We start from the raw sequence: 144,179 nt of genomic DNA on the forward strand, positions 1-144,179 counted from the left end.
AGCTAGCTTGGCAAAGTGATTTAAAGAGACAAATGCCTTCTCCAAGCCAGCTACAGGGCAGTGGGGATTTCAAGAAACCTGGACTGGCCACAAAAACAAAAGCTCTGTGTTAGAAACTGCGTTCTCATGGGGAATTTGCAACCTCGAGTGACAGACATGTCCATTCACAACCAATTTTAGATCCAAAACCTTCAGGAGTAACTCAAGAGAGTTTTGAGAGCCACACGATATGTGTGAAAGAGGCACATGTGGCTCCCGAGCAGCAGTTTGGCCACCCCTGTGCTACTGGTAACCCCCAGGTCCTTGAACTCAAACTGCACTCCCCAACAGGCTGTGGCACAGTGGAGCAGTCCCCTCTACTCCAAAGCAATTTGGGGCCAGTCTCCATCAGCCTGACCTACCTCAAAGGGTTGCTGTGAGGACACAACACAGCTCCTTAGCTGAGATCAAAGTGCACTGGACAGAGGAGCAGATCAACACAGCAGGCAGGGGACCCCTCCACCCCCAGCCCCCGGGGCTGTGGCGGCACGGAGGCCATTGGGCGTGGGGAGAGCCAAACTCACTTAATGAAAGAGCCACATAAAGTAAACATCCGATGTTTGAGAGTTGCAAGACATGCGCATCAGGGGAAGGAAGGAAGGAATCACAGAATCCTAGAGTTGGAAGGGACCTCTAGGGTCATCTAGTCCAACCCCCTGCACAATGCAGGAAACTCACAAACACCTCCCCCTAAATTCACAGGATCTTCATTGCTGTCAGATGGCCATCTAGACTCTGTTTAAAAACCTCCAAGGAAGGAGAGCCCACCACCTCCCGAGGAAGATGGGGAAGGAGAGGTGGGAAGAAAGCAACTTTAACTTTAAATGCATTCTCCAATCTGCCAGCTGACTTGGCTTGGAGAAGCGATTTAAAGAGAGAAATGCCTTCTCCAAACCACCCAGTGGGGACTTTGCAAGCCTCACCAGATGTGTAAAAAAGCCACATGTGGCCCCCGGGTCGCGGTTCGGCCCCCCAGCTCCCCGCCAAGTCCTCCCCTCGGCTGCGGCCTCCTCAGCTGACCTGCGGTGTCCCAGAGGGAGATGTGGTGCGGCCCCCACTGCTTGAGGAAGAAGGCGCCGCCGACCGTGCTGACCGTGCCCTGGAAGCGGCGCTCCATGTAGCGGTGCAGCAGCGACGTCTTGCCCACGTTCATGTCGCCCAGCAGCACCACCTTGCCGTCGGGCTTCATGCCGCCCCGAGAGGGACTCAGGCAGGCAGCCCGGGACGCTCGAGGGCCCCTTTCGCCCTCCTCCTCCTCCTTCCTGGCGGCCGGAAAGGGAAAGAGCCGGGCGGGCCCTCCGGAGACCTCCTCGCTGCCCCAGGACTCCAGCTGGGAAGTTGGGCGAGTGGAGACATCCGGAAGGCGCCTGGCGGACGAGGCGGGGCAGTGGGAGGGGAGAGGCGGCGGAGGTGCGCTGCCCTGGCCGCTCTGAAGTTGCGAAGCTGCCCCCATCGACGCCGCCCACCAGTCCCCAGGAGCCCGGACGGAACGAGCGGGCTCCAGCGACCAGCGCGTGGGCGGGGAAGGCGGCGAGTGCAGCCGGCTTCTGAGGGGCCCCCAAGGGGCCCCCCAGACCCCCCCCAGACCTGGGGCGATCCGCTCCCCCCGCCCCCCCTTTCTACGCCACTGCATATGTGCCCTGATACAACAAATTGTGGAAAGCAACTCAGATCTTGATTGTATATGTGACTGAATTAGTTTTCTGTTTCTGCTATATATTTCCAATTTGAAGGTACACATGCACGCACTGAAAAATACCACCCAAAATAAATCTTGATAAATAGAGCTGCATTGTGGGGGGTTTTTTTACTTGATGCTTTACTGACATGCAGGAACACATGTATACATCAGTACAACATAGAGCAAAATGAGTTATATGTATTGGTCAAGATTGTTTTTGTGCAGTGTTTTATTACTCTGCAATTGTGAATCACTAATGTAGAAAAGAAGAAATAGTCAAATGAAGTGATATAACTCAAACCTGTAGCAATATACACATGCAATAATTTCATAATTAATTTTAGAATTCCCCAATTTAAATCAAAATTCAGGAAACCACAGGGCAGAACAACTATGACAAAAGAATGGGATCAGAGGAAAGAATTCACCACCTCTACTAACCAGTGAACTTTAGGTTGCAAAACCTTAATAATAATAGCCCACACATTATCATTTACTATGCCTAGATTATTCTCACTAGAAATATGCTGTCAAATATACTTTTTGCATTTCAAAGAACATATATTTTATGCTGAAGGATTGTTTATGACCCAGAGATAAGATGTAAAATGAAAATAATATGGTATTTCATGTTAAATATTAGATGGATGTTGCTAGTATGGCTGACAAGTTAGATTCCAAAGATTTTCTGTCAAATAAACCCAAGAGAGATTCATTAATCTTAGATTGAGTCTTCAAACTCCTCACAATTGGGACAGAAATAGAAAAGAAAAAAAGGAAAGAGGTAAAAAAAAAAAAAAAAGAGCAGGCAATCCTTTTGGGAAGCAAATTTTTTTGTGTTCAGCCCGGAGTTGTCTTTAGCAGTCAAAAACAAAGTGACATCCTGAAAAAGAAAGTGCCTCCCCCTCTTTTTTAACCTCACACAACTCAAATTCTTTTAAAGCTGCTTTTGTTTAATAACTGAACAGATTTTTTTTTATGAAGTTCAGTTATTTCGTCAAACTATGTATGATTTGTTACTTACGTTGACAGTCTGATTTTGACCCCCTTAACTTTTGGTTATATCAACTTTAAATTCTATTTCTTGGTTGTGCCAGAAATCAACAGCAAACCTCATGAACTTTACAATAAGAGCATAGCCCAGTTGCATATTAGACAAAAACATGTTTTGGTTGGTGGAATTTCCAGTGGGGTTTCAGTAGGAGACAGTAATGACATACATGATAACGGAAAGGGATAGCTTTGTGATGTTGGGATGTATATTTCATTGTGTTACTTAACTCAGACTATTGTTATAAGATTTGACTCATGATCCACTGTATCCTCCTGCTTTATGAATGTGCATGCACTTGTAAAAAACCTCTTCCCTCCTCTATATGGAAAGCTGCATGAGTGGAAATTCACACGATGGATCATCTCCTTCATACACCGTGTAAGGCAAAGTGCCATCTTTCCTTCCCTCAAGGATTAATGTGTTTAATAATGGGCTTGGTCTTGCAGCTGTTACTAATTAGTTTTTCAGTTTTACTGGTACCTTATCTTCTTCAAGGTCAGAGCTGAAACACATAACTAGCTTCCCATGAGAGCTTGTCTTCAGTGATGGGAGGATAGACTTGCCAATCCCCAGGTCCTGCTAGGGGATTCCCTGGTTTTGCAAACTCCTCCCCTCTGCCAGCCAGCTGGCCAGTGCAGGGGAAGCCCAACCCAACAGCCACAATGTGCCTTTTCACCTCAGAAGATTTAGAAGAAGCTTGGAAGTTTAGAAGATGTTTGAAAACTTGGAAGGTGTGTATACCTTTAAATCTCAGTAGGAGCAAGGCTGAATGTGGGCAGGGCAAACTGGCAGAGTCATGTGGCTGTTCTTGGTGAGTCTGTGGGAAAGGAAGAGAAGTCAGCACAGTTCCTCCATTTGTTTTACATTCCTTTAGAAGTTGTTTGCATAGTAAAGAGTAAACTTGAACTTTTCATTTCCTGTATTAATGTGAAGAAGTTGGTGGAAATACTGTAGATGGTTACATACCGCAACTTCCATGAGTAAATTGCCCCTGTGAGATCACAATAGTGTGTTCTTGCAAACTGCAATTTTTTTGACTGCTTTGTGAGTGTGTTCACTTTCATTTAGTGGAAGTGCAGCCAGCTGCTGAGGAACAAGGAAATGAAGACTGTATTCAGGTGAACTGCACTGCTGTATTTTTATTTGTTTGTTTTAGGGAATGGAAAAGTCTCCTGGTTCCACCCCCAAGTATCCTGGTATTTTCTGACTTGGCAACCCTATGGGAGGGGAGAAGACCAGAAGTAATGATGTAATTTTTTAGCTTTCTCTCCCAAAGATGTGTCATGATCAGATGTTTTCTTCACCTGACTTGGAGGCCAAGAACTCTAATTGCTATATGACTCCAGAGGTTAGCTAACTGAAATGTTCATGAACTGCAGGCCTATTCTTATGCTTTGCAACTGCTGAGACCATAGACCATGCTTATTAGAGGCTTTCATCTGGATGTATGTTGGTGCTGTCTAACATAGCTCTAGAACAGTGTTAGGTAGATACAACTAGCTTTTTTGTTTTGTTTGCTGTTTGATCTGTGGTCTAAATTTTAATTAAATTGTCTATCTTCATAATAAATTACATAAATGCATTCTTTACAATAACATCAGTCTGGTTATTTTCGTGGAACTGCCCTGGGAACCTATGGGGTCAGCACATTGACTTTTTGACACAGTTGACATCTTGCAATGGTTACAATGTTACTATATAAAATAATAAAAAGGTCAGAGGTAAAGTAGTAAACTATTAATAGCAAATTTCGGTCTAATTTAGCTGTACAAGGAGTAAATTGTAAAAAACAGCCAGGATGTTTAAATATCATTTGGGGGGGGGGGGGGAATAAATAAATCTGATACTATCTCTTAAATTGGGAGTATGACAAAAAAAAATTACCTTGTAGAAAATGAATTTTCTCGAATAGAGCACATGACATATTGGCACACTGGAGGCCTGCAGCCAGTTTTTTTTAAATTTTTTTAAATTCCCCCATCTGTTCCTTCCTTTTTCATTCATCTAATCCCACTTAACCAAATGGGACTGTTGATCCAGTGGAGCTTGCTCCCATGTAACTGGCTAAATGTTCTCTTTTAGGAGGGAAAAAGGAGAAGAAAATGGAGGAAAAGTTTCCCTCTCTCTCAGGTCTCCAATAGTTCCCTTTTCATAAATAAACTGCTTTTGAACAAAGCTGAGTCCAGTGTCACCTTTAAGACCAAAGTTTAATTCTAGGTATAAGTTAAGAGCCCCGTGGCATAGAGTGGTAAAGCTGCAATACTGCAGTCATACTCTTTGCCCATGACCTGAGTTCGATCCCAGCAGAAGATGGGTTTAGGTAGCCAACTCAAGGTTGACTCAGCCTTCCATCCTTCCGAGGTCGGTAAAATAAGTACCCAGCTTGCTGGGGGGCGAAGTGTAGATGACTGGGAAAGGCAATGGCAAACCACCCCATAAAAAATCTGCCACGAAAACGTCATGATGCAATGTCACCCCAGAGTTGGAAATGACTGGTGCTTGCACAGGGGACTACCTTTACCTTTTTCACCTTTATAAGTGAGAACTGAGTGACTGAACATGTATTGTGAGATAAGAATCCAGTATTTTTGTTAAGCCCTGGGGGTTCCATTGTCCTGAGTATTGCAATAACTTGTAATCCAGCAATCTCCCATTCCAGGATGTTTCTGAAATTCTTTTGCAATAAAACAGCTAATTTGAGGTTTCTCACTAACCTGGTAAGTTGAAATTTCCTACATGTTTCTCAGTTTTGTGATATCAGATTTCTGCCATTTATCCTTTGCTATTTATGCTTTGGTTTGACCTGTTTGCTTTATGTAGAGAACTAAAGGGCGTTGTTGGCATTTAATGGCATATACATTGTTTGTTGGCAAGGCTTTTTTCCTGGGGGAAAAACTGCCAGAACTCTCAAGAGGAAAATGAAGGAGAAACACAGGTGCCCCTCGACAACTTTCAAAATTTTAGAATTTTGTTTTCATGAAAGGATTCCAGAACTCTGTTCCACTGCATTCCCCAGACAAAAGCCCTGTTTGTTGGCATTTTATAGCATATACAGTGGTAGAAGATAATCAAGTGAATGAGCCTAAGATGGCGTAGTTGATGTTGAAATTCGGCAAAGGGACTGAACATGCGTGGGTGTTGGAGTCTGATTTGCATTAGAGCTCCAAGACTTTCAACCCTCAAAAGGTTTTAATTAAGCTTTTTTTTTGCATGGAAACCTGATTGTATGCCTGTGTTTGTATTGGGATATATACTGATATATCTTAATGAGGAACAGTAGAGCAGCTGGGCAGTTTGCAAAGTTCCTGAGACTTTGAAGGACTGCTGATAACACCAGTATACAGAGCCCCATGGCTCAGGGTGGTAAAGCTGCAGTACTGCAGTCAGAGCCCTCCGCTCATGACCTGAGTTTGATCCCAGCGAAAGCTGGTTCACGTAGCCGGCTCCAGGTTGACTCAGCCTTCCATTCTTCCGAGGTCAGCTTGCTGGAGGGAAAGTGTAGATGACTGGGGAAGGTAATGGCAAACCACCTCATAAAAGTCTGCCATGAAAATGTTGTGAAACCAACATCACCCCAGAGTCGAAAACAACTGGTGCTTGCACAGGGGACTACCTTTACCTTTTTTTATAGAACTGAGACTGAAGTAGCTGGCTAAACTATTGACCTAACCTGTTGTTTTCACTTGGTCAATAGGTAAATAACTTTCCCTAGAAGGTTCACTGTTCCGGTAATAGGCAGAGAAACTTTTCCTCCTGTTGTCTGTGCTTTAATGGCATCTGGCAAGCGCTTGCTTAAGAGATTCAGAGGAGCTACCTGGGACTCCTGTCTGCAAACAGCTGAAAATTGGGGATTTCTTTGCAGCAAAAAGCAATCCTGAGGAACAATACGTTCTAGATGTTGAAACAACAAATCGTTTTTCTCCCTTACAATTTGTCACTGATAATGAAAGGGAGCTGGCTGCCAACAAATCCCTTGAACCACCTTGCTGTATAGACATTACAACTCAGGCTGGTGAGGAGTCTGAAACATTCCATGAGGGACTCAACCTCTAGTCTTATGCTGATTGCTAAAACTGTGGACTGTGTTTGTAGTTGATGTTGCTAGGTCCAGTGATTGGGTTGTCCGTGTGCATGTGGCAGCAAAGTTAGCATGTGGTTTTATTGCAAGCTCTGGAACTAGTGTCCATGTTCAAATTAGATAATGTATTATCTAAGGAGGAGATGTATAAGATTGGAGGGGGTGTCTGTGTGCAAGAAAAGGTTTGCTCCCCTGTACTTGTGAAATAGAATTATCATTATTCAGTAGAGGTTGTAAGTCACTGATAATGCTGTGATAGACTGCATTTTAAATTCTCAGAAGTGCTGTGTAAACAGGTAATGAACTATAAAGGGTTATTTCCTCACAGAGCCAGAAAATCTTGAGTGACAGGCTGCTCTATGCAATTTGATTGGTTAGCATCAGTTGATCAGAGAAAGTCTTGAGAGCTGAATGCTGAGGAGAAGCAATCTGAGTCCAGCCCTGACAGAAAAGGGTTTAGTACTGACAGGGTTTGTGTTTAACCTTGACGGAGAGCAATTTAACATAGATGGAGTACTGGGAAGGTTGGCAAGAGCAGTGGGTAGTTAGGTGAAGACCAGAAAAGGGGACAGATCTTCTAGTGAGACAAGAATTTCCGTACCCAGTCAAAACAGGAAGATAGCTCTGAAGAGTGGAGAGATCCCTGGTCTGATGTGTCTATTAACTGCCTTTTATATCCCAGTGAGTCAGTTAAAATTCAAGAAGAGTACTGTTGTGTTTAGTGAAGGAGTTTGGATACTGGACAGAGTATCCCTGCCTTCTGGAAATTATAAGAGACACATACATTCAAGAAAGTATACTGGAGTGTTTGGAAAACACGGAAACAAAAGCCTGTCATTTTAAAGATTATAAGTCACTTTGAAAAGCTTAAGAAACTATAAGTGGCTTGAAACATGTGTCATGGGTCAGCCATGGCTCAGTGATACTGATATCTCCTCAGAGGAAGTGTAAGCCAAAATGCCCTCAAAACGAAGTTGGGGAATTGTCAGGTGGGCACCTGGCTGAATCAGGATCTTTTACCTGTGTATACAGGATTCCATGACCAGAAATTAATGCTTAAAAATATTAGGGACTCTAATTAAGTAAAACAATTAAAATTTATTCCAGAAAAATATAGGCTTTCATACAAGAGAAAATACTCATAAAATCATACCCACAGTCCTAAGAAAAATAGAGAAATAGGGGAACACATGGGTAGACGAACAGGGTGATATTTACCAATCGTAGTCTTCAAGGAAGGCTCCAATGGCGACGAGCGAGGAAGTGGGAAAGAAGACCCGAAACTTGGCCTTAGAATCAGGGATGGATCTATGGAGCGGAATTTGGATACTGCTAGATGCACACCTGTGGGTAGCTAGTCCACAGGTTATAAGGACTACCTTGAGCCCTTAGGGGATGAGAGGTACGGGGGAGGAGGAAGATGGTCAGCTGATGCATGACCTCCCAAAAAGGGGAGGTTTCGCAGTGACCATAAGGGTTGGACTACTGTGACAACCAATAGAAAGTTCATTGGTGGCACCTGATTAGGTGCTTGCTCCTGACCAATGGACCGGCTTGGATCCTGGATACCTGAGTGAACTTTCAGGGTGAAATGGACCAGGGTGAGGATCCAGAATGACAGTTGGAGAGAAGAATAGGAGAGATTACTGGGTGGGGAGATGCTTAAGACTATTAAACTTATCTAAAAGGGTGACAATAGAGAGTCAAATCATTGCCTAGGTAACACCCAGTCTACACAAAGGAACTGGTTGAAGATGGTCTTCTTCTTCTTCTGTCTTCTCCTTGGCATCAGTCTTTGTCTTGAGTTCAGCTAAACAAAGACAGTCGCAGTTGGACGATTATCCACTCCTGGGGTGGGTAGATTGCTTGCAGTCACAGGTGACATCTGGCATGTAGGTGAACTGTCCGCTTCGCTGGAATGGAGTCAGGCCTGGTAGGAAGATGGCTGCGTGTGGTGTTAGCCCTCCACAGTAGATTCTATGGTCAGTGCTTAAAACCATTCTCCTGGATAGTTCCTGGTGGTGCAGTCACCTCCACTCCATGGCCAGGATGGACGTCATACAACAACTCCTGGTGGGCACTCTTGTACCAGTCTCGAGTGCCTTCATGGTGTTATGGCTGTTAGTACTGCATAAGTCCCTTTCGCCTCTGGATAGGTTTACTCACACTCTCTGGCCAGATGTGTGTGAGTTATTTCTCCAGGTGTTCTGGCAACCACGTTGGTGATTACGATGTTCTGTAAGGGGGTTTTCTTCACAGAAGAGAAGTCCTGTGTATCCAGCCCGGAGCTGATAGAAACCAACCAGCAGGAAAATGAGTTGGCAGGCCAGGACTTACATTCAACAGCTGGTGCAGAACCACTTCCTTCCTCCAGCCCTGATTCAGCCGGTGAAAGTCAATTGACCATGCCTAGCCCTCCAGGATCACCTGCACCTTTGGAATGTTGCAAACAAAGGCTGAGAGCTGAGCTACAGGTTAGACAATGAAATGCACGCCTCCCGGCTTGCCACCAGCTGGTGCTGATAATGAAGATGAGTCTTTGCAGGCCTATTCCTGAGCAGCTGACTGGAGGCATGACATTTGGGCATTCAGATATAAAGCCTCCCAAGAGAGGCCTTTGGTGCATAGATGTGACATGTACATTCAGTGCTGAACTGCCAGCACTGCCTGATTGACTCATGAAACTCTGACCTTGGACCAGAGGACACTGCCTGATTGATTCCCAAAACCCCTGATCTTGGACCCAACGACACTGATTGAACTCTGAAACACTGACCATTGATTGCATGACATTGGAATTTGGATGCTTCCTTTGGCTATGTTGTCTTGGGAAGCTAAACACAACACTGTAACCTGATACCCAGAAGCTGCAAATCAATACAGTCTGTGCCTATATTGATTTACCTCAGAAATTTTACCCTTGATTTCACCTGACCTTTCCCCTCTACTTTGAATAAAGTATGTTATTATGTTTGAACTTTTAAAAGCATTGAGTGCCAGTTCAGTAGTTTAATTTAAAGAGGACTCACCAGTGATTTAAAGGGGATCTTCCCTCAGATTCTTGGACTGAGCCAGCAGCAAAATTTCATATTGTGACAGGATGGGACAGTCACAGTTCTTCAGAAAGAAGAAAATTGATAAATAGAGCTGCTCTGTCAAAAAGAGAGGAAAAAAGAAGGAACAATCTTGCCTCTGAGGAGAGGGAAGTGAGCAAGGTCATCATAGATGCATTGAATTGGTTTGAGTTCTGTATGTGACACTAGTGGTGCTCCATTATTGTCTCTTTTTGGCCTGTCTAGCAACTGGTTTACTCTGGTTACAATTCTAACTTTGTTAATCTGTTTCTTGACTTCACCAAGTGAATCCTTTAGTTCCAGAAAGGTTTGTTGTAGGTAGGGTTGCCAAGTCCAATTCAAGAAATATCTGGGGATTTTGAGGGTGGAGCCAGGAGATTTTGGGGGTGGAGCCAGGAACAAGGGTGTAACAAGCATAATTGAACTCCAAGAGAGTTCTGGCCATCACATTTAAAGGGACAGCACACCTTTTTAAATGTCTTCCTTCCTTAGGAAATAATGAAGGATAGGGGCACCTTCTTTTGGGGCACATAGAATTGGGCCCCCTGGTCCAATCATTTTCAAGTTTATTTCAATTTATATTTATATTTTGAAACTTGGGGGGTACTTTGGGAAGAGGCACTAGATACTATACTGAAACTTTGGTGCCTTTACCTCAAAAAACAGCTCCCCCAGAGCCCCCAAAACATCCAGATCAATTCCCCATTATAACTTTTGAGACTCGATCTCCATATAGGGAATAATGAAGCGCTCAGCAGATGTTTCCCTCCCCCCACCCCCCGTTTCTGGCCACTCTGAAGCAGGGGTTTGGCCTCTCTACTCACGAGTTGCTGCCAGCTTCTTCACAGCAACACAGACACACCATCCTAAGAGGAAGCCTTTCAATCGGAGACTGAAACCTTCGGAGGTTCAAAGGCACATTGTCCTTTGGGGGCAGGCCTTCCCCCGGCCAGCCAGCTGACTGGGGGTGGGAAGGAGTCTGGGAAAGCGGAAGAACCCCCGCTGGGACCTGGGGATTGGCAAGTCTAGTTGTAGGTCACTCAGGTGAGAATTGCTCCTCCTGAAAAGGACCCCCACTTTGCCCCTATGCTGTTCCTGAGGATCCACAGTTCCCCAAGGGAAAGTGGGTGATGTTTACTATCATGCAGCAGGAAGCAGGAAAGTCATCTTGCAAATCTAGAGATGATTGGATGCATGCTGGTTACACAAATGCAGTGGCACTTCCAAGTATCTTGCACAGGCTCTCTCTCTCACGCACCAGTCTTTCCTTACACCTTCCTTGCTGCATTTTATAATGAGGCTTCAATACCACAAGCACAGTATTGGATTAGATTATCAAAGGAATTAAAAGTATATGTAATAAAGCTCAGAATTCAAAGATTTTTCCATTAAAAAGATTTTGATGCTACAAATATACATGTTTAAGTCCAGCCCTGAAAAATATTTTATTGATAAAAGCAGATGTGTTGGTTTGATAAGCAATATTTCTGTTTGGAAACAGATACTTCAGCAATGGTGTTCTGCCATTTATTTGCATATAAAAGTTTGAGCTCGTTTCAGTTATATATCAGTTATAGCAATAATATATCACAGTATGTTTCAGGGCAATAATTTTAACAAACAATGGTTTTTGCTAACAATAGTTATTCAGTTACATTCCTCCACTAAGAAAAATCAAATTTTGTAGCAACCTTTATCTAATGTCTTGTGTAGAGAAATGAGTAGCAGATGGAACAGGGCTATTTTTAAAGTCTGCATTTGTGTGTTTTCAGTTTATAATTGTGCAAATACTCCAAAAGGGTTTCATTGTATTTTGAAATATGTTGGCATGCCTCTGGTTGGTAAATTTGCCCTGTCAGTCCTCTTCACCTTGTGCCTTTCATTTGACAGTAACATACTGAATACTAATAAAATGTACAGAATTGCCCCACTATTCTCTGCTGAGTGTACGTGACATTTAAATGATGTTTTGGAAGAGATTGCACGCAGCTAAGGAATGAAGAGATTAAGGTTGTGCACAGAAGTTTGATTTGGGTTAGAATTTGTATTAGTTATTTATTTGTGTTATTTATTTTTAATGTGTGTTATTTATTTATGTGTTATTTATTTTTTAATGTCTTCATGATCTATGGAATTATTATTGAATCTAGATTATTTCTACCTTTGTTTTAGCATGAAACAACACCTGTAGTTAGGATAAAACTCCAGTCCAAGGGATCCTTCAAGCAGGTAGGAGAAGGCCTTCCTATTTTAGAGTCCCTCGCAGTAAGCTGCTTGTGAGCATCAGGGGAATGTCCAGAACAAATATGTCATGCACCATGGGGAACTGCTGCAAGAATGGGAAATCTGAGAAATCATCCCCCTTTTTGTCATACCGCATGAGTTCTTGCTCCAATCAAAGCTTTCTCTGCTCATCCAAAAATTTCATCTGATGCTCCCATGCCATATGGCATACAGTTTCTGTGGGATGCCTGACCCAAAACATTATGGGAGATGGGGCAGTATGCTACTGGGAAAGAAGAAATCCCTCCATTCAAAGGGAACTTGGATCCAACCCTTTGCCTTCCCAAAAAACACAACTATAGATATTTCTGGTTCAGTAATATGTCTCTATTTTATAGACTTTGATGACACAGTGTAAGTATCTGTGCATACATCATTTTATGCAATAAAAATCCTACATTGCCATGTTCTTAGGGTATTTCTGAAGATTTTTTTTCTAGATGGGTTAATTAAAATTCATAAATGTTTATCAGCAAGTTTTCTAGTTTCAGCTATAAAATGCTACATGGCTATGAAGAGAATCAGGAGGGGGGGAGGGGGAGAGAGAATGCATGTATATGACTATGTAGAAATCTCTTCATTTCCAGACACGGTTTTATTGCCCAGCCTCAGAAAATATGAAGTGTGCCTAATTTGGCATGTTGTTTTTCTTTTTTATTTGCATTTTACACATGTCCTCCCAGGCAATTTATCATGTACAATGTCCTTTGCCAGTGACCTCCACAAAGAATTTGTGATTTACTTGCTGAGAGTTCATATATTTTTAAAATCATATATATATGAGGTAAAACAGGAAAAATATTTTGATGATTTATTTCCAATGCAGTCTTTAGCAGAGTTACACCCTTTTAAACCCTTTGACTTCAGTGAATTTGGAAGCATGGAACTCTGGTTAGGTTTCCTGTTATTTCTGATATAATCGCATTGCATTCCTAAACTTTCTCAACCATGGATATATAAAAGTGAAACATTGCTTAGGATTGCACTGTTGTGGATGTTCTGTATTTCTGATAACTTTCTTTGGGAAAGAAGGAAGTGATAAAGTATATAAAAAAATGAATTATTTCATCATTTCATTTTTTTTAATTTTCCAATAATTTTTATTACTATAGTAATGTAGTTACAATAGTAATCAACGTTGCCATATATTACAGAGTAAATAATTACAAGTAAAACAGTTCAAAAGTAAATTAAGTCTTTGTACACAGAGTTGTGCAGAAAAACATTATGTTCTACCAAATATGTTAGTACAGGGTACCATATTTCTATTACTTTTTTTCATATACCATTGGCGATACATAATGGGTTGAGTAGGCTAATTTACATAAAATAAAACAATACCAAAATTTCTTTCTCCAACATTTTAGGGATGGCATGATAGCCTTTTGCACCCCCCAGTTGGAATAAAGAGGCTGACACAAAATTATTGGGAAAACAGGCCACTTTATTAACTTCACAACTTAACAGGCAAGGTAAAACAGCTATTGGACAAGCCCTGGGGTCTTCCACCAACCCCGCCAAGTCTAACAATGGGTGAGCCACCCTGCCCCCAGCACAAGCCATACAAATGTGGCTAGTGCCGGGCTGGCAGACCACAACTGCCCTCCCCTTACACTTCAGCCCCGAACACCAGAAGGAGGCAATTAAGGGGAGACATGAATACGATCCGCATTATATGACATTGAGCCGTAAAACCCATCTACCGTTCCTGCGGATCGACTGCACTCAACAGGTGCATAGGCCTGGGTGCTCACCAGCAAGGTATAAACCCCTTGCTCCTTCTGCCAAGTGACCAAATTAACCTACCTACCTAACTGCCACACCACTGCTTGCAGTACAAGGTAGGCGAAAAATACCTCACCACCAGCCAATCAGGTGAGAATGAAAAAATTCCTACCTGGCCCCTAATAAGATGACCAGTCAGTTTCAGTTTATTTTAATTTATATCCCGCCCTTCCCACCGAAGTGGCTCAGGGTGGCTCACAACATATAAGATCTAACATAAATTTTAGATTTAAAATACATCAAATTACAGCAGTTAAAACAGTAAAATAATAAAACATATAAAACACGCGATCTATCAGAATACTACACTACAACCTTCTATAGAGTTTCCAATGCCAGCTAGTTATAGGCCAGCCGGAAGAGGGCTGTCTTACAGGCCCTGCAGAACTGGCCAAGGTCCTGCAGGGCCCTCACCTCTTCCGGCAGCTGGTTCCACAGTAAGGAGCTGTTACAGAAAAGGCCCTGTCCCTGGTGGATTTCAGACGAGCCTCCTTTGGCCCGGGGATAACAAGCAGATTTTGGGAGCCCGATCTCAGTACTCTCTGGGGAACATGTGTGGAGAGATGGTCCCTAAGGTAGGCAGCTCCTAGGCCATATAGGGCTTTAAAGGTAATAACCAGCACCTTGTATCGGACTCGGTATATTATTGGCAGCCAGTGCAGACCCTGGAGCTCCGGCCGAATGTGCTCCCATCTTGGGAGCCCTAATAACAGCCGGGCAGCGGCATTCTGCACTAACTGCAACTTCTGGGTTTGGCACAGGGGCAACCCCATGTAGAGGGCATTACAGTAGTCCAACCTCGAAGTGACCATTGCATGAATCACCATTGCTAGATCGTCATGCTCCAGGAAAGGGGCCAACTGCTTCAGCTGCCTAAGATGAAAAGTCGAAACCTGTACTACCGCAGGGTGGGTGGGTGGGCCAAGAGTTCCTTGCAAACTGCGCAGGGACGGGTGGGGCAGAGGCTATATATAGCCCAAGCTCCACCCCCTAAAGCACCCAGATGTCTGCCAGACTCTCCATGGCAAGATGGCAGACCAGATCAAGCGAACTTCGGGCCACCTCCGCACGATGGCCCGAAGATCCACCACCACCTGCAAAGGCAGGGCCTTCCCCTTCATCAAATCCAGATCATTCCCCCCCAAGGAGAATGACGAGTATGTGAGGCAGCGGACCGACCCTTCCCGCAAAGGCAGGAGCCCAGGCCATCTTAGCCCCCGTCGCCCCTGCCATTCCACATTAGACCACTCACTCAGCCCCAACTGCGAGCTGGCTGGCAATCTTCTTGCAAAGTGGGCGGCCCAAAATATCATACTGTGCCTGCATATGAGGATCCGCAGCCTCTCTTGGTGAGCCACAGCACCTGTAATGAAAAAACAATTAAACAACTGAACATCAACTAACATAACATAAATGCTAAATCCCGGCCCATCAGGGAAACAACAATGGACGCACATAGGCATGGTAAACAGCTGATCGGCAGCGTCCCACCCGTTGGACGGCCAGTCCAGGATAGCCCATTGCTGCCGCAGTTGATGCGGCCCCAATCTGGAAGGAATGGGTCCCGAACTTAAATCTCCCCAATCCTAGCTTCTCAAGTGCCCATGCCATCACCGCCCAAAATTGATACTTGGTGAGGCCCCCCCCCCCATATGGCAGAAAAACAGCCCTTGGGCAACCCCTCGGACAGCCACGTACTGCTGTAACGCTTGCACCGGACATAAACCCGCCTTCTCATAGGGACCGAGCTTAACCGTGGTGCCCTTCTGCCTTTGGTCTGTTTTGGATCGCCGGACTCGCAACAACACGTGTCCCTCTTTGAATGTTACATTGCCGCACTGCAATGCACAATCAGACTGGTCCCTCCTTGACCGCCGTACTAGCTCAGAAACTCTTAAGGGTCCGATGAATGCCGTAAGTGCACCTGCGTGGAACAACACAACTTCATAATCAGAACTGCACACCTCCAGCCAAACACCACCTAGCCCTCTAAGTATGGAGGGGGAAATGGGCTGACGGGCAACTGCCCGCACCCCACTTTCCCTAGACCAGCCTTCCAGCATCTTTTTCACCCTGAAATCATCTACAGCCACCGGGTACCCTTGTGCCTTACTGATAAACGCTAAGGCGGCCAACTGACCCCGAATGGATTTAACCGCTATTCCTCTGCTTTTTTGTTGCACACAAAACTGCATCAGGTGTGAGACTGGGATGGGCCAGTTGTCCCCCAGCTCCACAGAGCTTCTAAATACCCTAAACTGTAAAGCAGCACGTTCATAAGCTTTCCGGGTACTTGGGGCCAATGCTAAAAGAATTGCCCTACCGGCTTCTGACTGCCAAGCTGCCACAGGTCCTGAGGCATCCGGAACGGCTGAGGATCGGCCTCCGGGGCCACTGATGAAAACGCACCATTTGTCAGTGAGACAGAGCGTCCGCCACCCCATTATTAATCCCAGGCATGTGTTTAGCTAAAAACAAGATGTTTAAACGAAGGCAGCATAGCGTGAAAACCCTAACCAAGTTCATCATCAGTATAGACTTGGAAGACAAGGAGTTGATGACATGTACCACCGCCGAGTTGTTGCACCAAAAGTGTACCACTTGGTTGGCCAACTGCTCCTCCCATATACAGACTGCTACCATGATTGGAAAAAATTCCAAGAAAGTCAAGTTCTTACAGATACTGCTGGCTTGCCAATCCTCAGGCTCAGTGCACCAATGCCCCCTAAACAAAACCCCAAAACCAGTAGAACCTGAGGCGTCCGAGGGTATTTGGAGGTCGGCTTCAACCTTCATATCCTCCCGCCAAAAAGATACCCCGTTAAATGACTCTAGGAAGCTCTCCCATACCTCCAAATCGCTGCGCATACTAGCCGTTACGTGCACTCTGTGATGAGGTAAACGCAGGGACCCCATGGTGTCACAAAGGTGCCGCAGGAATGCCCTGCCCAGCGCTACCACTCTACAGGCAAAATTAAGATGCCCTACCAGTTGCTGCAGCTCTAAAAGCGACACCTTATGTTTCCACTTTAATGCTGCTAGCATAACCCTAAGCTGCTGAACCTTCTCACCTGGCTGCCACAAAGCTTGCAGAAAGGTATCCAACTCGATACCTAAAAATGTAAGGCAAGTAGCAGGACCCTCCATCTTCTCATGCGCCAACTGCACCCCAAGCTCATCCACCAGCTTCATAAAAAGCTCCAAAAGCTCGGCACAACGCCTTGTCCCTGCCGCTCCCATGAATAGAAAGTCATCTGAGTAATGAACTATCTCACCGCACCCCGATCTATCTTTCAGCAGCCATTCCAAGAAGGAACTAAACCGCTCAAAGGCAGCGCAGGATACAGAGCACCCCATCGGTAATGCTTTATCCATATAATATTTTCCCTCAAACTGAAACCCCAACAGCTCAAAGTCCTCGGGGTGCACTAGGAAAAGACGAAATGCTGACTTGATGTTGCATTTGGCCATTTCTGCACCCAGCCCACACTCCCACATGACCTTGCCCGCTTGATCAAAAGAAGTATATCTAACTGAACAAAGGTGGACGGGAATTCCATCATTCACCAACCCCCCCCCCGCTGGGATATGAAAGGTGATGTTGCTGTGTCATTGCCCTCATACCTTCCAAAGGTGCCGGTGTCACCGCCACTGCCACTGGCTGGGTTGGCTGTTGCCTATCCTCCACCACTTCCTGCTCCACCACTTCGTCGCTCAGCACCGCTTCCTTGCTTGTACTAGCCTCCTGGCTTCAGTCGGGTGTCGTCCTAGAGCCCATTCCCTCCTGTAATGCAGAAAGTCTTGCCAACACCTCTCTCTCAAACGTAAGGGTCCCCGACTGCCCAGTAGCAGTACGATGCCCAGGCCAAACTGTAAGCGCCCCCGACGCGCCACGCTCTCTTTCCAGAGCACTCAGCCACTCCATTATGGCCTGCCTCATTTCAACACCATCCAACTGTTCCTCCCCCAGGTGGACCCGCTTTTGGGGGCCTTTTCTGGGCTGCTTGCCCTTGGAAGGGCCCTGTCCCTTCTTTGGACTCATAGCAACAAAAAGTCTAAGCCGCCCCCACACAAATAAACTACATTGGGGGGGGGGGTAGGATACGAGTGAAGTTACTCCCCTCCTAATAACTTAACCCCCAAGCCAACTGAAGGGACCCACAAGGAGTTCCTGGGGAGGGGAAGGGGAGCAGAGTGTCCAATACCCCCTTGGTGCACAGCCACCATGCTGTAACAGACCCCCCTCAAACAGTGATTCCCTGCGAGCAGCGAGGCCGCTGCCCCTGGTGACCCCGCCCTGCCTTAAACTACAGTCGCCCCTCCTGGGGCCCGACGATGCCGTCCAGCAGTTCCTGGTCGCCCCGACACCGCTCTGCAGGCTCCTGCACTCGCTGCACGCCTGTCTGACCATCTGGAGCCCAACCCAATGCAAGCGTCCCTGCCTATGCATGCTCACGGCCAAGGGCAGCTGACATGCCTCTTACCCGGCTGAGAGTGCCTTGTGAACTGCGCAGGAACAGGCGGGGCAGAAGCTATATATAGCCCAAGCTCCACCCACTAAAGCACCCGGATGCCCGGGAAGCTTTCCTCAGCCTGTATCCTTCCGGGGATGCAAAGGACGGCCCCGCAGCGCATAGCCGCTTTCGCGGCCCGGCCAGGGCGGTGCCGAATAATTGGAAAACAGCTAAGAGATTTCATCATTTCATTTCTAGTATTTAACTTCTCTCATTCAAATTGTCCCCCTATAGGTACATTATAGGTAACGACAACAAAATGTAAGCTTTACAAAAAATAAAAGCATAAATTCAGAGGACAAAGTTACTGAATCCTAGGTGTTAAAGTGGCATGTAAAGCATAGTAATTATATATTCTGTGCTGGACATGTAAATGGATTTGTGGCCAGCCTTTAATTATAGGTTTTATTATATGTAGCTTTAATCCTATCTCTTTTCATTGCACTGATTGATTGGAAGATTAACATTTGGGAAGACTGAGTCATCAGGTTGTTCTGAACAAGAGTTGCAATAGTTGACTTAGCCCTGAGTTCTGATCAGAGCAGTACAAGGTTAAGATAATCCTTGCTCTTAAGATTTTGTCTCTCTCGTTTCCACAGTAAAAAGACAATCAGGTGGCTGGGGAAGATTTGACAAGTGGAGGTGTTTGAAAGTGTTCTCAGTGCCCAAGCTAATGGCACAAAATAATAGGGAACCAGCCCATTCCTGGACCTAATTTAAAGCCTTTTTGCCAAATTAAACCATAGCCTTTCACCTGCAGAATGGTGTATATCCAACTTTCATTTGTCTTGCTATTTAACATCTACAGGACAGTATTCCAGCAGACCTCTCCAAGCAGCTGAAAGTAAATGCACAAGGGAAATTTGAAGAAATGAAAGTTTGATCTAGGAATGGTACCTTATTTCTTTAACCTCATGTCTTTGAAGAAAAACAATGGCTGCTCTGTGTTCAATAGGGTGGCTGTAATTTATAGAAGCCATAGAGTATGAAAGTCTTTACACAGCTTTTGTTAGGATCAAGTTATAATTAGCATCCAAGTTGAAAGTGCAGCAGAGCCTGGTCTCATTGTACAGGAGATAAGTGGTGTCAATCTGATTTCAGGCTAGTTCTGTTCTAACTTTACAGCTGTGGATCTGCAAGGATTCTTTACTAATTTAAGTACAGTAAGCTGGTCCCTCATCCTTCTATAGTTGGTTACTTATTCCCTAGACAGACACAGAGAGTTTGCTGTGTGGGCCTACCAATCAGTTGCCCCACAAAGGGCAGTAAGCTTATACCCTTCCACTCCTTACCTTGTTGTGTGAAGTTTTTAATTCTCTCAGGACAAGCATACTGACTTCACAGTGGACATTTGAAGTAAGTTAGAATACAGTAGGTTGGAATGATGTTCAGCTTGGGCTAGAAGAAAAATGCTGAAATCAGTGAAGCCACTGCATGACTATACAGGGTTGCATGGGTGTACAGGGCAAAAAATAAAGGGACTGGACATGTCCCAAGACACAGTGGAATAGTGAGCAGAGAAATTAGCAAAGAAACCAGCACCCATCTGTTGTTTGGTGGTTCTAATGTTCACCTCTAGTTGTCAGAGCAACCTGGTTGTGTTAAAATGGTCACAGAGGTCAAAAAATCCAAGCAGACTCTGCAAAACTTCAGAGGGAGGACTGCAGATTAGGAAGCTGCAGCTGGCCACAAAAACCTCCAGAGATCAGGGATGAGGAGGATTTGCCAGTCAACTCTATGGTCGTTTTCGCACTTAGCGTTTGCTCCCCTTATTCCACGGCGCAATTATGTCCGGCTCATTTTCCTCGTTTTCGCACATGGACTCATTTGCGGAGTCGCTTTCCATGAAGCCCCGGCTCAAATCGTTTTCCCACTGGCATCGACTTGAGTTCGATGCCCTGTCAATCATTTTTTTTTTAAGCGCAAGTCTGGTTGCGTAAGGACGTAATAACGTAACATCGAGCAGTCACAGCTGTTCCTTCCCCTTCTTTTCGTGGACAAACCGCATCACGTGTGCTGCTTCTGCTTATGGATTGGCTGCAGCTGTAGTATCCTCCACAGCCCTTTATGTATTAACAGAAGCATTCACAGTGGAGAATCCTAGCACTAGATTCCCCCCCCCCCCCAAATTCTGAAGTTGCGAAATATCGCAATAACGAAGAGAGAGAAATCGAGGGGTTTGTGTGTGTGTGTGTGTGGCAGCTTCTTCCTTTCCCAGCCTCGCTCCCTCCCGGGTGGCGAAGCTGGGATTTCCTCCGCGCTCTTCCCCCTCCCCGGCTGGCACTTGCAACGGGGACCTGACTGATTCCTGCCGCCAGAGCTCCCCCCCCGCCCCATTCTCTCCTTCCCCTTCTGTGGCGCGTGTGAAGAGCAAGCTCGCGTCTATTTTCTAACCGAGCGGAATGTAGCCAGGGAGAAGAATGCAGGACTCCAACTTCCCATTTTATACATGGCGATTTTGTGCAGGTCCAGAAATCCTGGTGGCACAGCTGAGGGAGGCATTGCCTTTTTAAAACACACACACATGAACGCTTTGGCCCGCGCTGGCACTAGATTCCCCCCCCCAACAATGTATAATGTAGTTGCGAGATAACGCAACAGCGAAATAACGCAACTAAAGTCAATAATAATAATAAAAAATTCTAACGAAACCAATTGAAGTGGCAATTGAGGCTATTCCAGGAGGGTTTTTTTTTCTATTTGTTAATTTCGAAATATCGCTATTACGCAAGAAATATGAAGTTTTTTTTAAAAAATGGCCGTGCGGGCACTTTTGGGAAGCGCCGCGAACGGCTGATGATTGGCCAAGGGGGTGGATGGGGTGGGAGGACGGAAAGGGAGAGGGTGACGCCCACAAAGCAGTCGATCCGGCGTGGATGGATTTCCCACAGCAAACTCCGAGGAGTGGATCCGGTGTGGATCCGGAGGTTTTCAAAAACTCCGGAAGCATGTTGAAAAACATACTCCGGCGTGAAACCCCTGAAGCGCTGGAGCAAACCGCAGCGCCGGAGCAACAGGTGCGAAAACCAGGAAAAGATCCGGAGGTAAATGGGGTGCTACGCCGGAGTAAACGCTAGTGCGAAAACACTCTATGAGTGCTCAGAAAGAGAAGGACTGAGGTGCTGGTTTCCAACTTCTCAGGTGGAGACTTGAGGAAGCACTTAGCAGATGGTCTTCAGGTGAAATCTAGCACAAACAGTTCATTGGCATTTGAAAAGCTTGCCTATATTCCCAGTTGTTCAACAAAGCTATTTGCACATGCATGCAATCCTACTGGTTTTCTATGGCTCCCCTCTCCTTTTCCATCTGCTTTTTGCCACATTGAGGCTTGATTCCTAGGCACAGTTACCTTGGAGTAGACTTGTTTTGTTTTCAAATGTTCAAAGAGTACAGTAGAATACATCTAACTATGTTTCACACAAATGTATTCTAACAGCCTGTTAGGAGTTCTACTTTCCCTCTCCCCTACAGACCTGTTGTCACTGCATGCCACTTAGTAGCAAGTTAATTAGTCAACTAGTGATTATAAATACACAGTATTATAGCAGTGGATCAATAAGAATAAGAATTATATCAATATCTAATCAATATGTATGGCTTAGCAGTGCTTGGAATGAAGGGAAATAACAGTGCTTTTAGAAAATAGTTTTTAGTGGCAGTTTAAGGAAAGGAGAAATCAACTTGCTGAGGCGTCAGGAAACCAGAGAGGTGACGAAAGGTTAGTGACCTTTTGAGAAAAACCACAGGACAGCTGGAGCCCCAGCAGCGAGCTTAAGAAGAACTTCCTCTTTCTGCAGGTAGAACATATACGCAGGTTAATAGCAATTTAGCAATAAGGGATGGGTTTGGTAATATTCTCAATAAGGAAACAAGGGACAGCTGGCAGGGAGAGAAGGCCCATATGAGGTAAACAAGCCCAGGAAGATGAAGCAGCAGACTAGGACATCACATAAATTGTGGTCGATGCATGTTTTTGTCAGTGTCCCAGGGACCTGGGAAGCTGAGCTGTTTTAAGGTAGTGAGTGGGTGGAGGCACCCTATAAAGGACGGCAGGTAACTACAGTCATTGCTCAGAGTTTCTCTGAAGCCCGTGTACCTAGGGCCCATGCACGTTAAATAAAGAAGCTGTTTTCCTGATCTTGCCTCAGACCTCGTTTGTAAGTATGATTTACTATTAATTGGACAACACAGGACTTTTCCTGCTACAGTATATTTTTAGAAGTAATACCATTTATTGTTATCCATGTTACTTTCCATGTGCACATTTTCACACACCCTTGCGGATGGCATAACCATGCTATTTAATCCCATAAGCCAACCATCTATGACCATGACCAGAATCAGTATCATCTACAAGGGAAGAAATGAAACTCCAAAGCCAGGAAATGAAACTCCACAACCACTCTGCAAGACTGTTCATGGTGGTCAAAGGGGTAGGCAAACAAGTTGGATATTACATGTTATTATGGCTACATCTATCAAAAATGTTCCCTATAAAATCCATAGCCTTCATATTTGGAATGCTGATACCAATTTGTGACAAGTTCTCAGGATCACTGATTGTAGGGGTCATTTTGTAGAAAAATAGGTGGTGGAGCTCATTAGCTTAACTCATTATCATATGCTACCCTCTACCAGCCAAAAGCAATCTGATGCAAAAAAGGAGAGCCATGGGTAGGACTGCCAAGCCCCCGGTCTGGGCAAGGGTTTGCCCACCAGGGAACCTCTGCCTATGTTGCCGACACAATGATGTCACCCGGAAGTGACATCATTGCACCAGCGACGCTGTGCAGTGGCCGCTCTAGGTGTTTCCGGGAAAACTGTTTTTCCTGGACGCTCTAGCCATTTGAGAGGGAAAACTCTATAGTACAATAGGTGCCATAGAGGTTTTTCCCTCCCAAATGGCTAGAGTGTCGGGGAAAACCATAGTTTTCCTGGAAACGCCGAGAGCGGCCATGCATAGTGTCACCGTCGCGATGATATCACTTCCGGGTGATGTCATTGTGTTGCGCACAAAAGTCCCCCACTCCGTGATGAAGAGGACTTGGCAACCCTAGCCCTGGGTAAGTAAGGCCTGCTTGGGCTAGCTAGAAATCCAGCCAGCCCAAGCAGGCCTTGCTCACCGGGGGCTCTCCTGCCCCCCCCCTCAAGTGGCCAGCAAGCCACCCACCACCCAAAATCACATAAGAAGTGGAGAAAGGTTGGAGGGAGCTTTTCCATGAGTTAATGGGGGTGTGGCAAAGCTCCTGGTGGCTGGCTGGCTGCCCACTCTCCTAATCCAGGGATTCTTATGCAGCTACACCTACTATTCAATGGACAAGGTAGGTAGGGAGGAGGAGGGGGGCATCAGAAAGATTCAGGAGCTGTATTCCTCTGAGCCCCTGCTGAATTCAAGGCCTGCTTGATTATATTTAAAAATAGGATCCTGACAGAAAGAAAAGATTTAAGAACATCTCATCAATGTGATGTATGTGCCAGTTCTGAAAGGGAATTTTAGTGGCCTATAAAATTCTCCATGGTCTGCAGTTTGGCTAGAAGGAATCTTTAGGAGAAGACCACAATATCTAGAAATTCTATTTCCATTAGGCTGAGATGGGAGAGAAAGGAACCCAAGGAAAGTGTCTTCTCCCTGCAGCAGCATGATTTCTTTTCTGCCATAGAATCGACAATTCATTTCTAGAACATATAGGTTTTATGATCGAGGCTGTTGTGTTGGGAGAAACATCCACCTCCATAGTATCTTTTCCACTGCTGAAGGAAGGCCCCTCTGTAGGGAACATGTGATTCTTTACTTCGTCACCTGTTATAGTAGTGAAGGAGTGTAGTTGAGGAAATGGAAGGCAGGAGAGAAGACTGAAGGCGTCTGTCTTATTTTTTTAAATCACATTGTATTTCACATCACCTTTGTACAGTGAAGCTGTAAGCTAAGATGGTAATTTTTTTGTTTACAGGGCTGAGGATTTTCAAAGGACCCAAGAAAAGAAAATGCTAATGCTATGAAAAAGAAAGATCTTGGGAGCGAATGTGCATTTTATTTATGTTAAAAATTTTGCTAGATAATATTTTGATTTAGTTTACAGCTTTGATACCTAAACATGAGCCTAAAGAGAATTCATCTATCTGGCTTGTGTCTATTCATCAGCTTCAAGTTGTATAAAAATTAAATTTATTTACTTGTTGCAATCAAAATAAGTATGTGTTGTAAAGAATACACAAGGGGAACAGAGATACTATGGTGGCATACATAGGAAGTCACATCTCTCACTATAATTAAGGAATAAGTGCATGAATTATTAATGCACACTAAAGAATAAATTCTAACACATAAAATTCACAAAGTTTTAAGCAGCTATACTGTGATTTAGAAATAAACCCTCTCCTATTTTTTCTACAGCCACAAGTTTCCAGTTGTTTTAAATCATTTCCAAGTGAAAGATTCAGCAGGCATGTAGCTTCCTTGTATGCTTTATTTTTCTCTAAATGACTTTACACTAAATAATAGGGAAATGTGGTCACATCTTATGCTGAACAAACTAGGTTCAAGAGGGAGAAGGCTCTGGGTTGAATGTCAGAAGGGCAGACCACAGCTGGCACTCTTCCTAATATTCCACCAAATTATACTAGCATGCTTAAAATCACTACTCTGTTACCCTAATCACACAGGCATACTTGGAGGACTGGCTGCCCTCTCTTCTCTGGTAATCTGGTTTACAGAGCTAGAAAATTATCATGTTTATTCTGCCAAAAATAATTTTTTTTCTGTCCTCTGATAATAAACACCAGGGCTTTTTTGGGGCAGGAGTGCACAGAAGTGGAGCTCTGCCTAGGCTGGCCAGAGCTCCAGCTGGCACATTGGGGAAAGCATAGGGATGCATCTTTAACACCTCCCCGATGGCTTCAGTCTTCCCCAGCATGCCCATGGTGGCAGGCACACAGAGAAAGGCATGGGGGAGCTCCTGCTGGGCTTTTTCTACCAAAAAAAAAGCAGCCCTGATAAACACTACAATCAAGACAATGGAAATATGTTTGTGTTGTACAGGCATTCTCAATTTGTTGCTATGTATGTCCTAATCTAAGTCAGATATCAACTTTTGCAGAATGGCAAGAAAAGGAGATAAGGCACAGGTAAAGAAGAAATGGAGGGGCGCTGTCCTTGTTTAGAGAAATGTATTCACAAAGTATGGCTACAAAGTTCATACAAATTGTTGAGTCTACATACCCTAAACCCCAGAGCTGTTTGCAGAAACTGTTGGATTTTGCAAAGTATTTTCATAATAATGAAGGGTAGAATTTTTATATACCTGTGAAGCAACAGACTTGCAAGCCCTTCTGGCAGACTCCCCCACCCCAAGTCCAGAAAACCCTGCAACTGTCCTGAGTTTGCACATAGTGATTATGTTCTTTCTCACTACTCAGCAGTGTCCCCCCCCCCAAAAAAAAAAAACCTGGGTACCTGCTGCTACTAATAGCTTTGAAAATATCTCCTGCCAAATGGAGTCATACCTCCAGCAGTAGATAACTGCATTGCCATTTAAATGCTCCTGAGCTAGGGTTGCCAAGTCCAATTCTAGAAATATCTCGGGACTTTGGGGGTGGAGCCAGGAGACATTGGGGTTGGAGCCAGGAGCAACCATCATTGAACTCCAAAGGGAGTTTTGGCCATCACATTTAAGGGGTCCACACACCTTTTAAATTCCTGCCCTCTTTGAAATAATGAAGAATGAAATAATGTAGTAGATAGGCTGATAGTGCTGGGGAGGAGCCAGTGGTCGTGGTGCATATTGCTACCAATGATGTGGAGAAATGCAGCCGTGAGGTCCTGGAGGAAAAATTTAGGCTGCTAGGTGGGAGACTTAAGGCCAGTACCTCCAAGGTAGCCTTCTCAGAAGTGCTACCTGTTCCACGTGCAGGGCTGGAGAGACAGGCACAAATTAGAAGTCTCAATGTGTCGATGAGACGATGGTGCAAGGAGGAAGGGTTTAAGTTTGTTAAGCACTGGGATGCTTTCTGGAACAAGCGGGAGCTGTACAAAAAAGACGATCTCCACTTGTCCCCAGATGGAACCAGGCTGCTGGCGCTTAAAATCAAAAAGATGGCAGAGCAGTTTTTAAACTAAATCTAGGGGGAAAGCCGACAGGAGATGAAATGTCTCTGGTTCGGGAAGACTCATCTCAAAGAAATGAAGGGTTAGCTGATACTTTTCTACCAGGTAATGGAACAGAGTTGTCCACTGAGATGGTGACAATCCGAATAGACTGCCTGCCAGAGTCTCGAGGCGGCAGGAGGAAGGTGGCGGGCCTAGCTTGCCTAAGAAATTATAGATGTTTGTACGCAAATGCTAGAAGACTTTGAAGTAAAATTGGTGAGTTGGAATGCTTAGTGTTGAGAGAAAACATAGACATAGTGGGAATTTCAGAAACTTGGTGGAATGAGGAGAATCAGTGGGACACGGTGATTCCTGGATATAAGTTATACTGGAAGGATAGGGAGGGAAAGGTTGGAGGTGGGGTGGCTCTGTATGTCAGAGAGAGCATATGGTCCAGTAAGACTGAGGTCAGAGAATTAGACTCCCGTATAGAAATGCTTTGGGTTGAAATAGAGGGCCCAAAAGGCAATTTAACCTTGGGAGTTTGTTATTGCCCACCAAATCAAAAGACAGAGGACAACTATAATATGATGGAAGGCTTAAAGATGGTGGCTAGACAAAAAAAACTGTCGTCATAGGTGATTTTAGCTACCCGCAGATTGATTGGGTCAATATGTGTTCTGGTCGAGAGAAAGAGACTGAGTTTCTAGATGCTCTCAATGACTGTTCTATGGAGCAGATGGTCACAGAACCTAACAGGGGTGGGGCGATCCTGGATTTGGTCCTAAGTAATGCCCAAGACCTGGTGAGAGATGTAAAAGTGATCGCACTGCTTGGGAGCAGTGACCATAATGTTATTGATTTCACTATTTGTATAAATAGGGAGTTGCCCCAAAAGACCAGCACAACCACGTTTAACTTTAAAAGAGGTAAATTCTCTGAGATGTGGAGGGATGTGAAGAGGAAACTGAAAGGAAAGGTAAATACAGTCAAAACCCTTGGGGAAGCTTGGAGGCTATTTAAAACTACAATCCTAGAAGCAGAGATAAAATATATACCACAAGTTAGGAAAGGTACAAACAGGCATAAGAGAAAGCCTGCATGGTTAACAAACAAAGTAATGAAAGCTGTAAAAGGTAAGAAGGATTCCTTTAAATGGTGGAAAGCTAGTCCAAGTGAAATTAATAAAAGGGAACACAGGCAATGGCAAGTAAAATGCAAGACTGTGATCAGGCAGGCAAAAAGGGACTATGAGGAGCATGTTGCAAAAAACATAAAGACCAACAATAAAAATTTCTTCAAATATATTAGAAGCAGGAAACCAGCCAGGGAGGCAGTGGGACCTTGGATGACCAAGGGGTCAAAGGATTACTGAAGGAGAATAGGGAAATGGCTGAGAAGCTAAATGAATTTTTTGCCTCCATCTTCACTGTGGAAGATGAGAAGTGTTTGCCTGCTCCAGAACCACTTCTATTGGAAGGGTTGTTGAAAGACCTGAGCCAGATTGAGGTGACAAGAGAGGAGGTCCTACAACTGATGGATGAATTAAAATTCGGCCCCACACAGGCCAACTCAAGCTCCGACAATGGGTACAGACGCCCCACCAGGAGTGGTGCCCCAGGTACCAAATCAATGGCACAGTCATAGGGCCGGTGAGGGGGAAGCTGATCAGCTCCTGTCTCTTCAAAGACATCAGCGAAATCCGCATACTTCTGAGGGAGCTGAGGACCACCACTCAGGATGCTGGCTGCTAGAGTGGTGGGAGGAGTCAGATGGGGGCATGGGTCTCGGAAGCGTAGTTCCTGCTGGGCCCAGTCCACGATGGGGTTGTGCAGCTTCAGCCAGGAAAGGCCTAGAATCAGTGGGAAGTGAGGCATGCGGGCGACATCAAACTGCAGCTGTTCTTGGTGCTGCTGGACGTGGAAGGTGATGGAACAGGTCTCCTGGGTGTCGGGGCCAGAACGAAGGAGGCGCCCATCAATAGCCTCCACCAGCGTCGGAATCTCTTTTGTCTGCACTGGGAACTGGTGCTGCTTTACAAAGGCGGCATCTACAAAACAGTGGGCCGCTCCCGAGTCCAGCATGGCATACACAAACAGCCAGCGTCCATCGGGCAGACGGAGTTTGACTGGTAGCAGGAACGGCCCCGGGGTATCAGCCCGCTGTTCGGAGGACCCAGCTAGTCGCCCCAGGCTGGAGGGTCCACTTACGCCTGGGGCTGACCTTTTGGCGGCGGTGGCAACGAAGGTCCGGGTATCCGACGCTTAGCAGGGCAGCCAGAGGCATAGTGGCCTGCCGTGCCGCAGTAGAGGCACAGATTCTGCGTGCGGCGTCTGGCCTTTTCTTCTGGAGTCAGGCGGGGTCGAGCAGCTCCAAGCTGCATAGGCTCACCCTCATCTCTGGTACTAGCTGGGGATGGGAGAGGAGCCAAGTGGCATGGCGCAGGGAGCTGGCGCCCTCTGGTCTTGGCTTGGTGGCGACTTTCCAGACGGCCATCGATGCGGAGGCAGAGGGTGATAAGTTCTTGGAGCATGGGTGGCTGCTCCACCCTGGCCAGTTCGTCCAGGACTTCCTCTGCCAACCCCTCGGTAAACTGGTCCATCTGAGCAGCCTCATTCCACGCCAAGTCTTGGGCCAGGAGCTTGAATTTGGTGGCATACTGAGCCACCGAGGATTTGCCTTGTTTCAGGGCCCTGATTTTCCGGTTGGCTGTGGCTGCGTGGACTGGGTTTGAGAAGGCAGCAGACAGGTGGGCCTCAAACCCCTGGTAATCAGTCAGTAGGGGAGAGGACTCAACCAGTAGGGGTGTGGCCCACTTGGCCACCTGCCCCTTTAACAGACTAATAATAAAACACACCTTTGTCTTGTCATTGGGGAAGTCCCGTGCTCTTAGTTCGAAGTACAGCCGACACTGTGCCAGGAAAGCAGGAAATTCCTCCACGGCACCCCCAAATCTGTCAGGTGGGGGAACTGGGCACTTGGCTGGAGCACTGGCCACAGGTTGTTCCTGCAAGTGCACTACTGCCTGTGTCAGCTGCTGTACCTGGGCTTGGAGGGCAGCCAGTAGTCCTGCGGTTCCACTTGCTTCAGCATCCATGGGTGTTTGTGGGGCTGGAAGCAATCTGTCACGGGCTGGGGCCGGGTCCGGCAAAGTCCAGGGGCAGTCCAAGGTCTGTAGCAGGTGAGCAAAGAGGGTCCAAGGTGCCAAAACCAAATCACAGTCCAGGTATCGCAGGTCAGAGGTTCAGAAGCCGAAGTCAGGGGGTCCAGAAGCCAAAGTCAAAAGCCGAAGTGGATGCTAGAACGTCAGGTAAGTGACTAGTTGCTTCCACAAAGCCTCCTCCCAAAGCCTACAGCTATATAGCCCTCTGCTGTCTATTGTGGTTGCTGACTTAAGACAGAGACCCAGCTTTCAGAAAATCGGGATAAGTGATGTCGGGCCAGGGGATTCCAGTGCTCCTGGGGAGGGGAAAGTACAGCGGTGGGAACAGGCAGAATGTGAACGGAAGGAGTACGAGACACAAGAGGTCTCGCCCCCCTTCCAGCCTGTGTCCCATCCCAAGGATGGCAAGTGGGACGGCCAAGTGGAGACACTCGCCTCCGTCCCTGGTGATGTGCAACGCCAGGTCCATAAATAATAAAATCTCAGTCCTGCAAGAATTTTTCATCAGGCAGGACATGGACCTGGCTTGCGTGACGGAGACCTGGGTGCGGGAGGGAGAGACAGTTGCTCTTTCCCAAGTAGCCCCGCCTGGGTTCTCCGTCCTTCACCAGGCCCGGACTAGCGGGCGGGGGGGAGGGGTGGCCTTTTTCATGCGGGAGGATTGCTCCTTCAGGAGGCTTCCGCTGCCAGAGATCAAGGGCGTGGAGTGTGTGGGCCTGGAGTGGGACGTTGGGGAGAGTCTGGCAATCTGGCTGGTGTACCGTCCGCCTAACGCACCAGCCAGTGCCCTGCCGTCCTTGATGGAGGCTGTAACAGGCTGGGCATTGGAGCATCCTCGACTTATAGTCCTGGGTGACTTCAATGTCCATGCCGAGGACGCAGCTTCCACTCGTGCGACGGACCTAGTGCTTTCCATGGCAGCATTGGGACTTTCCCAATATGTAACAGCGCCCACACACCAGGCTGGGCACACACTAGACCTGATCTTCGCGGCGGGAGTAACAATGGGTCAGATATCTGCTGAGGCAGTGCCATGGTCTGACCACCAGGTCCTGAAGGCCCGTGTGGACATACCACCTCTGTCCCGTTTAGGCGGTGAGCAGATTTTGGCTCGCCCGCGTAGTCAGATGGACCCATTGCGGCTTCAGATGGCTATGCGGGACCCTTGGCCTACCGGCGACTCGTTGGATGGACTGGTGGAGACCTGGAACAACCGGCTCTCCGAGGCCATCGACGAAATCGCCCCCAGACGTCCTCTTCATCCTCGATCACGATCCGCCCCGTGGTATACCCCGGAGCTGCGATCGATGAAACGACGATTAAGACGACTAGAGAGACAATGGCGTCGCGCTCGTGACGAAGCTACGAGAACATCATATAGGTCATTTATGAAGGCCTATGAGATGGCTATTCGGACTGCAAAGAAGGAACACTTTGCATCCAGAATCGCATCTGCGACCTCGCGCCCAGCACAATTGTTTAGTATAACTCGGTCATTAACAGAATTGCCACAGGGCAAACAAAATAGTAGAGAATTGGAAATAGGCTGTGAGGCTTTTGCAAGCTATTTCGCAGATAAGGTCTCGTCACTCCGACACGACCTACCCGCCATAATTAATACAGTAGATGAACTTGGAGCACCGAGCACGTCTTCTGGTTCAATTCTGGATTCCTTCAGTCCACTCAGTCTGGAGGAAGTCGACAGGACCCTTGCAGCTATATGCCCTACGACCTGTAGGTTAGATCCGTGCCCGTCTTGGCTTATAAAGGCTAGCCAAACGTGGCTACGTGAACCACTACAGGACATCATCAATAGGTCCCTGATTGAAGGGATCTTTCCCACACCTCTTAAAGAGGCAGTGGTCCGTCCCCTCTTAAAAAAACCATCAGCAGACCCGGCCACATTGGCGAACTATCGGCCGGTGTCAAACCTTCCCTTCCTGGGTAAGGTCATAGAGCGGGCGGTGGCGACTCAGCTGCAGGGATTCCTGGAGGACACTTCCGCACTGGATCCATTCCAGTCCGGCTTTCGGCCAGGTCACGGGACGGAGACAGTTCTGGTCGCCCTCATGGATGATCTTATGCGACATCTGGATCAGGGCGGCTCTGCAGTGCTGCTGTTATTAGATCTGTCAGCCGCTTTTGACACGGTTGACCACCAGCTACTGACTGACCGCCTCACCGATGTGGGGATACAGGGATCTGCCTTGCAGTGGCTGACTTCCTTTCTCCAAGATCGGGGACAAAGGGTGGTGATAGGGGAGGAAGCATCCCAGAGGCACTCCCTTAGTTGCGGGGTGCCGCAGGGAGCGGTCCTATCCCCGATGCTATTTAATATCTATATGCGCCCCCTTGCCCAGATTGTCAGGAGGTATGGACTGGGTTGCCATCAATATGCGGATGACACCCAGCTCTACCTAATGATGGGTGGCCAGTCTGACTGTACCCTGGAAAATCTAGACCTGGCATTACAAGCCGTGGCCTCTTGGCTCAGACTGAGTCGGCTGAAATTGAATCCGACGAAGACGGAGGTAATACTCTCTACATGGGGCTACCCCTGACGCTAACCCGGAGACTACAACTAGTGCAGAACGCTGCGGCACGGCTGTTAATGGGGCTACCACGACGGGGGCACATTCAGCCAGTGCTGAGAGAGCTGCACTGGTTGCCTGTTGTGTTCCGAGTTCGCTTCAAGGTGTTGGTATTAACCTTTAAAGCCCTTTATGGTCAGGGACCTGCCTATCTACGGGACCGCCTTTCCCCATATATCCCCCAGAGAGCACTGCGATCAGGGACAAAAAATCTGCTGTCTGCCCCTGGCCCAAAAGAAGCCAGGCTATGCGCAACAAGATCTAGGGCCTTCTCGGTGGCAGCACCAGAACTCTGGAACACCCTCCCAGAAGCTATAAGGGCCCTGCGGGATCTGTCGGCGTTCCGCAGGGCCTGTAAGACCGAACTGTTTAGACAGGCATTTCTGGTTGACTGAAAATGAGCTGCCACCGGACATCCTACAGAAGCTGGTGGTCATAGTCAGAACCCAATACCGCCAGACTGGATCGAGATAGCGTAATAGTTTTAAACTGATAAATGTATTATGGTTTTATATGTTTTATGGAATGATTGTTTTTATGATACTGTAAGCCGCCCTGAGTCCGCTTGCGGAGAGGGCGGGATATAAATGCAAAGTAATAAATAAATAAATAAATATTGCCCATTTGGGCTAATTGCTGGCTCAGAGGCAGCCGGGATCCTGCTGAGACTCAAGCATCCTCACTCCTAGAAGGGCCAGAATCCTTTCAAAACTCATGGCTCAGGGAGCGTCTTGCTCGTGAGCGTGCCGCCCTCCTCCGATCCCTGAGGTCCTGATGAAGGCGGTCACGCACACGAGCCACCTGAGAGGGCGAGGCAGGGGGGCTTGGATCTTCTCCAGCAGGAGGCAGGGGCACTGGTGCAGGTGGCAGGGGCACCGTTTCTTCTGCAGGCTCAGCTTCTTCTGCAGGGTCCCCAGTACCCATGACACCCCGCACAGGCCACGCCGCAAAGTGGCTGTGCGCCACGGGGCCGCTTTTTGCCTCCCTGGAAGGAGGGGAGGCTGCGCTTGAGCTTCCCGTCCATCCGGGAGTTGTAGGCGGGCGGAGCATCGGGGCTATTTGTAGCCTCGACCCCGCCCTCCCAGCTCAGGCTCGTTGCCGCTCTTGGCCCACCCACCCTGTGTATTACAGGTTTGACCAGTCGTCTTATTAGGGGCCAGGTAGGAATTTTTCATCTCACCTGTTTTTTTGCCTACCTTGTACTACCGACAGTGGTGTGGATATTAGGTAAAGGGTGGGGTTTAATTTTGGTCACTTAGTAGAAGGTGCAAGGGGTTTATACCTTGCAGGTGAGCACCAAGGCAGCTGCACCTGTTCGTGCAGTCGATACGCAGGAGCGGCAGATGGGCTTTACGGCTCAATGCTGTATAATGCGGATCGTATTCATGCCTCCTCCTAAATTTGCCTCCTTCTGGGTATCGGGGCTGAAGTTTAGGGGAGGGTTTTGGCCTGGCCGGCCTGGCATTAGCCAGAATCTTATGGCTCGTGCTGGGGGCAGGGTGACTCGCCCTTCGTGGGACTTGGCGGGGTTGAGGAAGACCCCAGGGCTTGTCCCACCGCAGGTTGCCCTTGCCGTGTTAGTTGTGTTAATTAAATAAAGTGGCCCATTTCCCAATATTCTGTGTCAGCCTCTTTATTCCAACTAGGGGGGCAAACTAATAAGTCACCAGGTCCGGATGGCATACATCCAAGAGTTCTGAAAGAACTCAAAGTTGAACTTGTGGATCTTCTGACAAAAATATGTAATCTTTCATTGACTGGAAGGTAGCAAATGTCACCCCCATCTTTAAAAAGGGTTCCAGAGGAGATCCGGGTAACTACAGGCCAGTCAGTCTGACTTCAATACCGGGAAAGTTGGTAGAAACCATTATCAAGGACAGAATGAGTAGGCACATTGATGAACATGAGTTATTGAGGAAGACTCAGCATGGGTTCTGTAAGGGAAGATCTTGCCTCACTAAACTGTTACATTTCTTTGAGGGGGTGAACAAACATGTAGACAAAGGAGACCTGATAGATATTGTTTACCCTGACTTTCAGAAAGCTTTTGATAAAGTTCTTCATCAAAGGCTCCTTAGTAAGCTCGAGAGTCATGGAGTAAAAGGACAGGTCCTCTTGTGGATCAAAAACTGGGTAATTAATAGGAAGCAGAGAGTGAGTATAAATGGGCAGTCTTCGCAGTCGAGGACAGTAAGCAGTGGAGTGCCGCAGGGCTCAGTACTGGGTCCCATGCTCTTTAACTTGTTCATAAATGATTTGGAGTTGAGAGTAAGCAGTGAAGTGTCCAAGTTTGCGGATGACACTAAATTGTTCAGGGTGGTAAGAACCAGAGAGGATTGTGAGGAACTCCAAAGGGATCTGTTGAGGCTGGGTGAGTGAGCGTCAACGTGGTAGATGAGGTTCAATGTGGCCAAGTGCAAAGTAATGCACATTGGGGCCAAGAATCGCAGTTGCAAATACAAGTTGATGGGGGTGTGAACTGGCAGAGACTGACCAAGAGAGAGATCTTGGGGTAGATAACTCACTGAAAATGTCAAGACAGTGTGCGATTGCAATAAAAAAGGCCAACGCCATGCTGGGAATTATTAGGAAGGGAACTGAAAACAAATCAGCCAGTATCATGATGCCCCTGTATAAATAGATGGTGCGGCCTCATTTGGAATACTGTGTGAAATTCTGGTCACTGCACCTCAAAAAGGATATTATAGCTCTGGAAAAAAGTGCAGAAAAGGGCAACTAGAATGATTACAGTTTTGGAACACTTTCCCTATGAAGAAAAGTGAAAACGCTTGGGGCTCTTTAGCTTGGAGAAACATCGACTGCGGGGTGACATGATAGAGGTTTACAAGATTATGCATGTGATGGAGAAGGTAGAGAAAGAAGTACTTTTCTCCCTTTCTCACAATACAAGAACTCGTGGGCATTCAATGAAATTGCTGAGCAGTCGGGTTAGAATGGATAAAAGGAGGTACTTCTTCACCCAAAGGGTGATTAACATGTGGAATTCAATGCCACGGGAGGTGGTGGCGGCTACAAGCATAGCCAGCTTCAAGAGGGGGTTAGATAAAAATATGGAGCAGAGCTCCATCAGTGGCTATTAGCCACAGTGTGTGTGTGTGTGTGTGTGTGTATTAACAAAAATTAAGTTAGTAATTCTAAAAGTATGTAAAGAAACTGGATGCCGCCAGGAATTTTTTAAAAATGCCAGTGGCTATTGCTTTCCTACCAAGCTGCCCTTCCCTGAAATTAGTGGAAATAAGTGTGCCAAAGGACACCTACTTTTTCTGGGGGGAGGGATCTGTAAAATTGAACCCCTTTGCCCATTCTGGTTGAAATTTGGAAGATCTGTAGATTAGAGGAAGGACTGTGTTCTATACACGTTTGGTGCCATTGTTTTTTTTTTTTAAAAAAAAAGCTGTATCAGACCCTTGAATTAGTTTATTTTTTTATTTTATTTTTTTTAAATTTTAAAATGCTTTATTGAATTGAGAAACATGGTACAAATACATCAACAAATCAGTAAGTGTGCACCAAGTACCAATACAGAACAGGGAAGTAGGTGCGTACACCATAGGCCATCTTAGAGCAAAATTACAACAACAATTGACATGACATCAGTATAGCATGGTATGAGTTACTAGGAATATTGTTATCAGCTAACACTTTGTCTATAAAGGGACGCCATTTTTCTATAAAACTCAGGGAAGCAATTTGTGGAGAACGATGGGGGTCTAAATCATAAGTAAGCTTGTCCAAAACAAATAATCCCACAATTTCAACCACCAAGTCCGTCGTGAGAGAGGAGATTGCTGCTTCCAGACTAGGGCTATTGCAAATTTAGCAGCCACAAACATATGTGAGATCAATTCCTCTACAGGTTCGGAAGTGTTTGAGGTACCTATAAGATTCAGAAGAGCGTATTCAGGCGTAAATGGTGGAGAGTGTGAAGTGAGAGCTAGTACTTCTTGGTAGATTTGCCTCCAAAAGCTATTTATGACTGGGCATAGCCACCAAGAGTGAAAAAATGTGCCCTTCTGGCCACAATTCTTAAAACAGAGAGGCGAGATCGAGGATGAGTGTGCTAACTGCACTGGAGTCCTGTACCATCGCGTAAGGACTTTTAAGGCTTGAAGTTGAACGTTCATTGCTTTTGTTTTGTATATGAAAGAACACCAAATAGCCTGCCACTGCTCCTCAGTCAGCTCCATGTGCAGGTCTCGGACCCAGGCACCTTGGTAAGAGTGTGGCACTGCGTTAAGGGGGCGGAGTAGTATTTTATAAATCTTTGATATCAATCCTTTGATCGGGATTGAGTCACAAAATAAAATCTTTTCAAAATCAGTAAGGTGAATGCGTAAAGGAGGGGTAAAGAGATGCGAGTCAAGTAAATGCCGAAGTTGAAGATACTCAAACCAGGGGAGCCGAAGGTCGGAGTCAGCCTCCAGAGTCCCTTTGTCTTTTACTACCCCATTAAGAAGGACATCGACAAAGAGAGACAGCTCCAATCGTCTCCATTTCACAAATGAGTTTTTACGCAGTCCCGGAGCAAACCAGTGCTGACCAACAAACGTGGTTAAGGGAGAGGTTGGAGGAGCTATCTTAATATGATGTTTACACCAAACCTGCAATAAGGAAGCTAAAAAAGGATTTGGAGAAAGAGAAGATTTAACTCGTTTGGGAACATTCCAGAGCTCTTCTTGAAAAGAAAGGGCCTTAAGATAAGAATTTCCGATCAACTTCCAGTCCGCCACATAAGAGGACCTATAATATTTCACCAAGTTAGAAAGAATAATAGCATCATGGTATCTAAAAATATCTGGGATCCCCAGTCCACCCATTGAAATAGACCGTCTGCTCGATGCAAAGTTGAGCCTTGGTTTCTGATGTTGCCAAATGAATTCATTCATTTGGGATTGCCACTTATGTAGCAAGGAGGCCGGGACACACAGAGGGACAGCGCGTAAGTAGAACACTATCTTGGGAAGGATCAAAGATTTAAGTTCCAAAAGGGTGAAAAATTATTGTTTGCTGGAGTAGGTTAGGAGTGACTTGATAGATTTGGAGATTTCCGCCTGATTGACAGCTGGGAGAGTATTAAAGTCAAGTGAGACGTGAACACCAAGGTGTTTCCAAGATTTGTTAACCCACTTATAGTGATAGTGCTTTCTGATAAAGGAGATTCAATCATAAATTCCAATTCAGATGATTCAATCCTTTCTGGATTCTCATTATTAATTGATTATTGTAGCGCCAAAGCTAAACCTGTGATCTTGTCTAGGTCTAGTTTCTCCAGCTTGTTCGATACAGATTGTTTAGCTTGGAAACAAGAACTGAGAGCTCATTTTAAAGAGGCTTGTCACTCCAAAGACCAATCAAAAATTAAGGCCTACATTGCTTACAAGACAGCCTACCTGGAGCTTACTACATCCAAAAAGAAAGTTTTCTTTCAGAATAAATGGGACCAACATTACCACTCGATAAAATCTAACGATAATAAGGCTTTCTGGAGAATCATTTCAGGTAATCTAAAAAACAATTCTGTTACTGACCCAAATATGACCCAAATATCTCTGAGCAAACATGGGTTGATTACTTCTCTAACATTTTTCCTGCTCCATGTGTATCCCCTCCTATTTTAGCAAACCTCTCAGTTACTGATATGCCAGTCTGGCCTCCAGTAACTCTAGAGGAAATCAGTGAGTTATTGAAGGATTTAAAAGCGGGTAAAGCACCTGGCCCTGATGGCCTTCCTGCTGAGGTATTCACAAAGTTTGCCGATTGGTGGCTCTTGCCCCTTGCAAAATTGTTCTCTTTTATCGATCTGCATAGCTCCATCCCTGACTCTTGGCTTGACTCTATAATTATACCAATATACAAAAAGGGGGGGTTGGAGTTACCAGAAAATTTCCGCCCCATTAGTTTATTATCTATAGTGGGCAAACTGTATCCAAAACATTTAGAACTCCGATTAACTGACTGGATGCGCCTAGGCAACATCATAGGTCCTGAACAGATTGGTTTCTCCAAAGGCAAATCTGCTATGGATCATTGCTGCACTCTGGCCTTCCTTGCTGAAAAATATATGCATACCGGGTCAAAAAAATTATACGCTGCCTTCATCGATTTGAAGGGTGCTTTTGATTCAATAGATAGAGCCCAACTATGGATCAAGCTAGGTCACCTGGGAATGGACCCTCGTCTGCTGTTTCTCTTGAGGAAACTTCATTCTAATACCTTTTGCCAAGTGAAATTTTCTTCTAGCGGTGACTTGACTAGTAAAATCCCAGTGTTAAAGGGGGTTAAACAAGGTTGCGTGCTGGCCCCGCATCTTTTTAATCTATTTTTAACTGACCTGGCACAATTTTTGAACCCTGTCAACGGTCATCCGCCTAAACTTGCAGGCCGAGCGGTCCCCTTATTACTTTATGCCGATGACACTACCATCCTCTCTTGTACAAGAGTGGGCCTGCAAAGGTATTTGAATGCCTTTTATGACTACTGTAATTGTAATTCACTTACTATCAATTACACCAAATCTAAAGTAGTTGTTTTTTCAAACTGCTGGCGCCCACAGAGATGGTTTATTGGCAATTCAACAATCGAGCAAACAAAAAAAATTAAATACTTGGGGATCACTTTTAACCACAAGTTAAGCTGGGTTTCACATCGTAACAACACCGTCAACTTGGCTAAATGTTCAGCTGCTCAAATTAAACAGTTTTTCTTTGCAAGGGGCAACCAATTAGTTCCAGCAGCTATTAAAGTGTTCAAAGCCAAAACGCTTGCCCAAATCCTCTATGGTATCCCTATTTGGATCTCAGCTTTTACCAGGAAAGTGGAGGGCATTCAAGCCTCATTCTTTAGACAAATTCTTGGTTTGCCAAAATGTGTGTCCTACTTTGCTCTCTGCTCTGAAGTGGGTCAGTCTTTGGTGGAGACAAAAGCCTGGATTGCAGTGTTTAAATTCTGGCTCAAAATTCATTTTAGAACAGATCCCAACAGCCTTCTTGATTGTATGAAAAGAGACCCATATATTTCATCCTGGACAGCAGTGCTTCTGTCTAAACTCAATCAATTGGGGTTAGAGGTAGATGATTTTTCTACCGCTGATGAGTCATATATCTTCAGATGTATTAAACTGAGACTATGGGAATCGGAGGAAACGAAATTATGGCCAACTAACCCTTATATTTGCTCTCCAGCTTCCTTAGGTCTTTATGCTTTTTGTGGCAAAATGCCCAATTATCTATCAGACCTAACCACTCCAAGTCATCGCAGGGCATTTATGTTGGCTAGACTAAACGCGTTTCCCTCCAAAGTTTTACAAGGGAGATATCAGCGAGTCCCTTTAGCCGACAGACTTTGCTCCTGTGGAGCAAATACCCCTGACTCAATCCAGCATATATTGCTTGATTGTTCTTTATACCATAACCTCCGTAAAGATTTATTTGGCAAGCTTTCTTTTTCTCCAGATTTGTCTATTCTGCCACCCTGTTATTATTTATTGAGTGATACTGAGGGGGTGGTTAGTGAGGCTGTGGCAAAATTTCTGGCTGACATCCTTAAATTTAATTCTGACCATGTTTGAATGCATCTGTAAGCTCAGTTTTATTTTGATTTTATCTCCAATGTTTAAATTTTTATATTCTGTGTATCTTTATCTGAATCTATTATGCCATTAAAGGTTTGGTATGGTATGGTATGGATAAAGGAGATGGAGGCTGGGGATAGAGTAATAGAATGCAAGAGAGATTTATCAAAGTTTATGGTAAGGCCTGAAGCATTGGCAAATTCAGAGAGGTGAGAATGAATTGCTGGAAGTGACGAGGAGGGATTAGTAAGATACAAAGTTATGTCGTCCGCGAAGAGACTTACCTTAAAAACTTCGGTCTCCACAGGGACACCCTGGATGCGAGTATCATTCCTGATTTTGATGGCAAGAGGCTCAATTGCAAGAGCAAATAAAAGGGGTGAGAGAGGGCACCCTTGTCGAGTGCCTCTAGACAAGTTGAAGATAGCTGAGTTTAAGGTTAATCCGAAGTAGCGCTGAAGGGGAGAAATAAAAGGAATCTATAAGATTGTGAAATTTAGGACCAAAATCCATTCTTTCAAGCAAAGAGTGCAAATAAAGAGGTTCGACCGAGTCAAAGGCTTTCTCTATGTCTATAGATAGAATACAGGCATCTCGAACGGCCTTGGATGTACAGTGATAGATCAGGTTCAATGTTTTTTTAGTGACATCAGTTAGATCATGACCAGGTATGAAACCCACCTGATCTGGGGCAATATACTTTTCTATAAAACTATTTAATCGCTTAGTTAGAATGCTGGCAAAGAGCTTGTAGTCAGTGTTTAAGAGTGATATCGGTCGATAGGATTTGGGGTCTAGTTCATCTCTTTCTTTCTTATGCAAAACAATAATCTTGGCAAGACTCCAGGACTGGGGGATAGAGCCAGAGTCAAGAATATGATTAAAAAGAGTTAATAAATACGAGGATAGTGAGGAACTATAAGCTTTGTAGAATTCAGAGGTGAAGCCATCAAGACCCGGAGATTTGTTAGTGCGCAATGACTTGATGGCTGCAGCAAGTTCCAGCTCATCAATGGGGTGGTCAAGGTACTTTCTGTGAGTTTCTGACAAAGTGGGAAGAGAAGTGATAGATTGAAAGAAATTAGAGATTAGATCCGGTGATGGGGTTTTGGATTGGTATAAAGAGGAGTAAAATTGGCTAAAGGCAGCTAAAATAGATTTAGAAGAAGTGCATAAAGTACCTTTGCAGTCTCTGAGACCTTTTACATTCAGGTTGGCAGCTTGTTGTTTGGCTTTCCATGCCAGGAGCCTGTGAAATTTAGGGCTTCGATAGCAATATGCCTGTTTAGTAAATAGCAGATTGCGTTTGATTTTTTGCGTTTCTAAGGCTTCTAATCTCTTTCTTTCCACTCTTGCAAGTGTTGATAAACTTTTTTGTTGCATGTACGTTTGTGTTGAAATTCAAGATCTCTAATTTTCGCGGTCAGGGCAGTAATAAGATGTTGCTTTTTCTTTCTCTGGGCCGCGGTCAATGCAATAATCTTACCTCTTAGGACAGCTTTGCAAGCATCCCAGACTGTTTTGGGGGGGGTGTCACCAGAAAGGTTATGATTGAAAAATTCGTTAATTTCGCGTTCAATTTGGTTGGAAAGTTCCTTATCTAATAATAAATAATTGTCAAGTCTCCACGAAAAGCTACGGTCATATTGCTCAGTTGCCCTTATAGTGCAGAGAACTGGCGCACGGTCAGACCAAAGTTTCGATTCAATGGAAGCATCTACAAGAGTGTTGCAAAGAGAGTTGAAAATAAAGATATAATCGATGCGTGTGTGGGTTTGATGCTGTGATGAGAAATGAGTAATGTCTCGTCATTTTGATGAAGAAACCTCCAGGAATCCGTAAGTCCCATATCCGACATTATTTTTTGCAGACCTGAGGGCGAGGGGCACTGGCTGGGGAGGAGATGAGGAGGCAGGCGATTGGTTTTTTTATCTAGCCGGGTGTCCATAAGGAAATTAAAGTCAGCCCCGATAATTAGAGGGCCTTCCTGGAAAGCTCTTAGTTTGGACATAACCTCGCGAATGAAGTCCAGCTGTCCCGAATTAGGTGCGTAAACAGCAGCCAGAGTTATGACTTCTTCGTTAAGCCTACCTTTAACAAATAGAAATCTACCACGATCATCCTTTTCAGTGGCCAGACAAGAGAATTGAACTGAGCGTGAGAATAGAATAGCGACTCCTCTGGCATGTGAGGAGCCAAGAGCGGTAAAGGTCAGGGGAAAGTGAGCAGAGTGAAATAAGAGATTAGTGTCATTTCTTAGGTGCGTCTCTTGCAAAAGAATAATATCTAGAGCTCGCTTCTTCAGGCTTGAGAGGATGCGTCTAGATTTAATTTTGCTATTAAGCCCTCGACAGTTCAGTGAAAGAACCTTTAGATCTGGAGCCATTTAGACCAAAGTAAGTAGATGGTGGGAGAAATCTCCCATTGAGGATAAGAGACAAGAAGAAGGTAATGTAGGAGTGGAGCATAAGGTCTATGGCAAGAAAGTGCTGCATAGGACCCCATAGCAGCACAGTAAAATGATGAGTATGCAAATATAAGTAAAACGATGCCCAGAAATAAGACTGCGATGGTTACATGACAGGGTGCTAGAAATTTATAAATCACGAGGGGTGGGCCAAAGTGTTGCGGTGACTTATGTCCACTTGACTGGCTTTTAAAAAAGAAATGCGGCAAACCCAAGGGTGGAAGGACCCATGATCCAAAAGACAAAGCCATGGGGCATGAAAGCATAAACATACCACCTCTAAAGCGATCAAAGTGCATTAGTGCCATGTCAAACAAACAAGAGCTAAAAAGAAAAAGGAGTTTAAAGAGAGCATACAGACAGCTGTGTAATGACATTACTTGAACAGCAGATGGCATACCAAAGTAACAAGTTGAACAGTAGCTAGCATAGTTAATACTATAGTGAAGGTAACAACAATGAATGCACCATGTTCCCTCCCCCCTTCCCCTTTCTCTGTTCCTCCTGCAAACAAGTTATGTTTGTATGCGAGATGGAAAGGCATGTGCAGGAGGACAGATCCCTTAGCAGGTAAGGTGAACAATACCACCAGAAATAAACACATGGGGAAAACCTGCGGGTCCCAGGGAACCACCCGAGACAGGGGACCTCGTACCCTTCCACTACACATCCCCACCATTTTGGGGGGAGCTGGAGAGTCAAAACCCACACTACCCTTTCCCACCCACCCACCCTCAGATAACATGAAACATATTATTCATTTCTTCAAAGAAAGATAATAAGGTGACACAGGTTTATAGAGAGTTTACGGATTGTAGAGATTGCATAGGATCTGAAGCATGAGTTGGCTCAGGAGAACGAACTGAGATCTTGCGGTCTTTAGGCGGTGACGCGAAAGTCCATTTTCGCTTTTGTGACTTGCGATCCAGCTCCATCGGTACATCTAGGTTGAGTGACTGAAGTAATATAAGCCAGCCTCAGGGTCTTCAACCGTCCAATTTTTCCCTTGATGGTGAACAACGAGCCTGCCTGACGGCGACCATCTATAGCGGATGTTTGCTGCAGCCAGTTTTTGGGCTATCAGCTTGAGGAAATGTCTGGTCTGTAGAGTCTCTGCAGACAAGTCTGGGAAGGCAAGACTTTTCTTCTTGTCTTTAAAAACTAGACCATTCAGGTTTCTGGCAGTGTCTAAAATCTTCTTTTTGACATGGATATCAGCTAGTTCTATGATGACATCCTGGGAGCCACGGTAACGTGGGGAGAAAGCTGAGCCTAGCCTATAAGCACGAACGATATGTGGGGCAATGCCGTCTTCCAACTGAAGAGCTGTAGTTAGCCAGGATGCTAAGAAACTAGCAAGATCTGAGGTACCTTCCTCATGTTCGTCAAAACCTCTCAGTTTAACGTGCCGCTCCCGTGCTTTATTGTCAAGTGCCAAGATTTTGTCTGTGGCCCAGCGTTCTTGCCTTTAAAGATGGCGGATGTCATCCTGATTCGCTAGGCCCGTTTCTAGCGCCAAATTAGCTGTGGCTGTAGCTTCTTTCAGAGTGATTTGTAAAGTGCTGATCTGATCTGTGATCGGTTTGAGTATAGCTGCCATGTTATCAAGCATTTTTGACTGGAATGAACTCAGAGTATTGTGAAACTCTTTCATTGTAAGCAAGTCCATTGAGCGAGGTGAGCTGACAGCGTCATCCGCCATTTTTGTTGTTTCGTGAGGCCTTGTCAGGGAGCGATCTGCTTGCGAGCTAGAATCTAGGAATGATTTGAGGAGCCGAGCACTAGCTAAAGTTGGCTTATTCTTTTTATGGGATGATTTTCCCATAATCCGATAAAAGGCAGAGTGCGGAAACCTGCGTCGATGAGGGAGGGTGAGGGGATCAGGTCAGGAGCTTGAGCCTCACACGTCAGTCGCCATTCGCACCGAAGCCACGCCCCCCCCTTGAATTAGTTTATTCATTGAAAGTAATGGCCCCAAATTCCAGATATTTCAAACTCCCATGGAGTTGAATCCCTAACTAGTACTATCCTACCCCAAAAGCAGGAATAAACCATAAAGATTATCTACCTGGATCCTTGGACAGAATCATAATGAAATAAGCACACCCTACTTATTTTCAAGAGGCCATGAGGCTGCACCCCAGTTTCTGCTAATCTTTGCTAGAAGTCCCAAATTCTCTTCTCAACAGCAAGTTTTTCTTTCAGAAATGCAATTTATTCTGGATTACACCCAGCTCTATCTACTGATGAGTGGCCAGTCAGGCTGCGCCCCGGAGAATTTGGACCTGGCGCTGCAAGCTGTGGTATCATGGCTCAGGCTGAGCCGGCTAAAGCTGAATCCAATGAAGATGGAAGTTCTCTATCTAAGTTGCAGCAGCCCGGGAAGGGTGATCCCTCTACCAGCATCAAGGGTTAAGAGCTTGGAAGTGTTTCTGGAGTCCTCCTTAACTATGGAGGTCCAAGTAGCAGCCACTGCCAGAGCTGCTTTTTTTTCACCTTTGGAAAACACGGCAGTTGGTCCCCTACCTTGAGAGCAGTGACTTAGCAATGGTGATCCATGCCTCGGTCACCTCACAAATCAGTTACTGTAACGCTCTCTACATGGGGCTGCCCTTGACTCAGATTCGGAAGCTGCAGTTGGTGCAGAATGCTGCAGCCAGGCTACTAATGGGGCTTCCCTGTCAGAAGCACATTCAGCCTGTGCTGAGAGCAGTGCACTGGCTGCCTGTTGCATACTGAATCTGTTTCAAGGTCCTGGTATTAACCTTTAAAGCCCTATATGTCCTAGGACCTACCTATTTGTGGTACCACCTTGCCCCACATGTTCCCCAGAGAGCACTGCAATCAAGCTCTTAAAATCTTTTGGCTGTCCCTGGGCTAAAGGAGGCTAAGCTCAGCTCCACCAGAGCAAGAGCCTTCTCGGTTGTGGCCCCAATATTTTGGAACACCCTCTCAGAAGTCATCAGGGCCCTGCAGAATTTATCACAGTTCTGCAGGGCCTGCAAAACTGAACTGTTTTGGATGGCATATAACATCTAATGGAAGAGGACTGCCACCACATCTGGATCCATCGCGCTTTTATTACTAACTGCGCATGAGAAAGAAAATATTGCATGATCTACCTGAAGTAGCATTGCCATTTATCTTATTGTTTTATTGTTTTAATGTTGCTTTTGTTTACTGTCCTTTACACTGTTAGCCGCCTTGAGTCTGTACAGAATGGGCAGGATATAAATATAACTAGATAGATAGATAGATAGATAGATAGATAGATAGATAGATAGATAGATAGATAGATAGATAGATAGATAGATAGATAGATAGATGATAGAGAGAGAGAAGGAATTTGGCTGTTCACAGGCATAGCATTTTTTTCTGGTATCTGGGAATGGTCACCAAGGCTACATCCCCACTGTCTCATCACAGGGAGGGAACAGGAGCAAAGATTGTCTTATGCACCCTGGGAGGCAGGAACAGAAGCAGAAGGCACATTCCTTTGATTACATAGTTTCCTTAGCATACTTCCCTTACTGTAACCTTTTAAAAGGCCTTATAAAGATGTAACATGAGGTTTAATGCCTGGCATTTAAATGAGAAAGAACTGTCAAACCAAAACTCTACATCTAGAGCTTTAAGAACAATTGCTAGCCATATCATTTCAGTAAACTGAAGAAGTCCAGGTTTTTAAATGTATATATATAGGAATAAAAGATAATTCCAAGATTATAGATTCAAATGTCCCATCAAATTCACAGTGACATCCTAAGCAGGTCTACTCGGAATCCTGTTCAGGTCTGTTCAATGGGGCTTACTCCTAGGAAAGAGTTTTTAGGATTGCACCATCAGTAACTCTATAGCAGCGGTCCCAAGAGCTTTGTGAATGTGTTGTATTGATATGATATGTATGAAAAGACAGGCAGCGAATAAAGGGAAATGAAGGGAAATATTACAATGAATAAAGGGAAATGAAGGTCCTTCCAGGAATGCAATGGAATATCTGTTCAGTACTTTTAGGGTCTGAAATCACAAAAGGATTTCTTCATTTGATAGATAGATAGAGAGATTGTGTTTTAAATGTAATGGAATTATCATATGAATTTTAGAAAGACTTCATATAAACAAACGGAGATTTTTTAAAGTGGCAACCATTTCCCACTAGAATTACTGCTCACTGTATAGGTAAGCATAAGCAGCTTTCAACATGACTATCTGTCTGAAGGTTTGTCCATCCAACTGACCATCTCTCTCTGTCTCTCTCTTTTCCATTGCATTGTGCTTCTCAGCATGGGTGCAAACTGTAAGCCAAGGCAGGAGTTAATAAGCAGCGAGTCTTTTACAGTACAATTCGTATAACTTTTATTTAATGCTCTTTAGCCACAAATATCCCAAAGGATTGGAGATGGCATCAGGCAAGCAAAAGCTAGCCTAGAAAATGCTAAATGAAATTAATGTCTGTTGAGTCTCTAACTCCAAACCACTGTCTCTCACTCCACAAATTCGAGTATAAATGCCTTGGGGAAGGAAAAGACCCCCCCCCCCCCAGAAACAAAAACTTAAATTCAGCAATATACTGTAGGATGGCAACATCTGGCCTCCTTATTAAAGACTAGAAAAAGGCAGAGGGAAAAGGTTAATGAGATCTGTCTCTCTCTTTTGCAGGCATCAAATTACATCACATTTAGATGTACCATTTTTTTTTCTTGGATATAATACAAAACACTTTTCTTCCCTTTGGCACACTTTTTAATACAATGAGATAATGTCACATCTTGCCACAACTGTTTCTTCTGGATGCAAGGAGGTTAGCTGTGGGTTTGCTAATGCATCAGTGTTTTGTATACTAGATGTATTTAGTACTGAGAATACTGTATTACAAATACTTTACATGAGCAAACCTAATATTCAGCACTGTTGCACTTGGGAAGGATGTAGAGCAAGGATTTTATCATCAGTCCAAAGAGAGGGGTATTTCCTTTCCTTATTACTCTAATTGCTTCTCTCATTCTAACTATGAGCCAGCAGTAAGGTCTTTTTAAAATAGTAAAAAATAAATATTAGTATTCTCCCATGTGTAGTACGATTTCTATTGTTGTTAGTGCATATTTGTACAAATAAGCACTACACTTCCAATAGTGGTAGGATATCAATTTGGCATAGCCTCATTAGTGCTTTCCCCAGTCCTTGTGTAGCAAAGACATATTGAAATAGGTTTTTGAAGTATTTTGACAAGGATGGTACATGGATAGAAAGGATGCACAACCTCCTTTCAGTTTACATCTTAACAGTTTTTGTGATCCTCCCAAATCTTTGAAAGTAGACTTTGTAACATTCACCACTCCTACTTTTCTTTACTTGTAACTTTAAAATTTGTATCGGATATATGCTCTATATAATTGAAATGAACTTTCAGCATGCTCATGAACATTTAGGCTGGAATAAACTGTGTTACTCTTTAAGGTGCCACTGGACTTCTGGAGGGTTTTTTAAATTTAAAAACATGACAGATGTAGATGATAGCAGGAGATGAATGGGGTTTTTGAACTATTTTGACAAGGATGGTTCATGGATAGAAAGGATGTCCCTTTGGGGAGGGACAGTGGCTCAGTGGTAGAGCATCTGCTTGGGAAGCAGAAGGTCCCAGGTTCAATCCCCAGCATCTCCAACTAAAAAGGGTCCAGGCAAACAGGCATGAAAACCCTCAGCTTGAGACCCTGGAAAGCCGCTGCCAGTCTGAGTCGACAATACTGACTTTGATGGACCAAGGGTCTGATTCAGTATAAGGCAGCTTCATATGTTCATATGTTTTCAGTAAGACTGACACCACTTGATTCTGCTCCAGCTGCCAGGAACAGGATTGTGCTTCAGCTACTGTAATATTGGGTGAGATCACTTGAGAGATTTGGCCCAACCTAGCCATGCCTCCCATCCGAATTTAAAATGCATGATCACACACACATATCTGCCTCCTGAGTCCTGTCCATACTTTCCTTATCTTAGTATGGGCTGGGACCAGATTAAATAGCTACAAGGAATTTCCTAGTAGCAAATCTCTAAAATGCATGCAGGGCATGTTTCCCAGCTGTCTGAATGGCTGGGGCACATGATGCACTTGCCCTGCATGTACAGGAGCAATCTGAATGCTCCTCTTGTGCATGTGTGGCCTGTGCCTCTCTTGGCAGCAGGACAGGGGCTGTGTGTTTGCCACAGCATGCATCAAAGAGCACCGGCTTATTCAAAGCCAGGATACTGCCATGCTAAATTCCCAGTATGATCCCACCCACTGTGAGAGGTAGTTTAAACAGCCCGGACAATCTGAGAACTATGACATGCATGCAGTTCTCCTGCCCTTAAAAGAATCAACATGTATTACCCTAATTGATGAAGACATCTAGTTCACCCATCCTGAGCCTGCCTTGGCAGGATATAAATTCTATCAATAAATAAGTAATAAATATATAATTTCCCAAACTCCCTCCTTACCTTTCCAATTTGTTGAATCAATGAAAAAAGTCCCATTGCTAAATTGGTAAGCAATTCAATTGTTTGACAAAATGTACTTGGAGATGTGCTCCCATTGGTCAATTAAGTTACTTGCATTGATTTTGGTCTTTGGACAAACTTGTCCCTGTGTATCCTCATGGTATTACATGATGTTGGTTTAGTTCAGATCGGAATTATTACATCAGAAAAACCCACAAGGGGTCAAGAAATCCTGTCCTTGATTTTCAGAGAGGGTCAGCATAGTAGAATGCAAGAGCAAATCTGTTTCAAAACAACGAGAGATGCAATTACACATCTGGTAATCAGTGTTTGTGCAGGTGTTGCTGGAATAAGATTCAAGCAGATTAATTATTTACACAGATTATGTTGACGATTTGCAATGGACTTAAGGGAGGCTTCCTGGCAAGGCTTGGGAGGAGGATTGTTTGTGATTAACTTAAAAGCAAGGATAAAGCAATGCCATTATTAAGTAAATACTACAATCTATAGTAACATTTACTAGCAGCTTGGTAATGTCCTGAATGACGATTGGCTTTGTCTGGCTGAGAAACGAAGATGAAACAGCATTGCTGTGAGTGTGTTAAAATCCGGTGTTTCTCTTTCCACATGTCCTTTCTATGAATGGCTTAGTGTATGGGAGAAAGAGGGGAAACAAATTAGAATTTTCTAAATATTGAGATTCAGTTGCTATAATGTGCTTATGGGCATTATAGTAGAAATGAGTGTCTGGAGGCAGATTGAGGGACTTGACCTACTGACCTTATCTCTCAGCCTTCCAACTCCACTCTAATGAACATATACTCATAATTATTTCTCAAATAGTTTCTATCTAATTTTAAAGTGGGTAATTTATAGCACTTATACAAAACCGCTGCAAGTTTCATTAAAATATTCAGCATAAGAACTTTGAGCAGAATATATTTCTTTACTGTTCCACAAAGTCATACATATTTATAATAAACCTCTTCAGTTACTTTAATAATAGCATTCTCTTCCACAGATCTGAATACTAATGTTAATATTCTGCTCAGCTAGAATGGTTACCAAAGACCATATATAGAATGCCATTGTTTGGAGAATGCATGTAGGCTCTTGCTTGTCATTTCTTCTCCTTTAATTAAGATTTGTTTTGTGATAGACCCTACATTGTAAGCAAGGAATAAGTGGCCTAGGATGAAAAATAACATCCTGTCAACTCCTTCAGGCAAATAACCAGTTCTGTAAGTTTGATCCTTAACTCATGCTTGTGATGTGAGAGACTACCCTCTCAGAGCCGCCAATCTCTAGTGGTTGCAATAGACAGAAGGTGAAAAGGCTGAATCCAAGGCTATTTTTCTCACAAAACAAGAAGTCAGAGTGAAAAGGGATCGGGGTGCTACTAAAGGCTTTCTATTCTCACACTGATGCCAAACCTGAGGGAAGGGACTGTTGCATCTACTTAGCTCAGTTTTGATTGTTTGTCTTGTATACAACAGATAGGCTGTCATAACAATGGTATAGCGAACGTTTTTTTCTACATAAACATGTATTATTTCTATTTTGATCATTTCTGACAATATATTCTATAGTATGTATAACAAAACCAAATCAAAGGCCTTCTTCAAACCCTCATGTAGTCCTCAAGTATTCACCTGTGAGAACATTTTGTTGTTATTGTTCAGTTGAATCCAACTCTTTGTGACCCCATGGACAAAGTCACGCCAGGCCCTCCTGTCTTCCACCATCCTCCGAAGTCTGCTCAAATTTGTGTTGGTTACATCAGTAACGCTGTCCAGCCATCTCATCTTTTGCCATCCCCTTCTTCTTTTGCCTTCTGTCTTTCCTAGCATCAAGATCTTCTCCAGTGAGTGCTCCCTTCTCATTTGGTGGCCAAAGTATTTGAGCTTCAGCTTCAGCATCTGACCTTCCAGGGAACAGTCTGGGTTGATTTCCCTTAGGACTGACTGATTTGATCTTCTTGCAGTCCAAGGGACTCTCAAGATTCTTCTCCTGCACCACATCTCAAAAGCATCTATTCTTCTGCACTCAGCCTTCCTTATGGTCCAGTTCTCAAAGCCATAGATTACTACTGGGAATACCATTGCTTTGACTATATGGACTTTTGTTGGCAGGGTGATGTCTCTACTTTTTATTATATTACCCAGGTTCATCATAGCTGTCCTCCCAAGGAGCAAACATCTTTTAATTTCACGGCTACCATCACCATCTGCAGTGATCTTGGATCCCAGAAATGTGAAGTCTGTCACTACTTCCATGTCTTCCCCTTCTATTTGCAAAGGTGTGACGGGGCTGGATGCCATGATCTTAGTTTTTTTGATGTTGAGTTTCAAGCCTACTTTTGTGCTCTCCTCTTTCACCTTCATCAAGAAGTTCTTTAGGTCCTCCTCATTTTCTGCCATTAAAGTGGTGTCATCTGCATATCGGATTTGTTGATGTTTTTCCCAGCAATCTTAATTTCAGTTTGTGCTTCATCCAAGCCAGCATTCCACATGATGTACTCTGCATATAAATTAAATAAGCAGGGTGACAATATACATCCTTGTCGAACTGCTTTTTGTATTCTAAACTGATCGGTTGTTCCATATCCCGTTCTGACAGTTGCTTCTTGACCCTTATACAGGTTTCTCAGGAGACGTGAGGTGGGCTGGTACTCCCATCTCTTTAAGGACTTGCCACAGTTTGTTGTGATCCACACAATCAAAGACTTTAGCTTAGTCAATGAAGCAGAAATAGACTTTTTCTGATACTCCTGTGCGTTCTCCATAATCCAGTGAATGTTTGCAATTTGATCTCTAGTTCCTCTACCTCTCCGAAAACCAGCTTGAACTTCTGGTAGTTCCCGATCGACATACTGCTGAAGCCTAGATTGTAGAATCTTTAACATGACCTTGCAGGCATGTGAAATGAGTGCAATGGTGCGATAGTTTGAACATTCCTTGGCATTACCCTTCATTGGGATTGGAATATAAACTGATCTTTTTTAATCCTGTGGCCACTGTTGCGTTTCCCAAATTTGTTGACATAATGTGTACATCACTTTAACAGCATCATCTTTTAGGACTTTGAATAGCCCAACTGGGATACCATCATCTCCACTCACTTTGTTGTTAGTAATGCTTTCTAAGGTCCATTTAACTTCACACTCCAGGATGTCTGGCTCAAGGTCAGCAATTTCACTGTCATGGTTGTCAAGGACATTGAGATCCTTCTTGTATAATTCTTCTGTGTATTCTTGCCACCTCTTCGTGATCTCGTCTGCTTCTGTTAGGTCCCTATCGTTTTTGTCCTTTTTCATGGCCATCTTTGCACAAAACGTTCCCTTGATTTCTCCAACTTTCTTGAAGAGATCTCTTGTCCTTCCCATTCTATTATTTTCCTCTATTGCTTTGCATTGTTCCTTCAGGAAAACCTCCTTATCTCTCCTTGCTGTTCTCTGGAAATCTGAATCTTTCCTTTTCACCTTTGCCTTTTGCTTTCCTTCTTTCCTCAGCTATTTGTAAAGCCTCATCAGACAGCCACTTTGCTTTCTGGCATTTCTTTTTCTTTGGAATGGTGCTGGTTTCTGCCTTCTGTACAATGTCACAAACCTCTGTCCATAGTCCTTCAGGCACTCCGTCTATCAACTCTAGTTCCTTAAACCTATTCTTCACCTGCACTGTATATTCATAAGGGATGTGATCAAGGTCAAACCTGAATGGCCTAATGGCTTCCCCAGTTTTCTTCAGTTTAAGCCTGAATTTTGCAATGAGTAGCTCATTATCTGAGCTGCAGTCAGCTCCAGGTCTTGTTTTTGCTGACTATAAGAAGCTTCTCCATCTTTGACTGCAGAGTATATAATCAATCTGATTTCTGTGTTGCCCATCAGGTGATGTCCATATGTAGAGTTGCCTTTTAGGTTGTTGGAAGAGAGTGTTTGCTATGACCAGCTTGTTCTCTTGACAAAACTCTATTAGCCTCTGCCCGGCTTCATTTTGTTCTCCAAGGTCAAACTTGTCAGTTGTTCCGGTTACCTTTTGACTTACCACTTTGGCATTCCAGTCCCCTATGATGAGGAGGACATCTCTTTTTAGTGTTAATTCTAGAAGGTGTAGATCTTCAAGGAACTGGTCCACTTCAGCCTCTTCTGCATCAGTGATTGGGGCATAGACTTGGATTACTGTGATAGTGAATGGTTTGCCTTGGATACGGACCGAGATCATTCTGTCATTTTTGAGATTGTATCCCATTACTGGCTTCCTCACTCTCTTGTTAACTATAAAGGCCACACCATTTCTTGTATGGGACTCTTGGCCACAATAATAGATGTAGTGATCCTCTGAGTTAAATTCACCCATTCCTGTCCATTTTAGTTCGCTGATTTCCAAGATAGCGATGTTCAGTCTTGCCATCTCTTGTTTGACTACATCCAGTTTACCTTGATTCATAGATCTTACATTCCACGTTCCAATGTAGTATTGTTCTTTGCAGCTTCGGATTGTTCTTTCACCACCAGACACATCCACAGCTGAGCATCCTTTCGGCTTTGGCCCAGCCGCTTCACTCTTTCTTTGGTTACTTGGACTTGCCCTCCGCTCTTTCCCAGTAACATATTGGGCACCTTCTGACCTGAGGGGCTCATCTTCCAGTGCCATATCTTTTAGCCTTTTGTTACTGTCCATGGGGTGTTATTCTGGCATATTCTCACCCTTTTGTTTCCTGTTCATTTATAGCTCATTCAGCACATAATGGCAGCACTGGGTGAACACAGCTACTTTATAAGTAGGTTGCTATATCAGTGTGTTTCTAGATATTCTAGTGTATCTTCATATTACTTTGGTTTGGGGCTTAGATACTAGCAATTTACAAAGTGGCCTTAGAATTATGCTGTAAATGTCTTAAATTTATTGAACCATTGTGATTTGAAAGTGTTTGTTTTGATTAGATTTTTTTCTTTATAAACACTAGACCATTCAGAACTAGAGTTTACACTTGTTGGAAATCTTCATATTTGTGCTAATAGCTGTGCAGCATTCTTTGCATACTGCATCCCCTTGTGATTTGCAAGGAATTAACTAAATTTCACTTTTCTTTTCCTATGCTTTCAGATTCCTTCTGAAGTAGTGAAAATCAGTAATGTGATGATTTTGTAAATATTTTTATATATGTGCAAGACGAAATCTTGGAGTATATGAAAATAAAATTTGTATTGTGTTTATAATTTGCAGAACAGGGGACTAATTAAAGTCTGTAAGATTCTGAAGGCAGAGAGATGAATTGTCACCAAGAAAGTGTTTGAGATAATAATTTACTCAAGAGAGAGACAGAAGAGATAATGGACTGATGAAAATAATGGAATTAGTGTATATCTTGTTCAAACTGAATTTCTTCATGCAATGGGTTGCTGAATAATGGAACAAATTGTCAATGGCAGTGATAGACGCAAGTGTGAATTATTCTGACAGATTTCTGGAGGAGAGAATTGGAGGGGATAGTTGCTAGCTAGATTTTTAGGATGATAACCAACGATATAGAACTGATTTAATTTCAGCCTGTGGAAGTGTTGATAGGAATTCTGGGCTACAAATGGAGATGGAACATGCTGTATCAAGATTAGCAAAGTTAACTTTGGAAGGTCTGGAAATGGCAAAAGGATACCTCTGTCCACTTTCTTCACTTCATGCATAATTGTATAAATTTCTATCATTTCCCCCTTACTTATCTTTTTTCTAGATTATAGGAAAAGTTTTCCAACCTCTTAACCATCTTGGTTGTTCTCTTTTGTACTTTTTCCAGCTCTGTGATTTCCTTTTTGAGAGATGGCACATTGTATTTAAAGCGCAGATGCACTATTGGTGGAATATTAGTTTTTATCCTTTGATCCAAGATTTTTTCTAGAGTATTCTAGTGAAGCATATGTATTCCTTGATCACAATTGTTACATTGTGTGTATGTATGTAAAATGCCATGAAGTCAGAGCAGACTTAAGGAAACCCCAGCAAGGGGCTTTCAAAACAACTTTTATACTTTTATGTTAGTTTTATATATGTTGTAAGCCGCCCTGAGCCACTCGATGGGAAGGGCGGGATATAAATCCCAGATAAATAAAATAAATAAATAAATAAAACTGAGAAGCAGAGGTGGTTTGCCATTACCTTCCTCCGCAGAGTCTTCTTTGGTGGTCCCCCATCCAAGTACTGATCTTGCTTAGCTTCCAAGATCTGATGAGATTAAGCTGCTGCTGTACCATGCTATCTTCCCTCCCAATTGTCACTTAATAACCATAATTTTATCATTGATACTCAGGAAACTAAGGGAATAGTAATTCATTTTTATACTGTCTCAGGGACCTATAGCTCTTCTTAGATGAACTTGTTGCAAATTGATGATGTATCATCTGACTATATATGACCCAGATATTTATCCTGATGCAGAAAACACCTATATAGAACTGGGTTAATAGCACTGCCTTCACAGAAATGTGCATGGACACCTGAAACTGCCCCTTACTGAATCAGGCCCTTGGTCCATCAAAATTAGTATTTTTTACTTAGACTAGCAGCAGCTCTCCAGTGTCTCAGGTGGAGGTCTTTTACATCAACTACTGCCTAGTCCTTTCACATGGAGATGCCAGAGATTGAACCTGGAATCTTCTGCATGCCAAGCAGATGCTCTGTCACTGAACCACAGCCCCTCCTTCCTGGATTTCCTTGGTGGTCTCCCATCTGAGGAAGAATACACTGCAAGTCAACTAAAAAAAGAAGATTTGAAGCCAGATTTGATTGTTTCTCTGACTCCAGGATAAAGTCTCCTCAGTATTCATGGCTCCATCATGGATTCAATCTCCTTGCTGAGGATCACAGAGGGAAGACAGGCTGCAAGCTGGATACTGCCCCTTAATTTTTTTGCTAACTCAGCTAGCAGTGATGGCTACTCAGTAGATCTGCTTTTCTATGTAGATACCAAGTTAAGCTTTTCCAAAGGTACCTCTTTTGCTTCTGTAATTTGCAGTGGAATATGTCCAAGGTCCTTTCCTTCTTAATCCAGCCTTGGTGGTAGAAACTGCCATCAAGTCACAGCTGACTTACATCAACCCCATAGGGTTTTCAAGCAAGAAAGAAATAGAAATGGTTTGCCATTGTCTGCCTCTGTGTAGCAACCCTGGACTTCCTTGTTCGTCTCCCATTAAAGTGCTAACAAGTGTTGACCCTACTTAGCTTCTGAGATCTGATGAGATCAGGCTAGCCAGGGCCATCCAGGTAAAAGGCAACCCAGCATTAATTTCCTGAATTCCTGTTACCTGTTACAGGACTTGCAGCTCAGGTCAATGATATTCAGCCCTTCTTCAACATCTTGTGGTATGAAACTTTGCTGGAACAGGGCATGAACATTTTTGCTGTCTTTCAGGACGAAATCTCCTATATTTTCTCTCCACCCCCCCCCCCCCTTCATTTGAAATAGGTGAACTCTTTGTACTTTGTTATCACTTTAAATCCAGGTATGGTCATTATCTAGTTCATTCTATTTCTGTAGTTTTGCTTCAGGCTCATTTCAGAGAGCCAGTTTGGTGTAGTGGTTATGTACACTGGGAGAACTGGGTTTAATTCTCCACTCCTCCACATGTGCATGCTGAGTGACCTTGGGTCAGTCATAGTTATTGAAAGAGCTTCTCTCCCAAGGGCAATTCTTGAAAGAGCTCTCTCAGCCCTACCTACCTCACAGGTTGTCTGTTGTGGTAAGGGGAAGAGAAAGGGGACTGTAAGCTGCTCTGAGACTCCAAGTGAAGGACGGGGTATAAATGCAGTCTCCTTCTCCTCCACAGATAAAGGCTTCTTTAAATTATTCCACATGATGAGCCATTTACATGCAGTATCACAACTGGATCTGGATAATTTCATCATGCAGTTACACACTGGGGGCCTGAGAAGGAGATGACTGTGATACATGCTTTTCCAATTACATACTGACAACAGCCAAACATGATGGGGGAATGGCCTGTCATAATGTGTACACCAGTGGTGGGTCTACTTGACTTGATGTAAGTGGAAATTTAACACACATGTTTCAGTGATATCGAGTGCTGAGCTGTTCAAACTAAAGAGAAAGATCAGAGTCAGTAAGGTCATGGTTGTATGAGATTTTATTGGTTCCTTGTATCATCCAACTCATGCTTATAGTTGTACCAGCATCTTCTGGCCATTTGTAGTGGTTGTCCTGCAGCACATCAGAGGTCAAGCCAGCAGTTCCTTATGTTTCCAAGCAGCCTCAATGGTGCAGGGAAAAAAACATTTGTTCAGAGAAAGGCCTCTGCTAAATATTCTGGTGTTAGACATCCCCTCCCCCCCAGACTTACAACAAGTTCTTGAACAAAGCAGTACATGTGGACAGTTCTGCTTTTCAGTTTCTATCTGTTCATCACAGGTTGCGGGGAGGAGACTCTTCCTAGTCCTTTAACTTCAAATTTCTTTTTATATATCTCTACGTTTTTTTTGCATAGGAATGACTGACTACTTTTATGAATATCTGATCTTGATTTCAATTGCTAGAGGTTTTCTATAATCAAATGTACAAGCATTGTTTGCACAAGCAAAAAAGATAACTCAACAACTTAAGTAAAACTTGGCACTATCCTCCCCGCCCTGCAAACCCCTTTACACAGGTCCTCACATTGTGGAATTTATTTCCATATCCCATTGAAACCTATTATCTAGTCATTATTTATCATATCAAACATCCCTTTTTAATTTCTACTTCAATGGAATTTTTGTTCTTGTTCCCCACCCTCCTCTCTCCTCTGCTTTTATAAAGTTGCACAACCTTTGGGGAAAAGGGAACATTGTTTACAATGTGTAATTATGATACTAAAAAAGAAATCAAATCACAAATTCATTGTGGAGTGTTTGATCCAGAATATTGTTAGAAACATAATTAATAACAGAAAATATTTGAAATAACACTTTTCAACTGGGGGCATATTAACCAACCAAGGAAAAAACCACCTGCCTTTTGAAGGAATGAAACTTTGAATAAGTTGATGTTTGCTTTCTTTCTGCTTATATAAAAAGGTCACAAAGTAGTTTTGCCAGTTTTCATCCCTCAGTATTTTGCAATCATAACTTTTGCTGCAAATAAAAAAGAACAAGAAATATCTGTTTACAGATAGTTACTTTTTTTAAAAAAAATGCAAAATTATGCAAAATTACACTTTCTCAGATATGTTACAAACTCAACCTATCCCTGATCATTTCCCTCAGATTTCCAGTTGCTCTAACTTTGTGAAGTCCCTTTCCTTGCTGCTCAAAATGACCCTCAGAATAGCCAGAGATGAATATGTAACATATTGATTGAATAACTATATGGAAAATAAATTCTGCAGCATTGTATCAATTTGTACCAATGATACATCACTACCTTGAAGGTTCACTGCTGCTAGACTACTTGACTTCTGGACATCCTGTCCCCCTTGCTTTTAAACATGCATATGAAACCATTGAGTGGGTCATTCAGAGATTTGGGCTGAGGGCTCTTGACATCATCCCCAAGTCCCCCCAAAAATGTCTCTGCCATTTTAGAGATGAATGCTGGGGGTGGGGGGCTTGATCAGGACAGTGACATAAGGAGAGAAGTGCCTGGCTGCACCATTTACAAAAGCTCAGTGTTAGGTCTCTTGAAAACTGCCCCTTCTCCCTTCCATGCTGGGACCTGATCAGGACTGGGACTCTGCAGCATTTGTAAACAGAGGGGATTTCATCCCTAAAATGGTGGCAGCATCCCTGTAGTGGTCTCAGGAATGCTGTCGCATCTGGTTGAGTCCACAGTTCAAATCTGTGGATGACCTAGAAATTAGAGCTGTTTTACTATAGCATGGCAATCCTGACTTTGCTAATTCTTCAGGCAATTGATGGAAGCAAGCCATGAGGAAATTGGCAAGCATGAGACAAGGAACTTATACTTGTCTCACTGGAATTTTGTGAGTGAGGACGATGCAAGGCAAAGTAATACTGGCTGGGGTAGAACAGCCATTACGATCTTCTAGTTAGAACAAATTATTTTTTAAAAAAAGCAACAGAGGATAAAGAAGCCTATAAGGAACTACAGGTTTGGACAATAGAGGCTTTACCAGGAAAACCAATTCTAGTCAGAAAAATGGAATTTTGTAGAATTCCTCCAGAAAATATTCCACACCTCTGCTTTTCCAATATTCAAAAGAGGACAAAACTCTTCTGATCCAACAGTTATTCTGGAACGGCTCTGTCTAATTTATATTTCCTGAGAAGGAAGGGTGAGTGGGCTGGAATGGCAAGTGTAAAGAGCGAAGGGATTAGTGATACATGTATCTTTAGGAGTACAATTATTTTCACTCATGGTTTTGTGTTCAGATCTTTCACTTTCCACCAGTTGCTTTGCCATTTCATTGCACTGAAGAGGGATTTCTGACTCAAAGTAGCCACAGTTCCTCATTGTCTGAAATATCCTTTACTTGGGGCTGTATTTATGTTGAATGGGTGAGAAAGTTTTTGCTTGTTCCCACTAGGAGACTGCAGGACAGACTGGGGAAGAGAACAGAGGCAGAAATAGCTTCCCTCCCTGTTTGGAATATCTTCAGATGACAATTGCAGAAATTGCTGGACTAAGAGATTTATTGTTTCCTTCCCAGCAGTATAACAGCCTTGACTTCAAATGGTCTCAATTATCACTAGAGGATTTAAAATTGTAGCTGAAATATGCTTATATTAAAAATTTCAGTAATGCCAAGTGTCACAAACTGTGTGCAAAACCTCTTTCAAACCAGACTTAACCTCTATGTGAGAATTAATTCTATTCTCTTGTTCTCTTGTTATGAGTAAAGTTGCTAATGAATCCAGATATTTTAGCAATCAAATTATATCTATCAGGAACTTTTATTCTGAAATAGAAAGATGACTGTACTTTAATATCTTATAAACCCCTACTTGCCCTATTAGCTCTTTATTAGAAGTGGCATTTAATTAAATCAAATTTAATAGTGCAGCTATATGGACGTGTTGATGAGGAGATCATCTGTTGGGAGTAGTAAAGAAAAATGCAAAATATGAGCAGAAGAAATAATGACAAAAGAAGTATAGAATGAAATATTTCCCCCTTTAAATAATAACGGCCAGCATCTGACTGTTTGTTAAAGGGAGTGTATCCTTCAGGTTTTGTATAAGAATGGGCCAGACCAGTTCTGAACATCTTTTGATGTTGCCACAATGTTGGAAGACTGCACTGTGCTTTCAATTTCTGTTTCTCCACACTAGGGATATGCATTCAGATATATCCAGGCTGAATATCAGTATTTTTCAGATATATTTGGGTCGCCAAATAAATAGGTCCCAAAAAGTCCTAAACATATTTCAGATTAATCAATAGCATCAGCAGCCAACATTTGAAGGCTCCCAGAACTTTGTTTTCATTTTTTTTTCTTTTTCTGGTAATGTCTGTCTCTTCCTAGGCTTGCTAAATTATGACCTCGTCTTAGATTATGCCCTTTTAAATTGTCTGTTGATTTTACAAAGTTGTGTTTGTTCGAGTTTCATTGTGTCAGGTTTGCTTTTCGTGATGATTTATTTAGTACGATTCCATCACTTACAAACTTGCCACAGAGCAAGCCAAATGATAGGGAATTGGATATAGGCTGTGAGGCTTTTGCTGATTATTTCACAGATAAGGTCTTGACAATCCGCCGGGACATCCCTGCCAATTTAGATACAGTATGTGAACTCGAGCAGGGCAGCTGCTGTGAGAGCCCTCTCCAGCCCCACCCACCTCACAGGGTGTCTGTTGTGGGGGAGGAAGGTAAAGGAGATTGTGAGCCGCTCTGAGACTCTTCCGAGTGGAGGGCGGGATATAAATCCAATATCTTCAATCTTCAATCAATCTTCTTCAATCTTCTTCAATCTTCTTCTTCATCTTCATCTTCAATCTCCTCGAGGCCCCAAGCCTGTCAAATGTTCCAACGCTGGACCATTTTGCTCCACTTGGTCTGTGGAAAGTTGACAAGGTCCTCTGTTCTGTGCGTCCAACTACTTGTGATCTGGACCCATGTCCGTCTTGGCTGATAAGGGCGTGCCAGATGGAATTATTGGTGCCACTTCAACAGATCATTAATAGGCCCTTGACAGAAGGGACCTTCCCTATGCCCCTCAAGGAAACAGTAGTTCGCCCACTTCTTAAAAAACCATCCTTAGACCCGGTCAAATTGGCCAACTATCAACCGGTGTCAAACTTGACCTTTTTGGGCAAGTCATTGAGAGGGCAGTGGCAGCGCAGCTAGAGGAGTTTTTGAATGATACTTCCGCATTAGACCCATTTCAGTCCAGCTTCCACCCGGGCCATGGGACAGAGACAGTACTGGTCACCCTCTTGGACGATCTCCTAAGACATCTGGATCAAGGTGGATCAACAGTGTTGCTGTTATTAGATCTGTCGACTGCCTTTGATGCAGTTGACCACCAGCTGCTGTCGCACCACCTTGCCGACATGGGGATTAAGGGGTCTGCCCTCCAATGGCTTACCTCTTTTCTCCAAGGTCAAGGACAGAGGGCAGCAGTGGGGGAGAAGTCATCTCGGAGACACCCACTTGTTTGGGGGGTGCCTCAGGGGGTGGTTCTCTTCCCAACACTATTTAACATCTACATGCGCCTCCTCACCCAGATTGTCTGGAGCTATGTCACAGCTGTGGGCTGTGTCACATTCTCAGGCAGGCAGGAGTTCAAAGCCAGTCCAAGGTTAAAGTCCAGGAAGTCAAGTAGGAGCTAAGTCACCAATGCAAAATCACAAACCAGAATCAGAAGTCAATGTCCAAATGCCAAAAGGTCAGGGTGCCAAGGAAATCAAGCAGGTCAGGATCAGGAAGGAGTGTGGATGCAAGCCAGAGAATAGACGTTGCTTCCACAAGGTTACCAGGTCCTGGGTGGGAGCTATATGGGAGTCTCAATCAGCCTGCTCCCTTGGCGGCAGTGACTCTGCTAGAACTCCAGGCTGAGAGACCTGAAGCATCAGCGTGCCTCATGTCTTTGCTCTGAAAGTTCTTTCCGGAACCTGTTTTCATCTCTTGAGATGGGAGGAGGAGAGCTTGGAGGAGATTGATCGTCAACAGCTGACACTGGTGCCTGGAGAGTGATTTATTTATTATTTATTTATTTATTTATTACTTTACATTTATATCCCGCCCTCTCCGCAAGCGGACTCAGGGCGGCTTACAATATCATAAAAACAATCAATTCCATAAAACATATAAAACCATAATACACTTATCAGTTTAAAACTATTTGCGCTGTCTCAATCCAGTCTGGCGGTATTGGGTTCTGACTATGATCGCCAGCTTCTTTAGGATGTCCGGTGGCAGCCCATTTTCAATCAACCAGAAAAGCCTGTCTAAACAGTTCGGTCTTACAGGCCCTGCGGAACGCCGACAAATCCCGCAGGGCCCTTATAGCTTCTGGGAGGGTGTTCCAAAGTTCTGGTGCTGCCACTGAAAAAGCCCTAGATCTTGTTGCGCATAGCCTGGCTTCTTTTGGGCCAGGGGCAGACAGCAGATTTTTTGTCCCTGATCGCAGTGCTCTCTGGGGGATATATGGGGAAAGGCGGTCCCGTAGATATGCAGGTCCCTGACCATAAAGGGCTTTAAAGGTTAGTACCAACACCTTGAAGCGAACTCGGAACACAACAGGCAACCAGTGCAGCTCTCTCAGCACTGGCTGAATGTGCTCCTGTCGTGGTAGCCCCATTAACAGCCGTGCCGCAGCGTTCTGCACTAGTTGTAGTCTCCGGGTTAGCGTCAGGGGTAGCCCCATGTAGAGAGCATTACAGTGATCTATTCTTGAGGTGACCGTAGCATGGATTACCGTCGCTAGGTCGCTGCGCTCCAGGTAAGGGGCCAGCTGCCATGCTTGCCGAAGATGGAAAAAGGGAGATCTAACAGTGGCTGCCACCTGAGCCTCCATTGTAAGGGAGGACTCAAGGAGCACGCCTAAGCTCTTGACCTTGGGGACCGGTATCAGTGGCACCCCGTCAAGGGCCGGCAGCTGGATCTCTCTCCCTGGACCGCCCCGAACCAGGTAGAGAACCTCCGTCTTCGTCGGATTCAATTTCAGCCGACTCAGTCTGAGCCAGGAGGCCATGGCTTGTAATGCCAGGTCTAGGTTTTCCAGGGTACAGTCAGACTGGCCACCCATCATTAGGTAGAGCTGGGTGTCATCCGCATATTGATGGCAACCCAGTCCATACCTCCTGACAATCTGGGCAAGGGGGCGCATATAGATATTAAATAGCATCGGGGATAGGACCGCTCCCTGCGGCACCCCGCAACTAAGGGAGTGCCTCTGGGATGCTTCCTCCCCTATCACCACCCTTTGTCCCTGATCTTGGAGAAAGGAAGTCAGCCACTGCAAGGCAGATCCCTGTATCCCCACATCGGTGAGGCGGTCAGTCAGTAGCTGGTGGTCAACCGTATCAAAAGCGGCTGACAGATCTAATAACAGCAGCACTGCAGAGCCGCCCTGATCCAGATGCCGCATAAGATCATCCATGAGGGCGACCAGAACTGTCTCCGTCCCGTGACCTGGCCGGAAGCCGGACTGGAATGGATCCAGTGCGGAAGTGTCCTCCAGGAATCCCTGCAGCTGAGTCGCCACCGCCCGCTCTATGACCTTACCCAGGAAGGGAAGGTTTGACACTGGCCGATAGTTCGCCAATGTGGCCGGGTCTGCTGATGGTTTTTTTAAGAGGGGACGGACCACTGCCTCTTTAAGAGGTGTGGGAAAGATCCCTTCAATCAGGGACCTATTGATGATGTCCTGTAGTGGTTCACGTAGCCACGTTTGGCTAGCCTTTATAAGCCAAGATGGGCACGGGCCAACTACTGTTTGTTCATCGGAGGAACTGGCCGGCAACTCTTCCAGGTCTGTTAACCCTTCCAGCTCCTCCTTGTCAGGGCTCATGACAGGCTGGGATGTCATCAATATACGGATGACACCCAGCTCTACCTCCTGATGAACGGCCAGGCTGACTGCGTCCCAGAAAATCTGGATTGGGCATTACAAGACACTGTGAAAAGGCTCAGCCAGAGTTGACTGAAATTGAATCCAGCAAAGGCACGGGTTCCACACCTAAGCTGAGGCGGCCTGGGAAGAGAGATCCCTTTACTGACCTTCAATGGGGCACCTTTTGTGCCAGCTTCGAGGGTCAAGAGTTTAGGTGTTCTCCTGGAGCCTTCATTAACTATGGCAGCCACTGCCAGATCTGCATTCTATCATCTTAGGCAGATAAGACAGTTGGCTCCATTCCTGGAATGCAGTGACTTGGCTACAATAATCCATGCAACGGTCACCTCATTAATAGACTACTGTAATGCCCTCTAAATGGGGCTGCCCTTGACTCGGACCCGGAAGCTGCAACTGGTGCAGAATGCTGTGGACAGGTTGGTATTGGAGCTGCTTTTACGGGTGCACATCCAAACTGCACTGGAGACGCTGCACTGGTTGCCTGTAGTGTTCCGAGCCCGGTTCAAAGTGCTGGTTATGACCTTTAAAGCCCTACATGGCTTGGGAGCTGTCTAAGATAACGGCTACTACCAGTGGGGAATGGCTGGTCTAGGGATTCCAGTGCTCCTGGGGAGGGGGAGGTATGGCGGTGGGAACAGACGATATAAGGGAGGGAGACTGAGTTAGTGCTCGTTCACCCTCCAATCTGTGTCCCATCCCAAGGGTGACAGGTAGTAGGGTCAGGTTGAATAACTTGCCTCTGTCATTGGTGCTATGCAATGCCAGATCCATTAATAATAAGAACTCAATCCTTCGAGAATTTTTACTCAAACAGGACATGGACCTGGCATGCGTGACTGAAACCTGGGTTCGAGAGGGAGATACAGTGGCCCTCTCACAAACAGCTCCCCAGGTTATTCAGTCTTTCGCCAATCGCAGACTAGTGGGCAGGGGGGAGGAGTGGCGTTATTTATACGAGAGACTTACTCTTTTAAAGCACTCCCGGCTCCAAGGATCGAGGGAATTGAATGTGCCGGTCTGGTCTGGGAGGCTGGAGAGGGGTTGGCGATCTGGCTGGTGTACCGTACGCCTAACGCACCGGCCAGCACCTTACTGTCTCTACCCAAGGCGGTGACAGGCTGGGCACTGGAGCACCCAAGGTTGGTAATCCTGGGTGACTTCAACGTCCATGCTGATGACCTGACCTCTCGTCAGGCGACGGACCTAGTGTCATCCATGGTGACACTAGGACTCTCTCAATTTGTCACAGCCCCCACTCACCAGGCCGAGCACATGTTAGACTTGATCTTTGCAGCCGGGGTTATGGTGAACGACATAACCACCGAAGTGGTGCCATGGTCGGACCATCTAACCCTTAGGGCTCGTGTAGATATGCCACCCCAAACCTGTTTAGGCGTCGAGCCTATTATGGCTTGCTTGTGGAGCCAGATGGACTCGGAACGGTTCCAAACGGCTCTGTAGGATCCCTGGCCCTCTTGTGATTCCCTCAATGGCCTGGTGGAGACCTGGAATAGCCAGCTCTCTAGGGCCATTGATGAGATTGCACCTCGATGCCCTCTACGACCTCGAATTAGGCTGGCTCCATGGTACACCCCGGAACTACGCCAGCTGAAACAAGGTCTCAGACAGCTAGAGAGGCAATGGCAGCGTACTCATGATGAAGCAACTAGAACATCTTATAGGGAGTTTATGAGGTCCTATGAGATGGCAGTCAAAGCCACAAAGAAAACATACTTTGCGGCTAAAATTGTGTCTGCAAATTCGTGCCCAGCACAATTATTTAGGATAATTCGGAATTTTTCTACACTACCACAAGGCAAGCCAAATGTTAGGGAATTGGAGATAGGCTGTGAGGCTTTTGCGAATTTTTTTGCAGACAAGGTCCAGTCGCTCCGCCACGACTGCCCTCCATATTAGATACAGTAAGTGAACTCGAGGCCCTGTGCGTGTCTTCTGGTTTAATCCTGAACTGCTTCGACCCACTCAGCTTGGAGGAAGTCGACAGAATCCTTGTTACTGCATGCCCAACTACTTGTGATCTGGACCCATGCCCCTCCTGGTTAATTAAGGCTTGCCGGGAGGAGCTAAGATGCCCTATACGGGACATCATAAATAGATCTCTTTCAGAGGGCTCTTTTCCAACACCCCTGAAAGAGGCAGTGGTCTGCCTTCTCCTGAAAAAGGTTACATCAGATCCAGCCAAATTGGCTCACTATCAGCCGGTCTCAAATTTGCCCTTTTTGGGCAAAATCATCGAGAGGGCTGTGGCGTTGTAGTTACAGGGTTTCCTGGATGACGCTTCCACCTTAGACCCATACCAGTCCGGCTTCCGCCCAGGCCACGGGATGGAGACAGTGTTGGTCACTCTCATGGATGACCTCCAGCAACATCTGGATTGAAGCGGCTCAGCGGTATTGCTGTTGTTAGACCTATCAGCTGCATTTGATATGGTCAACCATCAGCTGCTGACCCGCCGCCTCGCCGACGCAGGAATTCAGGGGCTAGCCTTACAGTGGCTATCCTCCTTCCTTGAGGGTCGGGGACAAAGGGTGGCGATTGGAGGAGAGCTGTCCCAGGGACACCTACTTAGTTGTGGGGTGCCTCAGGGGGCAGTCCTCTCCCCGATGTTGTTTAACATCTACATGCGCCCCCTTGCCCAGATTGCCCAGAGGCATGGGCTGGGTTGCCATCAGTACGCTGATGACACCCAGCTCTATCTATTGATGGGCAGCCGGACTGACAATGCCCCTATAAACCTGGACTGGGCGTTGCAAGCCATGGCAGGTTGGCTTATGCTGAGTGGGCTGAAACTGAATCCAGCAAAGACAGAGGTCCTTTGCGTAGGTTGCAGCGAGCTGGGAGAGGATATCTCCCTACCAGCCTTTGACGGTGCGTCACTGATACCAGTGTGCAGGGTCAAGAGCATGGGAGTGCTACTGGAGCCTTCCTTGACAATGGAAGCACAGATAGCAGCCACTGCTAAATCCACCTTTTTCCATCTTAGGAGGGTGAGGCAGTTGGCCCCCTTCCTGGAACGTAGCGATCTGGCAACAGTGATCCATGCAACGGTCACCTCGAGGTTGGACTACTGTAATGCCCTCTACATGGGGCTGCCCCTGTACCGAACTCGGAAACTGCAGCTAGTGCAGAATGAGGCAGCCAGGCTGTTAGTGGGACTACCTCAGTGGGAACATGTACAGCCTAGGCTGCGGGAACTGCACTGGCTGCCAATTGTGTACTGAGTTCGTTACAAGGTGCTGGTTATTACCTTTAAAGCCCTATATGGCCGAGGACCTGCCTACCTTAGGGACTGCCTCTCTCCATATGTTCCCCAGGGAGGACCAAACTGAAAACCAAGGGAGGTCAAACTGAAAACAACAAGGGAGCAGGCCTTCTCAATAATGGCTCCCCATTGGTGGAATCAGCTACCAGAGGAGGTGCGAGCCCTGCAGGACCTCAATCAGTTCCGCAGGGCTTGTAAAACTGTCCTCTTTCAACTGGCTTTTAAAGTGGAATCCTGGTAATGACACCTAGCCATCTTGATATATATGTATTGTACTGTAGCACCTTCAATTTATATTGGTTTTAAATTATTTATCTAATTGCATTTTAACTGTATTTTACTGTATTAATTGTATTTTATTGTAATCATGGTATGCGCCATGTCCTGTGAGCCGCCCTGAGCCTGCCCTAGTGGGGAGGGTGGGATATAAATAAAAGTTGATTATTATTATTATTCCTTTTATTTTGTTTCCTTGTTGGTTTTGTATGTATTTTTTGTATTAATTCTAAATGTCACAGCTATTTTATTTCTATATTCTTCTATTATCCAAAATGTCTTGATTTTGAGAAATTAGCTAGGAGACTCTGGGAGATCAAGAGGATACAGAAATCACACACCTTTAAAAACTTTTCCCTGATACTTAGCTATTTATATTGTGGGAAAAACAGCAGGTGAAATGGGCGAGTGGCAGTGTTGTTGTGGAGGAAGGTAAAGGAGATTGTAAGCTACCCTGAGACTCTGAGATTCAGAGTGAAGGGTGGGGTATAAATCCAATATCACCTTCTTCTTCTTCTCCTTCTCCTTCTCACTTGTCTTGAATGCCCATTGCTGGTATTGTCATACATATGTTGCAACTTGATGGCACTTCACACACACATTCTTTGAATTAGTTATAACAACTATATTAACAAATGCAGCACTTTTGGTTCATTTCTTTAAAATTAATATCTGAAACAGTGAGTGCTCTTTTTTATTCGCTGGAGAGGGAACAATGATAGGTTTTAAGGGGGCTGTTTTGGTGGCAGAGTTGTTTTCTGGATATTGGCCTCATGAATATTCAGATGGTTATTCACTGTGGGGACTTTTATCTGTTCCTCTTTCAACCTATTATTACTTTCCATAGGTGCATATATCTGTTAACTCTTGGCAGAAATTGTTTAGAGTTTCAATATCTGTGAGTGAACACACATGAAGTGAAGATTGCTTTTATTTTTTCCCAAAGAAGAATATTTTAAATCAACAAGAAAACCTAAAAGTGATAGCTGAAGGATATGGTGAAAATGAATTTGGAGTATGTATAATAAGCTAAATATACTTACCTAACTCAGCTACAGAGTGGTACTGAATGACAATGAGAAAGCACTACATTTGACTTCTCTCATTCTGTTTTTTTTTAAAAAAACCATTTGACTTTGTAATCAATAACTCAAGGCAGATGCTTTATACAAGTCTTCTACGACAGGCATCACCTTGTTAATTAAAGCCTTTGTGCTTGGAGTATCATCTTATTCAAACAGAAGGCAAGGAATACAAAGCTGATTTAGAAACTGCAATTATTTTCTCTAGTATAGAATAGCACTAAATATATTTGTGGCCAACCTGATCCAGCTGTATTATTATCAATACTAAAGAGCAAGCCTTGACCTACGCTAAAGCTGTCCTTCCTAGGGACAAGGGAGTGTTTCCTATTTCACTTGTTTTTATACGTGTAAAATTTTTGAAAAGTGTTTTGGTTTTCCATATTTTTATGTTGCGTTTGTAGAGTCATTTCTGTTGTGTATGCTTGGTGTACAGTTTTTACATACAATTTTTTTATAAAGTGTGTGTGCATCATCTATATATAATGTTGATTTATTGATACATGAGTAATATTTAAAATTATGGCTTGGATTTTTAATTTTGATAAATACAAAAAATCAATATAATTACTATTACAACAAATGAAACAAAATAAATATGTGTATAATGTATCAATAATTTTCATTCTACACTGAACACTAGCACTTCTACTATACAGAACCACTCAGAAAATAACATTCATTACTTTTTATTTTGAACCCAATTTCAAAAGTGTCACTTATCATTCTTTATATTCAGTTTCTTTTTCTCAGCATTCAAGGAAGAGTTTCCAATTAACTTCAAAAGTTGCTTCTTCTTGTCTACCTTATCTTAAGTTAACAATTTCAGAACACTTGGCAAGGCTATCAGTTTGCCAGATGATATAAACCATATTTTAATAGGTAATTTTTTAGTGTTCTGCCAGTTTTTGACAATGAACATTTTTACAACTGACAGTAAGTTTAGACCATATGATAAGGTTAAGGCATAATATTAAGAAGCCCCAGCAGAATAACTTCAGGATCATTTAACTAAGGAGATCGATGCTATGATTTTCCTTCAATGATTTTAAAGAACAGGCATTGCCACCACATATGAAAGAAGGTAGCTGTGACGTCAACGTTTCTAACATTTTATAGAATTAAATATTCCACCCCCCAACTCCGCAGATTTATTTAATCTGTCAGGAGTTAAATGCCAAAATATAACATTTTGTAGTGATTTTCTGTATATTTATATAAATTGTATTGCCTGGTCTTAAAATATTGCCTCATACTCAGAATTATATTTAGCATTTTTCTGCATACAAGTTTTAAATTAGGTTTAGTGGAAAGCACTATTTCAGGGAGGTGGGAGCTGGTAATACTTTGAAAGAAGTCCTTGTACATTTTTTTTATTTAAAAATTAATTCTTCAGATTTGTCAAGACAGTTCTCAGACATGTTAGATTTAAATTTATATATTTCCATGGGGTTTGGTATTTGGATTTGGGAAATATTTAGGAAACCCAATTTGGGTGGGAGGCTCCATTATATCCTATGGCTATAGAATATAGTCAATGGTCCCCATCTATATATCTAATACCCAATAACCTAATACCCAATAATCCCCTCTGCCTGCAGATATTTATTTTCACAAACAGAGGGCACACTCTCCCTAATAGGTTTTTCTACAGACACAGGGGACTCCATGGGTCTGCAGAAAAATCCAAAAAGTTTTTAAAAGTGAGAGTTGAATCCCCTCCCCCAATATCTTTTGAAATGGCCGCCATGGGTTCTATTCCAGGTCCTGCTGCATCAGCAGTGAGAGACAGATTGGCTGATAGCCAGAGACAGACAGATGGACAAAGACTGATAATGAGTGGGGGAAGAAGCAAAAACAGAACTGGAGCTGGGATTGGGAAGGATTCCTCACTGCCACTCACCCATCTCCACTGTTGTATAAATGGCTGCAGTATAATGGCTAAATATCAGGGGGAAGTTTTAAAAGGGCCTCTGAACCTCTCATCCCTGCCTCCACTGTCCTCTTAACACTTTCTGGAAGAGAAGCTTCTTCTTCTTTAACTTTTAAAACTTTTATTGAAGTTTTGAAAAGACAATATTTTGATAGTATCTACAATTAAGTATGCTGAGTCAGTAGCCACAATGAATCACAATACAGTTGCTAGGAAAATACTGATTAAATAACCCGTTATCGCTATGATCAATGAAACTTAACCAAACATTTTAAATATATTACATTCACAGCATCTAGAGAAGTAGTATAATTATATTGTGCCAAGCATTCTAGAAAAGGAAACCATAGTTTCAAAGCGGAAGTTAAGAATTGCAGAGTTAGGGTTAAGTGTAGAGTCAGACAACTTGTCTAAAATACAAAATTCTTTACGTGTGAGGAGCCAGTTCTCTATTGTTAGTGATTTAAATGTCTTCCAGGAGGAGGTGATGACAAGTCTGGCCACTGCACAGAAGTACTCTAAAATATATTGTTTAGGGAATTTGCAAGGATAAAGGGACCATAGGTTTAAGAGGCAGAATTCTGGCTGTAAGGGTATATGGATGCTGACAGTCTTCTCTATGGAGAGCTATATAGAAGACCAAAATTGGTAGACCTGAGGACAGGTCCACCAACAGTAGAGGTAGGTTTCTGGCATATTGCAGCCTTTCCAACATGTTGGAGAAGACAGATAACGCATATAATAAGATTTTTTTTCGGGGGGGGGGGGTGGTTAGGTACCATCTGGCAATAATTTTATAAAATTGTGTTCTTATTTTGCTATTGGGGGGTTAAAAAATTGAACTCGAGAGGCATTGTCAGTGGTGAGAAGAAATAGTTAGTTTTAAGTCCTTAGACCAGGTTTTGGTATAATTCAGCGTATCAATTGCCTATACCAAGCACTTGTATAAAATAGAGATTGTGTTTCTATTTGCTGGGTTTGGTTTTTTAAAGAAAAGATTCAAATGGTGTCAAGGGACGGGATAGCCGATCTGTGAGAGAAGATAAAAATAAATGACTTAGCTGAAAGTATTGGTACCATGGGATTTTAAACTTGCCTTTGCTTTCAAGGGTTAGTTTGTTGTGCAATTTGCATTGTTTTGAAATGTCAGTTAGAAGAGATAGGTTGCTATGTTGCCATGTGTTGAAGATTGCATTGTTGCATGCTGGTAAAAACCAGTTGTGGTCAATAAATGTGTGGAAACAGGCAAACTAGGTCGTTTCCTAGGGTGCTGGCAGACTGAGGGTACCGAATTGGGCACTCCCCACATGACTTGGTGAGGCAGCTACCCAGTGGCTGCCTCTCCAAGTCTCCCAAAAGGTGAGGGTGATGGGAGTTTTCTTTCTTCCTTTTTATCCCTGGGTTGCAAAAGCAGGGAGAGGATCTCCCATCCCCATGCCTCTCAAAGTCTCCTGAGAGGTGTGGGGGCTTTCTCCCTGCCATTGCACCACTGAGGTGCAAAAGCAGGGAGAGGTTCGCCCATTCCTGCACCTCTCAGAATTTTCCAAGAGGCTTGGAGAGCAGAAGCTTTCTTGCTGCCTTTGTACCCCTGGCATGCAAAAGCAGGGAGAGGATCTTCCCACCCTCCATGCCTCTCGGGAGTCTCCTGAGAGGCACGGAGGCAGGTGCTTTCTCCCTGCCTTTGCACCCCCGAGGTGCAAAATCAGGAAGAGCATCTTCCTCAATCCCTGTCTCTTGGGAGTTTCTTGAGAGGCACAGAGGCAGGGTCTTTCTCCCTGTCTTTGTCTCCCTAGGGTGCAAAAGCAGGAGAAGATCTCTTCCTCCCCTCATGCCTCTCAAAGTCTCCCAAGAGGTGTGGGAGGCTTTCTCCCTGCCTTTGCACCCCCCTGCCTCTCAGGAGTTTCCTGAGAGACATGGAGGCAAGGGTTTTTTTTCCCTGCCTTTGCACCCCCAGAGTGCAAAAGCAGGGGGAGAATCTCTGCCCTTCATTCTATTCTATGGGCTAATTATTTTCTATGGGCCCATATGATTGAATGGAGGGATCGGGCCACCGCTGCTGCACAGCCCTAGTGAAGGGGATTTAAACTTTAAACCACTTCTCTGGTTTGGCGCTGCAGAGGGGCATGCAAAGTTAGCTTTGCCTAGGGCAGAAAATGCTGTAGGGTCAGCTCTTCCTTCTGCTTTCTGCTGTCCATGGCTTTTTGAAGCAAGCACAAATCAGGGGTTTTGAAGCAGCTGAGCAGTGGGACCCACCACTCAGATGTTTGGTTTAAATGGTCCAAACCATTCAAACACAACAGCTAAGTGGCAGCCCCTGCTGCTCAGCTAAAAACATAAGAGAAGCCATGTTGTCCAACACTCTGTGTCACACAGTGGCCAAAAACCAATAACCAAAAACCAGAGGTCAACTAGCAGGGCAAACTATTTGGAAACCTCTGCTTTCTGCTCCCTGTGGCAAACAACTGAGTAGCAAGGAGCAGTTTTCCATAAACCCCTGCTTTTCTGGTCTTCACAAACTGCATCAAAAGTAATGGTTCTTCAGTTTGCCAGCATTGCTTTGCAAACCACAAACTGGCCCAAGAGATGCCTGCCTTACCTCAACTAGGGCCAGGGCTTTTTTAGTCCTGGCCCCAACCTAGGGGTCCCAACCCTCCCGGTCTAGCGGGGGACCCCAGGTTTCCTAGCCTCTTCCCCCGCTCCCCCAAAAAACGGAAGCGGGGGGAGAAGCGGCGTCCTCCTGCTGCTGCTGCTGGCGGCGTCGGGGGCTGCCGGGGAGGATGCTGGGGGTGAACAGCATCACCAGCGGGGGTTGAGGGAGCCGCCTGCGCTCGCACTCCATGTGCTCCTCATCGGCTGCTGTGCTGCTGGAGGCGGCTGACCACGTGGTCGGTGTAAAGGACGGGCTTGAGGGTGCGCGAGCGCTGCGGCCAGCCGTAGCAGAAGGTCTCCACGCCCCGCCCATTGCGCCCGTAGCGCTCGCACACCCTCAAGCCCGTCCTTTACACCGAACGCGTGGTCAGCTGCCTCTAGCAGCACAGCCGCCGCCGCCGCCCCCCCCAAGTCCCAGCAACCCCAGGTGAGTAAGCGCCCTGCCCTGCCCTGCCCCGCCGCGGCACGGGAGGGAGGGAGGCCGGGGGGATGGAGCTGCCGAGGCCCGGTGGGTTGTCCTTGCCACCCTCCCTTCTCTGCTGCCTTCGCGGCTTCCCCGAGACGGGGCGGGCGGCTTCTGCGGCCCCACACCCTCCTCGGAGGCCCAGTTGCCCAGCGGTGTTTCCTGCAGAAACTGCCGGAAGAGCAGGGCCGCCTCTTCTCGGCTTCATTTTAGCTGCTCCTCTGAGATGGGCTCAGCCTGAGCCCATCTCGGAGGAGCAGCTACGGTGAGCGGAGAACAGGCGGCGGCAGCCGTCCCCCCCCCTAGCTCCACCCCAGTGTCTCCTGGCTCCACCCCCAAAGTCTCCTGGCTCCACCCCCAAAGTCCCCAGATATTTCCGAAATTGGACTTGGCAACCCTACCCCAACCTGATGGAATCAGCTCCCTATTGAGATACGGGCCCTGCCTGGCTTATTAGCCTTCTGTAGGGCCTATAAAATGGAGTTGTTCCACCAGGCTTTTAGCTGAGGCTGTGGGCCTCTATTCTTGATCTGGTTGCCCTCCCCGGCCAGCACTGTCATCTGTGTTAGGAACTGGAATAAAAACTGCCATCTCTATGAGATATCATGATGTGAGATGGCTAGGCTGGGCAATATGTGATGTCATAGTAATGTGAGTGCTGTTCAGTTGTCGTTTTTAAAATACTTTTACTGGGCAGGGCATATTTCTAGGATGGAAAACCACCGCCTTCCCAAGATTGCCCTGTATGGAGAACTTTCCACCGGCCATCGAAATAGAGGGGCACCAAAGAAGAGGTACAAGGACTCCTTGAAGAAATCCCTTGGCACCTGTCGCATCAACCATCACCAGTGGTCTGACCTAGCCTCAGATTGCAAAGCATGGAGACACACCATCCACCAGGCTGTCTCTTCCTTTGAGAACGCACGCATAGCTGGTCTTGAGGACAAAAGGAGATTGAGGAAGAATCGCACTGCTACAGCACCAACCCTAAATCGGAGTTTTCCCTGCAGCCACTGTGGCTGGACCTGCCTGTCCCGCATTGGTCTTGTCAGCCACCAGCGAGCCTGCAGCAGACGTGGACTATTGCACCCTTCTTAAATCTTCGTTCGCGAAGTCAAGCCAAGAGAGAGAGATTGTTTTATTATATGTTGTACTTTGCCCTGAGCCCTACTGGGAATGGGTGGAATAGAAATTTACTAAATAAATAAATAAACTGGCAAAAATTCATGATGAACTATCGTTTGTCAGATGGTTTATTTTTTCCAGGCCCTGATTATTTGTCTGGAAGTCTCAGGAATGGTTTAGGTCATTCTGCATTATGCGAGGGATTAGACTGGATGGCTTTTAGGACCTTTCAACTTTTAAAATAAGATTTTAAATAATTGTCACACACCCACATATTCAATTCAAGGTCTTAATTCCAAATATTCTTTATTATCTGTTTTAAAAAGTGTGTGAGAGAATTTTTTGACAAATCTACATTCCTCAACTCATCCACTAACCTGCAGGAATGCATTGTATGTTTTGTTATTGTTATTTTAATATTTTTAGTTTCTACTTTTCAATAGGGTTCATCCATGTCAATTATTTGGGGGGGGGCAGGGCTTTTAGGAGGAAACATTTTGTGTTTATTCAGTGCTTTTGGTTTTCCTCTCTGCTTATGTATGTATGCCCTTTTATTGGGAATAAACACTAACTATCCCAGCCAATCAGAAATCATTACATAAAGAGGATGCTGTCACAATGATATGCAGCCAATCGAAGTTGGCTGTATGTTGACATCACTGAAGGTATATGAAACAGCCTTCATGATCACACCTCTCACTCTCAACATATTTTCTTTGTAAATGCATCATCAATATATCAGTATTATTTTAATTATTCCACCTTTCCTCATAGTTCAAGGCAGCTTACAATAACAGGCAAAACATTTTCAGTTGAAACCAAAAATAAAATAGCAGACCCGAAATCTCTTCCCCTTAAAAAATGCCTGCCATTCAAAACCCTGAAAAGTTCTGGGAAACAGGCAGGTCTTGTAGAGTCTCTGAAAATCTCCAAGGAAGGAGGCCCTCCTCACCTCTTCAGGGAGTCCATTCCACAGAGCTGGAGCCAAGATAGAAAAGGCCTGGGCTCTGGTCAATGCCGAAGGAGACAGTCTTTCAAACATGAGGGTCCCAGGTTGTATATGGCTTTAAAAGTTATAACCAGCACCTTAGATTGGCAGCCAATATAGCAGTTTCAAACTGGTCAACATGGCTGGTTTCAAACCAGCAGGTTAAGGCAACACAGGGATGGCTCACAGATGGATTAAAATGTTAAGTCAAAACGTGTACATCTGTCTTCTGTCCAGCTCCCATATTCACCCCATCCTCCAGCGGCTCTGAGGCTACTCAAAAAAGCTTCTACTTAGGAAGTGGTAGCAACTTATTTTGCCATACACCATTCACCTTTCTGGACGTCTGGACGTCAGAGAGCGCAAGCCAGGCAGACTAGTGGTGTGAACCAGCCAATCTGCCCTAGACACTCACCAGTATTCAAACCACACTAAGGGGATGGTGCATAACAACCATCTGACTGCACTGAAGCACCCCTCGTGTGAGATACAGGTGCCTTGAACAGGAGCATCTGATCACTCTTTGTCCACTCCAGTTTGGGGTGGCAAAGTTTGGGGCTCCTCCAGTGTGCCTGAAGCTGCCAATCTGTCCCCAGCACATCTGTTCTCAGCAGCTAGTCCCTGACAAGAAGCAATACAGGAGAATCATTGACAGAAGAAAAGCATACTACACAATACCATGATTAAACAAAACTGCCACTCTCTTACAAATTATTATATACTGTTTATAAAACTTGAATCTACTCACATCTCACAATTTGTTACTAATAAAAAACTGCACAATTCATAACAATATAAAGTGCCACAATTATTAAATATAAATTATCTTAAAGTCCAAACTCCATACCTGAAAGACAAAAGGTATTTGTACAAAATGGTTGTAACATTCAAACTTCCATTTTTAATGGGTAAAGAGACTCCTTGTGCCTCCTCCAAAGGAGACGCCAGCTTCAATTTCCAAGAAGATCTTTATCAAGGAGGGGTCTAGAAGAAACTCACAATTCCAATATATCTTATGTCATTCACATATTGTGCAGTTTTTTATTAGTAACATAAATTGTGAGATGTGAGTAGATTCAAGCTTTATAAACAGTATATAATAATTTGTAAGAGAGTGGCAGTTTTGTTTAATCACAGTCCCTGACAATAGTCAGGCTGCTGTATTCTGGACCAGTTGTAGCTTCCAGGTTGTTTTCAAGGGCAACAAGGTTACAAAATGAAAGCGTGGATCAGTGTGGCCAGATTGACTGAGTTTAATTAATGAGAAAGTTAGCAAATCAGATACAGCTGATAGAGGGCATTCCTAGCCACTGTGCCAACCTGCTTTTCAACCAGCAAGGTAGGGTCCATGAGCACCCCCAGTCCCTTAATCTGCTCTGAAAAAGCCAACATCATTCTATCTAGGATAAGTGGATTCAGTCCATCTAAAACAGGGGTGGCCAACGGTAGCTCTCCAGATGTTTTTGCCTGCAACTCCCATCAGGCCCAGCCAGCATGACCGATGGCTGGGGCTGTTGGGAGTTGTAGGCAAAAAACATCTGGAGAGCTACCGTTGGCCACTCCTGATCTAAAATATCAGACTTCCCAATCAGCATTACTTCTCTCTTGTTTGGATTCAGGTTCAGTTTGTTGCCAAAAATGTTCATAAAGCCTTTTCCCATTATCTCTGTCTTTTAATATATGGATGGCTCTGGAGATATGAAGTGTATGAGGCTTGGTAGACTAGAAACTCAAGAAGCCACAAGCCTTTTGGCATTTGATACTATTTGGCTCTACCTATGACAGGAAAAATGAACCTTCATCTACCATGTCCAAACACACCATTCAGTCCATTGTCCCCCAACTTAACCTCTGGCCTTCACAATGATGAAATAATCAGAAATCCCAGTTTGTCATTAGGTCTTGTGTTTCCTATTCAGATGAGAAGTCTTAGGGAGGGGCTTTTGCACAGCAAGAAATACTATTTGCCTTGCACAAGTTTCCAAATTCATGCTCCAGTGTCTTTTGTTGAAAGATGTGAAAAACCCCACCTGAGACCATGGAGAACCACCACCAGACATAGTAAACGAGACTGACCTGGATAAATGAATGGACTAATTCACTATGAGGTATGGTTGTGTGTTTGTGTCAAGTTGGCTAAGGTCACAAGACTACCATCAAAGGTTTGTTCTTTGTAAACTGAAAAATGGAGAACCCAACATGTTACTTATCCCATCATTCAGAGCATATATTCTTGTTCACAGTTTCATTGAGGATGGAACATTGTTTCAATTACAGCTAGCAAAAAAAAAAATCCTCTGTGAAATAGCACAGGAAGCCCTTATTCGACACTTTGCTTTGGCTCTTTCCATTGCTTTGAGTAAATCTGATGCTATAAGCATAACTGACTCTCTGAGGACCTCTTAAATAATTTAAAGATGCTGAGCCTCATATTCTGCAGCCGAAAGATGCTGACATTATTTTAAATTAGGTTTTTAGACTTAAAACGTATTGAAGTGCATTTTGGGGAGATGAAGTTTTGCTACCTGTGCTTTTTAAAAAAAATCCAGAGAGTTCCAGTGTACAGTAGTAGTTAGAGAAGCTGCATGAGTCTAAAAGAATAGCCACTTTTTATTTTGAGGATATTGTATTCTCTGTCAAAGTCTAACTTGAAATATTTGTTTCATATTTGAGAAATGTGTCAAACTTTTTGTTAGCTAAAAAGTCATGTTTGCTTTTGTAGGGTTTTTAAAAACTGATTTTGATGTTTTAACTAACAGATTTTCACTGTTTCCCCATACACAAACAGGAGAAAGATTTCAGCTACAAACAGAATGGAACTCATAAAAAGGGTCTCCAAAGCTGTAATTGTGAAATAAATTTTCATACAATCGCACTAAGCCATGGGTTGTTCTTTTCAGTTCTCAACTGCCATTGTTATCCTTTTAAAATAATGTTGACTATTGATCATCAGGGGGTGAGCCTGTTTTTTTTTCTTTACTCAATGTCATTTGCCTCACTTGCTTGAATTTTCTAGAGCTACTTACTTTACATTTCTTTGGAACACGTGGCTTCAGTTTCTGCATGCCCTGAGCTGCACTGCATAGACTGTTCAGTCAGTTGGACGGCTCTTCTTGAGGAAAACAGTTGGACTCAGAAGTTAGGCTGAGGCAAAATGTAGATAGGGTTTCATGAACAGCTTTGCTTCCTGAAAAATGTGACCTCCTGTTTCAGTGGAGTGAAAATGCTGTGAAGAGTAACAGTAGGAAGCCTGACTGCTCATACTCTGCTTTAACTTTGTGACCCTCTCTGGTAACATTTGGCTATATAAAACCAGTTGCCTATCATTTGGCTGCATAAAACCATAACTAGGCATAATTGCTATGTCTGCTTGTTTATTTAATTTCTACCCTAACTGTCTCTTCAGTGGGACCCAAAGCAGTCTACATCATTCTCCTCTTCTCCATCTTATTCTCACAACAACCTTACAACAAAGGGCTTTTTCACACTTACCAGTGGAAACCGGAAGGGAGTCAGTATTGTGCCACCTTGCAGTAATCCGAGACAGGGATGGGAGTTTTCAGACACATTTTTTTTCCCCGATACAGTTCCGTGTTTGAACTGAGCCATTTCACATTGTTCCGCTTTTATCTCGCTTCCACCAGCACCAACCGTTTTCGCCTGCTGGCACGTGATCTCCGGCTTTTTTTTGGGGGGGGGGGTCAGGCTAAGATCGCTATAGTGCTATAGCGCAGCATCACAACAGCACCACCAAAAGGGTGCCTGGGCTCCATTGAGATGCCAGAGATCGTCGCCACTGAAACTTGGTAACAGGTGCCCCATTGGATACACAGTTCAAGTGGGAGATCAGGACACCAGGCATTGGTCTGTCACCTGTTGCTATCACTTCTATGACCACACAGGAGTCAGGGGAATGAGATTGGTGTGTAGGTGACTCTGAGGCACATTTTTTTTGGGGGGGCTGTTGCCTCCTGGAGAGGGGTTGCCCATAGGGCAGCAGGTTTCAGCGGGAGAACAGACCAACAGAGATTGGTGAGACAGATGGTTTGTGTGGAAGGCTATTGTTCTATTAGTTCTATTGTTGTAATAGTCATGGTTTCCATCACAACAGTACTGAGACTTTTTGGATTTCATCATCTCCCCATACTGCTAGGAGATCCAGAATCTCCTGCTCACTCCAAACTACACCTCTTGACCCACTCATCCTCCTCACAATTCCTGACAAACCACTCACCAACAAATTAAATCAGACAATCCGCTCACCAACTACAACCCACAATAATCTGTGGCTTCCCCCCTGACATTTATACCTGCTGCAGCTTGGCACAAGTCACTTTCCAGCCAATAGCCTGGCTAGGTTAGCAACATCTGTCTATGGTGGTGCTGTTGCAATATGTCACTATGGCGCTATAGCGCTATATCGATCTTAGCTCGACATTAAAAAAAAAAAAGCCAGAGATCGCGCGCCGGCAGGCAAAAAAGGGCGCAAAAACTGCTCCTGGATTAGATACTGGACATTTCACACAGCGCTCCATACTGATTTCAACCCAGAAGGAGGGGTTGAAAACTGAATGAAGCTGCTCTTTGTTAGTAACGACTCAGGCACGTGTCACTACCCGGACAGCCGTGGGACTGTGTGAAAAGGTGAGAGTATTCCGGTAGCAGCCAGTTACTGAGTTGGGTCTGTCTGAAATGCCAGCAGAAACCCGTTACTGTTCAGTAACTGACCAACTTCCATACTGGAATACATAGGCTGTGTGAAAAAGCTCAAAGTTAGAGCCCAGTGGCACCTTTAAGAACAACAGAGTGTTATTCAGGGTATGAACTTTCATGTGTCAAGCACACTTCATCAAACAATGAAATGGAATGCAATGAACAGCACTATATATATATAGGGAGCGTGCAGTGAATTAGCATGCAAAATACTGCAAATATGTTTAACAGATTAAAAGAATAACAAGTTTGGTTCTGGTTATCATCTGCCTGGGTTCAACTGGGGGTAGGAACACCAAAGGCAATAAACATGTCAGAATTGGAGAATGATGGTGAGAGTGTATGTCATTACGTTTCTTAATTGTAAAGAGTAATAAATTTAGAGTTTGTTGTCATGCTCCATTGGTCTCCTCTCAAGCATGGGGAGACTAGGCTGAGTGTGTGACTGGTTGAAGTAGTGAAATTCCATGGCATGAGTGGGGATTCTCTCAGATCATAGTCTGGTGCTCTAACCACTATGCCATACTGGGTACATTGTTGTGAGCCGCCCTGAGCCTGCTCCAGCAGGGACGGTGGGATATAAATAAAATAAATATATATATAAATAAATTATCCCTGACTAACTGGATGAAGTAGTCAGCAAGAAGAAGAATCAGGTTTTAAAAAAAATAAAAAAGCTATCAAAGCAGCCTGAATTACCAAGATGCCTGAAGGCATTGTCCCTTTAATGGAAATTTAATTGTGAAAATGAGTAGTTGAATGTTTTAATGGAACAGAGGTTAATATCACCTGGTAGATATCATCCCATTAAGCTTTTATTAAAGGGGCATGACATTTTTTTTTCTCTCCAAGCAGCTGGCAGCTTTAAAAGCAGCTACTGATAAAGACAAAAACAGGCATTAAATTTAAAAGGAAAAGTTGAGGTTCACACGTGAATGTTGATCAGATGATTTCATAATACTTGATTGTGCTGTATGCAGTGATTTTACAGACAGATGTATGATCTGACTACATGGAGGATTTTCAAACCATACCTCACTTTATTTTGCTCTGATGATACTATATTATAAATCTTTGAGGGATGGGCAGTCTACATCACAACAAACAATATAGCCTCATAGAAATTCTGCTTCCATCAATTTTTTTAAAAAAATCTAAATAAAACAAGACCTTCATTATCATAAAGTTTTCTATGGAATGTCATTACAATGGTATTGCAGGCTGTGGCACTGTATATATCAACTACAGTCATATACTGTGGCCTACACAAATCTTGGTGGTATTGTTAAAGCTAAAAAAGCCACACACACACACTAGAGGATTTATATAACTGCTGAGTCCCCTATGGTCCCCTAGTATACCAGATTCACTACAAGGTGTTGGTTATCACCTTTAAAGCCCTATATGGCCGAGGACCTGTTTACCTTAGGGACCGTCTCTCCCCACACGTTCCCCAGAGGGTACTTAGATCTGGGACGCAAAATCTATTAGTGATCCCCGGCCTGAGGGAGGCAAGATTAAAGTCCACTAGAAAGACAGCCTTCTCAATTGCTGCCCCCTATTGGTGGAATCAGTTGCCAGAAGAAGTTAGGGCCTTGAGGGACCTTGCCCAGTTCCACAAGGCCCATAAGACCTATTCCGGCTTGCCTTTAATTGATCTGGAATGACTGATATGATAGTAGACAGGGCTTTTTTTGAGCAGGAACGTACAGGAACACAGTTCCGGCTGGCTTGGTATCAGGGGGTGTGGCCTAATATGCAAATAAGTCCCTGCTGGGCTTTTTCTACAAAAAAGCCCTGTGTGAAACAGTGGTGATATAAGGGGCATGACCTAATATGTCAATGAGTTCCTGAGCTAGGCTTTTTCTACAAACAAAGCCCTGGTAGTAGGATAATATACTGAATGCCATAATATACTGAACGCTCTCTGAAATGAAACAATGTCAACTGATACTAGCACCGGACTGTTTTAACTGTTTAATTTTTAATCTATAATGTAAGTAATGTGAATTGTTTTGATTTTACTGGTTGTGAGCCGCCTTGAGCCTGCTCCGGCGGGAAGGGCAGGAGATACGTCCAATAAACCTAAACCTATGGGAAGCATCATAGGAGCAGCTCTATAGCCAGTAGTTGAAAATGTCCCACAAATAAAGATTTTCCCATGTATGGGTTCAGCCTTCTCTTCATAGAAAAGGCTACTTTCTTGCTTATTTATATCACACACTTGAATTCTGCTCATCTTCTAAGGACCTTGGGGCCCTATCCATGTAATATTCTTCATTTTATCCTCACAACAACCCTGTAAAGTAGCATTCTTTAATAAATGATGACTGACTCAGTAAGTCTCATTGCTGGGCAAGAATTTGATATTGGGTATATTTGGCAAGTGAGGAACTATATAAGCACAAAATGTTCTAGACATTCTTGGCATTCCTTTGTGGCTGTCTAATCACATTTCTGTCATTATAGCATCAATCACATTACCTTCCATTTTGCACTGGTTCTCTAGAGGCACCACATGGCTGGAACTGCCAACAGCAGCCATCCTGCTACCCAGGAGTGTCAAACATGCGGTCCAGGGGCTGAATCAGGCCACCAGAGGGCTCCTATCGAGTCCCTGAGTAACTGACTGCCATCTGTTCCTTCTCCCTCTCTCTTGCTTCCTTCTGCATCACAGCTTGCTTTGCTAAGCTTGCTCAATCACACAGGAGCTACATAGCAAAGCAAAGCCTCTATTTTCTCCATTGGCTGAGGCTCCTCCCTTGGGGAGGAAGGGAAGGAGGGATAGCTTGCTTTGCCAGGCTCTCTCAATTGCACAGCAGAGCTACTGAGCTACTAGGTAATGCTCCTCCCCCTCCAGGTCCCCTGGGGAAAGAACTTCCTTTGCCCAGTTCCCTGGATTGCATGGGAGAGATACAAAGAAAGCACCTTTAAGTCCAATGAGTGCTAATGTTTTAAGCATGTTTTTTAAAAGGCTTTTAAAAAAAAAAAAAACCCTTTAATTGTGTTTGTTTCCTTTATAAAGCTTATATCTCTACTACCTGGCATTACATTTTATGATGCACATGGCCCAGCCCGACAAGGTCCCATTTATTCTAGATCCAGCCCTCATGACAAATGAATTCTGCTTAGATGATAGTGCTACACTATCATCTAAGCAGACTGGCAACTGTTTTTCCTTCACATAGGTAGGACCAAACATGTGGGCCTTTCCCAGGTCTCAGATTCAGTGGAAGCTCACAGGAGCACAGCTCCTGGATCTTTCTGAGAGTTCCACCTCCTTGTCCATTGAATAGTATGTGCAGCTGCATAACAATCCCTGGATAAGCTCCACCACCTATTTTTCTACAAAATGAAACCTGACCTTTCCCAATAAATCATTACCCAGCCAACACAAAAATGGGAAGGACTCACCTAAGTGGTTCAGGTGGCAGAACTAGTTTGAGTCCAATGGCTTCTTTAAGCCCAACAAAACCTTGTTGGTCTTAAAGATGCTCTGGTCTTAAACTTTGTTCACCTAAGTAATGTTTGGCTTGAGACAGAGCTACAGCAAAACACTTGCCAACATTCTGGAGAAAAATGTACTGTCATTTGAACAGAGGCTTAATAGGATGTTACTTGACCAGATGGTGGTTTTTATCTCCAGGTCATGAAAAGCTCCAGCTGCACATTTCCACACATTAATACTCTGTTAAAGGGACAGGACATTCTTTTCCAGACCTGCTGGCAATCCTAATTCCACATTGCTCATATTATTTATTAAGGGCATCTTACTATATGTTTGTATGCTACAGTTACAAATGTGTTTGAACTGCTGAAGAGGAGGCATGTGTCTTATTTATTTTTGTAGTTATTAATTTATTACATTTTTAGTCCCCACTCTCTCAAAGGGTCTTGTGGTGACTTACAACACTGAAGGTAAAACAACATAAAAACAACAACTATAAAATATTAAAAATTGCATTATTAAAATATGTGGCTGTCACCCTACTGCTATTAAAATAGCCAAACATGTGCTTACCCCTCTGCCCTCCAAAGGCCAAGCCAAAGTATTCAGCCTTGCATGCCATGTGGAAACTAAACAAGTCCAGCAGGGAAGGTGTCATCTGAGAGTGCATGTGAAGGTCCTTCCCCTGATGATAGCTAAGTGAGCCATCTTGGGGCCAGGTACCTGCAAGAGGCCCCTAGACAATGACTGAAGGGAGTGCAGGGGGTCGTAACAGGAGAGGCAGTCCTGTAGGTGTGAGAGTTTCAGACTGTTAAGGGCCTTAAAGGTTAACACCAACACCTTGAATAGGATCCAGAGACTAATTGGTAGTGCAGCTGCTGCATAGTTGCAGTAATATGAGCTGACCATGATGTTCCAGTCAGCAACCTGAACTGACTGCATTCTGGACCACCTGCAGTTTCTGAAGCATTTTCAAGGGTAACTCTACATAGAGTAAATTTGTTGTTGTTGTTGTTCAGTCACACAGTCAAGTCTGACTCTTTGCAACCCCATGGACCAAGTCACACCAGGCCCTCCTGTCTTCCACCATCCTCCAAAGACCATTCACATTCATGTTAGTTACATCAGTAACGCTGTCCAGCCATCTCATCTTTTGCCATCCCCTTCTTCTTTTGCCTTCTATCTTTCCCAGCATCAGGGTCTTCTCCAGTGAGTGCTCCCTTTTCATTTGGTGGCCACAGTATTTGAGCTTCAGCTTCAGCATATGACCTTCCAGGGAACAGTCAGGGTTGATTTCCCTTAGGACTGACTGATTGGATCTTCTTGCAGTCCAAGGGACTCTCAAGACTCTTCTCCAGCACCACAACTTGAAAGCATCTATTCTTCTGCACTCAGCCTTCCTTATGGTCCAACTTATGGTCACAGCCAGACATTATTACTGGGAATACCATCACTTTGACTATACAGACTTTTGTTGGCAGGGTGATGTCTCTACTTTTATTATACTGCCTAAGTTTGCCATAGCTGTCCTCCCAAGGAGTCCAATTTGAAGGCAACTGTTGCATAAATAAATGTGGAAAAGTCTGACCCAGACAAATAAGGAGCCAGCTGGTGGGCCTGGCATAACTGAAAAACACTGACTGTGCTACCATGGACACTTGTTTATCCAATGATAGCACAGAATCCAACTACACACAGAGACTCTTTACAGAGTCTACAGCTAGATACAGGTGGGCAGCCATGTTAGTCTGAAGCAACAGAACAAAGTTGGAGTCCAGTAGCACCTTTAAGACCAACAAAGCTTACATTCTCAATAAAACTTGGTCTTAAAGGTTCTCCTGGACTCCAGAGTCTACAGCTGTCAACTGGACAGTTCCCTCTAAGTTGTGCTAAGGGGTGCTGGCACACAATTTTTTAAAAAGCTGCTCACAGATTTCTACTATCTACTCACAATGAGCATAAAACATGGATTCTAATGTCTCTACACTAATGTGAAGAATGTGAAGAATATGTAAAACAAGAGGAACTGGAAGTTCTAATACAGGAAGGGGACTTCAATCTAATATGCATTACTGAAACTTGGTGGGATGACACTCACAATTGGAGTATTAGGATTGAGGGATACAACTTATTTAACAGGGACAGACAGTGAAGGAAGGGTGGAGAAGTTGCATTATATGTCTCTCTCGGCTTGACTTCGCGAACGAAGATTTAAGAAGGGTGCAGTAGTCCACGTCTGCTGCAGGCTCGCTGGTGGCTGACAAGACCAATGCGGGACAGGCAGATCCAGCCACAGTGGCTGCAGGGAAAAGTCTGATTTGGGGTTGGTGCTGTAGCAGTGCGATTCTTCCTCAATCTCCTTTTGTCCTCAAGACCAGCTATGCGTGCGTTCTCAAAGGAAGAGACAGCCTGGTGGATGGTGTGCCTCCATGCTTTGCAATCTGAGGCTAGGTCAGACCACTGGTGATGGTTGATGTGACAGGTGCCAAGGGATTTCTTCAAGGAGTCCTTGTACCTCTTCTTTGGTGCCCCTCTATTTCGATGGCCGGTGGAAAGTTCGCCATACAGAGCAATCTTGGGAAGTCGGTGGTTTTCCATCCTAGAAATATGCCCTGCCCAGCGCAGCTGCGTCTTCAACAGCAGTGCCTCGATGCTTGTAACCTCCGCCCTCTTGAGGACTTCAGTGTTGGTCACAAAGTCACTCCAGTGGATGTTAAGGATGGTGCGAAGGCAGCGCTGATGAAAGCGCTCAAGGAGTCGCAGGTGATGACGGTATAAAACCCACGATTCGGAGCCGTAGATGAGGGTTGTCATCACAACCGCTTTGTAAACATTGATCTTTGTGCCTTTTTTCAGATGCTTGTTGCTCCACACTCTTTTGTGCAGTCGGCCAAATGCACGGTTTGCCTTTGCCAGCCTGTTGTCAGTCTCCTTGTCGATCTTGGCATCTGAGGAGATGATGCACCCCAGGTAGCTGAACTGCTGGACTTTCTTCAGAACTGATTCACCCACAGTGATGCAGGGAGGGTGATAATCTTCCTGGGGTGCAGGCTGGTGGAGAACTTCTGTCTTCTTCAGACTAACTTCTAGGCCGAATAGCTTGGCAGCCTCTGCAAAGCAGGACGTCATATGCTGCAGAGCTGATACCGAGTGGGAGACGAGTGCAGCATCATCAGCAAACAGTAGCTCTCGGATAAGTTTTTCCATTGTCTTGGAGTGAGCCTTTAGTCACCTCAGGTTGAACAGGCTGCCGCACCGATGGCATTATATGTAAAGGAGGTATATACTCGTGAGGAAATATGTGAATCTGAGCATGGACGTTCAGTTGAGAGTCTCTGGGTAAAATAAAAGGAGTAAGAAATAATAGTGATATTATGGTTGGGGTCTGCTATAGACCACGAAGCCAGGCAGAGGACTTGGATGAGACACTCCTAGAACAAATCGCAAAGTTCTCAAAGAGACAGGATACAGTGGTCATGGGATATTTCAATTACCTGGATATCTGTTGGACATCCAATTCTACTAAAAAATAAAAGGTCAAATAAATTCATGATTTGTCTTTTTGACAACTTCATTTTCCAGAAAGTGGAGACGGAAGCAAGGGGATCTGCTATCTTGGACTTGATTCTCACCAACAGGGAAGAACTCGATGAGGTAAAAGTAGTGGGCACACTTGTAATTTTGGAATGTACCATGTAATTTTGAATGTACAGTCTTCTGGAAAGGGAACATCTGTACATATTCAGATATATAGGTTGGACTTCAGGAAAGCAACTTTTGACAAACTTAAAGTTATGCTGGGTAGAATCCCATGGCCAGAAACACTTAAGAAGAGGGGAGTTCAAGAGGGGTGGGAGTTTCTTAAAAGTGAAATATTGAAGGCACATTCACAAATGATTCCTACAAAAAGAAAAAAATGGGAAGAGCCTAAAGAAGTGAAGCTGGCTCCATAAATAGCTAAGGACTTGAGAAATAAAAAAGACTCATGTAGGAAATGGAATGAGGGCCTTATAACCAAGGATGAATATAAATAAACAACTAGTGCTTATAGAGAGAAAGTTAAGAAAACTAAAGCTCAGTATGGCTTAGGCTAGCAAGAGATGCTAAAAACAACAAAAAGAGGGTTCTTTTTTATGTTCAAGTCAGAAAAAGAGCAAGGACATGGTTGCCCACCCAGTTGGAATGAAGAGGCTGACACAGTGGGCGTTTTCGCACTGACCTTCAAGTGGTGCGACCACCCTCCTCACGCCGGCGGATCTGCAGGGATTTCGCACCAGAAGCGCCGGCGCACCCAAAAGAGCCGGCGACTTCCGTCGCGAAACCAGCTCAAACGGAAACCGCCAAGAAGCAGGAAAACGTTTGAGCTGGTTTCGCGACGGAAGTCGCCGGCTCTTTTGGGTGCGCCGGCGCTTCTGGTGCGAAATCCCTGCAGATCCGCCGGCGTGAGGAGGGTGGTCGCACCACTTGAAGGTGAGTGCGAAAACATCCAGTATGTTGGATAAACAGGGCCGCTTTATTTAAACAACTTGAACAAACTAAAACTGGCAAGGGGTAAGGCCTAACAAGACAAGCCCTGGAGACAGCCCCATGACCCCGCCTTGTCCTGAAAGGGTGAGCCACCCTGCTCCCAGCACGAGCCCAATATATTCTGGCTGGTGCTGAGCAGCCAGGCCCAAACTCCACCTCCACCTAGGCCAGCATCGATCCCACTGGAAAGATCCTCCCTGGTGAGGCTTTGTTGTGATCTGCGCTCCCAGCATTGAGCCGTAAAGCCCATCTGTAGTTCATACAGTTCACCTGCACCAACAGGTGCTGAGCCATAGGTGCTCCCCAAAAACACTGTGCCCCATACCTCATCCTGCCAAGCAACCAACTAACAACTCCTCCCAAACTTCCTAATGCCATAAGGCAGTACAAGGTAGGCAAAAAACAAATTCACATAGGCCAATTTAGTAAAAATGAAAAAATTCCTACCTGGCCCCTAATAAGGCGACCGGTAAATAACCTGTACTGCCACGGGTGGGTGGGCGGGCCAAGAGCTGAAACGATCTGCAACACACTGGGCGAGGCCGGGGCTTTTATAGCCCCGACTCCACGCCCAGCAGCAGATTTTCGGATGGCCAGGACGTCGCTCAGCCTCCCTTCATGCGGGTAGGCAACAGCGTCCCCCCAGCCTATTGCTGGCGAAGCCAGCCGGCTGGGAGGGGCCAGTTAAGCCTCTTGTGGAAACTGGAAAGTGAAATTGTAACTAACCTGTAATGAAGAAAGGTCAGAAGTGCTTGTGAATGGTTCCTCATCCTCATGGAGAGGAGTGACAAGTGGAGTGCCTAAGGATCTATCCTGGGACCTGTTTTGTTTAATATCTTTATAAATTATTTGGATGAAGGAATAGAGGGGATGCTTATTAAATTTGCAGATGATACTAATTGGGAGGGGTCACAAATATAGTAGAAGACAGAGTCAGGATACAGGATGATTTTGATAGGCTGGAAAACTGGGCTCAAACAAAATTAATTTTATGTAATGTAATGTAATGTAAAGTAAAATTTTATTTGTATCCCGCCCTCCCCCGCCGAAGCAGGCTCAGGGCGGCTAACAACATTTAAGGTGAACAACACAATAATAAAACAATAAATTCATATTAAATTCACATTTAAACCAATCAATGATTAAAACATTCCTAGATCTGATACTGGCGGTAAACATTATTAATCTGGCGGTAAACATTAATTTAGTCATTGGTGAACGCCTGTTTAAAGAGGACGGTCTTGCAGGCCCTGCGGAACTGGTCTAAGTTCCGCAGGGCCCGCACCTCCTCTGGGAGCTGGTTCCAGAGTTGTGGGGCCGCAGCGGAAAAGGCCTGAGTGCGGGTGCTTTGAAGTTTAACTTCTTTTGGCCCAGGGATATTCAGTCTGTTTTTTCCCATTGACCTCAGTGCTCTCTGGGGCTCATATGGGGAGAGGGATAAATGTAAAGTTCTGCATTTAGGTAGGAAAAATCCAATGTATCATTATAGGATGGGGGAGACTTGCCTTGGCAGTAGTTTGTGAGAGAAGGATCTAGGGGTCTTAGTGAACTGTACACTGCACATGAGTCAGCTGTGTGATGTGGTAGCTAAAAAGGCAAATGTGAATTTGGGCTGTATCAAGAGTAGTGTCCAAATCACACAAAGTGATGGCATAGCCTTATACTGCTCTGCTTAGACCTCACTAAAGTATTGTGTTCAGTTCTGGGTACCACAATTTAAGAAGGATATAGACAAGCCGGAATATGTCCAGAGGAAGGCAACAAAAATGGTGAGATGTCTGGAGACCATCCTATGAGTTGAAGGAGCTGGGTATGTTTATTCTGAAGAGGAGATGACTGAGAGGTGATATGATCATCATCTTCAAGTACTTGAATGGTTGTTATATAGAGGGTGGTGCAGCGTTGTTTTCTGTTGCCCAGAAGGCTGGACCAGAACCAATGGGTTAAAATTAAATCAAAAAAGTTTCCGGCTAAACATTAGGAAGAACTTTCTGACAGAGTAGTTCCTCAGTGGAACAGGTTTCCACACGAGGTGGTGGGCTCTCCTTCTTTGGAGGTTTTTGAACAGAGGCTACATGGCCGTCTATCTCAAAAAAAGGTCCTCCAAGCCCCAGATACCCCAGGATCTATTCTCCATTATAGCCAAGGAGCCCTTCAACTATAATAGTCCCCATAGGCTACAATGGAGTAAAAAAAAACCCCTCAGGTTTTTTTTGTACACCCCTATTATGCTTTTCAGTATGATTTGTAAGCTGCCTTGTTTCACAGGAAAATGTGGGATATAAATATTTGAATAAATAAGTAGCTTGGGCAGGTTGATAACATTTAATGAGAGCCAGTTTGGTGTCGTGGTTAAGTACACAGACACTTATCTGGGAGAACCAAGTTTGATTTCCCACTCCTCCACTTGCACCTGCTGTAAAAGCTCTCTCAGACCTACCTACCTCACAGGGTATCTGTTGTGGTGGGGGAAAGATAAAGAAGATTGTAACTGCCCTGAGACTCTGAGATTCAGTGTACAGGGCAAGATATAAATCCAAATCCAATATTTTAAGCAACTTCCGGATTCTTAGATTAGGCAGGGTTCTGGCAGTGATTTTTCCTCTTCTGTTATACTTGCTCTGTAATGCTGGTTGTCATATTTAACTTTTTAAAAAACCAAAGTAGGCTGCAAGAGTTCCCCACCCCACTCCAAGTGCTGGTATTCTTTTTTAAGGTTCAGCACAGGGTGATAGACTAAGGTCAGGTCTATCAAAATAGTGGAAAGGAGTGGATAGACCTGTTCTCTGGAGGCCAGGTCTATCAATATAGTTGGAAGTGGTTGGTAGACCTGTTCTCCAGAAGACACGTCTACCAATATAGTGGAAGGGGGTGGGTGAAATTTGACTTGAATCTGTTTTCTCTTATAACATTTAAATTATTTTAAAAATATTTTTATTTTATTTTTAATTTTTTTGATAAATTTAAAAGAATTTATTCTGAGATTTTTACAAGGGTATGGAAGTAATGTTCTAAAAAACTTATATACATGATAATCAAATATAGACACACTCACAACTTTAATACTACTAGTTTCTTTTGCTCATGAGGTAGAATTTCCATGGAGCATGGAAGGAACATTGCTGGACACCATCAGTTTTTGGGAGTGACCCTCAAGGTAGCATCTCAGCCTTTCCCAGCTACATGACCTTCTGTCTTGGATGGATTTAATTTCAGTCAGCTCCCTCTTAACCATTGGACTACCCCATCCAGACACTGGGATAGTACTGAGAGCCCTGCTGCTGGTTGCTTATCTATCAGGAGTAAGAGCTGACTATCATCAGCATACTTATGGTACCCAACTTCAAACTTCCTGACAATCACCTCCTTAAGGGAACTGGGGAAACACCTCTGTGAGAGATAAATTAATAATCTGTCTCAGAGGTCCACTTACCACTTTGTGACATAATTTTACCAGCCATGAGGGACAAGGATCCAAGGAACAGGTAGTTGACTTCACAGCTGTCAGGATCCTGTCAACATCCTCAAGGGAAAGATGGCCAAAAGTTTCCATAAAAGAACCAGACAGTGCAAGTGGAGCCCCAATCCCACTACTGTTACCAAATTCAGCAGCCATCTTCAGGCAGAATTTAAAGACTTTATCCACAGAAAAAGAGAGACAAATCTGTATAAGTTTTGGGACAGAGCAAAGAGATGATCAGTTGTCAAATCTATCTGAATAACTAAATTAGTTGTGAGCTAGTGGATGCAATGGAGGAGGTTAAATAATCACTTTTTGCCACTTTCACTGCCACTTCATATGCCTTTAGTTGGGGTCCATAGTGTGTTTTCACAGCTTCATCCTGTGTTCATTGCCAATGCTGCTCTAGCTCTCTGAGCAACCTTTTAAAATCTCTTAGATTCTCATTATGCTCATTACACCAAGGTGCCACAGCGCCACGAGGGCACAGAGAGTGGTGGAGAGCAATCCTATTGATAGCTTTCTGAAGACTTCTATTCCAAATTTCAATCAGCTCATTGTGGGAACTGCTGGCAGGTTCAAATAAATCCCACAGTGCATTTTGGAAGCTAACAGGATCCACTGACATAAATATGCACACTGCTCCTGCATGGGGAAATGAGCACCCCTAACTGACCTTTATGAGGAAGTGATCTGACCATGGCAGCAATTCACAAATAATTGTGCTACTCAGATCAAGCCTGGCACAAAAAATCAAATCTAGCAAGTGGCCTGCTTCATGCATGGGGGTTGATGCAACCTGGGGGAGTCCCATTGTTGTCATGGCAGCCATGAAGTCTGAAGCTGCACCAAGTAAGGAAGTCTTTGCATGGACATTAAAGTTCCTCAAGGTCAACAGTCTAAGGAAATGCAGTGTCCACTCAGCCACTATCTCTGATAGCCCCAAAAGAGTGTCTGCTAGTGAGCTAGACAAACAGTACATCAGCAGAACTCCCATTCTATCCCTGACACCCCAAATCAGGCCGACACATTCAAGGCCAGTGATGTTTGGCAAGGGGATCCTCTGGAAGGGATGACTGACTATCCTGAAGGAGTAATCTGGGTGAGGAGAACTACCACATCTTCACTCACCTGGGTAACATACGTCAGTGGGTTATTGTAGTAGAATGGAGCACATCGGTGCGGGAGTTAGCAGAGTGAGCGTGGTGACCTGCCCAACACAGGGCTCCAGGAAAGAAATTAGCCAGACACCTGCAACTAGTGCCAAAATAGTGTATTTACAGATATATACAATAAGTGCTCACTAGTGCAGTCCAATATCTTACTTCAACAGACAATATGCTCCACCTACACACCAACTCTCAAAGAGAGACCTGTGTGGTCCACACACAGTCTTCTTATAGTTCTACTAGCCAATCAAGGCTGTGCACTGTCATGCTGACTCAGCAGGTTTCTTCTCTTGGCTTCTGCCGGCTCAAACCGGCCTGCTGATAGGGTCATTGTGACCTAGCATGCCTGCTAGATCACCAGCTGTCAAAACATAGCTGTCAGACTGGGTGCAGATAGATTCATTACACCAACAGGTAGTTCCTAACTACCAATAAGTGTTTGAGAGTCATATTCTTTGTAAGTACTGTAATGCTTAATGTCCATTGTTTTATTGTTAAACCGCATGGGTTTGTGTGTAGGAAGTCTGGAGCATAATTGTTAAAAGCTAGTTGATGCCACAAGGAAAATAGAGAAAGAGGGAACTTGGATGTTGGGATGGTTCTACTTTATTGGTAAGGTAAACATTAGGACTTTTAGTTCATGTTTTTACAACAAAAAAGAGTGAAATGAAAAAAGCACCAAATGATTAAGAATAGTACAACCCCTTCTAATCATCCGATAATTGCTACACCAATGGAGGGGGAGGAGAATTAGAGATAACCAACCCTAAGCCAAAGGAAGGGAATATTATATTGACCAGGTAGAGGAATGGGAGAGAAACTGAGGGCAAGGCCCAAAAGTTGAATTAGACTTGAAACAGCCTAGATTCAAATATTATAGAAGAAAAAGAGCTATGAAAGAAGAAAATCATGAGCAGTGATGATTAGAAATGGAGCAGGAGGCACTGAAGCCCTGTCTAACAACATGAAGCAAAGTTCTAGGAAGCACTAACACCAGCCTTGTGATTTAATCCATCAGGCAGGGGTTGTTTTGTAGAAAAATAGGTGGTGAAGCTCATCCAGGGATTGTTATGCAGCTGCACCTACTATTCAATGGACAAGGTGGGAAGAAGGAGGTGGAACTCTCAGAAAGGTTCAGTCCAATTCAAGAAATATCTGGGGACTTTGGGGGTGGAGCCAGGAGAAGTTGCAGGTAGAGCCAGGAGCAAGGGTGTGACAAGCAGAATTGAACTCCAAGGGAGTGCTGGCCATCACATTTAAAGGGACCTTTTTAAATGTCTTCCTTCCCTAGGAAATAATGAAGGATAGGGGCACCTTCTTTTGGGGGTCATAGAATTGGACCCCCTGGTCCAATCATTTTGAAACTTGGGGGGTACTTTGGGGAGAGGTACTAGATACTATACTGAAAATTTGGTGCCTCTACTCAAAAAACAGCTCCCCCAGAGCCCCTGAAACCTCCAGATCAATTCCTCATTATACCCTATGAGAATCGATCTCCACATAGGGAATAATGAAGTGCTCAGCAGATGTTTTCCTCCCCACCCCCACATCCTGTTTCTGGTGACTCTAAAGCGAGGGATTGGCCTCTCTACTCATGAGTTGCTGCCAACTTCTTCAAAGTAACACAGACACACCATCCCAAGAGGAAACCTTTCAATTGGAGACTGAAGCCTCTGGAGGTGGAAAAGCACATGGTCCTGTGGGGGGAGGGCTTCCCCCTGCTGGCCAGCTGACTGGGGGCGGAAAGCAGAAGAACCCCTGCTGGGACCTGGGGATTGGCAAGCCTATTCAGGAGCTGTGCTTCTGTGAGCTCCCGCAGAATCCGAGGACTGCCATCAGAAATTCCAGCTCTAATCTATCAATACACAGATATTTTACAGTTTCTTAGATGGTCTTTCCATCAATCCCTGAGTCAAAAGATAAACATTAAAAAGTACTCAAATTTGTCATCTAGCTTGTTGCAAAATGTTGCAAACCAATGGCAAACTAGCACCAAACTAACAGCTTAGTCACCACACATCCAGGGATGTTTGTTGGCTTTTGTGGTTCTTCAGTTTTCTGACTGAGACTCAAAAGAGCTGAGATTTGGCTTGTATTTTTAACACAAGTTCTAGAAATTAGCTGCACATACACACCAAAAAAGTAAAGTGCCGCTGTAAATGAAATCAAGCTATCTCTGTTTTTTGCCTTTCTCTTTAAGCAGCTTTGCCATAATCTCCCGCATACTTGTCATGGTGGTTTCAGATGGCATAATTGCTGCCCTTGTGCCATTTGAAGCCTTTCATTTCATAAAAGAAAAACTTCAATCAAGAGGTTACATTCCCTTGTTTTGATTTTAAAAGCTAAAAGTTTGAAATGCTGCAATCTGCAGCAGAGCTGAGTTTTGAAGGCACAATGGTGTTGACACTGGATCTTCAGATTCTATCTTTAAAGATTCTGGCAAATGAAATGCATTTAGAAGTTAAATTCTCTTCTTTTTTCCCTCTCTTTTAAAACAAGTTTTTTCCCCTTTTGTTTTAAAGATTCTGTATTCATTAATTGAATGTTTCATGCACGGATACTCTCTTTATGTTTTCTAACAGGAGAATTTCAGTGACTGATACACCACAAGCATGCAAATTCTCTGCTTTTCATATTCATAAACTCTACACCTAACATAGCCAACTTCACAGCCTCAGTAACGCACCTCAAGGGTGTACAGCTGAAAAGGAGGCAGAGTCAGCAACTACTTTACATGAATTCTTTTTCTTTTCTTTTCTATTTAAAGATGACAACAACTTGGAGAAGTTTAAAAAAATTATGAGTGCAAATTATTTCTGCTAAGGGCAGAAACAAAGTTTATAGAATTTTCTCAGATGCTGACAGAAACAAACCCTTAGCTCTTTTTCTCTTGCAAGGCAGAAGAAGAACAGCTTGGTCAATGTTTTGAAATGGATGCCAGCTCTGCAGGAGTAGCAGAATATAGTACCAGCAATATATATAGAAATACTTCAGCAGATGGCCTTTCACACCCACCCTACTTCCCTCTCTTCTATTTCATTTCATATTTGTTTAGGCCAAATTTCTGTCCCATTGATTTTTATTGTAATAACTTTGTAATGATCCCTCGTAACAGAAATAGTAAGTTGAAGAGGAGATTGTTCCACTAGAGGTAGAAGTTTAAAAAAAAAATCAGGGAGACATGGGGCTTAATTTGAAACTAATAAAAGATAGAGTAGACTTTCAAATATTATATGCAGCTGTGGTAGCTTTTTAGAGGACAGTCCTTTAGAGGAGTGGGCTGCCAGGCAGATCTCCGCAAATTGGGGGGGAGGGGGGCAAGGATGTGATGAATGAAGTTCATAGTTGGTATGTGTAAGGTGATGCACACTGGAACAATAAATCCCAGCTTCAAGTATAGGCTAATGGGGCCTGAATTTGCTGAGACTGAGAAGGGAAAAGATCTTGAGGTTGTAGTGGATAGTAATGAAAGAGTCAACCCAGTCTGCTGCAGTAGTGACAAAAGCAAAACTCTATGTTGGGGATTATTAGAAAAAGGATTGAAAATAAAACAGCTGATATTGTGTCCCAGTATATATGTTTGGTGTGGCCTCATTTGAAATACTCTGTGCAGGTCAGGTTATTATATCTTAAAAAGGACCTCACAGAGCTGGAAAACATATAGAAGAGGGCCACTAAGATGATTAGAGGATGAGAGCACGTTCCATATGAGGAAAGGCTGGAGGGTCTGAGACTTCTCAGTTTAGAAAAGAGATGACTCAGGGGGGACATGATAGAAGTTTATAAAATTATGAATGGTGGGAAAGAGTTGACCAAGAGAACTTTTTCCTCCTTCTCCCAAAATACTAAAGGGTATATGTATACACACACACACACAGTCCATCCTCGTATCCAGTTCACCCTGGAGAAAGAAAACAATGGTCAACTTGCCTTTCTTGACGTTCTCATTACCAGGAAAGATGACGGTAAACTCGGCCACACTGTATTCAGGAAACCCACACACACCGATCGCTATCTAAATAAGAATTCCAATCATCATCCTCGTCAAAAACGTACAGTTATAAAAACCCTCATTCACCGTGCATCACGCATCTGTGAACCAAGCCAACTCCAACAGGAACTACACCACCTCAAACAGTCACTGCAGGCCAATGGATACTCCCAACAAGAAATTAGAAGAGCCCTCCATCCCAGGAGACCATCCACAGCAAATCCTGAGCCACACATAAATGTGGGTACAGCCTTCCTGCCCTACATAAAATCTGTCACCGACCGCATTGGCAAAATTCTCAAACGCCATAATGTTGACACAGTCTTCAAGCCCACAAAACAGATCCGCCACATGCTGCGCTCGGCCAAAGATATGAGAGATCCACTTTCAACCCCTGGAGTCTACAAAATACCCTGCTCCTGTGGTGCAGCCTACATTGGCACTACCGAACGCAGTATCAACACCCGTCTCACCGAACACAAGAGACACTGTCGCTTGTTTCAGCCAGAAAAATCAGCTGTAGCTGAACATGCACTACAAGAAGGAGATCACGTCATCCACTTTGAAAGAACTGAAGTCCTTTCTACGGTCTCACATTATCATACCCGCCTGAACAGAGAAGCTATTGAGATTTACAAACACCAGCACAATTTTAACAGAAAGGAAGAAGGCATTTTCATCCACCAATCTTGGTACCCAGCTCTGCAAAACGCCCTACAGACTATAAATTGCAGAAAGTCTCAGAACAACCAGCAAATTCCACAGAACAATCAGCGCAGTCAACAACCATCTTCCTTATCTTCAAACCCCTTCCAACCCTCCCAGCAATTAACACAGAACAATGGTCACATTCAACCGCCAGTTTCCTTATCACTACCCTTCCAGGAAGCCCCACCAAACAATGGGCTCATCCACAAACCAATTGCCCTTTCATCACACCCCCTCCAGCCTAGAAATAGCAGCTCTCCAGCAGCCCTGGCCCCACTCAATGCACAGCAGCCAAGAAGGTCTGAGCGCCTGCTCCGGCTGCAATGCCACTGAGGATGTTCTCCGTAGCTGAGAACGAAACGTCTGGAAGGAAAACTTTCTCCAGTAGAATACGGCACTTGTACCCTTAATTACTAAGAACTAAAATTAATATTCTTCTTTCTGCTAAAGTTTAATCGTTATCAAAAATTGTCCAAAGTCCTTTTACTTTCCACTCGTGTTCTACATAACTTCTAAATTTTTTCCATTCCCTTTTAAAATCTTCTAAATCATGGTCTCTTAAAGTTCTTGTTAATCTCACTCCATGTCATAACTTTTACAATCCAATCCCATTTTTCTGGTATTTTTTCTTGCTTCCATAACTGTGCATATAGTGTCCTAGCAGCTGAAAGCAAGTACCAAATTATAGTTTTATCTTCTTTTGGAAATTTTTCCATTTGTAATCCCAACAGAAAAGTTTCTGCAGCTTTCTTGAATTCATATCCCAAGATCCTAGAAATTTCTTGTTGGATCATCTGCCAATACTTTTTCGCTTTTTCAGAAGTGGTAGAAAGAACCTTCATGTTTTTTGCATTTCCAACATAATAATAATGATGATGATGATGATGATGATGATGATGATGATGATGATGATGATGATGAAATTTTATTTATATCCCGCCCCGCCCGCCGAAGCGGGCTCAGGGCGGCTAACTTCATATTGATATAGTTATACAAAGGTTTAAAATCACATTAGTTTTAAAACATTCCAATTTAACCAAATACAATACAAAAAAATTCAGGTGCTAATTCTATTCATAAGATAATGGTGACAAAAGTCACCCAACATCAGTCACTCAGCTGGCAAAGGCCATCCTGAAAAGGGTGGTCTTGCAGGCCCTGCGGAACTGGTCAAGGCTCGCACTTCTTCCAGGAGATGGTTCCATAGGTGTGGAGCTGTGATAGAGAAGGCCCGTGTGCGAGTATTTTGTAGTTTGGCCTCCTTTGGGCCAGGGATAGTCAGCTGGTTCTTCCCTGCTGACCTCAGTGCTCTCTGGGGTTCGTATGGGGAAAGACGGTCCTTCAGTTAGGCAGGTCCTCGGCCATAAAGGGCTTTAAAGGTAATAACCAGCACTTTGTAACAAACCCGGTAAGTAACTGGCAACCAGTGCAGTCCGCGTAGCCCTGGCTGTATGTGCTCCCACTTCGGGAGCCCCAATAACAGCCTAGCCGCCGCGTTCTGCACCAGCTGCAACCTCTGGGTTCGACACAGAGGCAGCCCCATGTAGAGGGCATTACAGTAATCCAATCTTGAGGTGACCGTTGCATGGATCACTGTTGCTAGGTCCCAGCGCTCCAGGAAGGGAGCCAACTGCCTTGCCCACCTCAGGTGGAAGAACGCCGACTTGGCAGTGGCTGCTATCTGGGCCTCCATTGATAATGAAGGCTCCAGTAGGACTCTCAAGCTCTTGACCCAGTGCGCCGCTTTCAGTGGCACACCTTCAAAAACTGGGAGAGGTATTTCTCTCCCTAGAGCGCCGCGACCCACGCAAAGGACCTCTGTCTTCATCAGGTTCAGCTTCAGCCCACTCAGCCTAAGCCAAGTTGCCACGGCCTGCAATGCCAGGTCCAAATTCCCTGGAACGCAGTGAGGCCATCCATCCATTAGCAGATAGAGCTGGGTGTCATCTGCATATTGGGGACACCCAAGCCCATACCTCCGGGCAATCTGGGCAAGGGGGCACATAAAGATGTTAAATAGCATTGGGGAGAGAACTGCTCCCTGCGGCACCTCACAATCTAGTGTGTGCCTCTGGGACAGCTTACCCCCGATTGCCACCCTTTGATCCCGTCCCTTGAGGAAGGAAGAAAGCCATTGTAGGGCTAGCCCCCTAACCCCTATGTCGGCGAGGCGGCAGGTCAATAGCTGATGGTTGACCATATCGAATGCAGCCGATAGATCTAGTAGCATCAGCACCGCCACACCGTCTCGATCCAGATGCCGCTGGAGGTCATCTACTAAGGCGACCAGCACTGTCTCCGTCCCATGACCTGGGCGAAAGCCGGACTGGCAAGGGTCTAGGATGGAAGCGTCATCCAGAAAACCCTACAACTGCAACGCCACTGCCCTCTCAATAATTTTACCAAGAAACGGTAAATTAGAGACTGGTCGGTAGTTTGCCAATTTGGCCAGGTCTGCTGTACTTTTTTTTCAGGAGGGGGCGGACCATGGCCTCTTTCAAGGGTGTTGGAAAGCGCCCCTCAGAGAGGGATCTATTTATGATGTCTCGTAAAGGACATCTAAGCTCCCTTTGGCAAGTTTTAATCAGCCAAGAGGGGCAAGGGTCCAAATCACAAGTTGTTGGGTGTGCGGAAGAGAGAATTCCATCAACTTCCTCCAGGCTGAGTGGGTCAAAGCAATCCAGAATGAAATCAGAAGACAGGCACGGAGCCTCAAGTTCCTGTACTGTATTCAATGTGATAGGCAGGTCCTGGCGGAGCGACGTGATTTTATCTGCAAAATATTTCGCAAAAGCCTCGCAGCCTATCTCTAATTCTCTCACATTTGGTCTGCCTTGAGGCAGTGTAGTAAGACTTCCAATTATTCTAAACAATTGAGCTGGGCGCGAATTTGCAGACGCAATCCTGGCTGCAAAGTAAGTTTTCTTCGTGGCCTTGACTGCCATCTCATAAGACCTCATAAACGTTCTATAGGATGTTCTCGTCGCTTCATCACGAGTATGCCACCACTGTCTCTCTAGTCGTCTGAGCCCTTGTTTCAGCTGGCGTAACTCCAAGGTGTACCAAGGCGCCAGCCTCACACGAGGGCATAGAGGATGTCAAGGTGCGATCTCGTTGATTTCCCTGGATAGCCAGTTTTGCCAGGCCTCCACCAGGTCATCAAGGGAATCGCCAGGGGGCCAGGGATCTTGCAGGGCCATTTAGAATCGTACCGGGTCCATTAGGCTCCGCAGGCGAGCCAAAATAGGCTCTCCGCCCATACAGGGTTGAGGCGGTGTCTCCATACGGGCCTTGAGGGCTAGGTGATCCGACCATGGTACCGCTTCTACCGCAATATCGTTCACAAAAATCCCAGACGCAAAGATCAGTTCTAACGTGTGTCCAGCCTGATGCGTGGGTGTCGTGACAAATTGAGAGAGTCCCAGAGTCGCCATGGACAACACCAGATCCATTGCCTGATTGGAAGTCGCGTCATCAGCATGGACGTTGAAATCACCCAGGACCATAAGCCCTGGGTACTTTAACGCCCAGCCTGTCACTGCCTCCATCAGGGATGGTAAGGCGCTGGCTGGTGCGTTAGGCGGACGGTACACCAGCCAGATCGCCAACCCCTCTCTGACATCCCAAGCTAGACCAGCACATTCAATACCCTCGATCATTGGGGCCGGGAGAGCCCGGAAGGAGTAACCCGTATGAATAACGCCACCCCTCCCCCCCGCCCGCTAGTCCACGATTGATGAAAGACCGAGTAGCATCTGTCTGGCATCTTGTTATTCATCTTTGCCAATGTTTTAGGTGTTATATACCATCTATACATCATTTTAAAACAGTTCTCTTTAAGAAGAAGATATTCGATTTATATCCCGCCATCCACTCCGAAGAGTCTCAGAGCGGCTCACAATCTCCTTTACCTTCCTCCCCCACAACAAACACCCTGTGAGGTGGGTGGGGCTGGAGAGGGCTCTCACAGCAGCTGCCCTTTCAAGGACAACTTCTGCCAGAGCTATGGCTGACCCAAGGCCATTCCAGCAGGTGCAAGTGGAGGAGTGGGGAATCAAACCCGGTTCTCCCAGATAAGAGTCCGCACACTTAACCACTACACCAACTCTGACATGTTGAAAGTTTCATAGAGTTCTTCCGTAAATATTCCCATGTATCCATCTGTATTTCTTTATTTACATTTATTGCCCATTTAATCATTTGAGATTTCACTACATCTTCTGTAGACCATTTTAAAAGTAACTTATACGTTTTTGAAATTAATTTTTCATTATCTCCAAGCAGAACTTTTTCCATTTCTGTTTGCTCTCGTCTTATTCCTTCAGTTTTGATATCATTTCCCACCAAACTCTTTATTTGTTGCATTTGAAACCAATCGTATTTGTTATTCAACTCTACAGCAGTTTTCAATTCTATTTTGCCACTTTGTATTTTTAATAGTTGATTGTATGACGGCCATTTTTCCTCACCTGTCTCAGCTGTTATTTTTATCACTTCTGCTGGCACTATCCATAATGGTTTTCTTTCATCACCATATTTCTTATATTTCATCCAGGTATTCAACAAATTATTTCTTATATAATGGTGAGAGAAAAAACTATCCATATTTTTCTTCCCATAATACATATAAGCGTGCCAGCCAAATTTATTTCCATGACCTTCCAACAAAGATAAGAGGGCAAAAGAAAAACAGATGTTGGACATTCAAAATGAAATAAAGAAAAAAGAAGGGGAACTGAGGAAAAGGCCAAGGAAAAAGAAAATTATAAGGGAGATTACAATACTACAAGCACAAATGAGACTTTTGTTAAATAAGGAATTGGAATGGAATTTGAAAAAAATTACAACAGAAGTCCTTTGAGGGAGCGAATAAACCTGGAAAGTATTTGGCCTGGCAACTGAAGAAAAAGAGAGGAAGTAAAATTATTAATAAAATTGCTTCCAACTGATCTTGCATCTTCTCCGATGAGGCAGCCCTTGCACGGGTTACCTTTGACTCTGACATTAAAAAAACAGCGAAACATTTTATATCACCAAATTAAATTTCAACTATCAGGTTTGCTAGATTAGAACTTGCCCTTTCAAATGAGCCTAATTTCGCCATCCTCTGACCTTCCCAGGATCAGATATTAATTTTTTAAAAATTTAGCCTCCCAGTAATGGCCACTGATATTTTTCTATGGTAATACTATCCTAGAGTAGGTCCATTCTTCAGTAGTTACTTCCTGCTTTGCTTGCCCCAAGTCATGTTCTCACTGGTAACAGTCTCATGATACTTGACATATTTCCTGTGTTGACTGTAGAAACTGCAGATCTCTGACGATGGTGCTTTCGCTCCATGACCTCAGGTAGACAAAACAATAAATTCCTTTCCAATTTTTAACACTGTTCTTAATTTAACAAAGTCCAAAATTCACCCCTTCTCCTCTTCTTCCAAGCTTTCAAACTTTCTCTTTCCCACCTTCTAATATTATTTTGTTTGCTTTAAAATAGTCCCGGAATGGTAGATAACAAACAGTACCTTTTTCTAAGGTTATCCAGATCAACACTGGTCTCGTACTGCATCAGATGTTTAGCAGTCTCAAAGAAGATTAGGATCTTGTCACGCTTATGTCAAATAAATGACTCTGTAAGCTTCTGCAGATGATGAATATGCAACTCTTCTCCGGAGATCCCTCAAAGCCTCAAAGGAGCCCCCACCGGGACTCCCTTTTAGCCAAGGTAAATCACGTCAAAGTTTCCTGTGCATATCTTGGACTAATCTCTCACTGAGAAAAGTAGGCAAAAGGCAAAAATTTGCCCTTTACTACCCCGAACAGAAGCTCCAGTCTACCCCCCTTAGAGAGGCAGATCAGCTCAGCATTCTCCAAATCCCGGAAGTCCGTTTAGCCACTATCTTTAATCCTTCCATCATATTATAATCGTCCTCTATCTGTCTGTCTATCTATCTATCTATCTATCTATCTATCTATCTATCTATCTATCTATCTATCTATCTATCTATCTATCTATCATCTATCTATCCATCCATCCACACACACAAACACACAATTAAAACTGTTTTAATAGCCTGCACTCTTGGGGGTTCTGCAGAATGCATCAGTGATAGCATTCTCCTTCCTTCCATCTTATCTGTAAAATGTCAAAGTTGAAATTCTGTAATTGGGGACTCCATCTGATTAATTTGCTGTAGGTACTTTTCACTTGGTTTAACCAGCGTAATGGGGAATGGTCAGGATATAAAGTGAATTTATCTATTTTGTTTGTCTCCTTCATAGGTATGGTTTTAGTTTCCTCATGGCCCACACTATTTCCAAACATTCTTTTTTGATAGCAGAGGGGTGTTCTCTCTTCACCAACTTGCACCTAACATAAGGTATAGGAAGCTGAATTCCACCCCCCCCCTTCTCTGACTCCAGTCGCAATATTGGAAGCATCTGTTAATAGGGCAAAGGGTTTCATGAAACCAGGAGCCCTCAATAGTGGTTCTGTGGTCAATACCTGTTTGAGATAGCCAAACACAATTTGGTACTCTGGCATTCAATTTATCTCATCAGGAAAGTTTTCTTGGTGCATTCACACAATGGAGCTGCAATGGAACTGAATTTGGGAATAAACCTTTGATAATATTCCATGAATCCTATAAAGGCTCTGATTTGCTTTTTAGTTGTGGGTCTCTAGGCCATTCCTGTATTACTGTTATTTTTCTCTAGTCTGGTTTGATTACCCCACCTCCAAGAATGTGCTCCAGATATTTTATTTGGCACATAGCTAATTTGCATTTTGAGGCTTTTATGGTTAAACCAGCCTCTTTTATCCTTTGGAGCACAATGGCTAGGTGCTGAAGATGTTATTTCTGAGTTTTCTGAAGATATTCCTTCTGAGTTTGAGAGCCAGTTTGTTTTAGCGGTAAAGAGAGGCAGACTCTAATCTGGAGAACCAGATTAGATTCCCTACTTCTTCCCATGAAGCCATCTGGGTGACCTTGGGTCAGTCACAGCTCTCAGAGCTCTCTCAGCCCCACTTATTTCACAGTGTGTCTGTTACGGGGAGAAGTAGGGAAGGTGATTGTAAGCCACTCCAAGACTTCTTCAGTTAGTAAAGGGCAGGGTATAAAACTAACTCTTCTTCCATCAACTTAACATCAACTATGTGAATGCTCATACCTTGAATAAACTTTTGTTGGTCTTAAAGGCACCACTGGACTTAAAATCTGTTCTTCTTTTAAAGATTTCTATGTCATCAATATGAGCAAATGCAAAATCTTTTAACTCTGTTAACAATTTATCGGTCAGTCTCTTGAATGTGACTCTGGCATTCCTAAAACCAAAAGCCAAGACTGTGAACTCAAAGAGTCCCTTTCTGGTTATAAAAGCTGTTTTTGGTTGGTCTTTAGGAACCAAGGACACCTGCCAATGCCCTTTTGTCAAATCTAAAGTTAAAATAAAATGAGCAGCACCGTTTGTTTCTGCTAATTTGTCCACCTGTGGCATAGGATACACTTCAGGGACTGTAAATTTACTCCACTTTTGACAGTCCACAAAAAATCTGTTTTGAGGACTAAAATAACCAGTGAGGCCCAAGGACCTTAAGAAGATGGAATTAGTCCAAGGTTCAGGATTTCTATAACCTTTCTAAAAAATACTGATGGCAAGAGGGCTAGTTACTCTATAAAGTGGAAGAGCAATAGGCTTGATATCTCCAGTAGGGATAGGTGCAAACTGAACCATGATTCAGCCTGTTGCCAATGCAATCAATTCCTAGGCAACTTGGGGGGGGAGACATTTGGGGGCCCTAGAAACACCCGCAGCAGTTGTCCATAGCTTGATTGGCAGCTCTGGGAGCCAATCACAGAGCTCCCATTCTGCGGAATAAAGAGTTATCATGAGAGCTGAAGCTGAACTTTCCTGGGGGCACCTGATTTGTGGGGCTATAACTAGGACATTCCAAATCCAAACTTCACCAAACTTGAAGGACGGGTGGAGGATAGTCTGCTGAAGACCCAGTGAGTTTTACACCTCCTGCACCAATCAAACCAATGAAAAATGAACCAGGTCACAAATCAAACAAATCATGAAGGGAAATGAACCACCATCTTCCTTGGTTCGTGCCCATCCCTAATCTCCGGTATTGATTTTGTGCCAAGTTAATTTAGTTCTCCGTGGAAAGCTTGAAAAGATGGACTAGTGGGAAGGCAAGACTGCTTTAACATGCTGTTTGGTTAGGGCTGGTGCTAGATCATTCACAGTGCTGCCCTTGGTTCTATTCCCCCAACCTGTTAATTCAGTTTCTTCTTTTTCCCCCTTCTCTGTCCATAAGAACCATATTGCCTCCATCATGGTAAAACTTTAAAATGTTTACATGAAACAATTTACATTGCCCCACTACAGGATTTACATTCTCAAATAATTCACATTAAAAATGTGGTTTACAATTTTAAAAGATCCTTCCCATGCTACTTCCAGCTTGTGCTTTCTCCAAGGTTTCAACATGAACATTTGATCTCTTGGCTTGAAGACTCTCTCTGTGTGTGCCTTTGGATCATACCAGGACTTTTGTTTCTGCTGGGCTTGATGCATGTTGTCTGCAACAACAGCTCTCAGTTCTTAAAGGTTTTCTTGTAGCTCCTGTAGATAGATAAGTACATCCTTACTTTTGATGGCCTCTTGTCCCACCCATGCTTCTTTTAGGAAGTCTACCAATCCTGTCACATGGTGTCCAAACAATAGTACAACGGGACTAAAATCAGAACTTTCTTTTGAGGATGTCTCTAGGGTTGCCAAATCTGTTTTGGAAAGTATTTGGAGACTTTGGGAATGGATCTGGGAGAGGGTGGGGTTTGGGGAGGTGAGAGGCCTCAGCATGGTACAATGCTATAGAATCCACCCTTTAAAGCAGCAATTTTTTCCAGGGGAGCTGATCTCTGCCAGCTGAAGATCAGTTGTAAAAGTGGGACATCACCAGACCCAACCTGAAGACTGGCAATGCTTGTCTCCACTTGTTGCTACAAGATGTCTCTGCTTGTTGTTGCAATTAGGGGTGTGCATTTGGTTCAGCATGCTGCTGTGTTGGTGTGTGAGAGAGATTGTGCTGTGCTGGCCCTTGGCAGCTGCAGCTGCTCTCTCTCAGCCTTACCAGACTTGCCTGGAGTAGAGAAGATGTCTAAGGTAAGACAGTCTTGGGGTTCTTGTTTTTATTTTAGTTGGTAAGAGGACATTTTAAGACTCAGAGTCCCTTTACTTATCCAGATTTGAGTGGTGGGTAGCTTATTTGGGGTTGGGGTTAGGGGGTTCTGCTGGGGGAGGGGGTTTGGGGTGGGGTTTTTCTTGCCAATTTGCCCATATCTTACTTTAGTGAGTGGACTTTTAAAAGTACTTTTCCTGATTTGGGTGGCTTGGATTTCTTGGGGTTAGGGGGTTTTTTTGGGGGGGAGGGGTTGGTAAAGTTCCTGTATTGTTAAAAGTTAAGTTTTTTACTGTTTTAAAAGGATTCTGTGTTTGATTTGTTGCTGCTGTGTTGTGCTGCTGTTGTTCCTTTTCTCTTCTGGTTCTTTTGGGGGGGGTGCTGTTTGGCCTAATTTTCATTGTTTAAAAGGCCACTTTTTAACAGTTGAGTTTGTGTTGGCCTTCTGTTTGTATCTATTCTCTATTGCTGCAGGTTTTGCATCCTCCTGTCCTGTTGTCCCCCTTTTCCTGGTTCGGGGGGGGGGGGGGTTGGGGGGCGGGGTTGTTGACTGATTTGGCCTGAGGTTTCTTATTGGTGAAAAGGCCACTTTTTTAACAGTTGAGTTTCTTGGCCTTCTCCTGTTGTCCCTTTTTCTGGTTCTGGTTTTTTTTTTTGGGGGGGGGAGCTGGCACCTGGGTGAGAGACCCAGAACCAGCAGGCTTGCTGTGCTTGGCCAGCTCTCCCCGTGTTGTTTGGGGCAGGGCTGGAGAGTTGGTATCTGTAGATTGTGTGTTCTGTGGCAGGGAAGCTGGCACCAGGGTGAGAGACCCAGAACCAGCAGGCTTGTTGTGCTTGGCCAGCTCTCACCGTGTTGTTTGGGGCAGGGCTGGAGAGCTGGCATCTGTAGATTGTGTGTTCTGTGGCAGGAAAGCTGGCACCTGGGTGAGAGACCCAGAACTAGCAGGCTTGTTGTGCTTGGCCAGCTCTCCCCGTGTTGTTTGGGGCAGGGCTGGAGAGCTGGCATCTGTAGATTGTGTGTTCTGTGGCAGGGAAGCTGGCACCTGGGTGAGAGACCCAGAGCCAGCATGCTTGTTGTGCTTGGCCAGCTCTCCCCGCATTTTTTGGGGCAGGGCTGGAGAGCTGGCATCTGGGTTTGCTGCAGCCAGGTCTGCAAAGCAGGCCTTGAGCAGATTGTGTTTTGTGTGGCAAGGTTCATAGAGTAGATAGATGTATATAGTGCATTGGTCCTATAGAGATTCTCTGGTGTGAAGTTAGGTTTGGCTTTGGGTGCCCCAGGAATTGGACCCCCTGGCCCAAACTTTTTTGGGACTTGGGGGTTTGTAGGGGAGAGTCCCCTGCAGGTCCCCTCTCTTGGGGGCTCTTCCTCAAACTCCCTCTCCTCCAGGCGGCTTCAAATATACCCTATTTGCCATTGATTTCAATGGCCCATAGGGTATAATGGGGCCGTATATTCAGAAATAGCCGCACATCTACCGTATGCGGCTATTCCAACTACGGAATTCAGAAATATATGGGATTCCGTATTTTTTTCTCCCGTATATTTCTGAATCCGTGTACTACCGAATGTTTTTTTTTTTTTTTTTGCACATCCCTAGTTGCAATTTTTGTAAAGGTTCATCTTGCCTTTGTTCAGTGAGAAATTGTGCAGCAGGGATATTCAGCAGTAAACTTTCTTTCACACTGTGCTTGGCCTGGGATTGTTCTGCAAAGTGGCTACATTCTGTTTCCATAGCAACCATTTGAGATTCAGCCCTAGTATGCAGCTTTGAAGCCTGAATCTAAGGCCTACTCCTGGTCACTAGTTACCAATTTAGCTTGTGAGACCAAGTCATTTCCCGGTATTATGGAAACTTGAAATTCTCCCATTATCTCATTTTTCCTTTGTATTTAATGGGGGTTTCTGCCAAGTTTACTTCAAATTCTGGGCCACTGATTCCCTCGATTCTGAATGTTCTTCCCAGTAAATACTTTTCTTTCTGCAATTTAATAGAGGATTAAAGGATGTTATTTTACCAGGCAATAGTATTTAAAAGAACATATTGGATTTATACCCTGCCCTTCTCTCAGAGTCTCAGAGTGATTTACAGCGTCCTTTTCCTTTCCACAACAGACACCTTGTGGGCCTGAGAGAGCTCTCCTGAGAACTGCTCTTGAGAAAACAGCTCTGAGAAAACATGTGACTGACCCAAGGTCACACCAGCAGCTGCATGTGGAGGAATGGGGGATCAAATGTGGTTCTCCCAGATTAGAGTCCACACTTTAAAACACTACCCCAAACTGGCTCTCATTTACTTCCATACTTCCTTGAAAATTTCTTGTTGCCCATTTCTTTTCTGGCCTCCTTGGTGTCTCATATTATTTCCCCCTAATGCACTGAGATGTGACTTCCTGGACATATTGATGTGTACCCAATGAAATATCAATGAAACAGTGCTTTGTTAACACGAGGGTCATTGCAGAAACAGTAGTGCTGGACATGGCACAATTCTTGTGCAAACATGAGCAATTCTTACTTTGAAATACCATTCTTTAATGAGTTATTAAATTAAAACATTATCTAAAAATAATTAGACCAACACACAGTATTAATGATAATGCATTATTTATTTATTTTATCAGATTTATATCCCACCCTCCCCAGCTTGTAACATTTTGGAATATTATGAGAGTCATCCAGAGAAGCAATTGACCTTAATTTGTCTAGATGCTGAGAAAGCCTTTGATAACGTTCATTGGTACTTTATGTTACAACAATTGAAAGGCATGGAGTGTGGTGAAAATTTTTTGAGAGTAGTAGAAACAATATATTCTTCACAAAATGCAAGGGTGACAGTGAATGGCGAACTAACAGATGTTATTAAAATTCAAAAAAGTACAAGACAAGGCTGTCCATTGTCACCTCTACTTTTCATCTTATCTTTAGAGATGTTGAATAACCAAATAAGGGAAGATCCAAATATAAAGGGAGCTGTGATAAAAGATAAACAATATAAACTTAGAGCCTTTGTTGATGATTTAGTCTTTATATTAGAACAACCGAAGTTCTCATTCTGATGTTTCTGGTTTCAGTTTTGTTAGTTCAGTGAGATTGTCGGTGCTGTGGAATAATAGCCCTTAACCGTTGAAGGCAAGTTTGAACAGTTCGGTCTTACAGGCCCTGCAGAACTGTGGCAGGTCCCACAGGGCTCTGAGGTATTCGGGGAGGACATTTCATAGAGCAGAGGCTATTACTGAAAACGCTCTGGCAGTGGACAATCAAGCTTCCTTTGGTCCAGGGATCTTAAGAAAATTTTGGAACCCTGAATGTAGTGCTCTCTAGGGTACATATGGGGAGTGGCGGTCCTGAAAGTAGACAGGTCTGAGGCCATATAGGGCTTTAAAGGTTATGACCAGCACCTTGAAGCGAATCCAGAATGCCACAGGCTGTCAGAACTTGTATCTGTTATGTATGCTGAGCTTGGTGATAGTAGCCTAACCGACTCCATATTGTAATTGCCTACTAATCCTATGTCCTTGTAGTCAGGCCTACTAACCAAATGCTTTGCATTTCAAACAAACTGTAACCACTGAAGGATGACAGATAGCCTCTGGAAAACATCTGCAGATGTCCTTTGAAGCTAGCCTGCCAGAGCATCACAGCGGGGCTCCTTCCTCCTCCTTGGAGATAAGGGACCCTGAGAACAGACGACTGTCTCCCAGAGTGTGAGAAATGGTTTTATTGTTTCTGTTACAACTGTATAAAGAATGTATCGATAGCTAAACCCATTATCAGAGTCTTGTGCTTTCCCTGAACACAGTTCTCAATAAACGTCTTATACTTTTGAAACAAAGTAATAAGTTTTGTTTGAAGTTCTTCAAGTTCTGACATTTTGACTCTGATCCATTTTTGGAGCTTATCCGAACTGGCAACTTACCTGAATGGCAGTGAAGGCTCCAGATAACGGAGAGCCCAGCACCCCACCAAGAGAACGGCCGGTCGAGCCCGGAGTGACGGTGGTGAGGCGCAAGGCGAAAGAACCAGCGCACTTTTCCATGCTCATTTTTACCCCGAGGAGCTGGAGCCCGCGAAAGTCAACCACGCTCATGGACGAAGCGGACGAGCACTACAAGACGTTGGTGATGGGCACCGGAGCCGAGACTGGGCAAGACCCCGAGAGAGAGGAGGGCCCGAACCCGCGAGGGGAGGACTATGCTCGGGCGCTGCGGAACGAGATGCTCCAGTGGGTGAGAGAGAGCCACGATGAGGTCCATGTGAGCCATGTACAACTCACCGGGGAGATGCACCGGCAGATGGACGCCATCCAGGAGCAGATCCGGGTGCTACAGGGAGCGGGGCCGCCCGGCGGAGGGGCACCGGCCGCGCCGCCCGACGGGGGACTGGGTCAGCTGGTGGTGCCGAACGGCGGAGCGCCGGGCCAACCGGCGGCCCCGCCCAGAGATGGGGGGCCCACCGGACCGCCAGGGGGGCCCCCAGTGGCCAACCAGTGGGACCCCTGGTGGGGCAACCGCTGGCACAACCGGCGGGGCCGTGGCCGGGGTCAGGCCCGGCACCCGCAGGCCCAGCGGCACCGGGCGCCCCCGGCACCGGAGAGGGGGTGCGGAACCGGGAACTTCAGATCACCTTCGACGGGGACGCGGAGGAGGTGGAGTATTTCACCATCCAATGCAACAGATTCATGACCCACTGAGGAGCAAGCTTCCCGTCGGAGGCGAGCCGGGTAGACTACATAGCCTCTAGACTGAAGAGGGCCGCAAGAAAATGGTTCGTGGGATTATACACCGGGAGGAAGCCGGAGTTGGCGACCGTAGCGGAGTTCCTCCAGGTGATGCTGCGGCAGTACGGCGACCCACTAAAAGAAGTGAAGGCCATAGAAGCCCTCCAGAGAATCGAGCAGGGGGCCCGCACCATCCGAGAGTATGCCACCGAATTCATGGCGCACTGCTCCGCGGTGAGGGGTTGGAGCGAGCTGATGAAGTACACCACGTTCAAGAACGGGCTGAACGCCAACATCCTGGACAGGTGCTATCATCAGGGGAGACCCGACACCCTGGTGGGTTGGATCCAGCTGGCCGGTGAAGTGGAGACAAACCTACAACACGTGGGGATCCGCCGCCAACAGCAACTGATAAAGAAGGGGGGGAAACCGACCCCCTCCCCCGCTAAATCGCCGTTGGGGGCGAAAGAACACTGGGGGATAGAGGTGTTTGTAGTAGCCCCCTCCTCCTCGTTTGATATAGTGGTGGGAGCGAGGTGGCTAGCGAGGCACCAGCCTGACATACAGTGGGAAGTGCAGATCGTCAACTTCCCAGACTGGAGGTGCGAGCACCACCATTGGCGAGGGGAATGGGGCCCCAACCCCCCGCCGCAGAACGAGAGACTATGCCTGACCATAGAGGAAGTTAAGTCAATCCCCAGAGAATACCGGGACTTGAAGCGGGCGTTTAGTGAGGAAGAGGCCAATGAACTACCCCCACACCGCCCCACTGACTGTGCTATTGAGCTTATACCCGGTCAAGAGCTACCAAAAGCCAAGCTCTACTCCATGGGGTGGGCGGAGAAGGCGGAACTAAAGAAATTCATAGACAAAAACCTAAAACGGGGCTTCATTCGCCCCGCCACCGCACCGCACGCGGCCCCGGTCCTGTTCCGGAAGAAGAAGGACGGGAGCCTGAGACTTTGCACCGATTTTCGCGGGATAAACAGGATTTCTATGTCCAACGCTTACCCAATCCTGCTGATAAAAGATTTACTAAGCACGGTGGCAGAGGGCAAGGTGTTCACGAAGCTCGACCTCAGGGACGCATACTTTAGAGTACAGATCAAGGAAGGGGACGAGTGGAAAACGGCGTTTAACACCCCCATGGGGTAATTCGAATACCTGGTGATGCCGTTCGGACTACAGGGGGCACCAGGGGTGTTTATGAACTTTATAAATGAAGTGCTAAGGGAGTACCTATACAAGGGCGTGGTGATGTACCTGGATGACATCATTATTTATTCAAAGGACTTAGAGTCGCACGTCCCCCTGGTCAGAAAAGTACTAACCACCCTATACCAGAACAAACTGTATGCTAAATTGACCAAATGCGAGTTCCACCAAACGGAACTAGATTACCTCGGGTTCCGGGTGTCTGGGGAAGGGCTGGCGATGGACCCCGCCAAAATCCAAGCGGTGCTGGATTGGGAAGCACTCCGAACCCGACGGCAGCTACAATCTTTTTTGGGGTTCGCCAATTTCTACCGCGGGTTCATAAAGGGGTTCGCCAGGGTGATGCTGCCCCTCACTGAACTCCTCAAGACCAAGGGGAAGGGGGAGGAGGCAAAGAAACTCAGAGCCCGCCTGGACTGGTCACCCAAATGTCAAGAGGCGTTCGATGAGCTAAAAAGGCTGTTCACAAGTGAGCCCGTGCTAACCCACCCCAACGAACTTAAGCCGTTCGTGGTACAATGCGACGCCTCTGACATCGCCGTTGGGGCAATACTGATGCAGAGGGACGAGGAGGGGGGATTGAGGCCTTGCGCGTACATCTCCCGCAAATTTCCCAATGAGCAGCGGAATTGGTCAGTGTGGGACAAAGAGGCATTCGCCGACACCTTCGCCCTAAAAACCTGGCGATCGTGGCTGGAAGGGGCACGGGTCCCCTTTGAAATCTGGACCGACCACAAAAACCTAGAGGCGCTAACCGGGCGGCGCAAGCTCACAGCCAAGCAGATTCGGTGGGCGGGGTTTTTTGCCAAATTCGATTTCGTGCTGAAGCACATACCCGGAACTAAAAACTTTTTAGCCGACGCCCTCTCCCGCATGCCCCAGCATGAGCGTCAGAAAGAAGAGGTGATAGACTCGCTCATCCCTCCCTCCCAGATCGCGGGAGGGGTCACCACCCGGTCAGGGAAGAAGACGGGGGCCCCGGAACCAAAAGAAAAGGAACGCCTAGTGGCCGAATCAGAAGCCGAGGGAGAGGAAAGACCCGAGGGCATGGAGAAGGGAGAGGGTGGACTATGGTATTACAATGGGAAGATCTATGTACCAAAGTGCCTGAGGGGGGAGATCTTGACGCAATGCTACTCCAGCCGCCTAGCGGGGCATTTCGGCTACGTGAAAACAGTGCACTTAGTAGCACGTCATTTCTGGTGGCCGCAGATGAAAAAAGACATTTCAGAGTTTGTGAGCTCCTGCCCCACTTGCATCATGGCCAAACGAAGGGGGGGAAGCCGCCCAGACTCCTCCAACCATTGCCTACCGCCACAAGGCCATGGGCGGTGGTTTCGATGGACTTTATAGTAGAGCTGCCACCCTCCCAGGGGAAAACTGTGATCCTGGTGGTGGTGGACATCTTCTCGAAGCAGGCCCACTTTATTCCATGCAAGAGGTTGCCCACGGCCAAGAAGTTGGCCTATTTATTCTTTCACCACGTGGTCCGCCTTCACTCATTCCCAAACAAGGTAATTAGTGACCGCGGGCCTCAGTTCGTTGCCAACTTCTGGCGGGAGTTCTGCAAAATCACGGGCATGGAACAGGGGCTCAGCTCCGCCTACCACCCTCAAACTGATGGGCAGACGGAGAGGGTGAACGGGTTACTAGAGCAGTACCTCAGATGCTACGTCAACTACCAGCAGACTAACTGGGTGGAGCTTCTGCCCTTTGCAGAGTATGGATACAACAACAGCCTGCACAGCTCCACCAAGACCTCCCCTTTCCAGATCGTTAATGGCTACAAGGGGAAACCCTTCCCGCTCCTATCGGCGCCACCAGGGGCCCCGGAACTGACCTCATGCCAACAATGGTGGGAGGGGATTCGGGAGGGATGGAAGGTGATACAAGAGAACCTAGAGAGTGCAAAAGAGGACTATAAAGAACACTTCAACCGAAAGCACTCCCCCCAGTGGACTTTCAAGGAGGGGGAGAGCGTATTCCTATCAACTAAGAACCTCCCCCTCCACCAGACATGTCAGAAACTATCGTACAAGTACTTGGGCCCCTTCAAAATAAAACGGGTGCTCAATGAGGTTACCATAGAACTGGAGCTACCCAAAATGTTTAGTAAGATCCACCCTGTTTTTCATTGCAGCCTTCTTTGCAAGGATCCTGGAGCTACATCCTGGCACCCTCGCCCTCCAGAGCCACCACCTATTCGAGTGAAGGGCCAGAGCCATCATGAGGTGCAGGAGATCCTAGATTCCAGGGTCCAACGGGGGGTATTGTACTACCTAATAAGGTGGAAGTACTTCCCCCCTAGCTGCGACGAATGGGTCAAAGCTAGTGACGTGTCTGCTCCGCAATTGCTTAAGAAATTCCACCTACTGTACCCGCACAAGCCCCGGGCGAGAGCTTAGGGGGGGCAGTATGTCAGAACTTGTATCTGTTATGTATGCTGAGCTTGGTGATATTAGCCTAACCGACTCCATATTGTAACTGCCTACTAATCCTATGTCCTTGTAGTCAGGCCTACTAACCAAATGCTTTGCATTTCAAACAAACTGTAACCACTGAAGGGTGACAGATAGCCTCTGGAAAACATCTGCAGATGTCCTTTGAAGCTAGCCTGCCAGATCATCACAGCGGGGCTCCTTCCTCCTCCTTGGAGATAAGGGACCCTGAGAACAGACGACTGTCTCCCAGAGTGTGAGAAATGGTTTTATTGTTTCTGTTACAACTGTATAAAGAATGTATCGATAGCTAAACCCGTTATCAGAGTCAACTTGTGCTTTCCCTGAACACAGTTCTCAATAAACGTCTTATACTTTTGAAACAAAGTAATAAGTTTCGTTTGAAGTTCTTCAAGTTCTGACACAGGCAACCAGTGTAACGTTTCCAGCGCAGGTTGAATGTACTCCTGTACAAGTATATTATTGCTATATAGCACTGTAATGTTTTTACTGTTTTATCTTTTATGTTTTTATATTGCCCTTGACCTGTTAGCAACCCTGAGCCTGCTTCAGTGGGGAGGGTGGAATACAAATCTAATGAAATAAATAAAAAAATCTACTGCTACCATTAAGGTTGCCAATAGGACTCAGCCCCCCCTCCCCATCCTTTAAGTCCCTTCAATATGGGTTCTTGTGAGGATAAAATGGAGGAGGGGTGAATGATGCAAGTTGTTTTATATCACTATTGTGCAGAAAGGTGGGGTATAAATGAAGAAAATAAATACTGCTGGAGATAAGGGCAGATGAATGCAGGTTGGTAGGTAGATAGATGTCATGGACCAGCCAAGGCTGAGGAACAATGAAGACTCCTCAGAAGAGGGGGGGGCTTACATAGCCAGCCCACAGTCAATGAGAGCCGATCAGCAGGAGAATGAGGTTCAGGCATTCCTTCACTTGCAGCCAAGAGTTGGTGCAGAATCAGCTCCATTCTCCAGCTCTGATTCAGCAGTCAAAGGCCAACCATTTCCCCAGGGTCACCAGCCCTTTTGGAATGTCACAGAAGAAGACTCAGAAAAGACGTACAGGCTAGGTGTCGAAGTGCATGCCTCAATGCTCAGTGCCAGCTGGCTGCTGACAGTGAAGATGAGTTTTTGCAAGATTATCACTGAGAAGGCTGCATGCATGCCATCTCAGCCAATAGCTATAAAGACTCAGGAAAGAAGCTCCTGTGTGGACACCACAAGTTGGCTAACCGAGTAGAAACATGCCTGGATTGATTTTTATAACCTGACACTTGAGCTGTTTTGGTATTATGCTCCTGAAAAATCTCTCTGGCCTTGTTTCTCCTGACACTGTAAACTGACACAGGAAACCTGTTTCTAGTAGCAGCCGCCTAACTCAGAAAAGTGGGAAAGAGAGAAGAAAGCAGAAAAAGAGGAGAGGCTATGGTGGCTGCCAGAGAAAGAAAAGAAGAAATAGTAGGGGAGGCTTACATGAGATACCCTCTGTGACTCCTTGTGGGTCTTCCATTTCTCATCAATATATCTAATGCTCAACATTACCAAATCTGTGAATACTTCTGGAGACTGGTACCTTGAACAGTCATGACAGATCTTTCTACAAATCCAAGGAAAGCTCCACGTTTGCAAGAAAGCCTGAAATCTTAAAAAATAAAAAATGGGGACTTAAACCCCACCCCACAAAACAATAGAAGCAGCACTTATAACTTAAAGAAATGAATGCCTTCTGCAATGGCCATTGGGGGTTGTTTCTAGGCAACCATGACAGTATTGCTAGTCTTCATGTCTTGGTTTCTGTCAGTAAAAGGCAGGAGACCTTTTCATGGCTGTTTTGGCCCTTGAGGAAGAACTCTTTGAAGCAGGTCCACTAGCAACCATCAACTACTTGATACTACCCAGCTTCACTGACTTATCCAGGCCTGGCTGCTTGCTACTGTTAAACAGTGGCCATACCACAAAAGCCAACCAATAGGGTTTAATGACTGGAATTTCAGAATGGAATCTGACAGGCCCCGGTTCAAATCTCACTGTGTCATGGAAGCCCCCAATGTAACCTTGGGCCACTCATACATTTCCAGGCTAACCTTCTTTACAGGGTATTGTGAGGATAAAATGGAGGAAAGAAGAATAATGTACATTTCTTTGAGTCCCAGTGTGGAGAGAAGTGGAATTTATATGAAGAAAATAAATAAGTATTCCTCAAGACTGAAAGTAGGTAGAACATCGGCTTATTAACAATTGTGAAGGAAAGATGGGAGCTGGGAAAGTGGGGGCTTCTTAGATGAGGTAAAGAGGAAATAGTGTGAGGCACCAATATGGAGGGAAATGCACAAGTTCTCAGTATCCTGTATTTTATTACAATACAATAATAGGAAAAATTATAATATTTTCTTGATTAGATATCAGTAACTAATATTCTTCTCACTAACATGGAAACACAATAAATTTCTCCTGTCCATTTTATGACATAAAATCCACTGCAACCACGAATACTGTATGAGTTGTGAACCATTCATTTTTAGGCAGTGTTTCTCTTGGCATATTATATATACTAAACAGATATATAACATTAAGTGATGAAACTCTAATTTTTAATAAATTCATTAATTTCACATCAGAGCAGAACAATGTCTTCAAAGACACCTAGATTTTTTTTCTTCATCAAAAATAGGCCGAGAAATGTGTTGAAGATCAAATGCATTCAACTGCATAAAAGGACTGTGATTAGAATATATTAAGGAGTTACATTTAAAAAGTCAAGAACTAGACAAAAATCAGGAAAAAATAGAAACATTTGATGTTTTGAAGGGGTCAGTGCTAGGGAAATGCTATGTTGCCTGTGACAGAATATTGAACTTTCACAGAAAGATCAATGAACCCAGACAAGAAAATGACCCTTATCAGAGTTTGTGACATATTTGTTGTAGTGAGAAACTCAGTATGCCTGGACATTGGGGCGTGCCACATCACTCTAACAGTGTATAGGTGTTATCTCCTTAAGTGGGATGCCTCTCTTTGTCTTAACTTGGAAGCTGCCCTTTGACCCCTCCTCCCTCTTTGTTTCCTCTCTCTCTACAGGCATTCCATGCAGACTCACATCTCTGCAGGTCTCTCCTGTAGATACAATGTCCTCATACTCCTATACAAGTGATGCCACATTAGCTGGCTATTTGTGAAAGTGACAGTACTCTTTAGATTAGGCTTCTTACTCCTCTTTTAATGACAACCTGAATGTGAATAGGGTCTACTTGAATAAATGTTAGTTTACCTTTTTTGCAATATATTTTGCAATATAGTACTCAATATCCCACTACTATGACTGGACAAATTCAGTTATAGTAACCAAATATCCCAATAGGGTTATGAATGTCCAAGGCGAATTGTAAAATTTAAAGGGACATTTTCTTTGTTGTTTCTGTTTTTCTTCCTTGAGCAATTACAAGGCTTCACCACCTGCTGGCAAGAACAAAATACACTGGGAATTTGCTTAACAGCTGGTCCCAAGCTCTGAGTTCAGAAAGAATCTTCCTCTACCCTCCTTACTTTTGCATTACTAACATGACACAGTAATATACAAACCTAGGGAAAGTTAGTGAACATAATTTCAATGCATGGCTTTTTAGAATTCATCAGATCGAGGAGGAAAAAGATAATTTTCCATTGATTGATCCATGGCCTTTGGAGTTTGAAAATAAGATCATGAGATGGGAAAATGCAGATGGTAAAGGACAAAATTTAATTGTTAGTTCACTAGCTAAACCCCAACAGCGGGGTAGAGTGGAGTAGAGTGGAGCACGGCGCAGCATTGTGACACCCTGGAGAAAAGGGGAGGGGGGGTCAGCCCAGGGGCATGTGGGCAGTATCTTCCCCCTTTGCCACCACTTCTCCAGCCTCCTTCCCCTCCCTCCTCGCCCCAAAGGGGTGGCAGGGAGAGTGGGGGGGCAGCAAGGTTGCCTGGGGCACTGCGGGCCCTAGGGCTGGCCATGGATATACATGTCTATTGCTCAGATAGTATATACTGTATGTGGTCAGGCACATGTGCACTCTAGGATTATGTCTCTGTGAGGGTATTCCTACTCGATGAAACAAGAATCCTGTGTGGAGATACTGTTTTTCCAGACAGCCTCTCACTCTTAGCCCTGCTGCCCTGTGACATTAGTGGAAGCAAATTGTCTTGGGGAACAGTATTCTTACCTGCATTCACACACTTAAAACAACCATTGAGCAGTTTCCCACATGCCAGATATAATGATCCTTGACTGCATACTTGGAAAGTGAAAAGACATAGACAGAGAGTCCACACAGAGTAAAATGAAAACAGCATTGATTAAAGAGGAAGAACACAAGCATCAAGGCAGGGGATTTGGCAAATATGAATATGAGTGCAATTTCAAGAGTCTAAGTACATTAACCATTTAATGTGGTAGAGCCAGGTAGGAATCCTGGGAAAGAAGTGGGTGGGAGAGAAATCTCCTGCTATAAATCCTGGTATCCAATGGAAAATGTGAAGTCCTCATGGCTGAACTGTAATCAAATCCCAAAGGGAAAAGGCTGAGTCATTTTTTGTGCATCTCATAATGGCCCAAACAGTATACAGAACAGTATACAGTATTCTGATTCTTTGGGTAAAAATTCTGTCCTTAGTACTATGGCAATTAAGCGAGGCACAGAAAGAAAATATTATTCTCCATTTGAAACAAAAAGAACAGAAGTGGAGACTAAGGGTAGACTTGATCTTTGTCAAGGGCATATAATTGGGTTCATTTTAGAAGAGAAGGAGCCAGGGGCAACTTGGGCAGGAAATAAAGCTTGAAAGTGGCTGGTCCAAATACGGTAATAAGATGATGAGAATGTTAATGATATGTAAGGTCTTGTTAAAGCAGAAAGTGAATATGTGGATAACAGCAAAGATGATCTTTTATGTGAAAAAGCCTACTGCTGATATTCCCGAAAGTTCCTGAGTTCTAATCCTTGATTTTCTTCTTCCTGGTGTGAGGAAAAAGGCCCCTTTTCAAACATTGTAGTTACCAGCTTGGTTACCAGAGCACTTGGAGAAGTAACTCACACACGTCTGGCCAGAGAGTGTGGGTCAACCTATCCAGGGGCACAAGGGACTTATGCTGTACAAGCAGCCATAAACTACATAGGCACTACATAGGTACAAGAGTGCCTACCAGCAGCATGAACGTCTTCCTGTCATTTCGTGTACCAGCCATGGAGCGGAAGAGACTGCGCCGCCAGGAGCTATCCAGGCGAATGGTTATGAAGTGCTGACCATGGAATCCACCGTGGAGGGCTAACACAATACGTAGCCATCATAACTTATAGTATTTATAGCACCTATTTTATCTATTTTATTTAATTATTTATGTAACTGATTATATTTAAATTGTTGTGTATATTGTTTTATCTGAATCATGGAATGCCATGTCTGTAAGCCAACCTGAGCCCGCCTTTGGCGGGGGAGGGCGGGATATAAAAATAAATTTATTATTATTATTATTATTTCCCACCAGGCTTAACTCCAGTTCATCCCGACAGAAGGCTCATGTACACACCAGATGTCACCTTTGGCCTACAAGCAACCTACCCACCCCAGAGTGGTTAATAGTCCAACTGCCACTTTCTTTGTTTAACGGAACTCTAGACAAAGACTGGTGCCCAGAAGAAGAGGAAGACCATCTTCAGCCAGAGCCAAGTTCCTTTGTACATGCTGGGTGTTACCTAGGCCACAATTAGACTCTCTATTGTCACCCTTTCAGATAAGTTCCCTAATCTTAAAGTGTTCCCCACCCAGTAGTCACTTCTATTCTTCTTTCCAACTGTCACTTTGGAGCCGCCCCCTGGTTCGTTTCAATCTGAAAGTTTTCTCAGGTATCCAGGATCCAGGCACCCAATTAGGTGCCACCAATGAACTTTCTATTGGCTACTGCAGTAGTCCAGCCCTTATGGTCACTGCAGAGCCTTCCCTTTCTCCTCCCTCGTACCTCCCATCCCCCAAGGGCTCAAGAAAGTCCTTATAATCTGTGGACTAGCTACCCACAGGTGTGCTTCTATCAGTATCCCAACTTCCGCTGCATAGATCCATCCCCAATTCCTGATCAGTTTCAGGTCCTTTCTCCCACTTCCTCACTTGTCGCCATTGGAGCCTTCCTTGAAGTCTACGATAGGCAAATATCACCCTGTTTGTCTACCCATGTGTTCCTCTAGCTGTCTATCTGTCTGTCTGTCTATCTATCTGTCTGTCTGTCTGTCTGTCTGTATTTCCTAGGACTGAATGTGTGTTTTGATGAGTATTTTATCTTGTATGGAAGTCTATATTTTTCTTTTAATTGATTTTTATATTTTAATCGATTTTACTAAATTAGAGTCCCTATTATTTATGCATTACCTTTTTTTCATTCAAGATTCTGATATTATTTGGTTTCATTATTCCCTATGGGGAAATTTAACCAGAGGGCTAAAGGAGCTTTTTTTGAGCAAATGCTTCTGAAATTAAACAATCCCTACATTTCAAGTGGATTGGATCAAGAGGTCCAATTCTATGGGACCCTGAACAGGGTTCCACTAGCCATCTTCTATGGTTTCCTATGAAGAAGCAGTTACATGCTCTCTCCAGGATAAAGAATAGCCAAAGGCACAAGAGCAGGCAAACCACCACTGGTCAAACCAAATAAAAAATACCGTTGCAAACCCAACAAATATTAAAACAGAGAATCCAACTCAATGTAAAATCCAAGAATCCACTGTAAACAGCAAACCCAACATAAACCAATTTAAACATAGGAGATAATGTTACAAGACCAACAAAATAAATTTCAAAAGAAATAATAAAACCATATCAATGTGGCAAGCCAAAACCAAGCCCCAGGAACACACAGACTCACAGTAAGAAAAAATAGTACTGAGCGCCTTAAAATGCTGGCTTCTGATATGCCTTGTTACTCCTGAATATTGCTGGGATTTTTCAGGACCCATTCCTAGTATCTCAGAAAATCCTGGATACCATACAAACACCTAAATATATTTGGGATAGACCTATAAGGTGTTTTTTGCAGATATATTCTGACCTGATATATCTGAACCCACACCCTAGTATAAATATACAGAAAAGTGAGGTTGGGATTGGAGGTATGGTATGTAATAAAAATACCTTGCCTTACTACCTTGAAACCTACAAACAAGCAGAAGATCATGTAAAGAGCTGTTGTTTTTCATGTGTTCCACACTAGCTCTACTTCTCATGTTCTTTTCAAAGCCCTAATATGTTTATCCTTTTAGATATTTCAAAGAAAATAAAACACTCCTAATCCTGTTCTGGAGGAGGCACTGCCAATGTTCCTACTCTATAGGGATAATATCATACAGGAGCCAACAACAGATAACCCCCTCCCAAGTATATGCTTATCTGTTCAAAAAGGCTGATTGTACTTCTAGGAACTAATTTCAGTTTTTTTCCCAAATAGTGGTAGAAATACTATAGAAACTGCAAAATCAATTTGTCTGCAGACCATAATAGACCGAAAAAAGGAACATCAGTACCATGGGAGATAACTCTGCAATACTTCTCTTAAAAACAACTGCACTCTACTACTACTACTACTACTGCTACCTTCTGCATGTAGACTTAATCCAGGCTACTACTAATACCTTCTGCATGTAGCCAAGAATCCTAATACATCAGATCCTTTGGCTTGTGGAATAGTCTGCATGATGAACCCATGTTAGCTTTTTGTTAATCTATACCATGGGAAATGCCATATTTTTGGAAGCCTTTTTAGCAGTGTTTTTTTTTTAAAAAAAAAAATAATAACTACACTTTTATTGAGAAGTTTTGACTTACATTCCATTCTAAGTAAATACAGTTCAAAAGCAATGTCAAACTCATGCAAAGAACAATGAGATAGTTACAGGTTAATGAAAGAGTCAAACACAAGCATCCAAATAGAGGGGGTAATGTTCAGTCATACCTAAACCAGCTTTTCAAAAATACAGCTAGTTTTTAAAAATAGCATTAGAACGGAGCCTCCGGCAGCCCGCCGCATCGCGGCGTGGCTGCCAGGGAGATTTTGCCCCCCCCAGAGGGAGAGCGGACTGCAAGGCGCTCTTTAGGCGCATCTGGGAGGGGCGGGGCTTCCGCGCTTGCTTGGAAGCCTCCGCCTCTGTCCTGACAGTCCTCTTTGGGTGCTTGGAGGAGCAGGGAGTGTGTGCTCGAGCTCCTTGGCTGCACCTGAGGGGGATTAGGCTGGCGAGGCCGATTCAGCGATCGTCGGGAACGGCATTTTCTTCATTGTGGTGGAGTAGCATAAGGGCTGCTAGCCTCGTGCTTCAGCCCAACAGAGTGCATTTGGGCTGAGGTGTTTTTTGGTGCAGCGGTGGGGGAGTTGCCTTGTTAATAAGGGGCAATCTTTATCTCCTGGGGTTTTTTCCTGCCTTTGAGGGTATTGGGAGCTCCCTTGCAGAGGGATTTTTTAGCAAAGGCTGTGGCTTAGTGTTACAGCGTCTGCTTGGTGTGCAGAAGGTCCCAGGTTCAGTCCCTTGCAGAGGGATTTTTTTTAGCAAAGGCTGTGGCTTAGTGTTACAGCGTCTGCTTGGTGTGCAGAAGGTCCCAGGTTCAGTCCCTTGCAGAGGGAGCTCCCTTGCAGAGGGATTTTTTAGCAAAGGCTGTGGCTTAGTGTTACAGCGTCTGCTTGGTGTGCAGAAGGTCCCAGGTTCAGTCCCTGGTATCGTCAGTTCTGGCAGTGGGTGATGCAAAAGGCCTCTGCCTGAGACCTTATATCATTTTGGGTTCCTTAGCGGTGTGATTAGTGGGTGAGAGGCCCGGCCAACTTGTGGGTGCCTGGGTGGTTGTCCTTTTGGCTGAGTCTTGGTGGCCATTTTCTGTGGGGTTCTTCTCCCTTCTTCTTGGCAGCCATTTTAAGATAGTGATGTGGCGGCCATTTTAAGTGCAAGGGTGGCAGAGGCCATTTTAAGTGTAGAATTGGGCCTTCTCCCCCCCCCTTTTTTGTTCTGGTGATACTTGGAGGCTCTGGTGGTGTTTTTCTTTTTTTAACTCACCATTTTGGGATCAGAGTGGTTACAAGGGTTGCAGCAGTTTCTATTTTCTCTTAATTGGGATTTGGACTGTGCTCTTTGGTGTTTATGTCTGGGCGTAAAGGTGGTGGTAAATCAAAGGGGAAGAAGCCTGCTCCTAAGGCTCCTAGACCACCCCCAAAGCGTCCTCCGCCCCCCTCGCTATCGGATGAGGAGGTGGAGGATGAAGTGAATGCAGTCATTTTTCAGAGAATGCAGGCCCTGGAGCAGGCATCAGGGTTTCCACCTTCTCAGATGCCTAAGAAGGGGTGGGTCCCTAAGCGGACTGTCCAAGCGGATATATTGACCCGTTTATCTATTTTGGAGGGCAGGTCGTCTGCATCTTCGACTGGAGGAGCTGTAGGGCTTGTTGGCTCCGATGTGGGAGCGGGTCCGTTGTCTGGGGTACTCGGTGCCGGGCCTGCGTTGGTGCCAGCTCTGCCTCATGGTAAGTCGGGGGATAATTCGCTGCCTTACACTGGGCCTGTGTGGCCCTGGGGGGCTTGGGGATCTGCTGCTCCTAATGGGGCAGGGGCTACACCGGGTAGTCCTGGGGCTCCTTCATCTTCAGGTTTGGGGCAGCAGTGCAACTGGATGTGGTCACAGGGCCAGTTTGGTCCATTTGGAAATTGGCCTGGGGCTGGGCTGCAGGGGGCAGCAGCAGGGCCACCGAGTGGATGGGGTTTCCCATCTCATTACGGGACAGTCCCCTTTGGGGCTATGCCCTTTGGTGAGGTGGCCTTGCCCTTGGGGGATCACTTGCTGCCGGCCACGAGGGAAAAAATCCTAAAAGGAGAATACATAGATGTATTCTCCCTCTTATTTAGGGAAATGGAAAAGAAGGACAAGGATGAGTTGGATGACAAAGAGAAGGCAGTTACTGATATGCCGGTCTGGCCTCCAGTAACTCTAGAGGAAATCAGTGAGTTATTGAAGGATTTAAAAGCGGGTAAAGCACCTGGCCCTGATGGCCTTCCCGCTGAGGTATTCACAAAGTTTGCCGATTGGTGGCTCTTGCCCCTTGCAAAATTGTTCTCTTTTATCGATCTGCATGGCTCCATCCCTGACTCTTGGCTTGACTCTATAATTATCCCAATATACAAAAAGGGGGGGTTGGAGTTACCAGAAAACTTCCGCCCCATTAGTTTATTATCTATAGTGGGCAAATTGTATGCAAAACATTTAGAACTCCGATTAACTGACTGGATGCGCCTAGGCAACATCATAGGTCCTGAACAGATTGGCTTCTCCAAAGGCAAATCTGCTATGGATCACTGCTGCACTCTGGCCTTCCTTGCTGAAAAATATATGCATACCGGGTCAAAAAAATTATATGCTGCCTTCATCGATTTGAAGGGTGCTTTTGATTCAATAGATAGAGCCCAACTATGGATCAAGCTAGGTTACCTGGGAATGGACCCTCGTTTGCTGTTTCTCTTGAGGAAACTTCATTCTAATACCTTTTGCCAAGTGAAATTTTCTTCTAGCGGTGACTTGACTAGTAAAATCCCAGTGTTAAAGGGGGTAAAACAAGGTTGTGTGCTGGCCCCACATCTTTTTAATTTATTTTTAACTGACCTGGCACAATTTTTGACCCCTATCAATGGTCATCCGCCTAAACTTGCAGGCCGAGCGGTCCCCTTATTACTTTATGCCGATGACACTACCATCCTCTCTTGTACAAGAGTGGGCCTGCAAAGGTATTTGAACGCCTTTTATGACTACTGTAATTGTAATTCACTCTCTATCAATTATGCCAAATCTAAAGTAGTTGTCTTTTCAAATTGCTGGGGCCCACAGAGATGGTTTATTGGCAATTCAACAATCGAGCAAACAAAAAATTTTAAATACTTGGGGATCACTTTTAACCACAAGTTAAGCTGGGTTTCACATCGTAACAACACCATCAACTTGGCTAAGTGTTCAGCTGCTCAAATTAAACAGTTTTTCTTTGCAAGGGGCAACCAATTAGTTCCAGCAGCTATTAAAGTATTCAAAGCCAAAACGCTTGCCCAAATCCTCTATGGTATCCCTATATGGATCTCAGCTTTTACCAGGAAAGTGGAGGGCATTCAAGCCTCATTCTTTAGACAAATTCTTGGTTTGCCAAAATGTGTGTCCTACTTTGCTCTCTGCTCTGAAGTGGGTCAGTCTTTGGTGGAGACAAAAGCCTGGATTGCAGTGTTTAAATTCTGGCTCAAAATTCATTTTAGAACAGATCCCAACAGCCTCCTTGATTGTATGAAAAGAGACCCATATATTTCGTCCTGGACAGCACTGCTTCTGTCTAAACTCAATCAATTGGGGTTAGAGGTAGATGATTTTTCTACCTCTGAAGAGTCATATATCTTCAGATGTATTAAACTGAGACTGTGGGAATTGGAGGAAACGAAATTACGGCCAACTCTCCCTTATACTTGCTCTCCAGCTTCCTTAGGTCTTTATGCTTTTTGTGGCAAAATGCCCAATTATCTATCAGACCTAACCACTCCAAGTCATCGCAGGGCATTTATGTTGGCCAGACTAAACGCGTTTCCCTCCAAAGTTTTACAAGGGAGATATCAGCGAGTCCCTTTAGCCGACAGACTTTGCTCCTGTGGAGCGAATACCCCTGACTCAATCCAGCATATATTGCTTGATTGTTCTTTTTACCATAACCTCCGTAAAGATTTATTTGGCAAGCTTTCTTTTTCTCCAGATTTGTCTATTCTGCCACCCTGTTATTATTTATTGAGTGATACTGAGGGGGTGGTTAGTGAGGCTGTGGCAAAATTTCTGGCTGACATCCTTAAATTTAATTCTGACCATGTTTGAATGTATCTGTAAGCTCGGTTTTATTTTGATTTTATCTCCAATGTTTAAATTTTTATATTCTGTGTATTTTTATCTGAATCTATTATGCCATTAAAGGTTTGGTATGACAAAGAGAAGGAGAAGCTGAAGAAAAGGAAGGTTGATAGGACCTGGGCCAATTGGCTTCCGGGGGTTTTCATATATGCGGGAGTGATAGCGCGTGCGCAGCCCTGGCGGGCCGCTGCGTTGATTCAATATATGGACATCATATACAAGGGGTATACGATGTTCAGCGGCCCGGCCTGGATTCAATACGACCAGGAGTTCAGGATGAGGGCCGCTTTGTACCCTTCACTCCCTTGGGATCGGATTCACCAGCAGTTGTGGCTGCAGGTGATGTCACCCGCTCGGCCCAAATTGGGTGACCGATCCGACAGTGGTCACCTTGTATCCAAGGATTCCTCTTCTCCTTCCCGCAGCGCGGCAGGGCAGGCGGTTCAGCCCCGCTCGCTCTGCTGGGAGTTTGGGTCCCAGGGGGCGTGTAGTCGTAAAGCTTGCCAGTTCAAGCACGAATGCCCCCTGTGCGCTGGCCCTCACTCTTTCAATAACTGTCCGAGAGTCCGGCCGTGCAAGGGTCAGAAAGGATCAGGGGGGGCCCTTCTCAATCTGGAGATAGGCCTCAGCCCGATGAAGGTGGGTCCTCTTGAGGTAGGGCTTTGCAGGTACCCCCGTAAGGGGAACAGTTTATATTTGTTAAAAGTTTTAGTTTCAGGAAGGGATGTTAAGTGATCAGGGGGTAAGGTAGCTCTGAGGTTGAGAAGGGTTGTTGTTCTGCCATTTTGAGTGTAGCCCTCTGGCATGACATCAACTTTGGGGTTATTTGGAGTGAGGTTTTTGTATCCATTGCTTTGAATCGGCGCGGCATATACGGCTGCTGCCCTGGGTATCCTACTTTGTCCATTCAGCCTTGGCCGGTGGCGGTCTCAGGCTTACAAAAGTTTTATTCGCCCCTTTGCTCCACTGGTAGTTTTATTAGGAGCGGGGGGTAGTTTAAGTCTGGGTTTGTTAACTTGTTTGTTTTTCCTTTTAGATGCTGTTGTTCCTGGCCGAAGGAGCAGAGTTCTCATCTGCGGGCACAGTCAAGCTCGGAGAACTGCTCAGCTGGGGCTCAGCGAATAAAATGTGTTATGGTGGAATGGCGGGGGCGCAGGGGTCTTCAGTGGCCTGGCTGGCGCCCCCCCCCCCTTGTATGTTATGAGTGTTTGGGCCCTCCTCCGCAGGTATTAATTTGTTCACCTGGGAGGTAGAGGATTTCAAGTACTTAAGGAACAGATGGTCTGGTACCATTATGGTTTGGTCGGCCATGATTCCGCGCTTGTGTGGCGCAGTGCTTGGAATTCAGCTGGGTTAGTAAGGGCTCGTTACAGAGTGAACAGGAGATTCGCAAGGTTTTGGAGGGTGGTTGGGCCACTATTTGCCCCATCCGGATATTTCTAAGGAATGTCCTGACCTCTACAGAGGGGATGGGGTACATCTCTCGGAAAAGGGTAATATGCTTTTCCTGAGGGATTTGCGGCAAGGGCTTGTGTTGGCGTTGTCCCTTTGGGTGGGTGCTAAGCCCTAAGTAGAGACTTGGCCTTAGTTGTGGCAAGTTTTATGGGGTTTATGGCACCATGCGGCCTGGGGAGGACCGGTTAGCCTCCCCCTTTTGGGGAGTTGGGGGTCTGGCAGGATCAACCTTTGGTGTGGCCCGAGGTGTGTGAATCCAGACTGTCCTGGAGACTCGATTGGATGGGTGCCTTTCGCTGAGACTCGCGTCTGGTGTTTGGGCCCTCCGGTGCGAGCCTCCCTGCTGGGCCTGCCTGACGGGAGCTGTGGCACACAGCTCCGGCCGGGAGGCCGGGTCTCTCGCCTGCTGAAAAAGGCAGGGGAGCGGTCTGAGGAGACCCCTGGCCCTGACCTGGCCGCAGTTCGGTTGCCCTTGCCGTTTGCAGTGTTATTCAATAAAAGTGGCCCATATTTTCACCAATATAATTGTGTCCGCCTCTTTATTCCGACTTGGGGGGGCAATGGATTACATCATTTTAAGCAAGAAATTGTACCACCAGGTGCCATGTGACAATAAATAAGCTTTGATAATCATGACTTGGAGGGTGAACTAACCCATCAGCTATTTTCCCTTTGATAAATTGCATCCATATTTTTTCATACCATATATCCAATTAAAGACCTTGGTGCTCCTTCCACTTGGATGCAACGATTAACCTAGCTGCAGTCAGCAGTATGGATATGACATCTTTCTTCTGTTTCAGGAGAAGGGATATCAGGCCAAATGTCTAGTAAAGCCAATTCAGGTGAGAGGGGAATTTTCAGGTTTGTTATTGTGCTTATTTTGGAAATTATTTTCCCACAAAAACTAGAATTGTTGGAATTCCCTCCAACAATGCCAGAATGACCCAATTTGATCACAGCCTTCCCAACATAATGAGCTGATTGACTCATTAATACTGTGAAGTCTGATGGGAGTGTAGTGCCACTGAGTTTTCATCTTAAAGAATTAAAGATTTTTTACTTACTGGAGGGAGAATGTCATACCTGCAGCCAAGTGGATCCTGAGAGCTGACTGCTCAAGTTGTTATGTCATTTCTTTTGAAAATTTAATAGGACTTTGCTGTGTGAGTTGATTAAAATTTGTTGAATAGTTCTCTTGACTTAACCGTCATAGTTCTTTCAAATTCTGTGAGGTGGGAAAATAGGATAGAATGGACTCCATTCTGTCCTATGGGCCCATAGGATGGAATGGAGAGATCAGGCTGCCACTGTGGCCCAAGCCCAGAGAAGGGGTTGCCCCACCAGCCCTCACCTCTTGGAGACTCTGAGAGGCTTGGTGGGGGGGGGGGGGGTGGAGGGGCAGATGTTTTCCCTGCTTTTGCATGCCAGGGTGCAAAAGAAGGAAGAAAGCCTGCTGCCCACACCTCTCAGAGACTCCAAGAGGCACAGGGGAATCTTTTTCGTACTTTTGCACCCCAGGGAAGCTGGAAGAAAGCCCCGCCACCCATGCCTCTTAGAAATTGCAAGAGGTGGGGGGAATCTTTTCCCTGTTTTTACATTCAGGGTTGCAAAAGCAGGAAGAAAGCCCCACCTCTGGACCAGCAGCACCCTAGCCTAAGTCGCCTAGTGGAAGGTCCACCTCTATGCTTAACATAGAGGAGTCTTTTTTTGAGTTTGGGAAATCTGAGTTGTATCCAGTAACTAACTTTCAGCTAACTGTTTCTTATACATTTTATTGCTACCTGTCCTCTCATGTTTTTGTTCAAGCTGCCTGATGTTGGCCAGTATTGTTTTTCCCCTTTTTAGGTGTGAAGTCACTTCTGCTCTTCTCAATTCCTCCTCCAATCTCATACAGTCTTTCACACTGTAAATAAATTTTCATCTTTGTGCAGTCAGTTTGTTGTTCAAACTGAAATGTCCCAAATATAAATTTGCCTTAGAGCTTTGCATAGAGATTAAAAAAGACCAACCTTCCACCACCACCACTGAATCAGCATTCAGCTCTTTATAAATATACATTCAGAAGAAGCAAAAGAGCATTTTACCTGGATTACTCTAATGGGCTTGTCTTTCAACTGCCATTATTCAGTAGACAGTTGTCAATAAAATTACTGGTAAATCTTGCATCTAAGCCCAGGGGGCAACAGAAACACACACAGTAATTGAAGTTTGACCATTTACTGACATTTCTATCAAAACAAAGGATCTTAACTGTATGTACATTATAGAAACATGCATTTAGTTCCCATTTTAGAATGGTGCTTTAATGCAAGGCCTTCCTATTAACTTGCCTCTGAGACACCCAAATTTTCCATTGAAAGTTTCTAAAATGGGAGCGGCAACAGGAATCAAAGCCAGAATTGGAGACTGATCATTTGCCTGCTAATAAAATGACCACCACTGAGAATATTTTCTCTTCTGAATCTGATATCTAATAAAAACTTTGCATTGCAGCTAAGCTAAAGTTAATCAGATCTCATCATCTTTATTCCAAAACTCCAAAAGCTCCAGCCACATACGGTGCTGCTTAATTGAGATGTTAAATTGGGTAGTGGTTATCTATGTTAGCAAATTAATCCATTATGAATTGCATATCCCTTTCCCAACTTCCCCCCCATTGTTATGATGGATTTGATTAACCCAGTCTTTGCTATGCATGAAGCTGAGGTGCAGAGGGAAGATTTCTGCTGAAAAATCAGAGAGTAACGTAAAACATTAAGCTGCCAAAAAAAAAAAACCTGGTTTGTCCTCAAGAAGCTTTGTATTTCCCAGGAAATATATGGAGCGTTTCGAAATGTCTTTATCTAAAAAATTGACTTTTGGTATTCTGAATAAGGAAAGGTTTCTGCCCTCTGGAATCATGACCAGAAAGTTAATGAGCACGGTATTAATCTTCTTAAAGAAATTTAGGAGCACTTTTTAAAAGCAACTAATAAATGTAATTCAAAAATTCCCCTTTAATCATTTTACTTTAGACTTGTATATCCATGTTTGCAAGACAATTATAAGCAAGATTGCCATATATGTGGAATGTAATCAGTCAGAAGCTTTATGGGACAAATGACCAGAAATGTCAAATTGGTGATTGATAAATAGTTGTATTAATTATGAAATCTTCAACATCTGTAAAGTGCTTCTGCTACAGCATGACATATATCTCCATCTCACAAATTCATAGGATATCATAGTTCTACAGCAATAATATAAGCAGCTTTCGTATAATGTTGACAAATAGCATGGCATCATTATTTTACAATACAACCTTTTGTGATTGGGTTTGCTACTGACAGTGCTTTCCTATGGGATCTTTGTGAAGGGAGAGGGAGAGGCTATAGAAAGCAGGTTGCAACAAAGCTAGCCTGCCCCCCTCTACAGTCTTTATAAGGGCCTTACCACATTGCTTTGCTCAGCTAAGACTGATCTGTGTTGGTACAGCTAACACTCAGTTCCTCTTCATCCTTCCAATGGATAATGAAGGATTAAGAAGCATCACTCTGGCTGACCTTTCCTGATTGGACAGCAACCTTGGGCAAATCATGGGGCCCATTTCCAGTCCAACCTGTGAAAATATTCCCACACCCTCCCCAGAGTACCCTTATACCCTCCCTGCTGCCATGGGGATACTTTGGGGAACCCTAGTCAAAAGTCTAGGGGTGCCTGCCTTTCCATTCATCTTTCAGATACTGAATGCATGTTACAGCCATTGTGGGTGGGGGGCTGTGAACAAATGGATGCACTTCAGATCCAGATGCAGAGTCCAGGTACCCACATACATTACACCAGATGCCAACATTCCATCTGCCTTCCCTGCTGCCCTGGGGTTCTTTGGGGAACCCCTGTCAAATGTTTGGAGGTGCCTGCCTTCCCTCTCTCTTTCAAGTACTGACTGCATGTTTCAGCCCTCAGTGGGGGTGGTCTCGCTTTGGGATTTTGTTGTCATGGGTGAACTCAGGGCTTGGAGCCACCACATCTACATACATCACTGCACACTTCGGGGGTTGGGCATCAGGGTGAACTCAGGGCTTTCAAGCCATCATGTCTACTTCTTTCTTAGGTCTTTGAGCTATCATGTCTATTTTCTTCTCAGGGCTTTGACCCACCATGTCTAATTCTTTCAAAGGGTTTTTGACCCACCATGTCTACCTCCTTCTCAGGGCTTTGACCCACCACGTTTACTTCCTTCTCAGGACTTTGAGCCTTCATGTCTGCTTCTCTCTTAGAGCTTTGAGACACCATGTCTACTTACTAATCTGAGGCACTACATCTACTTCTTTTTCAGGGTTTCAAGCAATCACGTCAACTTCCATTTCAGGGCTTTCAAGCCACTACGCCTATTTCCTTCTCAGGATCATATATATGTAATAGCACACTGGTTTGTGTTTAGGTGTTTGGGTGGACTCAGGGCTTGGGGCAAATATATCTGTATATGGGTGCGGTCACACGTCACATTAAAAGCGGGTGCGTAGCGCTCAAATTTGAACTGCTGAATATTGATTCGATGCAGTGCCGATCAGACGAGCATCCAAGAATGTGACTCATCCTGTTGTTGAGTGATCAGACATCCAATACTATCACGCTCTTTTCTTGGCGCATGCGTGATCAGATGGTGATTCCTGGAGGGGTCCATTGAACATGCGCCCAACTTTGGAGGTGGGAAATCAATTGTTGCTTCAGAGACGGGAGAGGGAAAGGGGAAAGTTTCCAGAATTAACATTGCCAATTCAAACTAGGGAACTGCCAGGAACTACTTTCCTAGAAATTGGCAGTGACAATGATATCTGGAAATCCTCCACATGGAAAAAAAAAGAATAGTGGGATAACGTTTCCCCCCCCCCCCACCCCCCGATCCTGTGTTGATCAGAGAAGCAGAAGCGTCACATCAGATTCCTGGATGATCTGGCAATATGCATGTCTTCTGGGGCTTTTTTTTAAAAAAAAAGGTGGGAGGGCGGTAAACATTCCAAGGGGCAGTATCGCACTTGAGCTGTCCAAACGTGAAAAAACCGATCATGTGCTGCTTCTGTGAAAAAGGGCCGGACTTTCTGTGCTATCAAATTAATGCGGCATTGATCCGTAGCAAGCCAGGATGACCCTGGATGATGCTTGATTGCCAGATGTGGATACCTGGATGAACATATTCAATCCGTCAGTGAAACGGAGCTATGTCGCCACTAATGGTACATCTGAACGCACCCCAAGTCATTGCATGCTTTGGGAGTTGAGTGTCGGCGTGAACTCAGGGCTTTCTAGCCACCACATTTACTTCCTTCTCAGGGCTTCTAGCCACCATGTCAACATATGTTATTGCATACTGGTTTGTATTTGGGTTTCAGGGCTTGGAGCCATTGTATTTACATATGTCATTGCATTATGCATATCCATTTAATTTAAATATTTTGTTTGCTTTTTTGTTTCTTTCTCTTTGTAGGTATTAAGGATAAATGATTTATAATATGACTAACAGAATTGTACAAATTCACAAAAGGTCACAAAATGTTTGCAGAATTTAATAGTAATATTTAGGCAAAACCTGGATGCTTGCAGGTATAATGAACTTTGTATTTTTCTTCGCAGTAGAAATAATTGTAACTTGTATATTCTACTTTTTCTTCTATATTTCTCCCTCTCTCCTTTTACTTAAACTTAATAAAAATTAGTTAAAACTGAATATTCTTCTGAGTTCTTTCCTCAGATTGTTGCATTTGGTTCACCAATATTCATGTTAGTTTTGCATTGTACTTCATTTTTTGTCTTCATCAGTTTCTTCTACTTTCCTTTTATCTTTGTCATGTTCCAGTTGCCATTATTCTTTTCACTCTTCTGATCCCAGCAACTGTACTTTTGTGTTTCAATGTGCTGATTACCCTGTAATTCCCATCATCCGGGAAAAATTAATCCAAAATCCAGAGCCTTCTTGTTATTTTGTACGCTGAGAATAATTAAAGATGTTATTGAAATAATAGTTTATATCGTCTTGTTGAGCTAATTGTCAAATCTGCCAATTGCTCTTTTTTGCTGCAACACATCTAGGCAAAGCAAATACAATTCTATGAAGAGAGGTAGATGAAGGTTTCCATTGCAGCATAGATGAAAATTAGCAGAATGCATGCAAATTAAAGCAGATCTACAGAAAATCCTCTTCTGAAACATTACTCTGCTTCTTGATGAGATAACGTTCTGGCTGCTCATCATGTGAACAGTTTCAAAACTACTATCCTGCAGACTCAAAGCCCATTTTAGGATATGGGCATTATTCCTTTTCATCTTATGGATGACTGACAATTGGTTATGGTCTGTTTCCATTACAAATTTAAAATCACACAAATGCAGCTTTAGTTTAATGCAATCCCAAACCAGAGCCAGGCCTTCCTTCTCCATAGTACAAAATGCCTGCTTCCTGGGCAGCAATTTCCTGCTCAAATAAACAATAGGATGAAGTTCATCCTCATCTCCCCCCTTTCTGAAGAAACATGGCCCCCAGGCCTCTTTCTGAGGTGTTTCTTACCACAAAAGCTTTTCATAATTACAATAGAGGTATATCTACCAAAAGAAAGGAAAGTAATTAAGACAGAAGAACAAGTTACATTATTGGATGAAGAACTATAAACAGAGAACCTACACAGAGGATCAAAAGAAAAAAAACTTCAAGTAACCCAATGCAAAGTTCATCCAAAAGTTCAAGAGATGAAACAGTTGTGGCAGCAACATCAGGACAAAATGGATAAATTAAAAGTAATATCAGTAAATGGTAATGGACTGAACTCTCCTACAAAACATTCAAAAATTTCAACCCACTTAAAAATCTAAATACAGGTATTTTATGCTTACAAGAAACTCATAAATAAAAAATACGAACATATTATGCTTCAGCTTAAAACAAAAACTGTTGAGTAGCTATTTAAATTAACAGCCCATAGTTATAAGTAATAGAAGAAATAAGAGATCTGGAGAGAAGATATTTAAATATTTTAAAACTGAGACCCCTAGCAGGCAAGCTGTGTGTGCTTGCAATAATATACATGCTGAATAATGCCAAAGTGAATTTTTTTTCAAACTAAGCTAGAATTTCAAGATGAAGATATAATATAACTTCTGCTTAAGGCTATAACTGTATGAGCAGTACTAGATCAATAGTCTTAATTATTTTTGGAGAGATGAACAGAGCTTTAGACCTTAAGAAGGACAGATCAAGATATAGTAAATGTGTGGCTTCCGGTTTGAGAATCGCGCTGGGCTGCCGTCCCCTGAATAAGGGGAAATTCTCTGTTCAGGGAAGTAAAAAGCCTTTCTTTGGCTTTCTGCCTACATTTCTCAGATAGAGATTTGTCCAGGATACGTACAGCAACTTTGAGACGGTTAACCTTGGCTAATAAAAGATCTTGGAGGAGATCTTTTTGAGGCTTTGAGGACCACTGAAGAAGAGTGGCGTTTTCAGCATCTACAGAGGATTATAGAGCCATTTAATTGGCATAAGCCTGTCGGGATCTCATTCTCTTTTGGAACTGATAAACATCTGAAAACTGAGAAGACCGAAGTTTAAACTGCATAGCTGTTAAGAGGTACTTGATTACAATATCTTGCTCCGAGACTTTTTAAAGCTAATCTAAATAACATTGGAAGGTGGGAAAGATCGAATTACAAAGACGGGGAGGTAAGGAAGAGAAAACCTAAAACTTGGACTCTGTTAAATTAAGGACTTTGATAGAAACTGTGAAAGAAAAGAATTGTTTTGAATACCTGTGGTGGCTGACGTATGCATCGGTGTCATAGCTCTGCACTTGCAAACAACATAACAAGCACTCCAAAGATCGCGATAATTGGAGAATGTGAACTGGGGCCTAATGAACCAGGAAGTAAAAATTGAAACGAGACTAACAAAGAAGGTGAGAGGAGTAAGAAGAAGGCCTATGCTTGGAATTTTAACCATAGAGAAATTACGATCACCATTTTGAAGAAAAGAAAATTGTCAAAAACTGTTAAAAATCAATATTTAAGCTCAGGAAGGTCGAAGAATGGCGAAATTAGTCTCATTTTAAAGTGCAAGTTCTAAGCTAGATTTGGTGTTGGATTTTAGAATTGGAGACTTTAGAATTTTTGAAGGTTTTTTTATGTCAGAAGAAAGACAAACCCGTGCAAGAGTCCACTCTTTGGACAAAATGCAAGGTCAGTTTGATGCTATGGAGGCTAGGATTATGAAGGGTGTGGAAAATATGTTAACAGCTTGTAAAAAAGAACTTAAGAAGGACATTGGAGATCTTAAAAAAGAAATTGAAGATTTCAAAAATGAGGTGGTTGTAGTGACAAACAGAGTCAAGGATGTTGAAGAGAAAGTTAATGTACATGCTTCCACCTTATTAAAGCTACAAGAGAAGCTAACAGTACATGACTGCAGATTAATGGAAACTCAAGTGAGTCTGAGAGGAGTATCTGAAGGGGAGGAAACTGATTTAATGGAATATATGGTGAAAATAATCGCTGACCTTTTAGAGGAAGATCCTGAAAGGTCCAGAAACATGTTTGACAGTATGTACAGAGTTAATTCATCATATGCAAAAGATAAAGGCCTACCAAGAGACATAGTTATAAAATTAAGGACAAAAGACATGACAGGGAAAATTCTGAATAAAAACTTTCAAAAGGCTCTGACAGTGGAAGGGAGCAGAGTCAAAATAATGAAAGAGCTGCCAGGACAAGTGATAAATGACAGGAAGAAATACAAGAGACTGACAGAGAAGCTACGTGCTGAGGGAACGAGATACAGATGGATAATACCTGAAGGTTTGGGCTTTGAGCTACGTGGAAGAAGGATTACAATAAGGAATGAGCAGGAGCTGTGTAGCTTTTTTGATGAAAATAAAGACATTGCACCATAATGGATTACAAATCACTATCTTGGAATATAAATGGACTAAATTCACCACAAAAAAGAAAAGCAACATTTCATTGGATAAAAACACAAAAATGTAATATAATTTGGCTACAGGAAGTTCATATACAACAAAAGGATTACAAATTTTTATGGAATAAACAATTGGGGTTGGAATTTTTTTCTTTGGCGGAACAAAAGAAAAGGGGTGTGGTTTTTTATATTAAGGAACAATTAGAGCCAAAATTGATATTTAAAGACAAAGATGGAAGATATGTAGCAGTGGAAGTAATGATTGACGCAAAGAAAACATTGTTATTAGGACTATACGTACCAAATGGTGCAAAAGATATTTTTTTAAAGACACCAATCGACAGTTGGATGAAGTGTCCTATGACCAGATCTTGATGATGGGTGATTTTAATGGAACAATACAAAACAATATAGATAGGTCTGGCCAAAAGAGCAATAACAAAGAAGGGAAACTACCAAAATCTTTTTTTGAGTTGGTTAAACAAGAAAGCTTGGAGGATATTTGGAGAAAATTTAACCCTGAAGTAAGAGACTATACCTTTTTTTCAGCAAGACGTAATACTTTTTCTAGAATTGATATGTTATGGGGCTCTAAAAATTTGGGCCTCATAACTAGAAAAGTAGAGATTCTACCAAAGATATGTGCAGATCATAATCAATATTTTGAGCTACAAAACTGCAAAAGAAAACAAGAAGATGGAGAATAAATGAGGATTTGTTACAAGATAAAGAAACTGTGACATTTCTAGAAAAGGAAACCATAGCTTTTTCCCAAATAAATGATACTGATGATATAGAATTCCAGACGGTTTGGGATACTTACAAAGCAGTAATGAGAGGAATATTGATTACATTTAATAATAAGGATAAGAGGGCAAAAGCAAAACAGATGTTGGACATTCAAAATGAAATAAAGAAAAAAGAAGGGGAACAGAAAAAGACTAGGGAAAAAGAAAATAATAAGGGAAATTACTATATTACAAACTCAAGTGAGACATTTGTTGAATAAAGAACTGGAATGGAATCTGAAAAGTTTGCAACAGAAATCGTTTGAAAGTGCGAATAAACATGGAAAGTACTTAGCTTGGCAATTGAAGAAAAAGAAAGAAAATAAAATTATTAACAAGATTGTGGCTAATGGAAAAGAGATAGTAGACCAAGAAGGAATCAAAAGGGAATTTTTTAAATATTATGCAAATTTATTCAAAGGTGTGAAAATAAAAAAAGAAAAAATGGAAGAGTATTTACGAAATATTAAAATAGCACCCTTGACTGAATATATGAAAAAGATTTTGAATGATCCAATAGAAAAAATTGAAATCGAAGCAGCAATCAATGTAATGAAAGTAGGTAAGGCTCCTGGGCCGGATGGATATATAACTAAATTTTATAAAAATGTTAAAGAAGAGATAGTACCAAAATTGCAAAAATTGATGAATACGATAAGAACAAAAGGGAAAATTCCAAATACTTGGAAAGAAGCTGTAATCTCGTTGATTCCTAAGGAAGATAGAGATGTCACAAATGTAAAGAATTATAGACCAATTTCATTATTAAACAATGACTATAAGATATATACAAGAATTTTGGCAGAACGACTTAAGCAAGATTTTATTAACTTTATAAAGGAAGATTAAGTGGAATTTCTCCCTAAAAGGCAAATAAGAGACAATATAAGAACTGTTGTAAATATTGTAGAATATTATGAGAAACATCCAGAAAAAGAGGTGGCATTATTTTTTGTAGATGCAGAGAAAGCCTTTGATAATCTGAACTGGGACTTTATGCTTGCAGTAATGGAAAAGAGAAATCTTGGAGAGCATTTTATAAGAATGACAAAAGCAATATATATGGAACAACATGCAAAATTGTGTATAAATGCAGATCTTACAAATGAAATGAAGGTGAGCAAAGGTACAAGACAAGGATGTCCGCTTTCACCATTGTTGTTTATAATGACTCTTGAAATTTTGCTAAGGCAAATACAAGATGATAAAGAAATAGAAGGACTGAAAATCTGAGGATTCTCTTATAAATATAGAGCATTTGTGGATGATATTGTGTTTATAACTGAAAATCCGATACAAGTGATACCTTTGTTGCTAGCTAAGATAAAAGAATATGGAGAAATGGCAGGACTTTATATAAATAAAGAAAAATCGAAATTTCTATGTAAAAATATGCAACTAAATAAACAGAAAGAATTGCAGAGTTTGACGGGATGTGAAGTTACCTCTAAAGTTAAATATTTAGGTTTAGAAATAACAATGAAGAATATTGATTTGTACAAAAATAATTATGAAAAGTTATGGCATAAAATGGATGAAGACATGGTGAAATGGAATAGACTTAATCTGTCTTTGTTGGGTAGGATTGCTACAATTAAGATGAATATTTTGCCAAGAATAATGTATCTGTTTCAAACTATTCCAATTGTGAAAGATAGTAAACAATTTAATAAATGGCAAAGGAAGATCTCAGAATTTGTATGGGCTGGGAAAAAAACAAGGATCAAGATGAAAATTTTAACAGATGCTAAAGAGAAGGGAGGATTTCAGCTTCCAGATTTAAGATTATATCATGATGCAGTTTGTTTGGCGTGGATAAAGGATTGGATGATGTTGTTAAATAAAAAACTTTAATTGCTAGAAGCTCATGGAAACAAATTCGGCTGGCATGCTTATATGTACTATGGGGAAAAAAGATGGATGTTTTTTTTCCTCACCATTATATCAGAAATAATTTGTTAAATACATGGATAAAGTACAAGAAATATGGTGATGAAAGAAAGCCGTTATGGATAGTACCAGCAGAAATAATAAAAATAATGGTTGAATCTGATGAAGAGAGAGGGTGGTCATATAATCAATTACTAAAGATCCAAGGTGATAAAGTTGAATTAAAATCTGCTGAAGAGCTGAACAACAAGTATGACTGGTTTCAAATGCAACAAATAAAAAGTTTGATAGAAAACGATATTAAATCTGAAGGAATTAGACGCGAACAAACAGAAATGGAAAAGGTTCTGCTTGGAGATAATGAAAAATTAATATCGAAAATATATAAGTTATTGTTGAAATGGTCTACAGAAGAAGTAGTAAAATCTCAAATGATTAAATGGGCAATCAATGCAAACAAGGAAATACAGATAGATACATGGGAATATCTTTGGAAGAACTCTATGAGAATATCAACATGTCAGAGTATTGTTTCAAGATGATGTATAGGTGGTATATGACTCCTAAAAATTGGCAAAGATGAGTAAAAAGATGTCGGATAGATGTTGGAAATGTAAGAAACATGAAGGTTCTTTTTATCATATGTGGAAGAGCGAAAAAGTTCTGGCAGATGATACAACAAGAAATATCTAAGATTCTGGGATATGACTTCAAGAAAGTAGCAGAGACTTTTCTGTTGGGATTACAAATGTAAAAATTTCCAAAAGAAGATAGAACTTTAATTTGGTACTTGCTCTCAGCTGCTAGGACATTGTATGTGCAGTTGTGGAAGCAAGAAAAAATACCAGAGAAATGAGATTGGATTGTGAAAGTTTTATTGTGGAGTGAGATGGATAAACTAACAAGAATTCTAAGAGACTATGATTTGGAAGTGTTTAAAAGGGAGTGGAAGAAATTTAGAGGTTATGTAGAGAAAGAATGGAACGTAAAAAGACATTGGACAATTTTTTAATAATGATTAAGTATTAGAAAAAGGTAGAATATGAATTTAGATTGTTATAGTTAAAGGTACCTTTATAGGTGAACTTTAAGTATATAACTTCAGCGGGAGTCTAGTAACGGAGGGAGGGGGGATTAGAAAATATCATATGGGTTAGGGATAGAGATGATATAAATGGATATTGTTACCATATGCTATCAATAAAATTGTTTAAAACAAAAAAGATATATTAAATGTGGGAAACTACCAAAAATGTATCCCAGTATTTAAAAATGCTGAAATTAGAAGATGCCTGGAGAATTAAACATTCAAAAGACAGAGACTTCACATTTTTTTTCTGATATCAAACATATTCAAGAACAGACATGTGTTAATTTAAAAAAAAAACAATAGACATGTGTTGGATATAAAAAAAGTCTAACAATGAATTTAGATAAAACATAGATTCAATCAAAATATTTGCTGATCACAACCCTATAGAGGTAGTTTGGCAATGAAACAAAAAATCAAGAGGAAGATGGAGACTAAATAATGCTCTTCTATTCCAAGATATAATAAATAAGTATTTAAAAGTTAAAAAAATTAAAATATATAATATAGAAAGAATGTCCTCAGCAACAATTTGGGAAGCAAGCAAAGCTTTCATCAGAGAAATCTTATTAGCAGCTGCTGCCATGAAGGAAAAGGGGGAAAAAACAGAACAAAGTCATTAGTAGAAAAAATTCAGAGACTCAAACAAGAGCACCAAAAAATTCAATAAAGATACATAAGTAGAAATCAGACAACTAGAAAACCAATTAGGTATGTTAGAAATGAAAGAAGTACAGAAAAATAAAATAAAAATAAAGGCATTTTGAGTGTGCAAACAAATCTGGCAGATATCTAGTGTATTGTCTCAGGAAGGAGAAAGAAAAAAGAGCAATAATATGCATTTCAAAAGTAAATAAAATAACATATAAAGAAAAAGAAATACAAGAACAAGTTTCTTTCAGGAATAAACAAAAAGAAAATGGAATAAAAGAATACTTAAAAGACATCCCAATCACAAAATTTTCATCAGAATGCAGAAAAATTTTAAATCAAAGAAGAGCAATTAAAGAAATTTCCCAGGCAATAAAAATATGAAAAAGGACAAAGCACCAGGCCCAGATGGACTGGCAGCAGTGTATCATAAACATTTTGAAGAAGCTGTAATGATACCATTACAAAAAGTCATTAATGAGATTTTTAAAAAGCAAAAGTAATACCTCCAATGTGGCAAGAGGTGTGTATAATGTTAATATACAACGAAGGCAGTGATGTAGTGCTACCATAGTCATATTGATCTATCTTGTTATCGAATGTAGAATATGTATATTTGTTACAATAATGGCAAAAATATTAAGAAAATGTATACCAAATGTAATGCATATTGAGCAAACGTGTTTACACCAAAGAGGGTATATGAAAGACAATATACAATTCATAATAAATGCAACTGAATTTGTGAATAAGAAAAAGAAAGAATGAAAGCAGCGTTTTTATTTTTGGAGGCAGAGAAAGTGTTTGATAATGTAACATGGCCTTTTCTATGTACTTCAGAATATGGACTGTGCCCCAAAATTTTGGAATTGGATGCAAGGTATATATTCTAACCAACAGGCAAAATTCCAATAAATTCTGAGTGAAAAACAAACATGCCAGGGCTGTCCTTTGTCACCTCTACTATTTATCTTAGTTATGAAAATTTTAGCTATAAAGATCAGACAAGACATAAGCATTAAAGGAATAAAAGTGGATGACACATAACTCAATATGAAAAGTTATGCAGACAATGTGGTCTTAACAGTTTTGGATCCACAAAATTTGAAATGGAACATATTGAAGAATTTGTATCCTTTTCAGAATACAAAATAAACAAGAAGAACACAAAACTGATAATGAATTTTTTAACACAACAAGAAGACGATATTATGAAGAGTATAGAATATAGTGACCATTGATTCTATTAAATGTCTGGAGATAAATGTGACTGAACAAAACTATAATTTTTTTAAAAAAAATAATTATCAGAAGACCTGGAAATTGATACAAGAAGTTTTATCAAAATGGAAAAAATTAAAAATCTCATGGCTGGGTAGAATTTCAGCAATGAAAATAATGTACTGCTAAAATTAACTTTCTATTTGGAATGCTACCTACTACATTTATTTGGAATGGCAAGAAACAAGGTATAAGTTTTAAAATATTCCAAGATGAGAAAGAGGGTTAGCAGTCAAATATAAAAGTATATTATCAAGCAGCAGTTCTGTCATAGATTACAGATTAGATTAAAAATCCAAGACAAAGAATAGCAAATTTAAACCAGAAGATTTAAATGAAGGTTTACATGATTATTTATGAATAAAGAAACCAACCAAAACGATCATAACACAAGAAAGGAATAATATAATTAGAGATGGACTTCTGAAAATATGGTTTTAAACACTGGAATTTATTGTCTTCAAAATTCTCCACTTATATCACCAATAGAAGTTCATTGTTATTTTTTAAAAATAAATATCTTTAGGGTAATATGGTAAATAAACTTAGGGTAATATGGTAAATGCTCAGGGGAAACAAGTGTTGTCAAGATACTAGAAATGAAAATATCATTATCAACAACAATTAATTAGTATGGTCCAAGACCAGTGAGGCAGGAAGCCAAGAAGGATGGATTTATGGAAAAGAATAAGGATAATAAGATATGCCCTCGGGAGGGCAGGCGCACCGAAGCAAGACCCCAGGGGGCACCAGGAAATGTCCGAACACCATTAGCACCTGATGAGTGCGCCTGGTGCCGCGAAATTGGCCATTGGAAAGATTTTTGCCCCCATAGAAGCTCAATTGCCCCTCCTCGAGGACGGGGT

The sequence above is a fragment of the Heteronotia binoei genome, chromosome 4 (genome assembly GCF_032191835.1).
Source record: "Heteronotia binoei isolate CCM8104 ecotype False Entrance Well chromosome 4, APGP_CSIRO_Hbin_v1, whole genome shotgun sequence".
NCBI lineage: Eukaryota > Metazoa > Chordata > Lepidosauria > Squamata > Gekkonidae > Heteronotia > Heteronotia binoei.